This window comes from Patagioenas fasciata, chromosome 8, assembly GCF_037038585.1.
Source record: "Patagioenas fasciata isolate bPatFas1 chromosome 8, bPatFas1.hap1, whole genome shotgun sequence".
Taxonomy (NCBI): Eukaryota; Metazoa; Chordata; class Aves; order Columbiformes; family Columbidae; genus Patagioenas; species Patagioenas fasciata.
In genome coordinates this window covers 24,895,440-25,039,618 of record NC_092527.1, presented here as the reverse complement: position 1 = coordinate 25,039,618, position 144,179 = coordinate 24,895,440, and the positions used below count along the sequence as shown (strand labels likewise).

The following is a 144,179-nucleotide window of genomic DNA, read 5'->3' as shown; positions in this document are numbered from 1 at the left end:
TAGACAACGGTCTCAGCAACTGGCTGGCTTTTGTAGAGATTCTTACAAGTTTCCTCAGATGACCCAAATGCAAACTGATATCTGGTCGTTCAGGCTAATGATTCAAAGACAGAGTACTGTCAGCTACACTGCTTCTTTGTACATCATTGGATATGGAAAGAAGTATATTTTACTCCCATTAACTGATTAAATTGTCCAGATTTGGAGCAAACTTGTACGCTTTCTGATCATGTCAGGTGTATGAAAATGTTTGAAAATTTAATTCAACATTGTATTTGTAATTTGACTCTGGTCTCTAGCAATAGAATGATAGTAGTAAGTCGAATCAGAGGGAAAAAGTCATAGTTCACTTGGAGGTCACTTTTTTCCATTATAAAACAGATTAATCCCATTTAGCTTCTGAAATTAGGCATAGTCTCATTTTTAAAGTAGATTTGGATAGATGAATCTTTGATAACATTGCAAATCCTATTGTGGGATCAACACATTATTACCTTTTCAATGTTACAGTCTTTTGAAAGTATTTTTCTGTGGTGAGCCTGCCATTGATTATGCTGACAGCAGCCATCACTTGTGCAAGGTCTGTTATTGTCTTTGGACACCTTCAGAGAAAAAGTTAACGGGAACATGTACAGCCATCTTCTACTCTAAAGAGGATGCTGTGAAGACAGATTAGAAGACTGAAAGAAAACTGTACATAAAGCTGGGCACAATCTATGTATTTTTGAGCAAATATGCCAGGTGTATGAGGGAGCCTTTTTTCAGCATATTATATTAGTGCTCTGCAGCTTGTGCTGAATCTATATTTCTTAGAATATTTGTGGGGCTGGTACTGATCAGTTATGCCTTTAAATGGGGAAGCTTAGGCAATCTGAAAAAATTTCTGATGTCATAAGGGATGAGGCATTATGTCTTCAGGAAAACATTTTGCAAAGCCTCCAAACAGTAAGAAGACTAGCAGTGCCTTTCAAAGATTCTGTACACTTATCTGTTTATCCACCTTTGAGTGAGAGAGCAGGAAAGGAATGAAGAAATAAAGATCATTCTCTGATTATATGCTGACCGGATCTTTAACTACTATAAGTCATGTCTCAATGAATATTTAAAACATTTGGGAATCTGAAACTGTGTATTGCAGATTAGATGGTAAAGTGGAATTAGTAGAGTTTGAGTATATGTAGAATACAATACTGAACTTCAGATGAATTTAGGGTTACGAGTCACGTTGGCTCACATTTCAGTCTGAAATGTTCTTCAGCCTGCTGAAATAGCTGGGCAAATTAAAATAAAATGTAAAATAGTGCTTTGAATTTGTGACTTCCAAGTTTTGCTCCCGTTTTCCATAATTTGTGGTATTTTAATATGCACAAAACTAACAGAGCAGCCTCCGAATGAGAAGCTTGCTCTCTGCTTCTGCCTTTGCCTGCAGGAAAATGTTTGGGATTTTCATCTAGGTTCTGATAACAGTAACTTTGAAAGTTTGTACCATTTGTGGGTGAGATGAGAGCCATTCTTTACGCTTTGTTTGATAACTCTTCAACCAACAAATTCTAGTACATTTGGCCTATTTCTGAAGGTTTCAGCTTTGAAAACTAAGAACAGGAGAACCCACCTACTGCATGAGAAAGAAAAACAAAAAGCTTGAAATTTCTCTTTCTATTTTGGTGTTAATAAAAATTAACTCATTGGAGTTACAATGTGGTATCAAATTTACTTGTAAGGGTTAGAGCTGGGAGTGTAATGGAAGGAGTAGATGCCTCTACTCTTCCTAATCATATCAGCAGTGAGGTGCAGGAGCAGCAGTTTTTGCTTTTATGAATATAAAAAAAAGCAGAGTAAGCATGAGGTAAACATTACTTTTTTCGATCATCCCACTTTCCATTCATCAGAAGTTTACACATCTCCTGACTGAAAGACTGAACACAGGCTAACATATTTATTCCCTGGTATGTGATCTGCCTTCCATTAATGTGTATATATTTTCTCAGACTCGGCAGTGCTCCTGACCTCCACATGTATGTTTCACTGCTGTATTATGTACTATGTAATACTACGTATGTACTATGTGTGTCCTTAGACATAAATGTAAATAAATCCTCAAAAGACTTAAAGTTTAATTGGGAGGGCTCTAATTTTCATGCTAGAAAAGAATATGATTTCCAATATTTGCCTTCTCCACATTATTCATAATTATACAGGCTTCTAGCATATCTCTCCACAGTCATAATTTTCCAGCCTGAAGAGTCATAATCTGTTTATTCTCTTGTCCTGTGGAAGTTGTGTGATACCTCTCACCATCCTTGTCAACTTCTCTGTGCCTTCTATTGGAGTACTCTCCTCTAATCCCTCTGTAGGTCACCCACCATTAGTATATCTTAAAGCTCTAAGCATAGATCGTAACATCCTCAAAAAAAAATGCCTAGGAAGAGTTGTGAAGGACTTAACAACATTTATTTACTTAACTAGGCTATGGATTAGTATCAGAGATCCAGATTCTCGGCAATGTTAAGATGGGATGTCTTATTAAACTATCTTATCCTGACCTTTGTGGGAATGTAGCATTAATATCTTGGGGTATTTGGACTGTACTAAAAAAAACCCATAACCAATATTATGTCATTTTAAAGGTATGTAGGATAGAAAATGAATTTATCTATGTGCATATTTGCTGAATTTTTTGTGTTGCTAACCACTTACTTCTGCTTCATATTCATAGATTTTCTTTCTTATCTTAAAAAAAAAATCTCGTTTAAACACATATGCTGTTTCAAATATATTGAACCATTTGGCTTTCAGCACTTTCAGAAGATATTATTTTCCTCCTCGTCTTTTATTGCCCGAATTCAGCCCTTGTTAATATTAAAACAAATATCTTGGCACCGAATGCAGTCTCCCTGATCCCTGTTTTTTGTTAGCCACTGTTTGAAAACCTTGTTAGCTTAGTGTTGGGCACTCATTAAACTTTCAACTTACACAAGCTGCCTCCCAGCTCTGACAGATTGTCTGTGCTGCCGTGTGTATATGCGCCAGCATGTGTTTGTGTGCGTGCTTGAGTGTGTGACTTACTGACCTGCATGCAAGGCCAATAAAACTGTAAAAGAAATGTGTACCTCCCTTCCCCCCCAAATCCACGGTGTAATTCCTCCCTTCCATCTGGGTTGTACAGAATCCAGCAGTGATCCCATACAGGGCTCCATTCTGCTCTCAAACAATGGGCTGCTGTTCAGTCCATATTATCATGTATTACCTTAGCTGTGGAAACTCCTCATTACTAAGTTAATAAAATATTTTTCTTCCTTCCCCCATAATTTTTCATAACAAAAAGATGCATGTCTTTGCATTCAGAATGATCAATATCTCTACTTACGTAGGCAGGTGGTCACATGTTCTTTGTTTTATTTTGTTTTGATTTTTTCTAGTTTTTTTTAGCAGGGCTGCAGGCGGCACAGGAAACTAGGGGGATTCTGTTTTTCCAAAGGTCAGGCTTGGATATGCCAATGATTGCCTGGCTTGCATATGTGGAAAAACACCGTCAAAGAGCACAGCGGCTCTTTATTTTTAATTGCTACGTGACATTTTAATGTTTTACTTTAATTACATATCCCTTCTCCCAACACTTGCCTGCTGTTCTGAAAAAAAAAAAAGGAAAAAAGAAAAAAGAGAACCCCTTAGAGAGCAATAAAACAGAGACACTTCTGTACAATGCATCAGAAGAAAAGGGAGAGCTTAAAATGCTTTCTTCCATCTCTGTCCTCCATGATCCTGTGACTGAACAGATTGCATTTTAGCAAAAGAAAAACATCAGGAATTTGAAATATGTGCATACAGGTCCTCCATTTCAGAGTAAATCAGCAGTGATGTCAGTAGTGCCATGCTGATTTACACCAGCTGGGAATGTTACCCATTGCTTTGGTGGGGTTGTACTGGTGTACACCTGCTGAGGAGGCAGACTGTGAGACATCTAGGATATCAGATCAGGCTTAGAACACTGTTCTCATTCTGCTATATCTGTTATGAATTAGGAATTAGTCCCATGAAATTAAGAGAGCTTGTAACAATATAAAAGAGGGTTAAATCAGGCCCCTTCAATGCCTCCTAACTTGCTTGGCCTCTGAATTTGTTCCCCTTGCTATTCATCTCTCAGTAGCTACTTGTACTGCAAAATATCAATATTTACATTGGGATACGTTGCCTTTAAACCCAATGGCTGATTATTTTTTGTGGTTTATGCTTGAGCTGAGATTCAAGGTAGTGAGGGCTTCTCTTTCCCTCTTACTCACCTCCTCCTTATGGTGAGGAGGTTCAGATGGTTTCAGCTGCACAGGAAAAAAACAACAAGCTTTTGATAGATAAGTTTATGACAATTTGGCAATCGTTTATGAAGTACACAGGACTCAGTCTGTCCTTTCCATGGTAACCCTGTCTCCAAAATAACCCCAGTTCCAGCCTCCCAGAGAACATTTCAAACCAGTGGCAGGAAGACGGCAGATAAGCAATCTTTACCCAGATGGTGGCCAGCCAGGATATGAAACCTGAGCATCAGTAAGGATGTCCTTCGACTGAGGACCACCACCACAGAAAATGGCAGGTCAAGCCCAGAGACACAGTGGAAAGCAGAGGCCTCAGGATCAGAATGCTTGTAGGCCCTAAGCAGCAATCCTTGATCATTTGTAAAGTCTAGCTCAGGGCAAGGAATTGAAAACAATTGCAATCCTGCTGGTTCAAGTCAGAGAATACTTTGACTGCTGTAGTTCCTTCAGCACTCTTTTTCAGCCCACTTCTTTTTGTGCATCACCTTCCCTTTTCACACTATGTGCATCTCATGTTTGGAGATGGGAATCTGCAGAGCTGGATCCTTCTCTTGCTGCCTGTATGTGCAGAGCCTAGTACAGTAGAGTCCAAGCCTGCTTAGGAGCTCCAAGTAACACCTACATGTTACTGCCAGTACCTTTGAGCAGGAAGCATGGCATGGCTGCAGTACACGAAGTGGGAAGACAGCAGCAAGAATGCAAGAAGTCTGACATGGCTGCTTTTCCCTCAATCTCTTACTGAGCATGCCACCAAGATGCAGCCCTTCCTGACCCCTATGAGGTGTGAGAATCTATTGCTTCAGACTGAATGAATGGCTTCACATGGCAGAAATATCTCCCATGCCACTGCCTAGCATCAGTATCTTTTAAACCAGCCTTTTGTTTTGCCAGCATTACTCCAAATGCATGCACTGGCTTATCTGCTGGTTGGAAGCCTGTACTTTAATTCTGAGGTCACCTAAATTAATTGCTCTGTCAAAGGATGACACAGATGAATAACAAGACCATACTTTAAATGTTAGTTCATAATCTTGACTAAGCAGTCATTCCAGGAAAGCATTAATGAGTCAGGATGATGCCAGAACTTACATGAATGAAATTCCCTTTCCTTGTGCTGACATGGTTGCATATTTAGCCATCACGATTTTTAAGGCATCCAGATGGGACAAGTCTTCTAAATCCCCTAGTAAAAACAATGGATGCACTCCATTTAAAATAAAGGACTTCTTTTCTGAGGGGTATTAGTTTTGGTTTTTATAGATTGTCTTAGTTTAATTAATATTATAAAACAAAGCTTACACAGGCTGATCTTGCACAGCTCTCTGCATCTTATTTTTGTGGAACTGAATAGATTTATTATTTTTTTCATGTTTGTCAAGGTATCTTTCTTCAGCTTCTAGTCATATGAAAATTCATCTTATTTTCAATAACATTCTGCTTCTCTGGGTGCAAAAAAAAATGTATAACACAGCTTGACACCATAGAACCCTGATAGCTCAAAATTCAAAGCTAAATTAATTAAGAATGATTTTTGCATTTAATCTCATTTTTTAAAAGACTCTCAGAATTCAGTTTTATAGTTACAAGCTCCTGACTCCTGATTTTAGCATGCTTGACTTGCCAGCAATAAAGCTGCCTCTGAAAGTGACTTTTAGTTCTGGGAAATGATTTTGAGTCTTCAGAGACTATTGTCCCAAAGTAACAGGAAACTTTCAGACACTGGGAAAAAAAGCTGTTTATACAGAATATTTTAATTTTATTAAATCAGCAAGTTCTGAGGAAAATGTTCTGTTGGAGTACTTCTGGTCAGCTGTACTTTACAGGACTACTCTTGACTTGAAATTTATCATTTTCTTTCTGGAATGATAGTCACTTTTGGAAAAATCTCTCCTTGTGTCTTTTTCATTAACCTTCCCATTTTTGCAAGATGCTGTTTTTTCTTTCTGTGGAGCTTACTCTCTGTAGAATGAACTAAAAAGGAGATCCACATTGCTGGCACAGAAATTCAAGGGGGCTATTGCCATTGATGTCAGTGACACCTGGTTGTAAATTGATGTTTGCTGGCCTCACTATCTGCTTTCTGCATTTGTTATGCTAGCAGAAATTATTCCATTGCTTGTCACCAGCAGGAAGAATTTAGCTTTTGTAGACCTTTTGCAAGTTAGACTGTTTTGCAGACAGGAGAGAGAGAGGAAAATGAGGTAAGAGGAAAAAGGGATGGGGCAGGGATTTCCTCTTTCCTGATGACATAGAACAAAGCAGAATCCATCATCACTGCACCTCAGGTGCAAATATTTGCTGTCACATGAGAACAATGAATGTAGGAGGTGGCACCTGTGACCTGACCTGGTGGTAGCACCCTGCATCACAGGAATGAGGCACATAGTGAATACACTGGTACTGCTGAAAGTTTAACGTAACAGCTTATATATGTTTCAGAAAAACTAAGATGAAGGCTTCAGGAAGAGGACTTTGGGGTGTCTGTGTGCATGCAAATTGGGATTCCTGTGTCTTATTTTTAGTGGTGTTGAGGAGATTGCAAATTCTTTCTAACCCAAACACTCTCAGAACTCTCAACATGTATTTTATCTCCTTTTGTCCATGTTGTAGCAAATTATTGTACACTAATACAAGTATAGAGAAATACCATACACATCCCAGTCAAGGAAGTTCACACCTTCGAGACTACATTAGAGGTTTGCGTAGTTATGTGTTAGTATAGAGGTGAGTTAGATAACTCAGCAAATTTTCCTACCTCAAATTTCTATTTTCTTGTTCCCAGAAATTCTGTAAAAGTGCTTAAAGTTGTCCCTCTTATTCAAGCCTGGTGCAAATTCTGTGTCCTGTCCTTGGGTTTCATAAAGGAACAGTAAGAAGGAGGGACCATTCTTGTATTCCTCTGTTTTTCTTTTGACATACTGAGGTCTAATTTAAGACGGTAAATTGGTGTGGAAACAAAATTACAGCATCAGTTTACAAAAAAGAAGAGAGTATGATTTTCTCTCTTTTTCCCTATAATGCCTCCCAAGATTGGTCCTCTGTCTTCCCTGTTGGAAACTGAAGAGGTAAAAGCTGACTAAGTATGGACTTTGCCCTGACTGCAGCAGTTCAATGTTTTTGTCTCATGGGATTTAGCTTGCTGTGCTTGCTTGCATCTCTTCTCTCCACTCACATTGGTTCAATATCCTGTCTATTTTGAAATAAATAAATAAATAAATAATAGAAAGTAAGTTTGTTCTTGCAGCATACAAGCCGGCTGTTTTTAGACTGAAGAAGGGCTTTTTAGTGGAGTTTGAGTGGAGGTATTTCTCTTGTCCCCTCCGGTGGTCAGTAATGACAAATAAACAATCAGGACATCAGAGTGCAGAAGGACCAGGCATTTTTAGTCCTGTACCTTCCAGCAGCATTTCTCCAAGTGCTTCCTCAGATTGTTGCTTTACTTTGTCTGCTGTCACATTAGCTGACCTGGCATGCCCACCTCCTGCAAAAGCACATGATCCTTTGCCGCACATTTGCACATGCTGTTGGCAGTGACAGTTGACCAAAGGAGAACGTAAGGTGTTGCTTCCTTGGGTAGCACAGCTTGTTTCCCTCTTGTAGCAAAGAAAGCAGGGATAGAGAGGATCAGGCTCATTCCTTCTTTTGAAAGATGAGAATCTCCAGGTGTGCACAAGTGAAATCACCACTGACCACTGTAAGTTCCAGGGACTGTCCTTGCCTTCAAATAGGAGGATGCAGGAATAGGATATATCCCCTGCCTCTCTGGCTTTCCTCTTGCCTTCTTTATCTTTCAAGACCTTCTCAAGTGCAGGTATTTCCAGGTGCACCTGCAGTGTAAGACTTTACCTTCCTAGATACATCCCAACAGTAACTTCTATTGCTAGCAGAGTCAGCTGAAAAAGGCAAGCATATTTTGTGTGAGAACCTGAAAGTGAAGAACACTCTTCTGTTTGATTTTCAGATAGCTATTGTACTCTTAAAAAAAAATAAATAAATCCAAATCGAAGTAAGAATGTGTTAGAGCGAAATAATTATTCTACCTTGTTCTTCTCTTTCAATGGGAGAAATGTAAGCAAGAAAATCAGAAAATATTAAATGAAAAATGTTGACTACAACTTAAGTTCAATGGAGAAAATATATATTAATTGAAGTAATTTTCCATCAGTAAAAACTTTGAAACCAAATATGTCAGCCAGCCTTTACAGCACATTCCCCTTTCCAGCAGTCATCCAACTGAGGGTGACACGATTGCCGGCCATGGGGAGGGTAGACATCAGCCCTGCGCCCCAGCCTGCATAACCATTTGTCAAACAACATTTAATTATTAAAAACAACTCTTATGAAACCATTTGATGAAACCTGATGTCTTGTCTGACCTTTTCAGAACACAGCACTTCGGTAATTGTACTATTGTTTTGTTTTATTGAATAAAAGAATTGTTTGTAATTCACAAATAAGTTACCAACTTGACCTTCTCATCTGACACTCACATGCGCCCTCGAGTGGTCCACATTGTGAATTGCATTTACTCGGGCTGTTCAGTTTATCTGAATATAATTTAGCTGGTATTTTGAAGCGCCTTGTTACAGCTTAAATCAGCAGTTTTGCTTTGAAATATTGAACTTGGAAGTTGTTTTTAGCTCAAAAGTTTCTGGGTAGAAACAGCAGGAATGAAGAGGGGTGTTGGCTTGTTTCAGTTTCCCTGGAATTGCTATCTTGATTACACATCACTTGTGGATTGGATTATGTGACACCTCCTAACCAGCACTGCATAAAAAGGTGATGTAATTTCCATAACTCTAACATTTAAGGTTAAAAATGAGGTAAAACATTTCATTTTTGGAGGTTGGTGCCCACTCCATTTAGAACTCTTGAGCTTCTGTACTTACATGTTAATTACCAAATTATTGGCCTGACAACTGTGAGGATACTCTCTTTGCTCCTTTAAAGCTGCAGTGGGAAGCAAGGCAACAAGTTCTGGGAATATTCTTGGCTGACTTTCCTACAGGGAAAGACACAGAGGAACATTCCAGCCATTATTGCTTTTCTTTTTCAAAGTACTAAAAGTAGTAAATCTTTATACAGTGTTGTTCACTGATGGAAATGTCGTAAGTATTGCTCCTCTGGACATCTATGACAAATATCACATTTTGTCTCTCCTTTTCACATTCTTTCTAATGCCATATTAAGGGTATAGGATTGGGAGAACCTCCTTCCTCTGTACCAGACATTAATGACGTTAGTGAATAATGTTTAAAGTAGTGGGTTTTGTGGGTATGATCGTGTATTCTTCTGAATCAGCTGGGTGCCTGATTTTCTAGTTTCCACCAGGCTGCCCAGTTGTAGGAGGAAGTTTGGAAGTGTCATTGTCTGAATCTGACTCTCAAGACAGTGTTAACTGGCCACAGCTGCCTCAAATAAGGGCACTAGCTACTTCGTTTTCTCTAAATAACTCTTGACAGGTGACTACTGTTATCATTATCATTTGTACTGCAGTAGCATTTAAAGCTTTCCACCATGAACCAATGTTCAGTACTGTGCAAAACAAAAAACTTTCAGATCCAATAGCTTAAAAACTATGAGGAGCCTCTTGCGGTCAAAGGTGTGACTGCAAGTTATGTGAACACAGGTGAGTTAGCTTTCAGCTAGATATTTGATGTCTGTGTAGCTCTTAATGAGGTAACTGAAGCACAGGGAGAAGTAATGATGTCTCTAAGATTATTTAAAGCTCCAGAATCTAGCAAAAAACTCAAACTGCTGAGTTTCTCTGTAATGCTCTGCCTACCAGGCTACATACATACTGTATTGTAATGGTACTAGGGTCACATGCTGCATTTTATTTATACTACAGCTTTTAATAGGGATAATTCCCCTATGTAGTGTCCAAGGAACAGAATATCCAAGTAGGTAGGCACCATTAATACCAGAGGAGTTGTTGATCTGTGATCAACAGGCTTCTAGCATAATGATTTCCTGATAATTGGCCCATGTCTGGAAGTAGCAAGACATGCTAATATTCACCAGAACCACGGGGAGTGATGGATGTTGTGGGCCTTCGATCAGTTGATAATATCCTCACTGCTTCATGTGTCAGAAAAAGACAAAGGCTTGGTCTTCCCTGGGGTTTCTCACGTGGCAGAGGGAATGCCTGGAAGTTTTACATGGACTTAGTTATTCAGCAGTAGAAACTGTGACTGTGAGCCGGCTTCATCTGGTTTCAATCACTCGCTTCTCTCAATCTCTCTGCTGAATGTTCCTGTGTTCATGGAATATTTTTCCAACTGCCAAATGTGTTCCTTTGGCATTACCTTTCCAGCCCGCAGCAGAAGGATTGCAGAGGAAAAAAGAAGTGGCTTCATCAAAGTAACTGTTTGAGTCAATAAGACGTTATCAACATTATGGGTAGCTTTCTCGGCTGCCTTGCCAGCAAACTTGTTCTACTTTTCTTGCGGGGAAGTGCATCTTAACCTTTCCCGGCTCTAGTCTCAGTGAAATTTAAAACGATCCGATCAGTATCTTTAGAGTCCTTAGCTAGCTAATATGATTCTGTCTTGGTGGTGTGGAGTTAAAGGGTATTTGAACAAAGAATGGAGTAGTGTTCTTCCAAGATATCACATTATAACTTTGCTTTGGGGAAGAATTTTTTAAGCAAGTAACAGTTGTGATGGAAAATAACCTCTCTTTTATCCTTCTTATGCTTCTGTCATCAAGAATTTAAGCAAATCTGTTCTTCATCCAATCCAGATAAAGTCACAAACATATTTCAGAATCACTGCATGTGTCAATAATCAAACAATATAGGGGCCAGGGCCTGGTTTAACTTTAGCAGTTTTGTGCCGGGATTATTAAAATGCATGGTGATGTGTTTCACGAAGGGGAATATCAAAGCTCCCTCTTTTATGTGGAGGAAGCAATGGCACATGTGAGAACACTCTAACCAAAAACTGCATTTTAAATGGAAACATTTCCAATAGAAAGGCCGTTTAATCTGTATGTGTCTGCTGCTGGGTCCCTTACTGACTCCAGGAAATAAATGTGCTAAGTGGGTCACTTTTAACTTAGAAACTGAAGAGCAAGATGATGTCACTGTCTTCTGACAGATCAAGAATGAAACCCATAGTTATTTCAAGGAAATTAAATGGGGACCTTAGTATCCAAGTATGCATACGCCTGTTCCTTTAGATGAGGACTACTTTTATTCCTTTGAAGAAATGACATTCAAGAGCTGTTCTATGTGAACTGATCATGAGAGATGGCCAAAGACTTGCATTCTATTATTAGAGTTCTACCAGCAATATGCAAAGGGACTCTTAATTGAATTGGGTCATTTTCCACTGGAGGCCAGATGGACTGTATTGAGGAGGCTAAGACAGCCCAAGAGAACAGCAAAATGCTTTCTGTGTCCATCTTAATGGTTATAACAGAAGTTTTCTGGTGTGGGTGGATTGTTGCGATCAGCTTTACAAATGTCTTTCATTACTTAAGACAGCCATGGCACAGAATATTGTCTGTTTAAGGTGTAAGCACCTGAGACTAAAAGTTAGAGGCAAGAGCTGTTGATTTTTGAGGATTGCTGTATTTAGCTAAAAGGAACTACACAAGCAACTGAGCAAAATTCTAGCAAATTTGAGTATTGCAAGCTAGATCAACAAAGATATTAGGCTTCAAAAGCACTATGCCGTGTAGAATGAAGAATCCCCAGATAAGGGCACATTCAGTTTGTAATCTCATGGGTATCTATCTATTCAAACAGCAGCAGCAGTATTACAAGAGATATAGCTAGAATAATTTTCAGTTGAGAGGCAAAATGACAACTTTCGCTCCAGGCCCTTAAATAGGGAGTTCTCTAAAGCTAAATTAGAGGAAAGCAAAAAATACAGTAGAAGACAGTGGGGAATAAACGGTTGGAAAGCTAAGATGGGAGTTAAAAGTAGTATCGACTGCGAGTGCTTGCATGCAGCTGCACCCAAATAACGGCTGAGGAAGGCCCCTTCCTGACATCAAACAGCTGTTCTGTCTCACAGAGAGCAGGGCCATGTGGAGATCAGTGTCAGGTGGAATAAAACAGAACAGAAAATGCATTCCTTGAGACACAGGTGGCAAAAGCATCATTTGGAGCTTGTTGAGCACAAGCCAAAAGACTACTTTGTTCTATAGAGCAGATATTCCAGCGTATCACAGCTCTGTTGAAAGCACATGTACAGACACTTGTACCAACTGGAATATCTCATTGCTACAGAATTAGTTTGGATGATTAGCATCCCTGTTGTGTCTCTAGCAGTAATCAACAGCTATTTTGCAAAGCCATACTTACAAAATTGTTTTTTCTTTCTAAGCTTACTTCCTTGCTTCCACACTCCCTGCTGTGCTAGCAAGTTTTCTGTGAATGTCATATGGTTCTTGGTGTGTCAATAAGCTGAACATATATATGATTCTTTCTGCCTGAGGCCATCAGACAGGTTTCTGTGAGCAGGTTACAACTAAGTGTGAGCATACTGTCTGGTCCTTAGTCTATATCCTGGAGGAGCCAGCTGTCCAAGTTAGAAAATGTAATCAACGTAAAAGAAAAAGTTTTGGGGTGATTTATAGCCAAAATTTAAGGGTCATGGGTCACATTAAGGCAAAGGAATGAGACATACCATCCATTTATACGATACATAAGATTTTGGTTGTGTCCTGCACAGGAGCTAAGTTATGTCTGCAGTACGTTACAGTCAGCTGGACTAGGGTGCAGGCCCGAGCTCAGTGGCCTCCCCAGTCCACACTGTCTAGATATGTAGTGCCTATAGCTCTGTGGATTTGCCAGTGTTCCTATGGGAGCACAGACTGTGTGCAAATGCTAATATTTTGTGAAAGACAGTTTTAGGTCTTCTTTAGGAAGTGTAGTATAACACATTACCTACTCACCTTGGCTGAACAATGAGAACAGATCTAGAATGGGAATCTAGCACACACACTGCTCACTAACCAAATATAAGAAGATCTTTGGTCATTTGAGTATAACTTTGATAGCAGATAAGCATTTGTCTCAGTATCTTCTCAGACTATAAGTCTGTCAGTATTAAAAAGTATCATTCCTGCTTTTTACTTGAGTTCATGAATATTAGCTTGAGATCATATTAACTAGGGGCTTTTTAGGTAACGAGAGAATAGAAACCTTGTAAAATGTGTCTAAGATTGCAGGGTTAATTTTTAACCTGCTGTAAAATAAAACAGTATAAAATCAATTAGACCAAAGCCTGCTCAAGTGGGTAATTAAGGTCACAATCAACCAAAATTGTTTCTGAAACCACTGCAGCTATAGATCATTACACTTCTCTCCCAGCACAATGCAAAAAGACAGGGCCCAGTTATTGCTTTCATCTGGCTATCAATCATCATTACATTGTAAACTGCCAGGGTGAGAGAGGGCAAAGCTTTGAATTCAGAGCTGATGGAAATTCTATGACCTGGGGGCTTTCTTAAGCTAAAGGCTAATTAACCATAAAAGAGTCAAAGGTCTGCAAGTCTAACACATTAAATGATGTGCCTGCCTCTTTACCTTCCATTGTATCAGTAAACATTAATTCCCTTTAGTGTGAACATGTCTAACACAATCCTTGCCTTCTCCCACCCTGCCTTCTGCCTCCTTGATTTTATGTCTTGGGATTTTCTCCATCTATGTGAAATCAGGTGGAGCTTGGGAGCCGTGCTCCTGCTGGAGAAAGTTCTGAGCACTGCAGGCTACATCTGGAAGAGGAATTCCTGACATTTTTCTTTCCTAATCAGCTTGGCCAAGCTAATCACATTAGCTTCAGAGAGTGTTTGGTCATTTGTAGTCCAGAATAAACAAGCTCATAGTCTAAACAAGTGTGTTTGAGATTTCATAGACTATGTGAGGCAGCTGTAAACCCACATGAATCTATATAATAAATCTATGGATTTGTATATATTAAATTGAGAGGTAAAGGTAAAAATTTAAATTTAAAGGTAGCAATAACACAATATGGAACAATGAAAATAGTAATGGTTAGACAGATCTACATCCTGGAGAGTTTGAACATTTTCTAAATAGAGTTTTGTTTCTTTAACAAAATAATTTAGCCAGAAAGGGATGAAATTGTTATTGCACCGCACCTGTTTTTGGGGCATCATTCAAAGGCCATTGAACTCAGGAGGAATTTACACACGAACTCCCAGAAAACACTGGATCAGACGAAGTATGGTATCAAACAGTACACCAAAGCTCAGGAAATATGTATTTACCATTTTTATAATTATGTTGTTCAGGTACTGTCCCCCTACTCCACCCCTTCATTCTAGCCCATCTGTCACTTGCGGTGATGTCGTGTTCCAGCCCTTTACTTACACCATAACAGTTTGTGAAACCACTCAATAAACCAGAACTAAAATAGGGTTAAAAGTTTTCATTTTAATCTGACACATTTCAGTGATGCAATTGACAATGCTGGAGGGAGAGAAAAAGAGTTGGCAGGTGCAGGAGAGGACCTGAACTTCTTCAGTCAGCTTCGTCACCAGAGAAAGTCTTGATCTAAGAACATCCTGAATCTTTCATTTATTCGTCATTAGGGTTTAGCAAGCTCAAGTTCCTGAGGCTGCAGTTCCACTTTACAAATCCTTTCACAGCTGAGTGTACCAGGGGTTCCTGTACCTGCCAAGCCTGCCTACATCTGTCAGCTGCTTTTTCTTGCCACCTGCTAGACACCACAGCACTTTGGTCATTACCAGTGAAATAGTTTGTGTAACTGTGATTTAAAGAGGTCTAAGAAATTACCTGTTTAAAAAAAGAACAACATGGGAAATCTCTGATCTTCCCCCCGCCAAAAGAGGGTAAAAGAACCTCATATCACTCTAGGTTGACTGTGCTGGATTTTTTGCTGATGAGAATAAGAGGAAAAAGTTCAGCAGTATGCAGTTAGAGAACTAGAGCAGAATGCAGACTACCTTAGTAATGTGACTGTAATGATAAATACATAATGATACAACAAGTATAGTTTGCAGGGAGAAATAATATCTTTGATTAGTTTCAGAGAGTTGAAAAAAAGTTTGGCATTCCATTTTCATTATCAGGTCTCTGCATATCAGCAGACATGCTATGTTTTTGCACAACAGTCTCACAAAACAAGTATAAAGGGTGTTAGCACTTGGTTTGAGGTCTTGTTAGAAAGGTCCTTCCTGTGCTAGGAAAAAATATTCATGTGTTAGAGGCTACAGTTTTATGGGCTTTGGGCTGCTACAGGCAAGTTTTTTTGGAGAAGCCCCGGAAAATATCTCCTGACCATTTAGTGTCAATTAAAGATGCCATAATGCCATTTCCGTGAATGTTAGTGCTGGGGTTTTGCTTTGGTTCCACTGCAGCTTACCACATTGTAGCTTTGATCAGCAGAATTATTCTATTTTGTATCTTTGCTGGCACTGAATGAGAATATATCCAGGCTATATAGTGTTGTTGGATGGGTATTTAACCAATCTAGGAAAACCGGAGAATTCAGAGGACTGAAGGTTTTTCAGTGTAGTTCCATTCTTTAAAAGCAATTAAGAGGAAAACTAGAAAGTTGCAAAACAGTATAGCCTCATGTCAGTTGTACTTAATGTAAAGGCTTATTTAATTTAGAACTTTACCAACTACAAACTGAAAAATAGAGTTCGTGCTGATAATATGGCTTCATGTAAAGCATGACATGTTAAGTCAACCTATTATCTCTTTCTGATGGGATTGTTGATCTATTTGATATGAGGAGTATTATGATACATGGCTTTCTCCAAGGCCTTTGACTTAGTACTGATGGGTTTTGACCGCATTCCAGAGTAGGTGTTCTTGTTATGTCCCATCATCTGGCCCCATCCAGTCCTGATGTTCTGATCACCAAATCAGAGCACGTAGTGGAGTGCATGGAAGTTCCCTCCCTGTTCATGTATCTTTCCTTCCACAAGACATGGAGACCAAGGCTGAAGGGTCCTTTTGCACAGATTGGTGCTGTTTGGAATTAAAAGGATGTATTAAAAGGTGTATTATCAACAAATCTAATTTATTTGTTAAGACGTGCTAGGAGGGATCCCCAGAGACTGCTTTTTCTTCCAATGCAATATAATATTTTCTTCAACGAACTAAATAATAGAGTTTTTAATGGCAGTTTTGTAATAAAGATTAATTAAATAGTAAACAAGGGAGAAGACCAGTCTCTATCATGGAGTGATTGGAATCATCTGGGCATGTATTCTTCCAACAAACCACGTTTTAAGACTGATGACTAGGACGCAAGGTATTCCCACATGTTGTGAGACTGTCTTGGAAACTCAGAGGAGTGAGATGTTGCAAATTACCATCCCAGCAAGAGCTCTTAGTGCAGTGCTGAAAGTAAGATGAATGATGTGATCTTGTAAGGGGGTAGAAAGGCCATGAAATGGAAATATCAAATAGTCATAGAGAAGCAATTTTGCTTCTGTACATGGAGTTGAAGAGTTTTGGTGTTCCTATTGCGAAGAAGAACATGTAAGAAAGATTGTTGGGATGCAGACTTAGATGTGAGGTTTGAGAGTTGCAATGCTCAGACATGTAAGGTGTTTGTGCTCAGACCTGTGTGGAAAGATGCCAGATCCTCTGCCTGTTCTCCAGAGATGTCCTAAGTAATATAAAATGTCAGATTAGTTTATGCAATGGCTTCTTAAGGACTCTGGTCCTGAGAAACCTGTGAAACAAGTGCTACTTCACTTCACTATTTAAATATGCAAGATTGGACTAGTTGCATTCTAACTCCAGCACGATGGCATTGTGACTCAACGGACTTCAGAAGAGTCACACTGGTGTCAGCCAGGAGTAATGTAGTGGCTGGCTACAGAGTTCGTATAGAATTTTTTGGGATACCTCAGGATAAAAGGTGCTATTTAAATGTAGGTCACTTTTATTAAATGCCTTGAGAATCGTTTATAATACCTTTAAATATCAAAACAGCCACACCACATCAAAAACCTCTGCACATGTGTTTACTTTATTTCAAAGTTTGCCACAGTTCACTCTAAATGGCTTAGATATGTTCAGTAATTCAGTTATAATGAAATGTGCAAGCCTTCATAAAAGAATGTGTTACAACTGGCCTCTGATGTAAATGCTTTGCCAATTATTTGTACATTAGTGATGACTGTAGCAGGCTTATAAATACTCTTTGTAATTCTCTGGCCTCTATTCTCCCCTCCCTTACGTAAGTTTTATAGTGGTGTGTAATTCTAGATTCACAGATTTTAGGGCAAGGGGGGACCCTTAGATCATCTAGCCTGATTATCAGTGTAACAGGCCAGACAATCTCATCTGGTTACTCAAGTAATGAGTCTAAGAACCTTTATTGCTTGACTAAAGCATATCTTCCAGTCTGCAAGTCTTCAGGCAAAGACCTTGAGACACAAAAAATCTGTTAGTGGCCTCAGAAGTTTGCTCTAGTTCTTAACCATCCTTACAGTGGGTCTTTTCTTCTTCCCCTGTTGTATCCTACGTTACTTCTTTAAACACAGCAGATCTAGTGAGGAGACCGTTACCTTACATTTGAGCTTCAGCCCAGATCTTTTCAGACTCTAACCTACGTGATTTTTTTCAGGGGAAAAAAATATGCTTGAATTAATTCTTGGTAACCTTTTTTCAGACCTCCAGATGTTATTTCTGTTTTCTTTCCCATAATGGACAAATTCTTTGCAGAGAAGCTGTGTGAGAGCAATATGCCATTTCATATTCATTTTCAGCCTTTGAGTATATTACTGAAAGAACTCATCTCAGAATTTTAAGGCTTATACATCCAGAAAAGATGCTAAATTTTCAAGGGCCAGGCACCTCTCTAGGTATACATAAAATCAATCAGTAGAGTATTAGTTTTTTCCAAGAATCTGAGTATGTGTAAAAGTTGGTAAAAAGGACCTGAAGACCCTGAAAGATCTTTTCACTTTGTGTGGATGTATCTTTTAGAAAATATAGCTCTCTTCTGATTCCTGTGATACTTGTCAATTCTTTGTGCAGACTCACTGAAAAGCATTATATGTTCTCCCTTTCAACCGACCACCATATAGGTTTCTCACAATTATCATGTGCATTTCTCTGGACACTTTATCTGATTGCCAGCACAAGTCTCTTTACTCTCCTATGGTCTATTCTGCACTGTCAGAAAGTCTACAAGGTTCTAATAGGACAGTTTTATTATCTGCCAAATGTACAGATACTTCCATTATATGCAAGTAGAGGAGGAAGAAGATGAAGAGTCTGGATATAAATGTGGTTTCATGTTTTGGGAAATCTTATTTTACTCAGACTGATTCTGCAGGCCACAATGACAAGTAAAAATGCAGCATATACGTTAGAGGCAGGCAGAGGAACAAGTGTCAGGCAGGAGAAGTTTAGCTGATAGATGGTTCCTTGGAGTTTCATGGCAGACCAAGGCGCAGTATCAGGAAATTGTAATCTGATAATCTAAGCAGAAAATGGTCATGACAGAGGACACATAGTAGCTAATTATTATGTTAATGAAAGAACAAAGCAGGAGAGGTCTGTATTCTCCTGACAGATAGTGATGTGCAGATCAGGCCTGAATCCACAGGAAAGCATTGAAATCTCTGTAGAATAAAAATGCAAAACTGAGACAGTGTGCGTTTTTAATTGCTCTATTAGCACAAAATAAAAATGCACATAAACTTTAGTGCTTTTAATATTACACTTAGGACTGTTTACTTGCTGAAGGTAAAGTGCTTTGAGAAGGAAAGCATACTTCCTCACAGGGGCTGCTTCCCATAATTAGCTGGAGTATGACTGTTTAAATTGTAGCTCAGCAGAAATGTTTTGATTCTGTGGGGCACCAGCAGCTCAGCAACAGTGCTGCCTTTCACATCCACTTCTTAAGCGTAACAGATCATTTAGACCCTGGGTTGGCCAGGCTCACATAAACCAGGTTTACAAAGAGTTATAAAAGCTTGCCTTTCCTCCTCCCTTCTCCCCTGCATTCCGATTTTTCCCCTTATAATTTTACCACAAGGCAACACAGTCAAGCTTTTCTTGGATCATATGAATCTAGATCAATAAATATCAGTTTCAGAATGGGAATCTATGCACAGGCATGTGTTAGAAGGATGAAATAGTTGTGTTTGTTTAAAGGAACCTCAAAGTTTGTTTTGTTCTCTATTTGCAGGGCACAATGCCTATGTTATACAGGTACCAAGCTGAAGCTGGAACGGAAGAAGAAAGTTTCTTCTGAAAAAACAGCAATGCTGGAATGTGATGTGGAGACTTGGATTGTTTTTCAGTTCTAGAGGCATGTATGGTAAGCAAAATTGTGATCTCTAGCTGGATAAGGCTACTACACATAATGGAATAACCTCCATTTCAGCTGTGATCAGATAGTTGTTGTCTATAGATGGATGCAAAACATCTTATGGAAACAAGATGTTCAGTTCAACAACAGACTGTCAAAACTATCTGTCGTTGCTTAGACCACGAGTCAACCTTTACCACGGACCTTGTCCTCTCCACCCTTCATATGCCCCTTGCAAGAGATAAATTAATTTATTAGCTCTCAAGTGAGATTCAGAGTGAATTCAACCATCCATAGAGCAACATTACAAAGGTTAAGTGTTATTCAGCAGAGATCTTGTGGGACCCAAATGGTGCACAACACTTTTGCTAGCCCTGAGACATTTCATCTGCCTGCCTGATCTCAAACACAGAAACTAAATTCAGTGAGCTTTAGATCAGGTCTGTGCTCCATGTAGTGTATTGAGAAACTGGGTTCAAGTCATGATTCTGCCACTGGACTCAGCATCACCATATTGCGGAAAGTATTCCTAATAAGAATTTTACTTTCTCTAAAATGGATTTGGATCTTTGCGTAGATGTTCCTATGGAAGTACAGCATAATTAGTAGTCCTCTTGACTGTATAATGATTCAGAAATGGACATGAAACCAAAGATAGAGGTTACAGTCAAAGGCATCACAGCTTTCTGACTACAGATAGCTCCTAGAAAGATACAATATCTCTGATCAGAACTAATGCAAAGAGCTGAACTAATATTGTACAAAAGTATGCTGCATAAGGGAGACCTTATTGCTGTCTACAACTACCTGACAGGAGGTTGTAGCACGAAGGGTGTTGATCTCTTCTCCTGAGTAGCAAGTGATAGGACAAGAGGAAATGGCCTCAAGTTGTACCAGGGGAGGTTCAGATTGGCTATTAGGAAAAAATTCTTCATGGAAAGGGTTGTCAGACATTGGAAAAGGCTGCCCAGGGAAGCGGTGGAGTCACCATCCCTGGAGCTGTTTAAAAGGTGTTTAGATGAGATTCTTAGAGACATGGTTTAGTGTTAGAGTTAGGTTATGGTTGCACTCAATGATCCTGAGGGTCTCTTCCAACCAAAATGATTCTACAAATTAGCAGTGATGACTGCAGCCTCTGAAACTTACTAAACAGAGAAAACCAAGCATATGACTTAGCATGAGCTGTTGTAAAGGCAATTGTTTTCTGTATGAAAAAATGTTAATCTGTCATGTTTTGCTTTGAAGGAAATAAGGTGCAAGATTTATCAAACAGGAAACATGACAATGAGATTTTAGTTAGCTGTCTCCTGCAGGCCTGCTGCATAATTCTAAGCAGTTACTTCCCTTTTTTGTATGGCCATCTCTTAATTGAAGAACTGAGAAATACTGATTCCCAGGGTGGTTTTTCTTGTTTGTTTGTTTGTTTGTTTGTTTCAAGTTGGAAGGGATCATTATATTTATCTTGCCCAACTTCCTTCATAAAGCAACCATAGAATTCCAGCTAGGGTTTACCACTCTCTTATGAAGTATTGTGCAATTCTTGGACAGATGCAGCTGTATTCATGATGAAGAGAATGGGCTTCGTACTGATACAGCTTCTTTTCATTCATATGGCAAGGAACAACATGCCACATATGCTTAGAGAGAAAGGCATGAGCTTCCCTGATGTCTCTCCCATAAAGTAGGACACACAAAAGTAATCAAGTAATATTTCATACAGAAAAGCAATATCTCATTTGTCAGGAATATTTTTTTCATGAAAAGGCTCTTTTCATTAATTAACAAGCTTTAGTCACACAAAAATACCATCAAAAAGTATTTTCTCCCTTTTCTATTGGCTTCATTGGGAGCAAGAGTACTTTTGCTTAAACTTGAGATAAATAATACATATATAGTCATGTAAGATTTATATTTCTGTTCACACATTCATAGCTTTTTATATGCATAATCGTATATATGTCTGTATCAGAGTACCATGTCATGTCAATCAGAGATAAATGTCTCTCAATGTGTCTCACACATAAATTTTCAAAAACTGAGAGTTTTGCACTGCGCACAGCAAAACAGAATAAAACGGACTTCATCCTAACCAAGGCCTAGTAAGACCTTCAGAACCTTACACAGATGGTTTGTGTGTATGTAGATTAGCACTTAGTAGATGTGGAGCCCGAGTAGGTGCCTTCAATAAAGCTGCTCTTCTGTCACAGTAGTAGTGACTCTTAGTATATTAATATCAGGTTCCCTACATTCTGGGGCAAAGTACCTTGAAGAAGCAGAATTAAGAAACTGTGTGCTGCAGTAGTACAGCACATCTGGCTTGCAGCTCCACAGGCATTGACAATATGGTGCTAATAGAGAAGTCAATAGCTACATGTTGCTAGATCTCATATGTGGGTACCTTGCTTTTTAATTAAGTCCAATAGATGCCTTTGGTTTGAAAATCTTCCAGTTGAGCATAATTTACATTTCATTGGCTATTAGAAAAGGCTTCAAAGTGTTCTTATTCTTCTGGTATCATGTGAAAACACCAGACCTTGAATAAAGGACTACAGAAGAAAAAGGGGTTTAAATCAATTTCAAAACCAGATTAACATACATCATCTTCACTTTGTGTTCAGCTTATGCAATAGAGCAGGAACACTGTCCTGATTACTGTTCTCAACCAGTGTGAGGAAGCCCGCATCATGGGTGGGTCCAGTGCACACCCTCCTGCACCTCATTTCTGTGGTCCCCACTGTAGAGAATGCAGCAACAATGAGGAAGCTCAGAGCCAGCATAGAGGAGTCTGAACAACAGAAATGGAGCTTTCTGCAGACCAGCAAACATGTGTCATAGCAGCTGGTAAGCTGGTTTGTCTTGAGTTTGATCCAAACACAGATTGATAGATCCCAGCTGCACTTGCACCCAATTTGCTTTGAATTTAGGGACCTCAAAGTATTCTCCAAATGTTAATAAATTAAACATTGTACCATATGTCATACTTACCTGTGATTTAAGTTAATATTAATATATGTATTTTATAAATGAGCAGATTTCAATTCTTTGCAACTACTTTGCAAACCTAGAACCAGACACCATCAGAGCTGAGAAGGGACCCTGGGATTTGTTAAAATGTGCTGCAGGTATTGGCTATTTTACAGTCTTGCCAGAAACCAACAACAGCAATATGAGAGGCGCTCCCTCAGTCTCTGAGCTAGCTTCTGAGTAACTCCTTCATTTTCCTCTAGTTACATCTGTGAAAGTGCCTGGTCTCTCCATCAGATAAAAACAACAGTGCCAGGAGAATGGCATTAGAGTATCCTATTCCTCAGCTCTGTCAGGCAAGGTAGCACTTGGTAAAAGACATGGAAATAATAAATAAGATGCCATGAACAAGGGAAGCATGACTGAGTCTGCAAGTCCCGGGATACAGGGGCACATGTGCAAAGCACAGCCTGTTTATACAACTTAGTAGCTAGAAGAGCCACAATAGTAAAAGTTGCAAGGAGCAGTTCTGACTAGGCAAAATGAATGTACTTGTTTTGCCTTGTTCACATCTGACTTGAGATTCAGTGGGAAGGATGATCTGTGCACAATTCTGTTTTGAGATGTAGAAAACTACTCAGGAACTTCTACCAGCTGAGATCAACATAAGAAACCAGGGCAAAGTCAAGAGAGCACAGATATGTCAAAGGTTAAAAACTCACATTTTGTTACTGACAGAGTCTGTAGCTGCTACAACCACAAGCTCACAGATGGCAGCAGCAGTGATGGAGGATGCTCCATGTTTTCAGAAGAAAATCCTCAGAAACATCATTAGTCTATGTCAGGCTTTCCCGTCATTTTGTTGCAAGAAGTTTCTGTGTTTATACCAACACATACATGGACACTCCTGCCATCCCTGAAGAAGACATTTTGCTGGGTAAAGTCCTTGTTAAATATAAATTGATCTAGCTCCATTGACCAATTTATAGCAAGTAAGGCTCTGATTACAATTGAGTTATTGAAAAACCTGATCAAAACTGGACATTTCTAACAGCTTAGTGTGGCTAAATCAGAGGTTTGAGGATTGCTGTAAACATCACTAAGCAGAATGTCTGGCTTATGGTATGAGTCTATGGATTTAAATTTGATGAGTTATATTTAGTAAAATATGACAATTTGGCAAGTGCATTTAAGTCAGAAAACATAAGCCACAGACAGATGTGGGTATTTTAAACTCAGAATTATCAATGAAAATTCTTTCAGCAGTGTCACAGTTGCACTTGACATAAATTAAAGAAAAAAAACCAAAAAGAACCATTTTAAGAATGCTGAGTCTGAAAACTTGAAGAGGGCAAGCTGGGCCACAGGAACAGGAAAATGACTTAATTTGAACTACACGGCAGTTCACTGCTGGTGTCAGAACAGTGCAATGATCAAACTGTTGGGATACTGTGGCTTTCTGTTTTCATCTCTTAATATGTCTATATTTCTATGCAGATGTGATGCTATATTACAGTAACATTGTAGGAGCCACAGTTAAAACTCAGAAACTAATGATAAGAAGTATTTTAGGAAATGAAAATTATAAAACCAGTCCATGCTCCGCAGAGCTTAATCTCTATAAACCCAGTTGTGTAGCCTGTGGTGATCTCCAAAACTCCACTTACATCACAGGAAAAATTTAAAATGTGCTAGTTCTCATTGAAGTCCATCTTACCTAGCTCCTGATGCAAGTTAAACAGATGGGCCACGTATTTTGTTGAGTAGAGACAACAGGTAGTATTAGGACCCCAGAGATGGTTACATGGATCGCTTGTTCAGGATTGTACAAAGCCCTTTCCCTGCCCCATCATGATCAAGTAACGTTCTTGCGGCAACCACAATAATTCCCTGCAGGGGCCAGGGATATTAAGAAAGTATGTTTGGAGTCTCTTAATGTAATTTAGCAGCAGGAAACGAAGAAGGTGTGCCAGAACCATGTGAATAGCCAGTTCTGTGTGCAGCACTTGCAAATGCTCCACCTAGGCCACAGCAGAGCCATTGCTGCTTCATTTGAATTTATTGTTAAGAAACCTCATTTAAGGTTTCTTTTATTCACATGTGACTTATGTAACAGCAAATTTACAGTTTAAGTGTGGTTAATGAAAATTAGTATTTTATTCACTGAAAACTCTTGTTGGACTTTCCAATTATTTGTATATTTAAGCTTTAACAACTCCAAGCGAAAAATGTTTCCTGAGGCTAAGTCTCCTAGGTGACAATATTGTCACCACCCCTTAATGCTGAATGTAGTGCATAGCAGTTTTTTGCATCTGAATACTCTGAAAGTATCCTTGTTATAATTCTGTGGTAAATCAGCCATAAAAATATGTTATTACAATAAACATTTATTTATATCAAGTCAGTAAGCAGAAAACTCTACTAACTACCTAACCATAGTGAAGAGATGGTATCTGTACTGAAGAGCTTGTGTTAATAAGGGAATGATCTAGGACAGGGATATCCAAAGGCACAGACAGTAAAAGTGATTTGTCTCAGGTCATGCCACTATTCAGTGGCTGATTCACTCCTTAGTGATAGTAACTCAGCCATTTAATTGTGTTGTTTCCTCCCATATCAGTTACATGAATATAACAATATTTAGTTACAAAAGAGTGATGAAGTAGTTTAGGGAGCACATACCAAATAACTGCATGGCTAAAAAAAAAACCAAAAACCAAACCAAAACAGCAACAACCCCAGTCCTTATCTGTGTCCTTAAAAAACAGTTAAAAATTTCAAGATAAATTTACACCTCTGCCCTCAAAGAAAGGACATCAGGGATGAATCTGGCCCCATTTAATTTAATTTGTCCTCAATTTGTTAACTTCATTAATTTTCTCGTTTCACTCTCTGTTAATGGAGAAACAGCAGCCCCTTTGCAATGGGCATTAGAAGCAGGAAATCTCATGGTATGTTTTTAATTGCCAGACTTTCTCTTCCTCTTTCTGTTGTTCCTGCTCTTAAGGATGCATGAGGGGGTGGCGTGAGCATGAGGTGCCACTGGGGAAACAGAAAAGAGTATCAAGGTCAGGGTGAAAACCACACAAGAAGCAGGAAGAGATGCTTGCAGTTAGGTTCATGACCTTTGTATTTTTTTCTGATTGTCCAGGAGAGGGAGGAAGCGGGGTAGAGAGGAGAGCTAGAAAATTAACATTAGAGCAGATGTGTGTATAACCCCTAGTAGAAAATATCAGAGTTGTGCAGGTTGCATTGAAGCTGGTAAAAAATGTAGGGTTCTTACTGCTGAACTCTGGGAAAATCAGAGGTGCATCTGGTATTTGTTCCCAGGCAGCTGAGATGATAGTTCCAACAGGTAAAGTTCAAATCTTGGGTTTCAAAAGAAGACCCGAACCATAGAAAAGACTTGGAACGTATCTGGTTATTAACAAAAAAACATTGAAAATATTTTAAAAGCAAAACAATACCATTCACAATTGGCAAAACTGTGGTTCTTAGCAAATGTAGTCATTTAAGATGTTAATAAAAACTGACAAGTGCTAGTCTTAGTGAGAGCCTTCAAATTCTCATTAAGATAGTTGTATTCCTCATCAGTTCTCTCTGTATTCTGACTTGGATATAGTAATGTACGTGTCCTGCTCCACAAATATGCAAATGGAAAACTGTGACCTGGCCTGAGTGCCAGTTAATTTTGTCTGGGCTTGCTGATGGCTCAAACATTCTAGTTTAGGCACATTCCTGAAGAAGATAGAATCTTTCTTTCCAGGGCCTTGGGGAACAGTTTTAGTGCATTAACACAAACTGAGGATAAAAATCTGTTTTACAACTCAAGCACAATCTTCACCCTATTTCATTACATATGGTACTTCGTAGTGTTTTTTTTAATACTCTTGTCTTTAGATGAGACTATACAACTCACTGGCTCTGAGGCAGTGAGTGATGTATTACTGCAACTGAAAGAAACTTGGTAGCATGAATACTCTATGAAACTTCTGATTTTCTACAGAGTTCCAAGGAATTATGAGTCTTTCTGAATGGTGCACCAGTTAATAAAAGTTGGTGTGCTAGGTGTGTAGATCATCTTCTCCACCTCCATGTAATGCTGCCCATTACATTGTCCCCTGTGTTATGCTCTGAGTCACACTTCTGTTTCACTAAAAATGCTAGGAACTACAAAGTAGTCTTCAGCCAAGTGTAAAACCAACTCTGGAAATCGTAGTGACTTAATTTTTCCAATCACAATTAGCAGAAAATGAGCGTGTAAAATGATGAATGGAAAGAATAGTTGAAATACTGATGTTTTGACTTTGAGCTGTTCACCCAACAGCTTATTTTATGTGCAGTCAAGATACTTCAGAGCTTGAATGGCTTTTCAGGCTCTATGTGTGATGTCCTCTGCTGCTTCACAGGCATAAAAGAGTTTAGAGGTCTGTTTTCAAGACTTTGTACCTTATGATATCCAAGCTGATGACTCTTCTGTGTGTCAGAGAGCTCACAATAGTCACCTATTGATAGAGATAAGAAACCCAGTTCCTGGGGAGTCCAGACTATGTCTGAATGGGAGCCAGTCATGATCTCTGGGGAGTCAGGCTTCATTGGTGTTTCTCCTATGTGACATTGGACACATATGAGTGAAAATCAGTTCAGTTTCATGTATACCGATAATAATCATTATTGTCTCTACTGGATGATTAGAAGACATGAGAATATCACCAATTGTGCTTACACTTAAAGGTTACCAGGACTAATTGAGGTTTCCTGTGATTGAATGCTGAAAACAGGAAAAAGTGTTTTATTGAATGGAAATCAAATGAAATGGAAAACATAGTTTTATTTTTGGTAAGCATTCACAGTATCACAGTATCACAGTATGTTTGGGATTGGAAGGGACCTCAAAAGATCATCTAGTCCAATACCCCCATTAATGAGGGTAATGATTCTGTTTGGGATATTTCATGGTGTTGAGCTTTCTGGGGAGAGATAGTGTAAAGACACCTTTTGTAAACCAATCAGGTGATGTCCAGGTGTTTTTCTGTTGTCATCAGAGAAGGCAGCAAGCTAGCTGATGAATTTCTCCGAGCTTCCCATTCAGTCATTGAAGTAATAATTGCTGCAACTGGACTTGCAGAACACATTACGAAGCACTCCCCAAAAGAAGACTTTTGCCTGAATTGTGGACTTTACCAGTTCTGAAGATCAGAATGTGATCTGCAAGCAGAAGGTAGTGAACTAGCAATTGCAGTGTATTGTTCTATTAGATACTCACTTAGAGAAGGGCCATCTAAGAGGTTTTACACTGCAGAGGTCACAGCAATGTTAATCTGGAAATTAGGAAATCTAGAAAGGAGATTCACTGAAGAAAAGAGAGGGTGTTGGTCAGCTGTTAACAGCTCAAAGCCAAGAAAGTCATTGCTGCCCTGTTGGGATTCCCCTGGAGTGAATGGCAACCCTGAAAGATAAGAGAATTGCCAACTGGGAAGGAAAAAAGGGGACAAAGATTCCAATATGAAGGAGACAGAGGGCAACTGAGCTTGTTGGGGAGGATAAACAGCACTGAGATTTTTTTGAAAGACTCCCCTGATTCAAAGCAGGATAGAGGGGTGATTGGTGGAGGTAAATAAGAGAAGACAGAGAATGGTGACTACTGGAATAACTAGAAATGACAATTACTAGAATGACCCATACGGTAGAGACCAGTAATGACATGCCTTACACTTTCAAGATTAGTTGTCTGTAGCATCTGGTAGAAAATGGTGCTAAACAAACTGTTAACTTCAGGCTAGTGACAAGTGCTCAGACTCCAGACTGCCTGAAACTTGCTCTGGCAAAGGGCACTAGTTGGCTCCCAGGCTGCTCCTGTCTAGTAAGGAGGCCAAGGACTGAATTCTCCTTTCCCTCCTGGGGTGGTCTCGCTGCTCTGAGTGAGCCGTGTGTGTGGCAGAGACCCTCTCCCTGCCACTGCTTGTCTTGTACCTATTCTGCAGACAGAAGGCCTCTGTCTGCAGACTTGTTAAACTGGCATATTCTATCAGCAGTAGATTCACTAAAAGAAACATGTAGGAAGGGAGAGTTTATTTGCTGATGCTCTTTATTTTAATCATACAAAGAAAATGACAATTTTTATATAGAAGCCATTAGGGATGCAAGAGGCATTGGTTCCTAGCTCTGGGGTTCTTTCTTTTAACCAGACTGTGGCAATGCAAATACAGCCCGTCACAATATTTATATCTTTAATTCTTGCATTCACCACATTACTAACACACTGATGGGCCTCTTGTTCTTCATTTGTCCGTTTCCTTAAACTTTGTGCCCCTTTTTTTATTATTATTATTTTTTCTGTCATGTGTGCCCTTCTTGAAGGTCAGTCAGACATCACAGATAGAGCCATTCTGCTCAGGGGCTTGCAAGCAGCTTGTTTATGAATGAAGAAGGCTTTGTGAACTTCCAGGGACCTGCTGAGCTTTTTTATAAAACTACCAGTGGGACAAGGAGCTTGGGAAAGTAAAGGTCTCTTACAGAAACAGAAAACAGAGGCACACTGCCAGAAAACTTGGGCTGACATTCCAGTTTGTCGGAAACATGTCCAAGTAACGAGTTTCTAGAAAACAGATAGGGTATCCACATATCCAAGGTTTGAGCCTACACTATGTGACCACAGGGCAGTATGTCTGCTGGGAGGCTGCTACAATGAGTGGTTAAGTCAAGAGCTGACAATAAAGGTGTCATAAAATGATCAGACCGGGAACGCTAGACCTTTGTGGAATAGAAAACAGAAGGACAAACACAGCTTAAAGAAAAACCATTAAGGAACTATGATTGCAATGCAGGCAATAGCAGAAGCGTTTGATCTGATACTAATTGTCACATTTTTTCCTACAAAATATTTTTGTATCCTAAAATCAGTGTTTTATGCAATTGAAAAGAAATTGTTTAGTTGGAGACATGCACAAACTCATCTTAAAAAAAAAAAAAAAGAAAGAAAAAAAAAAGAGAAAACCACAGAAATCACAAAGTAAACACAGATAGAGACCAATGAACAATGTTGACTCCAGTGCTAGCTCATGCAGATAATTTTTAGGTTAATATTTTATTCATCCTGATATCCTGAATATCCTTTGGAGTTATTAAACACCTATCCAGCTTTATGTGTACAATTATTAGGTTCAATGTAATTCTACAATGAGATTTTGGTAGTTTTGATTATATCTTTTCAGCTGCTGTCACTTCTATAGAACTTCATGATTTAGAAAATGTCCAAGAAGCTGACAAAGGAAGATTGAAGCCAAGTTACAGTGACTCCTGCAAACTCACCTTGAAGGATCAGGGGACAAAATCCCATTCTATACAGCTACTTTCATCCTCTTTCCATAAATTAAGTCTCACTGACACCCATTCAGCAACTCCAATTGGCTTTAAAGTGAAGCCTGCTCAATTTTGTATTGTGTGCCCCATCTGCTCCCAAAGGTTCCCCCTGCTTGTAAGAGTGAACCCCTAGTGCACAGGTCCAGCCTGATGACTCTGCTGCTAAGAATTCCTTCTGCACTGAAGCTTGCCATATAAGCATTCAATAAAGAGGGTGGATTTTTATTTATGCCAAAATCTGTTTTGCTGTTTGGAAGCTGTTTGAAAATGTTACGGTCACTAATTGATTCAATATTTTTTGACAAAACATCGGCATGGTTGAGGCATTGCTGTTTCTCATACACAAAATCAGCACCACAGTTTGTTTTCATTCTTTACAAGGCTTTGCAGCACATGTGACACAAACCACTCCTTCCTTTGCTTATTTCCTATGAGCTTAAAGTACAGATGGCAGAGTTTTCTAAGGCATATGCATAAATTGAGAAGGGATGGGCTCTGATAGTCATGCAAACTTCTCTTTCCTTCCACTTCTGTCAGCTCTCACTCAGATCCTGGCTTTATAATTCTTGACTGGTGAGCTGCCCAGTGCACTGCAATTGTCTCCATGTCTTGTAAGAAGTAAAAGGATGTACAGTCCATCTTGCAGCACTCAGTGCAGGAAGAACTCCTGCCAGCTATGATGCAACTAAAAGACTTCAGTACCGTAGCTAGGAGACCTGGGGTTTCCCTAGCTACAGACACCAGGTTCCTGAAAGTTTTAGGGCCACTCAGCTAAAATAGCTGTAATAAGGCTGGAGCAGTTCCTGTTACAGTAGGGCGAGCATGGAAGGGAGACAGTGAGCCTCTACAAAAGTCTGTCTTGTAATAACCATAGTAAACACCCCTGCCTATGATTAAGATAGTGATCACCAAACACTCACTGAATATATCCCTCTATTGTAGGCTGGAAAATGGTAATCTAGCTCTGAGGGCTGTGGGTCAGACTCATAAGTGATGCCCATCTACAGGAAATGCCAGAGGTGATGCAGAATCGCATCCTTGTGCTGAGGGGAAGAAGGAGTCTGCTGGGACTTTGCAGAGGGCTTGCTAGAAGAACGAACACGTAGATTTCATAAGCTAAATATTTCCTGTTTCCAGCTCAAAAATGGCTATTCTTTAACTCCACTAATAACTGTGTCCATGCTTGAGAAATGTCAAGAATCCATCCAAATGGTCCCGCTCAATGTATGTTCTCCATCTCACTGAATGGTGTCGCCTTGGTGCCCCAGTCTATATGTTGCTTCCCCTCTTGTTCCTTGCTTTGCTTATTGCACTGTACAAGTACTTTCCCTCATCACTATTTTTCTCCCAGCTTCTCCCAGCAATCTATTATTTGTTCAGAATTTTTCTTTACCTTTTCCCAACCTCTCACGTGCACTTTCATCTGGTACTAGACTGGTAAGGAACCTGCAAAAAGCTTTCCAGAAAGCATGCCCTGCTTTTTCTGCTCATCTCTTGTCCAATGCTTTATTTACAGGTGTTGGTTATTTAAATACATTTGAATATATTTTTGGAAATAATTATTCTTATAAGGCAGGAATCTCTTCTGTATGTGGAGAATTATGGAGAATATGTCTATAACATCATGCTGTTTTCAGTCAAGACTTTCCCTCAGTCATCCACATGAGCTGTATTTTAGTTCTTACTCCAGTTCTGGTCTGTAGTGAATCCACTGACTGTAAATAAGTCAGGCATTGGATGCAGACTGACATATGATTAAATTTTGTTCTGATGGACAATTCACGCACAACAAACCAGACAAGGAGCTTCTGCAAATTCAAGCCCAGCTACCAAAGGCCGACTATGTGTAGCTGTAAACATCTCAGACTTGTAAAATTCAGGAGGCAATGGACGAAGAAAGACCTGGTAAAAGTTTAGAAGTTGGTGAAAATATACTGGACAGCATTTTGAAAGCAGGGATCAAAAGGTAGCGCACTGAAAATTACGTAGCAGATAGTTGATCTGAAGAACTCATTGGCACAGATGTCATGGAGAGCAAAAGTTTATTACGTTTTCAGAAACAGTTAGACGGATGTGAACATCCAGGGCAAATTATGGAGAATATAAAATCTTTGTGCTCTGTAGAAAAAGCCAACTGTAATAGAGTTCAATTTACAGTTGCCTTTTGCTGTTAAAGCAAAGCTGGTTACTTTCTGCTCTGATAATTCCTTTCCTGCATACTTTTTTTTTGGCACACAGTATTTCAAGCAAAACCTGAAATTCTGTGTGGTTTCCATGGAACCTCGAACAAGGCTTTAAGACAACTGTGACTTCTTGATTGATGAAGTTATATAGTCTTATCTGGAGAGTCCCATGTCAAGACCAAAACTTGTATTATGAAATACTCCAGTATTTTTTAATACCAAACCAATGATTCTGAGAGCTCCTCAGTATAAGTGCTTGATATTCTTACACAGTGGTAAATGAAGGCATGTTAACTTTTGCTCCTAAAAAAATACTGCTGGAAAATTTCCGAAATATCGATCTTATTCCAATAGGAGAATTTATTGAGTGAGTCATGCCATCCTGGAGTTTTATGCCCTATACTTTTGCAAAATTTGCATTAATTTAAAATAAATAATTATTTGGAAGTGTAATCAAATGTAAAATCTGTCATCAAGATAATTCTTGAAGAAACTGGTTGTCTGTGGGGAAGAAGAATGTACAACCAGGACTTGTTTCTTAAATCTTCCGCCTATGTAGGTCTTGATGTCTTCAGACATGACATTCTTATTCTGCTCTTGGTTGCAGCAATAACATGGATTGAATCTTCCTTTCCTAAAAAGATGTGATTGAACAGTTGCTGTTATGGGACTGCTGTGACTGAGCAGTGCAGATGAGCTGCAAGTAAGATACTGACCTTCATTTCCATTTGGAAATCCAGACAAAGTCAGAATAGTTTCCACCCTGACTCTGCAATTAAATCACATCTAATTTGATTTATTTGAATGGAGCATCAAGGACTCCTGCTCTTTCATTTCCAATTTCCATCTCTAGATGAGTCAGAGGCCCCATTCTCCCACGTGTCCTATGACTTTTCCATACCAACACCATATCACTGGGGCTTAGGTGATCTAGAAACATAAATTGTGCTGCTAGCTTGGCTACAGAAACAAAAGTGAATTAAAACATTCTGTCATACTGATACACAATTATACACCGTATTAAACTTTGCAGGTGACAGTACCAATCGTGTCTTACTGGACAACTGAAACAGAGCCAAGGACTTCCATGAAGTTTCTGAGAAATTCTCAAAAGCAAAGGTCTTATTTCTATAGGAGTAATATCCTTTAGGGGCAGTGGGATTTTAACATGTGGGATATGGTATGATGAGTTAAACAAACCATCCCAAAGTGCTGGAAGTGAGCATTTGCCTATATCTGAAATTGATGTGAAGGTCTCTCTGTAGCTCCTGTTCAGCACTTCTTAGGCAGTCACAACTATTACTGAATTGCCATTAAGTTAATTGGAGCTTTGCTTAGTTTGAAAAGAGCGTGGAATATGGCATATGAAAATCTCTGAGCTTCATCCTGTTCTTTGGATACCTACTAAAATAAAATTATTTTCATCTATAGCATGCTAAAACTACGCAACCTCAGAGCTCTCTTGTTACCTTTTGCTTAGATTTTTATTCTTAAATTTCCTTTTTTTTTTTCCCCTCCAGTTCTTATATCAATAATTGCTCCAGGCATTTGTATAGTGCATGATTAAAATTTACAGGATTCAGATGACTATTGAGAAAAGCAGATGAAGAAAGCATCCTGAAATAATTCTTAATTTTCCAACACCCAAAATCAGAGCCCCTAATTGGATGAAAAGTTCCATTTTTATTACCTACAAGTAGTTTCTGCAATTGGCAAAATTGCCTGTTATTGTTTGAGTGTGTTTGGATCTCCTGTGGTAGGTTTTACATGTTTGAGAATTGACTGGAAAGAAAAGCAGTGGCTTTCCCAAGTCACTGTTTCATTCACATAGTCCGAGCTGTAGGTATGAGATTACCAGGGTCTGACATGAATGGAGCTCCTTCTCTCTCAGGCCTATTGGAAAACAAAACACATACCGACATACATTTGAGCAACTGTGAGTTGACTTTGGAGAGCACTGGTATTTTTACACGATAACAGTCCATTGGATTCCTTCATAAGTCTTTCAGTTCTTTGTTACATAAGGACTTTTCCTGAACTGCAGGGCAGAGAGCAGCATGTATGTAATTCCTGTTTCACACTAATGCATCACATGTGCTTTGGATTTCAAACATCAATATTTGTAGGAACATACAGTAGGGCTCTTTCTATGAGCAGGGATTGGATTCTCGCACTTACCACCTTTCACAGTCTCTCCATAATTCACTGAGCATGGGCTTTGCTTTTCTTTATTTAAATGTTTATACTTTAAAATTGCCCCTTTATATTTAAGTACTGTAGGACCCTCCAGTAACAATCTGGAGAACTACAACATGATATTCAGAAGAAGCTTTCTTACAGGCAAATATTGCTGTACAGTCTTTATTTCTTTCCTAAGATAATTGTTTTAACAGATCTTACTGGCCAGGTTTTCATCAGGTGTAAATCAGCACATCTGCACCAAATTCAGTGATAACATTGATTTACAAGAGCAAAAGTACTAGTCTAATCTGATTCCTGTCATGCCCATAGACAGAGAAATGTGTAACAATATTTTTAGGAGTGCCCCTTTATTAAGTGCTTCATTTGTCTGGAATAGTTTTTGTGGACTGAACCTGTAATGTTACCGAGGGAAATAACAACCACCGGTCTCATTGATTACAGGAGGTCAATGTGCAGAAAGTATTTCCAGGCTTGCACACCCGAAAGGACAGTGTTGTAATGCCTAAAAGTAAGTGCCAACTCCCCTTGGTGGAATCCAGAATTTAGTGTTAAGTGCCAAAGCTCTTGGTATAACAGGTGAGTCAAGGTAGGTGTCTCAGAAAGGGAATCAAAACACCCAGCACTGGGAGCAGGCAACCACATAAATTAAGAAGTTGGAAGTATTAAGCATGGAACCTTCTCTGAAACAGAAGTTCATATTCTAAGCAGCACACAGGTTCATCCTTCCATTCAGCATCCAGTGCCATGAATTGTCTCCCGTACGCAGGCACCTACAAGTCTTTTTCCAAAGACCCGATCAGAGCTTGTAGTTTTCTTTTAAAACACAACTGCAAGCAAAACAGGGCATGCCTTTTATATAACAGAGTAGCTAGTAGTCTCACCCGAAGGAAGAGACCTGAGCTCTATGCCCCCTCACACCCTGCTGAAGTCTGAGGTGGTTCAGCGTATCAGTTAAATGTCTGGCTCCATATTAGCGTAAAGCGGAGTCACTTGACCCCTGCAGTAGCTTTCCCATTACATTCTGACTTCATCGAACATCTAAATGTGATCAATTAATCTACAAAAGGACTATACTCTTCTTTTAGTATCACCATGGCAAGACTAGTCATATTAGTACAATTGCACAGCAGATGTTGGCCTTGTATGTCTCAATTATTTCACCTGCTTGGGTTACAGGTTTCAAAGATCTCAGCAGAAGAAAGTGTCCTGTTTCTAAAAATGCTGTTTGCATTTATCTACAATTAATCTGTAAAGAAATAATGAAAACCTAGAAAGTAGCGTTCTCAGAGAGAATTGTGCCCATTTTCTTTTGGGTGCTCACAATGAAATGCTTGTGAATGCTCATAACAGCAGACGGCTTCTGTTCACAGCCTTGCGCCTGCTGAGTTAAACAGAAAGAAAAATGTTAATGGTCAAAGCTTGTCAGCAGTACATTGCCATTCACGTTTAGTCACAGTTCACTATTGTTTTGTGTAGTTGTTAGGATACAGATATTTCTAGGGTCAAAAAGGGAGTGGATTCATTCCTCTGGAAACTTTAATAAAGTTTCAGCTCATACAAGCCCTGCAATACCCACAAAGATCAGCTCACTGACTTCTTAAAAGGTGAATCAATTGGAAATGTGAGAAATGCTTATAATTTCTGAATCATGTGCATGTAATATTTTCTACCCTTTTTATAAATGTATGTTTACACTGTAGTATAAGTAAGAATACGTTCTAGTTTGTTCAATTTTCATCAAAATATATCAAATTTCTTTAGAAATACTGATAAATGTGAGGGAAAATATGCAAATGGATCTGAAAACAGATAAAACTGTTATAGAATTCAAAAGATTTGAGTTTAATTCCATTCCTTCAGTGACAATGGATAATTCACTTGGTCTTCCTGTGCCTAGATGTAAAAAGAAGTGAATACTGCTTTCTTTTGTGCATCTTATGTATTTGTACTGCTGGAAACAATCTCTTGCTATGTCTTCAGAAGGTAACTTGACGAGACTGGGTATATGGTCTGATTTTTTTTGTTACGTAGAGGATATAGTGAATATGACCCTGTAAGTCTAACTCACCATCTCATACTATTTAGGTAAAGACAAATTTTTTTTTCGTCTATAAATCAAGTTTTTACTGGCATCTCTGCTAAGGCACTTTCATTCTTACTCTGTTGAGTTTCAAATTTGGCACTAGCAGGCTGTAGGCAGCTGATAATTGGACCAAATTTGAAGTTATTTGAACAAGCTGTTGCAGAATTTCATAAGTGGGAGAGAAAGATATTTTATTAAATTTCTTCAGTGTTTCCCCGCCACCCCGCCTTGTCATGGCCCACCAATCAAACAGACCATGTTAGAGATGTTAAGAGGTCAATGTAAAATCTGGTAGGTTGTACTACATGGACCCTAAAGGCTGTGCAATCAAATAGAGTCCCCAGGCTGTTGAAAAGCATAATTGGAAAGTGATTGAGTTAGGAATTTTGGAATAGCATGCCAGAATCCAGCATATTCCCAGGGGGCAACATATTCTGGCATTTCCTTGCAAGTTCATTAGGCAGCTGGTTCAGCCAAAGAGGTTACAAGCAGCACAGTCAGGGGCGTAGCAGAGACTATACGATGACAGGGATGTGGAGGATGACCTCCATAAGGCACACAGAGGTTTAACAAGCAAAAGCGGTCTCTACTGAATGCATTTTTCAGTTCCTTACTAAGAAAATACATGTAGTGTTGTCAAATCCCCAAATCAGAAATCAAACCTCAAAAAATCAGGAAATTGGCTTTTCATGATAACCAAAAGAACTACAAGACTTTTGAACACAAGGAGTTTGGAGATTATTTTCTTCACATCTTGGACTTCTGAAAGTAATATTTTCTTCTCCTGAAAGAGTCAGAAACAAGTACCCAGACTTCTAAGTCCTGTGCTTTTGCTGTTCTTGTTTTTGTTTTATGAGATGCAGCAATCAATGACATTCACCTGAAACTGCAGAGTGCTTTTAAATGCACCTGTTGTTATTACCACTGCTACTTTGAAACAAAAAAGGCTTTTGGAGGCTAAATTGCTCCTGATGTTAGGCAGACACCGCACTGAGGAAGCCATCTCCCAGTTTTCTCTTGTCATGAGAGGGTGAGGCAGGGTGTGCATTAGCAGGTGTAAGAGCTTAGCTCCAGTGTGGGTTCTGTGTCCTTTATCAAAGGAAGAAAAAGAGATGAGGACAGATTTAAAACCCAAACTTTTATATGCAGAAAGACAGTATGAATGCAAATACAAAAAGTGTGTTTATGTAGGCCTTTGCCCCACAGTGGCTGGTAGGAAGGGAATGGGAAAATGCAGCTTTTCCTGTCTCAGAATAACCATAATTTTTCCTGTATATCTGAATCAAAAGCATTTCAATATGTGAGAAATAACTTTAATATCAGCAACAGTTGTTTATTATTGAATAGTTTTCTGAACTTCAGGAATACAGTAATTTGTAGAGGGTGAGATATTCTAATTACTTGCCCAATTTCAAAATTTACCCATTGCATGAAGAGTCAATGAGCTGGTACTTCATTGAGCTGCATTAATCTTAACTATAAGCCTAACAAAAGCCCATTTAATAAAGGGTGTGTGAGAACAGAAGCAGGGTGCCTCCATTTCCAGACTACCATGTTCAAAACCTCTGCACAGCACTCAGTACAGTGCTTGGCACTTCAGGGAGGTTTATGCTGGCCATCACACCCTCTGGCCTCTGTTCTGCACCTCCTGCCCATAAGCCATTTTCTAAGCCACATGAAAAGGTCTTAAGTTCTCCTGTCAACCTAAGGGTGAGTGATCCCTTCTTTCTGGGACAGATGTGGATGCAGTGATTTAGAGCAGAACGACCTAGACAGAAACAGTGGATCTGATTTTTAGAAAGAAACATAAAAAGGCTATTTTTCTTGAGAAAACCTTTGCAGTGAAACAGTTGTTTTAAACTTGCTGTTTTAAATCTCCACTTGCTGCCAGAATATAGTCACAGGAATGGCAAGTATGATAAGAGAAGTTCATTACTTCTATTTATAAACCTAGTGAAACCTTCAGTGAAATATCTGGGACTGATAGCAAATGAGAACTCTGTTTTTTAAAAATAGATAAGATATTTCAAAGTCTGTTCTTTTGTGGTGCATTGCAGTGCAAAGGAAACATTCCAATGTAGCCTATCCAAAAAACCTTACTAAAGACTTGTGAGACCCAATTGATGTGTTTGTCCTAGAGGAGAAACTTCAGTGTGATTTTTCTTTATGCATGTGACTGCCCCATTACAGAATAGTGCCTGTGCTAAAAGCTGTTTTCGCAGTTTGATCAGAAATTCCATCCTGGACCTGAACTTCCTGCTTGAAATTCACCTCAACCACTGAACTGAGCGAGGGTGAATCAGTAACTCCCAACAAAATATTAATATATATGTATATATAAATGTATTGACCAGCTCCAAGTGTGACTAGCAATTGTGCTGATTCTTTGAAGTATATTGTGTCTCTTTTTCCAATCCTTTACAGTTTGAAAAGAATGATTGGAAGTCTTCAACACCTGCCTTAGATTAGAAGGCTTAAGAAGCTCAAAATATTAATCTTAGATAAGTCAAAACAAAACACCCACAAGAGGGAGAGATTTCTATTTTAATCTGTTAGCAAAAAAAATACTTTAACAGTTTATATAACAGAATATAATTCACTAGCGCAATAACTTCCCAGAAGTGTGGTGCATTTTCTATCCTGGCAAGTATTTGGAAAGACACTCACACTAACTTTAAAAGGTACACTACAGATTAACCACATGCTATAACATTTTGCGTAAATCATTGTGTGGATTTGTAGAAAAGATCATAGTGGTCCCATAGGGTTTTAAAGCTTGCTTGTCTATGAACCAAGATATGCCTCAGATAATGCAAGATTACATATCCTACAGGACTCTGTCTCCATCTTTATTCTGTATCCCGGAACTTTCCTCAGAATTGCTTTTCATGTGATAATTATTTGAGATTTATTTCTACTTGGGATTTTTGTTAGGCCAGCTCTACATCCAGGCGTGTCATTGTCATACTGGAGCACACAACATACCTTGCCACAGCTCTGGGTGAAGGGAATTTCAGATATGCTGCTGTTTTGTATGTCACTGACCACATGAATCCTGTACCTTGAATCACTTATGCAGCAGAAAGCTTAAAGATGGAATTTCTTCCACCATTACTATAACAGGTTGCTTGATAAATATGGAGCCTCAGGCAGGCTTTGGATGTAATGGCCCCAAAATTCAGGTATGCTGGGAGCAGGATTTTAGTGTATATTTCTTTAGGGATTTTGCCTCTCTGTTGTCGTTGTTGTTGTTTTATATGCTCATTAGAGGTTCTGATGTCTGACTGAGGTGGGTTGACAGAGCACCCAGAAACTCTGTTTTTTGATTTCTGGTGCCTGCTACCCCTGTTAATCGACAGTCTGCCTTCTTCTGTCTTTCTGGTACCATGTAGTTCTGCCAAGCCACATTAACTCAGCATTACATCTCCTGGCCTGTGCCTCCCTTGAGGCACAAAGCCACATGTTCAGTTTCCAGCACTGACAGATGAAGGTAAACACTTCAGGATAAGCAAGTCTAATGCTCCTTATTTGCACACTTAGGAAAAAATCAAAGTCATCCATTCATCTCTCTTGTTCGGTAAACACAGAAGCTAACTTGGCTGCACTGCATGTGGTTCCCCAGGGGATTGTTTTCATAAGACTTCATGTGAAGATTTTTGTGTTGATTTTGAAAACATTTTGGGGTTGGATTGCAAATATGATGTCCTCATTTACAGCCTTTCCTGAACCATAAATCAAGGGATATGTAATTAAATGAAACAGATAGCCAAAACCTTGACTAAGCTGTATATTGAGCCTGGAAGGGAAAGGGATTCTGTGGTTTCACAAAGATCTAATGTAAAGATCCACTTATAAAATGTAGTTGTCAGGGTTCAGGTATGGTGACATTAATGCATGATAGCAGCTAGCACTATGTGCTGTGTTCTAAAGTTTCCCATTTGCCTACTCAAAAAAACAGACTGTAGGACAGTTTGCGATAATAAATGGGAGCTGCTCAACTCAAATAACTTGCTTAGGCATGTGAATTATTTGTTTGTTTGATTTTTATTTTGTTTGTTTTCCTATGAACCAAAACAAAAATCTGTTTGCACCTACTCCTCTCCCAGCTTTTTTTCTAACATCAATTGTAAAAGGGGAGAGTATTATTTTAGAAACAAATTATATGTTAAATTTCCTAAAGGCTTTAAAATTCAATTTTATGAAATAAAATTACCTTTTGAGCAAAGTGCCGTTTCTAGTTGAAAAAAATTTTGAGTGGGAAGAGAAGAGAAATGTCAATCTTCTTGCTGGAAAAATTTTCCAAATAGATGTTTGTGAAATGTTTCTGTTGGAACAATGCTGCACTTTGAGTTTTTGACAAACAGTTCCTGTGAAAAAAATAATCATCATACCCAAAGAGCAGAAAGTAGATGAGAATCTTGTGTTTCATTTCTTATGTCTGAGTTAGTTTATATGAACTGTATACATTTCTCTTCATTCCCTCCATTCTACTCTTCCCTCCCATAACATAATTTGGGCATCCCCAAACACCACGGTAATAACGGTCACTACTACAAGGGTTTGAGTTGTTTTTTGAATGGCTTATTCTATGATGGTGGAGTTCAGAATACTAGGTGAGAGGTCAGAAAGTTGCCATCCTGCATAATTTAACTGCTGGGGCACTTTGTTGGGTCTCTGCATTGTAGCACATTGCTCTCTGGAGAAGTGAATGCCACTCTAAGTCCTGGGAGTGCTGGAGCTGATGTTCTCAGGTTTCCCAGCCGCTGGAAACACCCCATTGCAGGCAGACTGATGGCCCCAGAGACTGCAAAGGGAATCAGCAAGACGTCAAGTCTGGACACCCTTTCACATCTTTTCCCGTGTTATCTGCTGATGCTTGATCAATTGTGTAATGCACTTGAATGCCACTTCACTGTCTTCACCATACGTTTATATACACATGTACATATATGTATACATGTTTGTTAGATTTATTATACAACTATTCATATATACAGATAGGGTTTCCTGTGCTTATTCTTAGTTCTGCCTTGGAGTATTTGTAACTTTAACCAATCCAGCTTTGTCAAGTCAAAACTATGTTCTTCACCTCCTTTGCAGATATATTGTCAGGAAAATTACTTAAAAACGTGACAGGACATCCCAGAATGGGTATCTTTCCCTTTCTTCGATCTACTTATATTCTTGCAACCCATGCATCTCATTATGGTTTGTTGGAATCTGCATGTAGGCAGCATGTTACTACTGTTTTCTTCACCACTGCCTTCTATTTCCTGCTGCTTTGCTGGCAAATGGAAAAATCCTTAAAGGACCACACATAGCAGCTGATGTATTCTGGATTGCCCCTGCTGGGGACATTTCCTTATGTCCTGACCATCTGACAGTATTGTCAGCTGTGAACATCTGAAAAATCAGACTAACCTTGGCGTCATGGGGTGTGCTCTATTTTGCATCTTGGGAAATCCACACTTTCATAGCTGCTGGTGCTGTTGAGCTCCTCTTTTGATGCAGCTGCTCAAGCCCCTCCATAGCTATGGATCTACAGGTCTGTTCAAACTTGTGGAGAAGTTTTGGATGGTTTCATGTTTTGCTAAGGTGACCAGTTCTAAGTCCTATATGGATTTGAGATTATTTATTTATGTATTTATATATTTCGGTTGCAAGAATTTCCAAACACAAGATTGAACCTGAAATGGTAGCACCTCTCAAGGTCAGGGAGCTGACCTCTCAAGATAAGTCTTTCCAGAAATCACTGCAGGGATGTAGTTGGTGTTGTGGGTAGGAAGGTGGGATGTATGCACACAGTAATGCCTCTTCTAAAGAGATGGCAGCAACGAAGGCAAATGCTTGCTCACTGTCTCCAGGAGGGTGATGATTCAATAGTTGCTAATATCAGCGAACTCAGGGTAAGTTTGGAGAGGTTATATTTCATCATCCATTCCCTACCCTAGCAGTAATACATGACTGGAGGGTGAATGGAAGTTGTCAGGATTGAGATTGTTAAGGGAGAGTGTGAGAGAGCTGGAGGTTGAGCATGGAAGTGGCAGCAGTGAGTTGCAAGGATAAACTGTCCGTGGAATCTTATATTGCCATTAAAGTTATTTCAGTATTATTTTTAAATTTGCAATGGAATTGCACATTGTCACCTCTTCCTAATGATCAACAGGATCTTTTGAACTTTGTCTGATTACTGATGAAAGTTACCAGATTGGTCTCTTCAGAGCTCCAGCCTGAGTAGCACATAAGAGTCATAAAGTTAAAATTTCATAGTGAAATGCGTCTAGTTTGTTGCAACCAGAATTAAGCATGACTTAAGACTTGGGGCAGAGGTGTTTTCTAAGTACTTATTAAAAATGAGATATTGTCAACAACTTTTTTCTAAAACTCAGTGCAGCTAGAAGATTCCCCCAAGATGGAGATTTTACTGTGATTCTATCCTGCTTATCTATTGGTCTGTGATTAATTAGGATCTACTAGGCTACATGCTGCCTGACAGAATATACTGTTTATCTGTATGTGCAAACAGAATTATAGACCAGATAATAACTGATGTTTAAAATACAGATAATATTATTTGGTCTGAATAGAGGGTTTTGTTGTCAATTCGATTTCCTGGGATTTTTACGTGCAAATTATTTCTTAGAGATTATGTAACTTAATTTTATTTTCCTCAAGAGTGCAATTTTATACAAGAATGAAACTACATATACACAATCTTTTTCACATACAAGTTATAAAGGCTAATACAAAATCCCAGTGCTACACAAAAGTCTGGCTTGAGACTTTTTCTTCCCATTCCAGAAAATCTTATTGAAATGTATTTTGAGTTCACCTTTCTAAAGAGAACAATATGCTTGCAAGTCAGTAGGACTACTTGCTCAAAGAAATCAAAGCCTTGCAAGGAGGAAAAGTCATTTCAAGCTGTGCATCATGTAAAGTTGAGACACCAGTAAGCACACAAGCTCTGTACTTCACCAGGTACCCTGCACCTCATGGAACTCTGTGTAGATGTCTGGGCACGAGTTACTTGTTTCACTTCATGCATTTACAATGTGTGTGTGGCACTGCAAAGTGTCAAAGGCTTAACGCTCTTGTTGCGATGCCAACAGACAGGTAGGCAAAAGGGCAGCATTCCCTGGCTGTGCCTCAGCTGGAGCTGAAAATCCAGCTAAGACTAAAAGAAAATCTGGTACACAAATCTCTGCAAGGGTATGCTCTGACTTGCTGCTTCTTTTTAAATATTGCCTTAAATCTAGATGGCACAGCTGATGTTTATCTCTTGTGGAGGGCTGGAGTATCAACAGTAAAGCTCTGGTGTGAAATGAATCAGCTTGAACACCCAGGAATTGCACTAGAAATATCCGTATCACAGAGCCTGTACAAACAGTACTGGAGACAGGCCTTATTCCAGCAGTTTTGTGCTCTGCAAAGGTTTTCAGTGAGTACTTACAGTTAAGCATATGTTGACATGTGTTGCTAAACGAAAATTGATTTAAGTAAAACACGTAAATGTAAATCTGAACCTCTGTTCCAGGCTGCACATGATCAAAATAGCAATAATTTTAAAAAATAAACTGAGAAGCTGTCTTTAAAGAATATTGTGAAGGGGGAGAGAAGGGCACCTACTGGTAGAAATTCTTGCTAATCCGAGGAAGAATTATTGTACCATACAAACGTGTAAATATTGTTGAAACCGAGCAAGGGTTGGGATTTCTGGCCTCTAAATATCAATAGAATGTTAGCTGCCAAGTGAAAGAGCACACACTTGGATTAGAAAACAAGAGCTAATTGGCTATACAGTAGTCCTTTGAAAAAGGTCTGGAAGGTTTCATTGTGTGAGACTTCTTGGATTGTTTTACAAGGGGAAGCTAAATGAAGTATCTAGTTTGTCATCATCTCTTGAGTTCGCTGATGTCTGTCAAACTGGAACACTTCTGGCTAGAGATTTGTTATCTTTGAACAGCATCTTAATAATGTAGGTAACTACTAGGAAACTGTGTGCAGCCTGCCCAGCTCTTCTGTTTTCCTTTAGCTCACAGGAGAGGAGGAGTCAGGCTGCCCAAAGCCATAAGTGCATCATTGTACTTCCCCAGCAACATATGTATAGTGTCCCTGCAACTGTTTCTTGGACTCTGCTGGTGTCATTCCAGTGTTATACCAGCCTGAGATGCCACTGAGGCTGTACAGCACAGCAATTAGTCATTTCAGCTTGAGTCTGTCCTTTTTGTTTCATAATTTTACTCAGAACAAGTAAACCAAAAAGGAATTAGAAAAATATGCCAACAACCAAATATATTTTGTATTAATTTTGTGTATGTGGGGGTTTCTGTGGCTTACCTTTTTAGTAGGTGGCAGGAAGCAGGAAGCACATGGATTTCTGGCACCATGTACACATCAAGGAAGGGAAATGCTATAAATGGAGGGAGCAGGTCAGGAAGGGTGGGGAGAGAAGCAAACCGCATTCTGAACATCCACTGCCCAGACACCATGCAGTAAAGTGGTGCAAATAGTATTTGTTTGTTTAAAATGTCTTAATTTGACCGTTAAGGTCATTTTAAAAGGTAAAACTTTCAGAAGTGAGAAATAAGAAAAACATCGTATTTTTTAAAGTAAAATCCAAAATATTTCATATGTCTTGAATTTTTTTCATCTACACCTATTTCAGACTAAACATGTTGCTGAATTTAATCTAAATCATCTAATTCAGTCCTGTTAACAGAAGTCCCTTCACATATCTCTTTGTAGTAGTTAATAGGATCCCTGACCTAAAATTTTAATGTCATTCCAGTTCATCACAGAACACAGCATAATATCTTTGGAGCCCCCTGACCTCTAAGAAAAGCACACAATAAACACAAGACTCCTCTATTTCTCCCTGCAGAACCTAACCATTTTTGCTGATAGTTATTATCATTAGTTGTCAGCAAATATCTTACGTAAGATCAATGTCAGGGCCTTTAAGTGGGTCCAACGTGTAGCAAGAAGCCTCAGTGCAGTGTGTTGTCATCTGTCTTTCCCTTAACATGAAAGAGTCGAAGTTTCTATTCATTGTTGATTCAGCTGGAGCTTCTGGGTGGCCCATGTGCAGTTGGTCACAGGTAGATGTATTGCAGCAGTGCAGACAAAATCCTGGATTATCGTTCTATGACTGGTTCCAGGAAGAAAAGTGTATCCTACCAGCCAGCTTGTGATATATAAAAAGTATTCTTGGCCATTTACACTGTTCTGACACCCAGAAATGGGAGAGAAGACCAGGAGGATCAAAGTGGCAACTTCAACAAAGAAGAATGTCTCTCCAGAAAGCAGAAAGAAGGTGATGCAGAAAGGGCTTGCAAGGAGCTCCTTCTTAGTGCATTGCATTTGATCCACAAATGCAACAGGTGGGTGAACTTCAGTATATAAAAGAGAAGAAATGCTTCTAGTGTGAAAGTACTACGTGGGATCCTTTATCTTCTCTTTCTCTGATGTAGTAATTTTATTTTGATTCCTTACTTCTTCAGCTGGAGAAGTAAGCAAAGTGGCAAAGTGTCTTGTGGAAACTGGGAAAAAAAAATCTTGACATTCTGTTCAAAGAGTGTTTTAAAACTCATATTCAGTGTCAAACAATGAGCTTCCAGTAGTTTACAGTACTAAGGGCAAAACAAATTGATCAGCTGGAGAAGTATGCTACTATAGTAGTGATGATCTCTGAGCTGCCCCTGTGCAGTAGCTCGTTACACAACCTCCCCTCCTCTACAACTATAAAATGTTTGTGCTTGCATCATATTTCAGTTTCTTTGCAGGTCTCCACAAAGCACAGGTCCTTGCCCGCAGAAAGGCGTCCCATGGTCAGGAAAACACCTGCAGAACTTGGTCTGATTGTGTGGCACAGTTTCATTGTGAAGCTGTTCTGTTCTTGAGGTGATGAGCATCTTTAGGTTGATATCTGACAGCTGGTACCTAGAGTATAAGGTACTTGGATGTTAAAGGATTCACTTGTCGGGTAAGAGAAAAAAACACTTTTTCTTACTCTGTTATCTCATTTTATGTATTTGAACTGGTGAATGTATAAGGTGTTAGTATTCATCAGAAAAAACAGTATATATATATATATATATATATATATATATATACACACTTAATTACAGCCTACAGACAGTAATAGTCCAGATAGTCTAGAATACTAGAATGATGAAGCTGTCAAAAGGAATAACTGATGTACTTAATTCTGAAAATGCTTCTTTGTACCTACCAAGATAGAAAAGCCAACCTTCCCTCTCCTCCTTAGCCGGTAAAACAGCTCCCTCTACTGAAGTTATGTCAGAAATCTCATCTATAACAACCTGTGCTTCGGGATCTTTGCCAAGAGCATATTTATGCACTACTTTCAAAGAGCAAAATAGGTGATTTCAAGGCCAGGTGAGATGGTGAAGAGGTAAAGGGAGGAATTTTTGTCTTTCCACTTGGACCATAACCCAGGTGTTAACAGGATGGCACAAGTCACCATGATCATTCTATACAAGAATATCACTGTATCTCAATGCTTTGATCACAATATTTAACAAAAAGCAAACAAAAGTTTACACCTACATAATGAAGAGATTTCTAAATTTTATTTTTAAATGTGGGTAAATTATGTAAGATAATTAATTTTGGAAGCTGAAACCTGTTCAAAATATAAAGGAAAGAATTATGAGTCTGCCCTTTCATTCCAGAGAATAGAAATTCAATTTCTGACCATAAGCTGGTTGCTTCATGTGTCCAGGATGGGTTTGGTATTCCCTTGGCAAACAGGGCTAATATGAGGATAAGTCCTAACCATTGCAGACTGTTCAGAAGCATTAGTGAATGTGATTTTGGAAAAAACAGCAGGTCCCAAAAACCTAATCTGATGCCTCAATGGTGAAACATTGACAAAAAGTATTGGGTTAGTCCACTAAAAAAGCCAAAACATGCTTTAATATTATTGAATTTCAAGACTGTTCACTGAAAAAATATGCAGACAGGAGTTTATACTTTACCTAATCAGCATGCTGATTCTCTGCAATGTGAAAATAGACATTAGTTTTTAAGCCCTAACATGAATCTCCTTGGTCAAATTTACTGAAGGACTTAAAAACAAAAGAGAGAGGAAATGTGTCCTGTGTCTGATTATTCCCTCCCTTTAGACACAATGCTGCATTATAAAATTTAGCTGAAAAGACTATCATTTAATTTCATTGCAAATTGAAATAAAATGCTGAAAAATATTACACTACATTCCGCTAATTCGGAAAAGAAAAAAAGGAACTCTTTGTTTCAATCAAAACATTTCAGCATTCAGAAATGAAAACATTTCTTGTTTTTCTCTGCCTGATCTTATCTGAAATACTTTGTTGAAATCACACAGAAAATGTGATCTGAAATACAAAGTCACATATAACCATATGGTGGCAGATAAATGCTTTGAAATGTTTTGAGGCAGTTCAACAAAATGAAATAGTCTGTACTTTTTGCAGAACAAACTCAAACTGATTTTAATTTTCTTGACTCAAAACTGATACTAAAGGCTTTATAGAGACTTTCCAAAATATTGTTATGGAGTAGACTTTGTCTTATGTTTCTGGGTGGGTCTCCACCAAGCAGAGAAGCCATATTACACTCCTCCTGCTACTGTACCACAACTGTGATCAGTTAGAACACTGCACTTACGACAGGCTTGTCCTGGTGCAGGCTGGCAGCTGACCCAGGGGAACCTCAGTCTGCAGATGTGTTGGACAGTGTTGAGAGAGCAGAGCCTTTGAAAAGAAGCGATGGAAAGCCTTAGATGAAATTCTGTTACTTCAGTTGCTTGTAGGATGGGAAAGGTTCATGACAGAGACTGATAAAAGGAAAATGAACAAAAACCATGTGGCTACCTCACTCCGCCTCTTTCCGTCAGCAGAGGTTCTGTGGGGACCGAGAACTAAGCATAATGCCAGCTTCTTATGTCACTTCTGGAAGGAGCTGAAAACAAGTGCGTTTCTAGAAACTGGAACATCTTGTGTTCCTCACCTTTTAGTCTTTCTAGGTTAAAAGTATTACATATACCTCTGGACCTCATTTACAAATAGTTCCAAGTCAGTTTTGCAGGAAATGGCTCCTCAAGTGCAGAGCGTAGAAGGAGTGTGAAGTGGGCAGCTGTACTGGCTCCTCTTCCAGCCTGGCAAGTGATTGTTAGACATCCCTTTGCAAACACAGCTTTGGAGGGAGGAGGAGATTTGATATAGCAGCAGCTTCTCATTGCTCAAGCAGGATCGCTGGACCCAGGGCAGAACAGGCCCAGAATTAGGGGAGAAACACAGAGATTTCGCCGAGGATTCTTGGGCAGAGCAAGACCTCTATAATGTTATGTAGGTGAAAGGAAAAAGACAGAAAAGATGGTTGCAACCCCAGCAACTAATGAGGGTTTGGAGAGAACAGATGTGAGCTGTCAATGCAGAGCTGGAGTGGGAAGAGGAGAAAAAAGGCTGTTGCTAAAGAAGTTTAGGAGAGAAGAGAAACAATGGTGAGAAGGGGAAAGTCTTCAAGTGGGAGGTAGGAAAAAGAGAAAAGAAACAAAGACCCTACATGGGAAGAAAACGAATAGGGTGTCTGAGAGGTTGATAGAGAGAGAGAGAGATGGAAAAGGGGATTCCTTAAAGAAAGAGCTGTGTGAATATGCAATGCAGTCTTCTGGTTTGATCTCCAGAGCAACTGAGTTTCCATACCAGTTCCAACTGGCTGACTTAGTGCAAATTATGAGCAGCTAGCTGATCGCTTCTGGGACCTTCCTAATCAATCAGGGAATCTCAGTCAGACCTGTTAGTTTAAGCTGTGCAGACACAAGCCCTGTGTGGGGCAACTGGGAATTAAAGCCTGAGTTAAATCTATAGAGAAGTTTTACTGTGTGCATCTACAGACCATTTACTACAATGTGACAAAGATTTCAACTGGAACTATGGGCTCCTAATGTAGTATAGGTAATATTTAAAGGAGAAAAAATAACGCTAGAAAGGCAGGAGAAATTAGGTTATGCTTCTGTGGTCCTTGCAGCAAATAAATGCGTAATAAACCTTGTACTTCTTGTGCTACTGGTTTTGACATGGAGAGTGGCTAATGAAGCCTTATTTTCTGCTTGAATGCAAGGAACAAACTTGCTGTTGGACTTGCAGAAGGTCATTCAGCGATGCTGGTGATTCATGGTAGTAGGACAGTGATCTCCAGAGAGCAGTCATGAAATCTGAATTTGCTAACTGGAAATAATGATATTGTGGTGGAAGGCTCTCATCTGTTGCCAGAGACTCTTAGTGGAAGCTTGTTCCAAACCATGTTTACCACAGATGTTTCCTTTCCTTTCTCTCACCAAGACCCTTTCCTGGAACATAAAGATGAGAAGAATCATGCAGTTTGCCACTTTTCTTGTCCAAACAATAAAAAATTTGGAAATTTTGACTTTACACAGAAGAGGCTTTAGGGGAAACAAATTAGCTCTGTTCACCTCAGTAGTGATTAAATATCAATAAAAGTTTAATTTATGTGAAACAGAACTTACTGACAGCTAGACCCATATTTGAACCTCTGCAACCTCTGCTGGAGTCCATGAAAGCTGGACCCAAGCCCCTTGTTCCTGCAGAGGCTGGGCAGCTGTGGAGACATTGTGAGAGACTGTGGGGACAGAACACAATTAGGGAGTTGGAGGGCAGCACAGGAGGAATGTGAGGCTGAATGACAGGCTTCTTTTCTTTGCAACTTTTACGAGATATTCTAGTGTTTTACTAGATTTACTTAAACAGAATCAAATTCATGGTGCAAACCCTTCAAATGCTTTGAAATGGAAACTGCTCAGAATGTCTCATTTAGCTTGTTTTGATCATGGTTGAAGCCTAGAAAGAGGTTGCTAGCCCTAAAGTTCAAAGGGATTCAGAACAGAACCTGAGAAATATTCCGAACGTTAAAAACAAACTCCTTTTGTTTCCCTGGTCCTTACTAATGCTTGCCATGGGAATGCCTGCAAGCCTTGCGCTGACATTGCACGTCAGAAGTTAACATCTCTTTGACAATCCCATCCTTATAAAAAATCACTCACTGCTCTTGTCTCCTTTAGCTGTTATAGTAGCTACACAGATTTACAGAGATTTGGTTTTGGTTGGTTGGTGTGTTTCGCCTCCCTGCTCCCCCTTCCCCACCTTGGCTCCCACCCTTCACAGGAAATGAGAGAGGCATTTGGATAAAACTTACATTTGAAGCTCAGAAGAAGGAAGCTGTTTTGTGAAGTGAAGAGTTGGTACCCAGAAGAGCAGATTTTGTGTCACAGGTATATCAAATCCTTCTTCTCAGTGAACAATAGCAAACTACTGCGTGGTGTTCTGGCTCTTAGATGTAGGCTACAGAAATTATCACCTGCTTCTATTTGCTTCACTTCTCTCCCTTGGAGACTCCTGATCCTTTGGAGAGTCCCTATACCACTATACATGTAGCTCAGCTGATCCTGGAATACGTGCTGTATTGTTGTAATTTAGTGTGATACACTGAGGAAAACCAAAATCTCTGTTGATTTCCTTGATATATCAGCTTCGAATTTGTAGTGATTTAGGATGTTTATTTCTATCAGCTTACCTGTCTATGCAGTACATAAGTCCAAGAAACAAATAAATTGGACAACTCTGGATCTTATTTTAATCTGTCTGCATGTTTGTGAGTCAAAACTCTCAGCAGGAATGCTGCCATCTTTCTAGGGCTGCTTGAAAGTCAATATTCTTGAGTTCATATTTGACAAAAATGTTGATTTTCAAGAAGCCCCCTGAAATCCAGGAGTAATGTTGCCTCTGTCATTGTAGTGTGTATTACAATTGTTTTACTTCTGTCTCCCTGTATGACAGGCTGACCTACTGGTAGTTGAGAAGCTGAGATGGAAGCCTTAGTTCTGTTTCCTCTTACCTCAGTAGGTAACAGGGTGTAGCTGCACTCCTGTTCACCCAAGTACAAAAATAAGAGGAAAAGTTTGTTCTTCTATTCCACAAGAAAACTGGTTATTTGTTATTATTTTTTCATATTGCTGGGATGAAAAAGTGAAATTTAGAAAATTGCTAGTGGAAATAGAAAAAAAAATGAGTGAGTTACTTGAAAAGTTTCAATAGTTTAAAAACTTTGCTTCACTTTGATTTTTTAAATTGCCTGCACTTTGTACAGAGAAATTAAATTTGAAAACAAAATTTCACATTCAGAAAAAAAAAAATAGAAAAAATCAGTCACACTTGCACATTTTTTGAGGTTTCCCCCCACCAAGTGCTGTTGTTGTCCAGCAAAGTTGCTTTACAAAGAACATATGAACAACTTTTAGAATATCATACCTATTTTGTCCTCGGGATTGGAAGAGAATGCCAAGACTGATCACAGTATATTCTCCTCCTCCTTTGTGCACTAGCGTCTTCTCTTCAACTATGGCCCTGGAGAATCAGACTGAAGCCCACGTAAAGCATCTGGCAGAGGCTGGGTGCTGCAGAGGGTGTGGTAGCCTGCAGGGTTCAGAATATAATCAGCTCATGTCCTGAAGCATGAAATTTGATTATCCTCTTTTTCTCAGACCACATCAGTGCAGTTATGTCTTGCCATTTAAAATCCCTGTCTCGGTGCTTGGCTTTGTGCCCCCTGCAGCAGTGAACACTGTCATCTGACTATGCATTGCATACCATAGTCTCTCTTTAGATTTATGTCACAGGCCATTGAATTTCACTGACAGCCACCGTTCACATCTTATGAAACAGGGTGAAAGACTGGCAAGATGGCAGTTTAGTTTTCTTCTCCTCTGTGACTTTGATTTTTTTTTTTTTTTTAAAGTAATGTTCCCATTTTCTAGAATAAATAAGCAGAACTATGCTTTTTCGGCTTTCATCCCATATACAGACTGGATTTACCAGACAGTGTCTTACAGGGAAAAGTAAGAGGGTGAGTGAGGCATGGGAAAACAGCCACCAATTTCCTCTAGCTGGGAATGTATCAGTTCATTAAGGTCCATGGAGCTGTGTATCTTTTACAAACAAAAGACCTACCCAGGACTTTGTAGAAGACAACATGAAATGTTGATAAACATGTTGCTTTGGAAAAAGTCCAAGAGAACTTCACGTAGGAGTAAGTCAGCATCTGAGTGACATTAGCAAAGACACATCCAGTTCCCAGCTGGAGGAGAGCATGTGTTAGCCATAGCTTATAAAGAAAGAAATCCCAGATGCAAGTGAAACAGATCACCGCTTGCAAAACAAAGCCAGGAGGAAGGAGCATTAAAAAAGAGGCCATGGCTAGAGTGTATTATATTCTACCATCTGAATATTTGGCTGCCTTCAATTACTTAAATCATTTGACAAGAATGGAAAGTGCTTTTGAACACCAGTGAAATAAGAACCACAAAGATCTCCAGGCAGATATTAATGAAGTTTGTACTGAAAACAGTGAATGAAAGTACTGGGAAATGTCAAGAAATAAAAACCAGGGACACTGGAAAAACAATATCTTCTTACGCTCTGCCAGCATATACCTTGCATGCTGGTAAATCAGTAGTCATTTATGAATATGGTTGTCATCTTTTGAGGGCATTTGTACAGCTCCATTCCCCTGCAGCATAGTCGTCTCACAATTTTTAATGCTTTTGTTCTTTCACATGAAGTTAGGTAATGCTATAACGCTATCATCTAATACTGTACAAATACCCACGGTACGAATGCAGAACTGATATACTTTGAGCTGCATCCCAGGCATGAGGCAGCTGAGGCTCAGTGTTACAATGTCTAGCTTAGATGCCACATCATAACATGCAATTACAGTCCTGAATTAGCTGATCAGACTGCCTACACAATGCAAATTGAGCTAGGTGTCTAAAAATGTGTTTTCTGTTCTGCTGTCAGATACTCAGCAGAACCGGGTAAGCTACACAGTAACACAAAGGGAAGAGTATGATCAAAACTGTGCTTTCTAAAGAAAGTTAAATAGTTGAGTGTGGGCTGGAACAGGGCATCACTGGCATATCAGGCAGCCAGTATCCATCTGTTTCCTTGCTGTGATATTCTGTCATGAAGATTGGAGAATGCCTAAGTAGTGAATCCTATAGTTGTGAGAGAAAAGCTGCCTCATGCTGTTTGAAAAACTTATTCAAATTCTAAATGATATTTTCCACATTGCTTTTCTTAATTTTCTTAATAACCCAAGTAACTTCCATTTTTTACATTATTTATTTTTAAAAAGTTAATTTAAAAGTAACTATGAAACTCACAAATATAACTGCCTGTATGTATTTTTTTATTTTCATTTTTAAAGATAGAAAAAGCTTCAAAAGCTGTCTTAGTACAATGTACATACATGGATTCAGATTATGAGTCAAATGATAGCATTTCAACTGGGCTGTAAGAATATCTGTGATTTGTGGATAGATCTGGTCAGTACTTTATGATGGGCAAACTAACATCTAGTCAGTATGATCTTTCTTTGTGGCTGCATTACAGAGTATAGATTAAGAGAGGGGTTAGCTCTGGGCTTCTCAAGGAATACACATTTATATTCTTTAGCAGCATTGAAAAGATTCTTATTTGCTCTTACTGGAATGAAAGTTAAACATAAGTGGACTGTGTTGCCCTCAGAAAAAACAGACATAGTGTATCACTGTAGCACTACATGATAATAAACACAAAAATATGATTCTCAAGTCGAAGCCAGAAGACTGGCAGCACATGTTATTTGATCCTCTCTGAAGATCTGAAAACCCTGAGCACTCTGCTACTGCTCTAGCCTTTGGCTGCAGTGATTATTGTTGATTTCAAACAGTTTGTATGTATTAGGAAATAGATCAGCCACATAGATTTCCAGAATCCCTTCTAATTTACACCCTACTACTCTGATTCCATAGCCTACTGCCTGTTTCTTCTTAATGATCTTTCCCTTCCTTCTCTTATCTTGTTTTAAATTTCCATACTCCACTAGCATGATATGAAAATCAGGCCTTTGATATTTGGCATCTGGCTTTACAACAACATCACTACCACCACCACCAACAACAAATCAAAGTTAACTTTTAACAAGTTAAACAGGGGAAAAAAAGCCCTACTTATTGTGTTTCAATCCTCCATCCAGAGCTATTAGCATTTCTGTGTTCCTACTTAAAATGTCTTTACATTTTTTCTATACGTTTCTAAGGTAAGTAATAATTCTGTCTCCAGAAGAATCACAAGGAAACTCTCCTTTATTGTTTCATTGTAGGTTCTGAAATCCTCATAGATTTTACAGGTTATGCTTATTAAGAGGTATGGTCTGTTTACATAAAAGCCCAGTGACTCTGTTTTGTTTTTCAACACATTTCTCTTGGCATGATATTTTCTAAAGATGGGTTCTTTGTCTCCTTATGCTTGCAAGCCAAAACTATTTCTAGTTTGTCCAACTGCTCATGGTCTGCTTTTTTCCTGTGCTCAGATTTCCAAAACCACTTTTCAATACAAAGGAAGAGAAGGAATAATGTTTTTAAATGGACTAGCCCTCCCTTTCTGTGGAGACTAGTGAAATCTCTGTATTTTTATACCATTTTACATGTTGCTCTCAGTGTAATGCTCATGTTCATACACTGAAGTGTAGTGCATGTTAGTAAATACTAAGGAGATGCATTGCTTTTACAAATTCATCTAGACAGCCACAGCAAATGCACCCTGTTACTCACCCCTCAGTGCGTAAAAAGGATTGTGTGTGCTTCTGAAGCAAATCAAAATGATGCCAGAACTAAAGGGTCCTGAAACATAAGTTAGTTCCAGTTGGAAGTTTTAAGTTTGGTATTATCAAATTAAAAGTGAAGCAGAGAGTTGAGGAGGTATAAACTATTGTCTCGGCAACAGAAGATTCTGGACACGGTGGTGTGTTGGGGAGAGTAAAAGCAGGCTTCAGCAGTGTCATGTGTATATCTTAAGGCAAAGAATAAACTTGAATACGATGTTGTTCATAATGATCAGTAAAGAAGAAATTTGTTGTTAAGAAACTGCTTACCAGAACCTGAGCAGCCCACTGTAAATTTCAAGGAAATCATTGGCCGCACTAGCACGACTTTTTCTAGGCTTTATGGAGTTAGGCTACAAGCATGGAAACTTTCATGTGTGAGTATGCAATAGGAGAACTTATTGTTCCTGGAACACAGCAGAAAGTCATGCTGAGATCTGGAAGAACAACTTAGCAATAAAAAAGGTGAATACAACAAATAGCTCCCAGGGTATGAGCTTTCAGGCAATGCAAATTAATTTGTCATCCCATCTGGTCTGCAAGTAATGGGCAAACCTCTAAATAACTAGAGTTTGGTTAAGAATTCAAAAACTGGAATCTCTCTGCAGTCACGATCATATGACTCTGTGCTTTATCTCCAAAATGCCTATCCTCACAAAACCTGAGCAGCAGAACCCTCACTAGTACATTGTATTAGATTTGTTCCTGAATCCAGAAGGACAGCAATTACCACAAAAATATTAGCATCATCTGCTGCAGTCTCCAGGTCATCTTTGAACATTTCCTCTAGCATGCTGAACAAGGTCATGATAGTGTTTGCTCATGAGGTACAGTTAGACTCCATTCCAGTGTGGAAGGCTGGCTTGGAGAAGGTATCACATTTAGACTTGATCCTGGAATTATATCAGAATGCTTAAAGGCAGAAACTGTTTGCTGTTTTGAAGGTGAAAGGGCTAAGCAAAGAGATCCTGGCATAAACAAGTGAAAAATCAGTATTACAGACCAGAATTATGTTTATGCGTTAGCAGGCTGGAAAAGTCTGACATTTCTCTGGGCATGTCTAACTGGCATGTTTGTTGCAGATAACCCAAGCTGCCACTGACTTGACCAGGAAACAGAAGACTAATATTTTCCTTTGTATAAACTGTTCCTGAGCTTTTCCCTCAAAGTACTGGAACATGCTTTTCATCAATATAGGTTGGCATGACTTCTTTTTCCATCTGCCTGGGGGAGGGGACAGGAGGGCGTTGATATTTTCATTTCTAAAACCAAAAATCCCAGTTATACAGCCAAAAAATTGGAAAACTTCACTCAACAATAGTATTTGCTTTGGCTTACTCTTCTAGATTCCCGTGTTGTGAAAGAGTATTTGCTATATGAGCACTACAGGTTTATGTGAATGAAAGCTTATCAAGCCGATCCTGCCAGTCAGCAGAGTATGGCACCCCCTGGATTAGAACATAATGCATTAGTTTGAAGAATGAAGTGGGGTAGGATGGGTTGCTCTTCTTAGGACACGGAAAATCACAAGGTGGAGAATCCAAAGAGAAGTGGATCCCCAGGGCAGCCCCTGTAGGTCATTACAGATGTCTGCCCATTGCCTGTGCTTGTTTTTTTTTTCAAATAAAGGCTGCTGCTTTGGCAAGTGTATAGAATGGGATGATTGGTGGCACAATGACAATTGCAGTTCTGGGCGCTATCATCTGCCACCTACTGAACAGTAATTAATAAGGTCTGCCCTGAACAATGCTGCTGGCTTGATGAATGCAGACATGTGCAACAAATTCTAAAGGGAAGAGACACTTGGTCTGGGGTGCCACCCATCCACTCCTCCTTCTCCTCCTCATCTTCCCACTCTACTTAGAGGAAGGATTTCTTTTTTCTTTTTCTTTCTTTTTTTTTTTTTTGAATTTTTTGACAGCAAAGGTTGCAGTGCATACAAAATGACTGCAAAATACTTTGTCTCTTTGGCCTTTGTTTCCAGCAATGTCATGGACTTCATTGGTGTGGTACAATTAGAACTCCATTCTGAATTCACAAAGAACGGGCTTTATTTGTTTATGTGGCTGCTTTGCAGCTATGAGAGTTCTGTATGTTACTGAAAATCACTGGTTGCTTCACTTTTTAAGTGCAGATTTCTTTTCTCAGTAATCATCTCTGTATTTTGTCACATACTTTTCAAGTTTCATTTTACTACAGTTCTTCAAGACACATTATCAGCCAGAAATAAAGGAAAATATTTATTCTCTTTACTCTGAGGGAATCATTGTACTGCTGCTGGGTCACAACATTGGAAGAAACACACTGTGTTTAAGTAGCAATCCGTTAAATTGCTCTCACATTTTCAAGGTATATGATTGCTGTACAACACTGCCAGATCTGCATGCTCATCACACAGTGGGGTAAGCCAGGTGGAACTCTGCTGCACTTCGTGTGGTTACCATATCCCAAGAGCCTTTACTGATATTTCTACAACTGAACATAATATTCAAAATCTGAGTTCTGCTACAGCATGTAAATCTAGATTAATCACTTATTAACATCTAACATCTCAAACAGAAAAATAATTGTATTGCTTTACTGCAGACGTGAAACTCAAAACGACATTATGTCTGTATTTATCTCTCACAGTACTGTGCTACTGTTCTATACAGATACCCCAAGCTAGCAACATTCGAGCAAGCTACAGGGACTGGAAGCAATAAAGCCATGTAAAAGTGACACTCAGTTAAACTGTCTTTCCAATTGATAGTCTTCATGGCCAAAGTACAGTCCAATATCAGCCTATGGTAATGTAAGTAATACACTGCATCGTTTAGAAGCACCAGTATGCATGGTGGTAGCTGCATTTCGTGGTGTAAACACCCCCAGGGTTATGCAGGCTACTGCTAGATTGCTTGACAAAATACAGACGAGCAAGCATGTTAAAGCACAGTGAGCTCTTCGACATGGCTAGTTTAAACTCGCTGCTAGGACCTGGGTGCTTGTAGTTCAGTTCAGTGTGACATAGACACAAAGCAGGTCAAACCTGGGCTGCTCCCTTATCCCTTGGCAAACACAGCAATGATGCTCTTCTAGGCAGAATATAGTGACTAACATATCTTCTTAATGTGAAACATTTTGGTCCATACTGAGGGCCGCAGGATTGTGCTAAATATAGTGCTAAATTTGTTCCCTCATCATAGAGTAGTTTTACTACAGGGATATGACCAAACACTTTGAAGAGAAGGTTAATTTAGGTTTTAATACAGGAAAATGTCTGTGTATCTATCTTAAAAGGCTATATGAGTGTGACTGGAATTAAATTTACATCTATTCTTAAACATGCTGCAGTCATAGCTTTCCATTAATTTTATCAGATGTATCTGGTGTAATTTTATGAGTTGAATCCCATGAAATGGTAGACAATGTACATTATTCCATGGCTGCTTTGTAGGATATGGAAACAGGTGCTTTTGATCCACTTCTATCAAATACAAACCTATGAGAAAGAAGGGACTTTTCTCCCCCTCAAAAAATTTAGACAGGAATTAACTGCCCTGAATTTGTCTACTTTGAATAAAACTGAGAAAGTGCAGGGTATGTTTTATATACATGCATACATACAAAATATGTATATATTTTCTTTTTTAGCAGTAGTTACTCATGACAAATGGAAACTTGGCACCTTTCCTTATCCCAGGTCTGGCGCTGTGCCCACTCTGTGTATAGAAGGAGTGAAAAGCTTTTCAATTTTCAATTCATTATGCAGCGGTGCACAAGTTGCCACATGTGTGCTGTTAGGAAGTCTCAGTGCAGATGGAAACGGACTTTGTCACAAAATATAGGCATTCATCACTGCTAATGCTGAGCTTCCTCACTTGGAGAATGATTAGCTGTCTTGAAGTTCATTTACAAACTGATCAAAGCCGTGAAATGGGGCTGACTGGCTAATGCCTGTTTATTCCCTCATGCCATTTGAAACAAATTGGAGGAAGACCAAACAGTGAAGATTTTTCAATATCACAGGTAAGGAAGGCCTCCTACTCTGAGATTTGTAAATATTCCTTTCACTAGAATAAAAGGCAACTTCTTTACAGTTGCATTTTGGAGTCACATAGTGTATGAATTCAACATAGAAAAAAAAAAGGGCACTACTCAAAGCAGCTCTGACTGTATAAAACATGTGGGAAATCCTTAGAAGTTGATTATTTCCCACGGTATGTAGAATAATACAAATGGCTGGACTGGTTCTCTGTTTCTCTTTCTGACCTGGACAGTGCTGAGGACTTGCAACTTCCATTGAGTTCCCTGAGGTGCTAATGGAACGTAGGCAGGGTGGAAATCTCTGGTTTGAAATTATGAGGTTTGAGATTATAATAATTCACCTCTGAAGACTGTATGTCCAGAAGAATAGGGAATGGAGAAATTGAAACCTTCACAAAAAAATGGTTACAGTGTCACTGAGAGTACTAACTGGCAACCTCTCTGTTAGCAACAAGAATGGTTATGCTGAGTGAAGCCACTGTCTCAAGTGTGAGTTAAATGTTACCGCTTTCTCTTGGGTCACTTTTGGTTTCGATTGTTCTTAGAATCAAAGAAAGTGGAAGATAATTTTACTGTAAACTTAATAGGTGTTTGAAACCAGGGTTTTGGTATTGGATGTATCACTAGTGCAAACATCCATAAAATCAGATCTCTTATTATGTTTTTTATATATTAATTCCAGAAGACAAAGACTGCACAGCACCCATTACAATGAAGTCCCAATTCCAATGGGAGACAATTTGTGTAGTGCAATCAAATAGTTGTTGTGATAGTAGACAGAATAATACATACAGCAGAGATTCCAAAAACCTTTTCATACTAAGATAACGGTGCCTTTCCCTATTTGATAGTGCCATGACACAGCACCACTTGCCTGCACTTCACCCAAAAGGATGCAGACTCCAATCTTTCCAGTTCTGTTCTGCTTGAAACAGTGTCTGCTCAAATGGATTCTGTGGCTTATCTTGGCAACTTGGAAAAGCTTGGTTCAAAGGGTCCCTTTTTTGTTAATAGTGATTCTTTTTCATGGCTGTCTCTATGGCCGCTAGCTCCAGCTGCAGTCTGAAATGGAAGCACTGTGTTAATGGTCCAAAGCACAGACTGGGGTTTTCCAGCCCAGCCAGATGCTTCAAGTTCTGTAAATCTCACAAAAGAGCCTACATGCATCTGCTAGCTCAGTTGGTATTTGTTTGTCTACAGCTGTAGAGGACTGGCTTTGATGATCTGGATGCTCCCTACCAGGACTGTGTTCACACATTCAGATTAAGATGGTTTAGTTGTGATCTAGAGAGTCAGACAGACAACTGTTTTACTTTCCCAATTTTTACCCTACCCTCTCCATGTAAGATTAGTGCTGGCAGGTTGCAGCATATCTTGAGAAAAGTATGGCACAAAGCTGTAAAGGCCAAGGCTGGAAGCGGATTGTCACATGAAGGAGAAACAGTGGCTGTGTATTCTTCTTTTTTATACTAGAATATTATTAAAATCTAAAAACAATTTTTTCTGGGTAGCTCTTTCAGGTGCCAAATACTTTATGCTGATCAATGTACTGAAGAAGCAGAACTCTTCATCCTTTCTATGCCTGGCCTTTTACACTTGTAAGGAGAGGGCTGATGATAAATCTGCACTGAGAGTTCCAGGAAGTTTAAGTGCTTTGTTTATCCCCACTGTTCTGAACAATCGCATAGATCAGTGCACTCGCTTGTGGTATTAGCTTGGTACACAAAATGCTACTCTTATTTCTTTTTTTCCAAGTTTTTTTGTCTACTGCTGCCTGTAAGGTGAAAAAAGTGCAACTGCTGATTTGTCAGATAACACCAGTGATAAGTGAGTATGGGCTAATAGTCATAGACATCAGTAGTGCTAAATTCTGCTATACATGTTAGGTGTACAACTTAAAGGAGACAGAAAAAAAAGAAAGCAAACTTCTTACCATAACCCAAGACTAGGTGGGAACAAGGAAAAATTGTTTGTGCCAACCCTTCTCCTCTCTCCCCACTTTCCTCCCATCATTTTAATAGCAGTTCAGAGACTTTGCAGAGTCTCAGCTGTTTCATGTCTGGTTTCCATCTGGGTCTGGAAGTAGAAATGCCATAATACCACAAGACAAGCCTCTTGCATGCTACTTCTGATCATGGACAGAAATCTGGACGGCCCCCCAGAAGGGTCTAGATGTGTGACAGCATTAGCAGGCGTCCCCCAGGGCTCTGGGAAGTAGTGCAGTGTCAGGCTGTCGGCTCCCTAGACTGCGTTTTCCTGGTTACTGAGCACACACAAACTTTCCCAATCAAATCTACACAGCACATGAGGGCTTTCCAAACACAGGACTGGGCCAGCCTGTGGCAACTTCTGTGAGCAGATCGTGAAAAGTATTACCCAAAATGTTCAAAAAGTTGTGTAGATCTTGGCTGTATGTTGTTGTTAAAGTCATGAACAAATATATTAATTTAGAAAAGTGGACCCTTGCATGAAAATAAAAATGGCATTTCTGAAAATATGTGAAAATCAGCACAAGTTTCATGAAGTATGACGATAAGAAGTAAGAATGTGTCCTGATGTTGGTTACGTTTGTTAGTTTAAGAGCATTCTTCGGGCTTCTGTATACAGCAGCAAAATCCCTTAGTCTGTCTATCTTCTCTTACTCTGACAAAATGCCCTCATTAAGGGATTAAAGATGTTATTGCAACATTATTCATAATGTATACACTTTGCAGCCCCTCACATCTGTTTTCTGCACTATTTATCTAATCATCAAGACCCTTATTCATATTTGCCTTGGAGATAACAGGGCAGGATACAAAAGGATTCTTGGGCTGAGAGGAAATGACAGAGGATTAGTGTAATGGACTAATTAGAGACTTCAGGGTCAGACTAGAGAAATCCAGAATTCTGTAGTATGGAGAGACTCATGTGATACACAGCACTATGCTATTTTTCACGGCACAGGCGTGATCAAAGTCACCTGATCGTTTCATCCCAAGGAATAGCCCTCTGCCAGATCCCCCAGCTTCTGATAAGGGGCTGATGTTCTCAGCCACACATTAAGAGAGATGCCAGGCTTTATTTTGCGTGTGAGGAATATGGGCAACCCAGGCAGCTTGCAAGAGCAGAGAGCATGCTCTCAGTAAGGCACTCATGGACCACGTGTGAGTGAGTCAGACTTTGCTCTCTTCTGACTGACCTGTCAGTTGTTTGACTGTCTTGGATCAAAGAGTTCTGATGGCAGTGTAAAATACAATATGAAAATGCAGTCTGTATTCTTCTCAGTATGTGCTTTCAGACATGCCTTCCCAAATCACTTCTACTGCTAATATGTAGAGTAGAAGAATATTCACATATGTGACTTGTGGTAGAACTGAGCTCAGTGGCTTAGATCCCTGGGTGGTACTTAGGTTACGTTCCAAAAATTCCCAGAGGAGAATTATAGAAAATTTCACTGCAGAACAATAAACATACTTTGTAAGACATCACTGTGCCCGTTCACACAAACAGATGTATATGCTGCGTACGATGGCTGAAATTAATACAAATTATCAAGTCAAAACTCATTAATTTAAAAGTTGGAATTATGGAATAAGATTTGTCCCCAAATACTTTTCAGGTGTTACTTTGTTGATGTCAGTAGATAACAATGAAACTCTTCCACTGGAAATGCTGCAAGTAGTTCTAGGTGGTATCTAAATATCATTTGTGAAGCAAGAGTTAAGTGAAACTCAAGGAAAGGTGTACAAGGTGTGAGTTAAACAATAAGGATCTGTGTAATAAACAGTAGTTACAGAATGCTGGCTGTTTTCATGGCCAGTGTGACAGGCAATTTGATCATCAAAAATAAGAGCTTCTGAGCTTCTAGGCTTAATGAATTACCCATACTCAGAAGGGATGGCTTTAGCAAACTCATACTCTTTGTGAACTGACAGTGAGATACTTAAAACAAGTGCAAGGACATTTCAGCTGTCTAAATATTGCCCAGTGTTTAGACAGAAATGTAGTGATCTTTATGGAAGAGCGTTTTAAGAGACATTTAAAGAATTCTAAGGTCACAGGCTCTGCTTCTTCATCTGGCTAATGTCACCAGCAAATAAATTCTAAACAAATGACTGTTTAAGTGTGTATTTAAAGAACTGGGAAGCCTTGCCAAAATCAAAGAGATTCAAAGTTTGGAACAAGATGGGTTTAAGCCTGTGAGAGTTGTTTATCTAGCCTATGGGCTACTGCAACTTCTCTTTTTCCTGGGCATCTCTGAGCTGTAGAGATAGTGCTGAGACAGAGTGAATGAATTGTTCTGGCAGTCAAGTGCTTTCTTCTATTACAGATTTAGCAAGAACTGATAATGTGATCATAGACTCCTCTGACTTGTAAATACAGCAGAAACAACTGGAACTAGCTACACCCTGAAGCCTCAATGGAAAATCCCTTTTAAGTTTCCTCTGGTGTTCTGCCTTCTTTCAGCTTCTTCCCACACTATATCTCCTTCATTTATGTGGTCTGAATCAAACATCCCTATCTGAACTTTGCTGAACTAACAGAAGTTTAATAGTACAGATGAGAGCAGCTATTGAGATACGTTCCTATTTTCTCATCTGGGCAGTAGGAACTGTTTGTCTGTAATTGTTTTCCCTTAGAAAGTGAACTGGGATCTCAGCATGTTAAAAATCACCTTAAGGCCAGGGTATGGAATGAGCTTATTTTAGCCAGAACTGGCTATTGTCCCAAACTAGAATCTTCGAATTTCAGGGGAGTGGACAAAAGAGACCCAGAGCTGGAGCCCAGAGATGGGTAACAAATGGTCCCACTGCAGTAGGTATCACAGCTGTTGGTCTACTTCTAAATCTCCTGTATGCTTCATGTCATCCAGGCACAGGACCTTTGGAGACGGTTTACTTACGGTATAGGTGAAGAACATGTTACACTAATTCTATTTTTATTGTCACAAAAGTAAAGTGCACTGCGATTTATAGTTTTCAATTGTCAAATGGTGGGGATAGTGTTTCAAAACACCTGAATTTTGCACTTGCTTTGTTCCTGACTTCTCAGGTGATTGTGAGAAAGTCAGTTTACAAATTTCCTCTTTATCTCTTTCCCCACCACTGAAGCTGGATCTCCTTTGTAAAACGCTTTTTAACGTATGGATGAGAAGTATAAGATAACAATTTACATTGGTGAGAATACGGAGTACTGTAGTTATATTATGAGCAAAGAAGGTGCCTTTTGCGTAGTCTTCAGTATCTGGACTGAGACTAGGACCTGATCAGAGATGTCATTAGCTAAGTTCTCACAACCTGGCTAAGTCTCTGTCCATCACACCCTGACAGATTCAAAGCATCATTAAAGGGCAGGGGGCAGCTTCCTTACGTTCTGTTACTATCTACTGATCTGGGGAGAGACAGTGGCTGATGTAAATGGCCATGATGAGCAGCACATCCTGCTGCCTGTCACAGTCACATGTTAATCATGGTATAGTAATTTGTGAGAACATTAATAAATACAAATCACTCTCCAGGGGACTGCAATACATTATTTTACCCCTCAACAATAGCAGACCTTATTATCTTGCAGGGAGAAGCTCCTGTCAGGGCAATCAAGGATGGCCACTTTTAATGAAGACAAATGATCTCCTTCAAAGGAGCAGTGAGCCTTGATTTAGCTTAATGGCTCACTAGTACGAAGCATGGATTTAATCAGAGCTCCAGCTTCTGCATGCATGGACCTTGAAGTCAGGTAATTGGAGGCAGGTGCTAAGAACAATTTAAATGAAATGTCTAGTTAATAAGGACAGTTTGAAACAAGCAAATTATACCCCTCCCCCAAGCCCTGGCCCTCTCCGACACATGAGGGCAGCCAGCTGTGCTCAGGAACCAAATGACTTAATTTCTCAGCATTGCTTTTCTCACTCCCAACACTGTGCTGCTACTTTTAGCTTTCCAGATGGCCCAACTGGAGTGATCCCCTTTCAGATAAGATAGGCAACTGAAGGACTCAGTATCCTTTTTTTTGTTTGTTTGGTTTCGGTGCTGGAAGACACAGCAGAGTCAAAGTCTGGACAGAGATGTGGTCCATAAGATTCTGACTTTTAAGCTTCTCAAAGTCCAGGGAGGGAATGAGAAGCAACAGAGTAGCAGTGTTTCCCTAAAATGAGTATTATTTATCACCCCTAAACCGTGGATCTGAAAGAGGGGATTTGATTCTCCAGGCGGTATTGACAAGGTCATTTTAGGTGGTCACAACTCCTATGTCAGAATTCGAGTGTTTATGGCCCACAATGCCTGTCATAATCCAAACTAAGGAGCCTTCTGAAGAACACTGTAGCCCCTTTCCTACCAGCTAACCTGCTATGTTTCCTTCCAAGAACACAATCACTGTTCATATTTATATCTTTTTCCTTTTTGGTGGTAGTGGGGCAGGGAGTTGAGCAGATCCTCTGAATTGGTGGGTACCAGCAAGAAACATTCCTACAACTCATGACCTATGTGCACTTTTGTTTGGAACTATGTAGGAATTGTCAGCATCATGAAGTCTTGTGCTTTAAAGGAAAGACTTAAAATATGTGTTTGTTTTGTCTCCTTTTTCTTTGATAACCCAGTTCATGGACTTGTGTGCTTATGAAGTAAATAATGTTCATGGACAGGAAAGAAAATGTGAACATATTATCTAGAACAACTGAAACACTCATCCAACACCTCACTGAAAAATAAATATTTATTTTTAAGCTAATCTTATGGTTTTAAAGTGAGGCCTCTCATTTTCAGGTATTTGATGTCAGCAATGCTGAACCTGATAGGGAATGTAGTGAGTTGTAGGAAGTTCAGTGAATTATCACTAATACATTCAATATATTCTAGACTTTCAGACATGAATCCACAGGACTAGGTTTTAAACCCTAATTATCGGTTACTTAAAAGCGCAATCTAACAGGCAAAAGCATAATAAGAGCTGTAGTATAGGTACTTCAGGACCTCCCTGGTCCCTTTTAGGTCTTTCTGCCATCCTCTGAAAGTAATAGTTAAAAAGTAGTGCATTCATAACAAAAAAAAATATTTTACTTCTGAGGGAGAAAGTCATTAACCACTGGGTGTGGAAGTATTTTCCGTTAGCAATTTTGTAAACACAGGCTGGAGTGCAACTGTGCCTGTAGGGTCTGCATGACTGGGAGAAACCACAAACCTTCACTACAGGGAGATTTCTATGATCAACTTCTGTGAGACTCGTTTCTTAGTCAAGAGAGTACATACAGGGAAGCAAGGACCATTGATGCAATTAAGGAGCCACACATCTCTGTGTGCTTTTTCAGGATGACATGTGCTGTTTTTCTTTACAGTGGGGCCAAGCAAGAAGTATGGCTGCCTTGCTACAGTAGGACCTAATTTACTAAACCTGAGCCATGGTTGGTGCACCTATTTCTGGGAGTATGAAATTGGAGTGATTTGTGAATTGATTTCTCTCCATTAATATTTTATTATAGCAAGACCATTTAAGATTAGTTGTCCTCTAAGGAGTCTTTTTGAGAGAAGTATTAAAATAATCCCTGGCTAAAATTGCTTATTGAACTGTTTGGAAGAAAGGATTCTTCCTGGGGGCCCCTGCAGTTTTGTCTAGATTGTGGGAAACCAAAGAGGTTTTGGCTTTTCAGATACAGTTTGAAAGTCATTGTTGATATTTTTTTTTCATTCTTTTCCCTTCATCTGTCATTTTTTGTTGTTTTTTTTCTTTTTTTTTTTTAATTTAAAAAATACCCCAACAACCTCAAACAAAACAACAACAAAAAACTGATGAGCTATAATTAGCAGATGAGAAATAGAACAATGTTAAGAAGGCGAATGGATCAAGAAAAGAGTTGGAAGTAAAATATAGGTCTTTTAGATTAGGAGTTAGTGTTTAGCTGATCAGAGTCCTGCTACCCTTCTGCTTTATGGCTTGAATTCCTTCCAATAGACCCAAAGGCTGAAAATTTCCCACTAGTGTCAAAACAACATGCAAAATGTTCAGATGGCCTTTCAGGTTTACAGCAACATTGTGGTAAGCGGTGTGATTGCAATTCAGGTACCCTGCAAAAGTGCTGCCAGCTTTAGAATTACTAAATCTAGCTAAGCTGTGTACCAGAAGTAGTGGGCATTCAATAGCGCGGGCTGCACCACAAACTGAACAAGGCTGGCTGGTGTGTGAGAAAATGCACTGTGTCAGTTGTGATCATGCCTGTCTTTAGTGGAGGAGAGAAGCAGTGTTCTGTAAGTGGCAGAGGTTTGTGTTTCCAATCCCAGAGTGACTTCCTATTTGTGTGTGTATAGGTAGAGTTTGTCATGAGCATACATGACAATGAATGGGAGGGAGAAAAGAAGTGTAATTTGATTCTGTTCCAGAGGGGGAGTGGGTTACAATGTCTGACTTGCCTTTTAAATGCTGGGTGTTTCTGTGTACCTGTCAAAGAAAGGTGTTTATGGCAGGAAGAGAAACTGTTACTCTGTCAGAAAATGAGGCATTGAAAATGCTTTGATTGGCCCAACTGAGGAAAAAGACAAGTTCCCAAAAGAAAATAAGGAGTTTGTGATAACTAAATAGATGACTTTCGTAGAGGTAGAGAAAAACAGTAGAGAGAATGCCCAGGATGAGATTACCCTCTCCTCCTTGGGAAGCAGAATTGAGACCATCGTTTGTGTATGTGCTGTCTGCAGTCATGAATTATTTTAAAGACATATACACAACTTTTAGAACCAACTCTCACCTTAACAATGAGGATATTAGAGTTTTAGATCTGAAACTATTTTGATATGCCAGGAGGAAAACATAACACTGATAGCTGTAGTGGGCAGGAGACAAGACTGGAGTTACCTGCTGAGTCACAGAAATAATGCATAAGACTAACTCCTTAACTGGATCACCCTGTGAATGTTGTCAGTCACCAAAGAGTAAGGGCAAACTGTGTTCATTCTTCTGCATGCTCTTGGCTGCTGTGTACATTGTAGGGAGCAAAGCACACTATTCCCAGCTACCCAGAACAAATGGGTTTTGCTACTCTTATGGGCAAAGATCTTTTCATTACAATGTCATTTGTGAGAACTGGTGCAGTAGAAACCAATGGCCATGTTTCCCTAGGAGCAAGGTTGCAGAAATAAGGCACTAGGCCAGAGGTTCATTTATAATGACCAGGATTCACTTTCCCAGCTCTGGAAACTGCTGACAGTGAGCCCAAGTCATTTTGTCTCAGTATGTAATTCAGTGTCTGTAAAAAGCCCCAAATAATGCTATCAGCCTCTCAGAAGTGAAATGATTTGAAGCCCTTCATGAAAGATGCTATAAAGGCCCAAGCTGCCATAGGAAAACCAGCCCCAACAATACCTCATAGAATATGTGCCTTTCATGTTTGTCCTGGGGCCATGGGGAACAATGTTCTTTCAGGACAACAGATGTCCGTGATTCATGGTGGATTTCCTTCCCTTCTCTCATTAAACTCCATTCATTTTCAGTTCAACCTCTTCATTCTCAAACATGCGTCTTGGATGTTTGTCAATTTCTATTCATTTTACTTAGTCTGCACATCTAATCTCTTTGAGATGAAACATTTCCTTTGATGGCAGAGCCTTAAGAGTGCTATTTTGCCGATTGGGATGCATTGAGGAGAGCCTCTTGGCAAACTGTCTCATTCTTGGGGAACACACATTTGAGTAGCAAGACCTCAGGCATTTATGCTGTGCAAGACACCACAATGCTCAGCACTCAGTAAAACTCAGAAGGGGAACACTGCCTTGAAAAGCAGGGTGCTTACTGGCAAGTGTTTTTCAGGATTGGTGTGGAAAGCTCGCTTCAGTGCCCAGTTTAGTTCATGACTCCCTGTGTAGTTTCAGGCAAGCCACTTCATCTCAGAGTCTGCAGCCTCTAAAGCAATAACACGCACTTCCTTCTTGTGCACCTTATGTGCTCTGCTGGGTGTTTCAGATAGAGGAGAGCAGAGGAACTGTCATGGTAGTGTTCCCTCGTAGTAAATGAAGGGAGATTGACTCCTTTCAGAATAAACTATCCAACAGCAGTGAAATCATAGCAGCTTTGGCTCAGTAGTGATTCAGCAGTGTTTCATCCACTGACACAAGGAAAAGGTCTGTCCTCAGCTCCTTAGGTTTGCTGTTTTACCCTGTTCTCTTTAAGAAAAAGACACTGCACCTGACTGCCATTAGAGCAGGAGACTGCTGCTGCCCTGACTCGAGACATTCTTGAGAGGTTGGTGACATCTGGTGGGAACTGGAAGGATCACAAGCCTCTTACTTTCGTCTTCTGCCACCAACCCTCTTCTGCACTGTGAGCTTTTCTCTCAATCCCAAGTAATTTATTTAAATAAAATAATAATAATAATAATAATAATAATAATAATAATAATAATAATAATAATAATTGCTACAAAACACTTCAAAACAGACCATAAACTTTTCTATTGAAAGTGCACAAAATCAAACCACAACACTATAATGATGCATATTGAGCCCTGCACAGTTTAGATATATAAGGGCTTGAAATGCTGATGTGATCTGACAGAGCTAATATACAAGGAATTTGGCACTGGATTTTTACAGGCATGTAAATACCATATTTTTATCAACCTGGTCAGAATAGCAGTATAAAAAGTAGATGATACAGGTCACATTTGCTCATCATTCAACACCAGACCCCTGTGATATAACCATTCTCCATCAAGTTTAAAATTTGTATAAAGAACATGTATGCCTTAGCCTGGAAAGTATCACTGTGAGTATGTTCAGCAACCCGCTTGTGAGCAGTTAGGTATGAGTGCCCAGAGTTTGGATGAGGTGTGGATCTGACAATGGGCATAAAACTTCAGTGAAGGGAAGGGTAGTGAGGTTAACATTATACTCAGGATAATTCTGGCCAGGAAAGTGGAAATGGGTTGCTTGAAGTTCAAATGAATTATCTAATTGGATCTGCATATAGATGTGCATTAATGAGTTTTTCATTTTTTTTTTTCTAATGTTTTAATCCTATAAACATAAGCACTATTGCCTTTGCATCACTTTTGCAAGTGAACTTTTTGGATCTAGCTATGTACAACATTTGTACAGCTTCAGAGGATACAGCAAGTAATAACCAACAAAATTTTCTCCCAGTGTCTTTTAGATATCAGAACAGTATGTCTGCTGAAAGACAGAGAATTCCCTGCATTTGCCAAAGGTTTTATGAGGCCTTTAATAAAGAGAGAAGAATCTGAAATGTTACCAATCAATCTCCTTTTCTTCTTAATCCCTTTTTTAGGATTTGTAATGATGAAGAATGGGTGTAGAAGGACAAAATCAGTAAAATGATGGTCGAGGTTTTCAGAAGCAATTGTGAAGGCTACATCACCAATCCAGCTACTACCGAGAATCCAGAATGCGGATACACAACACTTGCTAAAATTCAGCTCCCTTTGAAGAATGCTGAACTGGCACCTTAAAGTCACCTGTAAGTTTAAACAAACACAGCCTGTTGCTGCAGCCTAACTTTTCATCATTCAGTACAAAAGCGTTAGGCTAGATGACATTGCAAGTGGATTTTCAGGGTGAAATCCATCAAGTCCAAAGCAAATATCATCTCAGCAACTTAGGAGAAAGATTTTCACTCTAAGGATTCAGGTTGCTTTCCTTGAGCTCCTCAGACCTCTGCCCCCTTCCTGTGCCAGCTCATCTCTGCATTGATTTCATGACGTGTACTATCACTGCTGGTAACTATCAGCAAAGCCAGTTATCTGAAGACCTTCACATGGGAGGCTGCTTTCCATTGTATGAGCTCTGGCCCTATTGTTTATGACAGCACTAGGTGACCTAATTCACTCCAGTGGGTCCATCACACATATCCTCACAGGGTGATTTTCTCCTCTGACAGGCCATTGTTACCATCCCTCCTGCTAGTAATCTGCTAACCTTAGCCTCATGTTCATGCAAACACAAAACTGCACCCTGATGGGGCCATTATTGAAAGCTCATCTAGTTAGTGGATATTTACATGGTCATAGTGAACACAGGGCATGAGCCTAGAGCTACTTGGACAAACCTTAGCATAGCATACTATGTGGAGTGCTTTGAGTTCAGTGTTGGATAAGCCAATTATTTTAGCTTTTCTGACCAGCACTGGAGCAGGATAGAGATCTGCCGATACTGAGGTGTTCGTGGTACTATTACAACACAGTTATAAGCTGTTAAGTCTATAACAAGAGAGAAAGCCATGTTCACCACCACACTACATAAATGGCATCTCTTGGGGCAGAAAGTTTCTCCTGCACAAAGCACAGACAGGAATGAAGGCACAATCTCCCCAAAGAAAATCCCTAGTAGTTGTAAAGGGGTATTTAGTCAAACAGTTTTTATTCTGTTCCACAGAGAGCACTGTTACATACATACATGTGTATTTACAAACACATACAATCCTGTGTTTTAGATTGAGGAGTGAATGGATATCTTATTTTAGCATGGATTATTCTGTGATTTGGCAGAGGGTGAGAATGAAGAAAAGATGACATTACTCCAAGGAGTTAAAGAAAGGTTTTGAATTCTTCCTGCCTGCTCAAGCCAGTGTTATGTAAGCCCCCAGGAGGGCTCCCTGGATAATTGAACAAAGGGAACATAACCCAGTAGCCACTCACACTCTTATCCAGGGATCTAAGTTGATGTTGATGAGAAGGGGAGTAGGTGGAGATGTCTCCATGAGATTGAAAATCTCAGCAGGACCTGGCATGGAGTCCTCTGGAAGGAGTTGCTCTTGCCTGGAGCAATGTTGCTCTGAAGGAGCTGAACATTTGTGTTGAGCTGAGAGGTGTGGTCATCACACTGCTGCTGACATCTCAGGCTTTATATGTATTCTGACTATGAGAAGAGTTTTACATCTTTTCATCTAAAATCATTGTTAAGCAGAAGGAATGATGTTCTGTCCATGCTAGTGTTTCAAGTTAGATGATACAAAAGAATTTCTAACTGTGAAATAACCACTTTGTTCTACTTACTGCTCAAATGAAACCTAAGTAGAATTCTACTCTTTCCAGTGGACAGGCAAATGCAATGGGAATAGCTCATAGTAATGTAAAATGTTTCCCTTAATGAAGCAGCACAAATTTTCTTATAATAGAGACATATGTTTGCTACATGTACCCTAACTCACACACAGTGGTGGAGGGAAATGTGTGGTAACTGAAAAGTGCAAGCATGAAAAATATTTTATGCTTTTTATTGTCTTATCCTTGAGTACTTCCTTGACACTTCACAAGCGTTACCTGTGACTCATGCATCTCCTCTATGACAGCAAAACAGTAGACAAAGAAAATGAGGTGCGATACTATTAAGGGAGTTGTCTTATAATGCATTATAGACATGGTGAAAATAGGAACCCAGAAGTTCTGTGGGAATATGTGTAGTGCTATTCTAAGAAAGTTCAGAAGGCACTGTCTGTGTTCATGTTGAATACACAACTACAAGTTTTGCCTGGTTTCAGTGGATTAAATAGATGTGAGATGGAGTAAGAATAGTTTAGTGAGACACCAAGGTTCAGTTCCTGCCTCTGAAATAATGGCAGCCTCGTGATCACCAGAACAGTCTTATCAGTGATGACATGGTGCTAAAGTTGCAGTAAAATCTGGAGCCAGCTGAGTGAGTTTTGGGATTTTCTTGCAAAGATTAAACAGTTCTGGATCTACTGTTTCATCCAGTATTTCCAAAAGTGTGTGAGCTAATTTTCTGTCTGCTATAAGCAGGCTTTTTTTGGTATATGTTACTAGTTGTGGCAAGACGGCAGGCCAGGCATGCTCTCTCCTGATGTTGTACCCAAGTTCCTACTTTATCAGCACTTCTACATGTACATAACAACAGTTTCCTTGCACTCATAGTGGGGATTTGCTTTGTGAATACTAGTGTTGCTATAGCTACATTTCTCTAATGTTCATTATTTCCCATAGTGCCCTTGTCACTCATCCAGGGATGATGGCATTAAGCTCACAGCATGCCGTTTCTGCCTTGGGAGCTATTGATAGGTGTACCGAATGGGCCAAGAGGTAAAGCAGCTGGTGCTTTGCCTGAGCTAAATCTACTTCAATCATGAAGGAAGTAGTCAGGGAAATAGACACTTTTTTACAGCAGTGGGTTGGGAAAAGAAAGCGTAAAATCACTAGGGCTCCTTTAGAAGAAGGCTGAACAGGAAGGAGGAGAAGAAATTGTCATTTCTCAAGAGAGCAAATGCAGGGAGGGAAGCAAGCACAGGCAACTTCAATTAATTGTTATGTTGTGTAATGAGCTGGGATGCTGGACAGCTACTGTATAGTCCCCATTGTATCTGTCATTTGGTTGGGAGTGTACTGCTCTCAGGCATTTTAGCTGGATTTTGGTTTTGAATGGTTTAATGAGCAAGATAAATAGCTGTAAAATTCAGAACAGGATCTCAAAAAGTTCACTGTCCCTCAGGCGTGCATGTGTATCTGGTGCTGTGCAGAAGGGGCAATGAATTCTGAACTGCTGCCTGCTTCCTATGCAGCTACGAACAGAACTCAGTTACACAAAAGAAGACATCAAAGAGTTAAGACTAGCTAAATAGTAGAGCTGGTCACTGGCAGATCTTGCAGACTGACATCCAAGTCGTACTCCAGACTTTGCAAATTCTCTTAAAATCCCATACTGGATTCTCAGGCCTTGATCAGTGCATAAGTGGTATTAAAACAGCAAGACTCTCATGCTAGTAGGCACTAAAAAGCCTGTATCTCCTAATTCCAGTAGACATGCAGCTGCTGAATGGAATCTGGTCCTCTCTCTGAATCAGTGTTGACATGTTAAGGCCACTGAGATGATTAACAAATTGGAATGTCTGCTGTATAAGGAGAAGCTGTGAGACCTCTGGTTATTTAGCATGGAAAAGAGAATGCTCAGGGGAATCTTATCAATATGTACAAATTCTTAGATGGGAGAGAGTAAAGAAGTAAAGAAGGTAGAAACAGACTCCTCTTAGTGGTATCCAGTGACAGGACAAGACACAAGGGGTGAAACTTGAAATACAGGGAATTCCAGTTAAATATCAGAAAAAACGTTTTACTCTAAGGATGGTCAAACATCAGAACAGGTTTCCTAGACAGGTCATGGAGTCTCCATTCTTGGAGATATTCAAAACCCAACCGAGCACAGCCCTGAGCTCTAGATGATGCTGCTCTGAGTTGAAGGGGTTAGACTAGATGTTCTCCAGACATTCCTTCCAGTCTTAACTAGTCTCTGGTTTTATGGTTCAGTGCTAAATGTTCCATGCTATTAGTTCTGGAGAAGCATGAATAGAAGCATGAAGTTCTGTTATTTCTGGTATACATCAAGTAATCAATCAAGGAAAAAAAAAAAAAAAGCCTGTATGGCACTACAGAACACTCTTCTGGTTTCACGACCTTATTTCTAAACCTACAGAGCTACAATAGTGCAAGATTATGTGCAAATCACACTTTACTGTTGCACACATCTTTGTAAGTGGTGTGTACTTACTCCACACAAGCTACTGGACATTCAAAGGATCAGTCTAATAGTGGACTGTCACCCTCAGTCTGCTTAAACTGCAAGGGCAAGTTCTCTTTTCAGCATGAAGATCTCAGCTAACTACAATAATATTTAGTCTTTGCACACAGCAGGCGGGCAATCTTCATGTTGAGCCTAGCTTTACGATTTAACAACTGTGAGAAATACCATAATCCTTCACTGGTAACTGAGTGTTTTGCACCTGAAGGTGTTATTCCATTATAATTCCAATAAAAAAGGCACTCGGACTAGGTGAAGTATCATTTAAAGTGCTATTTATTAATGCTAACGCTGTAAAGGAAGAGATGATAGTATAGACAATCCTATGTCTCTTCAGATGCTGGAGACTCCAAGTAGCGCAGCATCAAACAGGCATCTGATCCAGATGCATCACACTGTGCAGGTCCTGTCTGTGGAAGGGTTATCCCATTTTGGTCATTTGAACTATTATAGGATTTTCTCACAAGGAAACAACTCCATTCAGCATTTCTACAGTCCACCAGGAAGAAGGTTGACATGAGAATTTCTTGCTGCACTGTTAGATAAAGGCAAGGACTCATAAGTGGCGTAATCACCAGTACCAGGAGGGAGCTGCCTACAGGCTTTCTGTTACAATTCACTAGCTACACTTATACTGTGGCTAAGGGATATTTGTAGCACAACACCAGCTTGAAGGCTAAGCTGTATATGGAGAAAGTGTGTGCTCGGGCCTGCTCAGCTTAACCATTATGATGAGAGGTGCTGTTCTGTGGACAGAGCTACTGTTTGAACACACTGACAAGGTTTTGTGCTACAGTATGAATCTGAGGACTAGCAGGTGTTTACTTGAGTATGTGAGCTGATGGATATAACCAGATTCTGCTATACTTAAATGCCTCTTAGCAGTCTTCTAACTGTTCTTAATTTATCTACACTTTGAGCTCAGTGGCCCCATCTATAAGGGATATGAGTGTACCCCAGTAGTGCAGTGTAAAAGAAGAAACCTGTGAGGTGCAGAGAATCCTGTTTAAGTGGTTTGGCTTATTCAGGAAGTCTGCAGCAGAGCTGCAAGTTGAATCCCTGAGTCCTACCTTTAAAGGAGAAGCTGAGAACAGATGTTTCCTTAGCATCTCCAAAAGAACATGTACAGCAGCCACATCTGCTGAGCACTTTCTGGTGATGACTTCTTGTTTCCAAACTCATTTCTCCAAACATGGTACCTACTGTAGGAAGAAACTGTGTTTGTCAGTTCAGACCTTCCCTCCTCAAAATGCATCTGCTGTCTAGATTGACTGTCAGCAGTGAAGCTCACAAGCAGTACTAGTTCTGAGGTGACCAGCCTTTAACTTCAAACATGTTCAGAACTCTCAAACTGCAGTTTTCTTAAAATGTTTTCAGGCTGTGGATTGAGAGACTTGATCTGTAGGACTGCTCTGGGACTGTGACAGATGGAGGACCTGTCACCCAGCATGTGGTAAATTGCATCTATTTGGCTCAGCTCAAAGTTGGTTCGAGAAATTCTGAGATTTTCTGTGGATGAAAGTTTCTTATATGACAGATTATGAAATATCTGGAAGGACAGTTCTATCTCACACTGCTAGCAGCCTTAGAGGACTAGATCTGTGTAAAAGTGTGTGTCTCATCCAAAACAAAGTTCAGTATGAGTGAGGATGTCATTATGGGGATCATAAGCATAGTATCTGTTTAAAAGCACTTAATTACTATATCCTTAAAAGATAAGAACATGAGATATGGGAGAATGTCTCAGAGGTCAGTAATACTTGTTTTAGGGGAATGTATAAAAGGTATCATAATCACAAAATCCGCCTTTACAGGAAATATAAATATAAGCCCTAATCACTAAAAACTATTTTCTCTAGAGCTCTTAATGGTTAGTAGTTAAGTTTTACAGCTGTTTTTTCATCAAAATAAATTGAAACGAAAGTCACTTCAATGTTTCAGGAATCTTTTAATATCCCTGTAAAATGGGAAAAAAAATTGTCAAACAGCAAACACTTCTGTGGAACACCTGCAATAATGATGCACAGATAGGAAGGAAGAAATAATGCCATGAAGATTGTCTTCTAAATCCAGAATGCTTGTTCTAAACTACAGAAAAAACACCTTTGCATAAAGTACAGGAATATTGTCACTGAGAATCTTCTTAAAGTTGTGGTACAAAAAGTGAATTGTGCATTTGTGTGCAGTGTAGTGCATTCATCGTATAGCAGTACATGTGCGGTAATTAAAATCAAAGTGAAAGGTCAAATACCAAACAAAAATTTGGCTGATGACACTTGACAAAACTGTGCAAATAGTCCTTTCTATGTAACACAAAGACAGTAATGCAGAGTGTATGGAAAGTAATGCTTCTGGGAAGACACAAATTCAATTAATTTAAGACAAAACCTTAAATTATTTTTATGTTTTTACCAATAAATATCCGAGGTTACTCCACTAATTTAGCGTTACTCTGGATCTCTATCAGTATGGTTGAAATTATCATTTGGCTCACAGTATAAATTTAATTTCTGTGTTTTCCTGACTTCCAGCAGACTGTCTGTGGGCAGAAAGAAAAAAATAGCCCTTGGCCTTAATTATAATTGTAATACAGTGTCTTTTCCTAAAAGTCATACTTTTAATTAGCATTTAATCCATCATTCTTTCTGAACCATAAACCTCTCATTTATAATGAAAATAAACAACTATTTTGTGTCCTGTTTCTACCACAGTTTTTAATTCAAATGTCACTTATCATTTTTACCTTTCCTAAAAGCAAAGACGTTTAAAATATGTACAATTGAGTTAAAGAAATGCTGTTCTAATTTCCTATGTGTAAAAGTTACTATTCCAATGCACTTTTAATAACTTCACTTCCATATATACCACCTTCTAGCTAAAAGACTTGGAAGTAGTACTGTGGAAACAAGTAAAATCATACAAACTTGAGCAGCAGATTTCTGCTCAAATCCATTCAAACTCACACTAACAGAAACACTTTTTACAAGAGAAAAAAACTGTACAAAGAGTTATATACTCTAGTTTAAAGATCTTATTCAGCCCCTACTGAAAGCAGTGGGACTTCCAATTGATGGGCTCAGATCCTAGATAAGAATTACAAAATAGTAAATAACTGGAAATGATCGGGGGAGATGAAGCGTATATGTGTGCAATAGTGCACACACAGTCATTTTATCTGGTTTAGTATTGCATTCTTTTTTACATGCATGCACAATGAAATACTGATGCTATCTACACCTGTTCATACTGCTGGGAAAAATTAGTATTCCATCCAGATAACAGAATGCTCTTCCTGCTTTGAAGAGACAAGGGTTTAAAGGCATCCTATTTTTCTGTCAGTTTCTTTATTTAAGATGTCTAGTGATGATGATATAAACTACTGGGCTGGAGTGATGACTGGAAATGGTTCTACACTGTTCAAGCAACCAAAGGTAAACAAATTGAGTCCTTCCGCACAAAAAGCATAACTACTGTAGAAAATACCGATTTGCAGTCCAGAAGCCAATAGTACACAACAATATGTAAGGAACAACTAATTTTCCACCAACACCAGCTGAATCTTGCATCTTTATAGAGGCCTTCTGGGAAGTAAAACTAATTCCAAAGGCTGCTATCTCCTTGTCACAGTTCCAAAGTATTTTCCCAACAATTAGTACATTATGACACAGAACACTCAAATTGTCCATGGCACTGTAACGGCAGTGTTGCAGTGCTGGTTGGCTGTTTCTCCAAACTGTGAGCCAAGATTTAAATGATTTACTCAGGACATGTTAAACAAGGTTTTGAAAGTGATCTAAAAAAGCATGTAGTATAACACTTGTCTGTGCTGGGTTGTTATCTCTTTAAAGCGATTGCTGAGTGGTTCCTCCAGTCCAATGGGAAGAACAGCAGGGAAGAGTCATATTGCAGTCAGTAGGAATACATTGCTTGAAGGTTCTGAAGGACTTCTAGCACAACTTCATAACAGAACAAATACTCATCCTGTATGCAGAGACACCATTGTGAATACCTGGATACATTCAACAGAAATCATACACAAAGAAGGAGGAACTGCCTGAAGTCCTGTTTGTAACATCAGCATCTTTGTAACATGGATACAAAAATCTAGATATCTAAGAGAATCCTTGGTTTTTTGTTCTGTCACTTGTAAAAGTTCAGGAACATTTTCTGATTCAATGCAGTATCTGTAAGCTTGTGCTCATGTCTCATTAGGTCAATGAAGGTTATCTATTCGCTTAATTTTAGTCACATGCTTGATCATTATGCTGAATAAAAATATATCAAAGCATGTGCTAAAATACTTGCCTATAGGAAAAGCTTATCCTTTTAGTCCCACCACCCATTTGCTCTAAATAGGTTTAGCTCCCTCTTGTTTTTTCTTGTATGAAAACTCTTGTCAGGGGTAGGTTTAACTCAGCAGTTGAACAGTTTACTGAGGTGACAATAACTCAGCAAGAGCAAGAATTCAACAGAAGGCTGCAATTTTGCAAGGTAGAATTTATGGTATCTCACCATTTTCGTTGTTGATCCCTGGTTTTGTTTTTGTTTTAAAAAGAAAGGGCGGGGGAGGGGGCTGAAGGGGGAAGTGGGGGAGCAGAGCTTCTATCTGTAGTATATCGGTGCTTTGCTTTTATTTCAATTAGTAAGGGACAGGCCTTTCATATTTAAATCTAGACATTGCTTACCTGGACGGCTGTTATTTTCCTTAAATGAGAAGGCTAAAAATATGCTTTAATTTAGCATATGGATATGTACCACTAATTGACGCTTTTAAAAATCTGAATCTCGTTGAATATTGAGGACTTACCTTAGTTTGAATCATGCCAAAACGCTGATCTCTCAAATCTCTCACTATCTGCTTGATGTTGAACTATCAGAAGAGAACAATTTTTGTTTTGTTGACATGCAAGTTATAAAGAAAGATTTAAGCACTTTCAGATGGGGAAGCTGTGTCTCAGCCCTTTTACAAACAGAATATTTGTAGTTATTATCTTTGTAGTTATTGTGTTTGTTGTGTAAAACAACAAAAGCTGGGTTTATTCAATTTTGTTAGGATTAATTCTATCAGGAATTACTCTGGTCTAAGAAATCCCCACATGTTGATGACATCCATACCAGTTTGTAATATTTAATGATTATCTATTTGACACTTACATGTAGATCTTTTTCTATATAGCTGAGCAGAATTTCAACACACAGCAAAACTCCACTTCTTCCAATGCCAGTGCCACAGTGAGCAACAATAGGTCCTGTCCTGTGAGCTTTTCTCATGTAGCAAATAAATTTTACAAGCTGCTCAGCCAGTTTGGGAGTATTGTGGTCCGGCCAAGTGGAAAACTGCAAATGACTTATAATGCGCTTCTCTTCTGTCTGGAAGTGAAAAACAAGAAATGTTAAAAACTATCAGTCCTAAGGCAGATTTTCAAGGAATTCCACTGATAAATTTTCCTTCAGTCTCATTCTTAGTCAGTTTTTTGTCTACCCTATGTTCTTCAGCTTTTTGTACTTGACCCTATTAAGGTTTATTTTAGTTTGTCAGATGCACTCAGAAGACGTAGGAGTAGGAAATTTACTTCATATCATTTTGATGAGACACTGAAGTTACTCTATTGCCCCAAAAGGGTGTAGTTACCTTCTTTGTTGATTAGAAAGGAAAAAACAAAATCATTTGTTAAATTAGAACATTCCATTACTGTTTACTAGATTTTTTTTTTTTTTGTAACTGAAATAAGCCATACTAATGGAAGAGTAGTAATATGATAGCCTCAATAGTAATATCATAAATGGTATTCTGGGTATCAGATATAAAAGAATAACTTGTGATTAGATACCCTACCATACAAACCAAATCAACTAAAAAAATGTTTAAAAGAATAAACATAATGTAGATAAACAGTATTTTTAACTGAATGGTCCTGGGACAGCACTTCTTGTTGCCAACTTGCCGAACTGCATTAAGCTGAATGCAAAACAACAACCTGTTTTTTTACCATCAGAAGAATTTGAATGCATGTCTGGATTTCTGCTGAAGTAAACCTCTGATTTTGTATAATAATTTAATATTGGTCCAAGACAGACAGCAAACATAACATGTTCATTGAAACAATCACATATAATGGCCCATCTTCCCATCTGAATAATCTTTTTGGAAGACTCATATCAAATACTTTACTATGTTTCACACTCAGTGACATAAGGTGTATTGTGTTATCTTCATATAGAGAAATGGTGTTCTTGATGGAAAAAGACAAAAAGTCTGGCACAAGTACAAATATTTTAATTATTCCATTAACTAATAGGTCCTACAGAAATTTTTGCAAAGCTTTACTTAATAATGAGGCAAGACTGATGGACTTATAATTGTTCCAGTTTCCATGTTCTTATCCCCGGATTTTATATTTGTTAGGTTTCTAAAAATTCGCTGCTAGATTTGCAGTGTTGTGTATATTCATGCCTTTTCACGAATGAAAGAAGTGTCATTTGCTCTAAATTCTACGACGAAAACCAATTTTTTCCCCTCTTTTCTTCCAGTCACCATTACAAAATATGAACTCACTCTGTCCACCCTTACTGATTTTATTTGATAAGAACAGTAAGCAATTCTGCAAAACACTGAACACACTAGCTCTGTGACCATTAAAGGACTAATTTTTGGACATTCTTGTCCAAATGTAGGTAATGTTGGATCCACATCTTGTGCAATGAACAAAGAAGCAGCACTTCATTAACTCTAATTTCATGCCCGTTATTCAGATTTTTACATTCCCAAAAAATAGTGAGCAAATATTACGGAGGAAGCAAATGTAACACTGGTATTTACTCATGAAAAGTATCTAATCTTTTTCATCATATATGAAAGTATTAAATGTACTTACCTGCTTGTTGGTCATTACTATTGTTCTAACTATGAAATATTCCAGAATCTGGTAACTGTCTAGCCTTAGATGGAAATTAGCCAGTTCTGTAGAGCCATGAGGAGCTTCAGGCCAGTATCGATGACATCTGACTTGCCCTAGCTCCACTTCTTTTGTCATCATGGCAATCACATCTGATTCACTCTCCCAGACCATTTGCCAAAAGTCAGCCATAGTGGATGGTAGAGGCCCTTGGGTTATAATATAAAAATGTTCCTCTTCTCCAACTTTCATTCTAATGTAACTTGCATTAATGTAGCCATTCTTTTCTCCCAGAGGAACTCGTGTCTTATCATCTGTACAGAAACAGAAAGTTGCTATTTCAGCTGTAGATCTGAAGCAGAGTTCTACAATCTCTAACACTCAGGAGATGGGGAAGCTCAGCTTCTGAATTTTGGAATGCATTTGACTAGTAACACTAATATTAATAACTACTAAAAGGAATTCCAGCTTTATTTCTCTTAAGGTATTTGTGTTACACTCTGATGAGCCTTATAATTACCATAAAATTGTTTGGCAGTGATTCAAAATAGTGTATCCAGCACTACCTTTAAGGTATGGCATGGGAACATTGTCACTGGTTATTGGTGCTATAAACCAGGGAATTTCTGAGAATGTATACTGTATCACTAATATAGACAGGTAACTGTGCTACAAATTTCGTATGTGTTGTCCTGCTACTGCAGTTTAGAAAGACATCAAGGGTCCAGAAAGTGTTCTCCCTCTGTTGTGATACCTCTTGGGGAATCATTGGGCAGTACAATATGTTTTTTAAATCCCTGATAACAGCAATCATACAGCTCTTGCACTCAAATCTTCTTTCTAAAATTACTTCAGTGATGAAATTTGTTTGTGACTCAGATAAGAGAAGAGCAGCTGACAGCTCTGGTTGGATATTATACTTTCATATACTTCTGAAAGAATCTTTCGAAGAGCTACATAACTCCATGATTTTCACTGTACTTTTCAGAATTCCACTGTGTCATAAGCAATAGATGTAGTTGTGCATTTAATCAGATTTAAACAACTGCTATTATAGTTAAGTTACACTTGCCCACAGAAATGTAGATCAGTATCTCTGAGGAAGAGGGAAGGAAACATCAAGACAGCTGTCCCTCTACCAGACCAAGTCATGCCTTGTGGAAGATGATACTTCAGAAAATCACACGTTTTGCAATTGTCATCCTTACGTGAACTCTACCTCTTTTTGAAAAATCTCAACACATTTCATTATTAGTGGAGCTCTTTGTGACTAAGGATGTGGTGGGGTTTGCACCTCCTATATCCCAGTGTTATAGCTGGTTTTCTGTTTTCTGATGTCTTTGTTCAATGAATGTACGTTCTCATTAGTGTGCATACTTACATGGAATAATATCTTGGTATCTATTTTTATCCTGGTTTTCTGGTGCTTTGCCAGTTCTGCAGTCATCTATTGGTTTCACATGTTCTAAAGCCTAGATCAAAGAGAAATAGTCAATCCATTTTGTTCATAGCCTTTACAGACAACCTTTACAGAGTGTGAGAAAACTTTACTGTTATGTGTGACCCAGGACTCACAAATAGACTTCTTACAGAAGACAATCAATGCATCATTCTCTAAACTTGTAGGCAAGGAATTTAAATTGCTTTGTATTTTCTCCAGCCTGCACAAAATTTCTGGGTTTTCAAGTGAGATTTCCAACCCACATCCCCAACCCCTCTCATTACAAATCCCTGCTGTATATTTCTGTAAAACAGATGTTTGGAATAGTGTCTTGGCCAAATGTCAGCATTCATAATTGATAACATACTGACTGAAGCACCACCTGTTGCACCATTAACAGGTAGGGAATATCAATGAATACTTTTCAGTGACAGAGAAAGTGATGGATAAAGGTAACAGCATCAATTTTGTTGAGTGCAAACCATAGAGTCATTAAGTATTTCATAGCAGATTTAGGGGAGCAGAACACAATGTAGCTGGAAGCAGGAATGTGCAAGTTCATTTCATTTACAGCTTTGAGTTACCTTTACTTTTCTTTATTCTTTTGCCTCTTTGGTATGAATTGCACAATGCTCAGCCATCACATTGTGCCACTGTGCAGTATATATGGACTGACATACATGTGACAGTTTTTTAACATCATCAGTTCGTGCAGTTTTTACTCAGATAAAATATCCATTTGCTTTGGTAACCAGTGCTTTACCTATTAGATCTTTGTGTTTTCTGTGCAGATGCGTGACTCAGCTCATAGTATGCTATGCCTATGTCAGTAATGGAATGGAATGAATGGAAATTAATACATGCCCTTGAGCCTTCAGGGAAAGTCAGCAAATCCTATACATTTGAGCCTGTGGGATTTTGTACTCAGTAAGCCAGAGATATAAAGGAAAGTGAAATAAATTAATAATATTGTAATCAGTAGGGAAAAGTGGTAGCAATCTGTTTCTCTGGTGATGAGTAGGACATCCTTTAAAGGAAATTCCAGTACTGTGTTGAAGAGTTATGAATTTATTTCTTTGAGAATTTGATGACAACTATTTATATCCTGGAACAAGAAATTTTATATACTTTCCTAATTTTACACTTTTTAATTACTTATACGTTATCAAATGTAATTATGTGTTTTCATTATCTATGGAAGTCTGTTACTTTTTCTTTTTAATTTCACAAAGTTCCTGACCTTAATAGCGTTTTGTGGCAATGAGTTCCCTGGATCACTGGAACATTGTGTGAAACATTTTCTTTTCATCAACTGTTTCAACACTAGTGAATCCCTAGCAGCATGGATTTCTTGCTTTAATGAAACCTCTAGAATAATTTCTAGGCAGATGTTCAGCAGAGTTGAGGGGGTAATAGGAAGAAGTCCCTCTAGGAAAAAGTGATTCAATACTCTACTTTTGTGCATTATTTGTTTTTCGTTGCATGTGGACAATATCTTTGCACAGGGAATATTGTGAGCCTGACCTGCAGGGAAAGAGAGAGATCCAAATATTGTAGCATCACCCAAACAGCAGAGTAGGAGCCCCGCTCTAGCTGGAATAATTCTCTGAGAAAGTGAAGTCAGTAAAGGCATGCAAGTTGGTCTCCCACACAGTATGCTCAAGACTGCTCAAAGTCACTTTCTTAGCTCTGCTAAACACTCAGATCTTAAAAAGGAATCACACTTTACCATGAACTCCTTTAACACCTCTTGATTCTCAATCCGCAACTGAAGGTCTTGAATAAGACCTGTGATGCCAGTCCTTGGACCTACTCCAGTCAGTGATGGTTTGAAGTTAATTAACTGAGTCAGTTCATCTCCAGAAGCAAAGGTTCTGCCTATATATTAACAGGAAAATGAAGGAGTTTTAAATGATTGTTGGTCATAGCACAAAGTCTTGGCTTTAAAAACTAGTGGGTTGCAGTACTTAAGTGCATTTTGAGGCTTATACTGTGGAAGTGAAATGCGAAAAAATATTTTTGGCTTACTTATGTTCACAGCAGAAAGAAGAGTAAGTGAGCACCATGGATACAACCAGCACCACATTTCATGTAATTTGGAAGTAGAGCCAACTATTGCAGCTTACTGCCTCATATAGCTTCTAAATACAGTTTGTTCTAGATAAACAGTACTTGCAGAAATATAAACTTCAATGCTAGTTTATATTGGTAGAGGAGACTGGCCACATTTTCATGGAATCATCTTCATGTTTCCAACACTTTCCTGAAAATTAGTATTGCCACACCCCACTGCTAGGGATACTCACTGCAAATTCTTCCTTCCTCAAGTAAAAAAATATTTTCAGTTGTTTTCAGCTTCCCTCACATTCCTGTTCAAGAATGATACATAAAGTATCTTTGCTGCACCAAAATCAGGATTCAGTTTTACTAATTTGGTCATCCTGAAGTATATGTTCTCATCCAAAAATTGACATTAAGAAGGATAAATATTTATGTCTCCAGAAATATCATTATTCTACTGGAGCAATTCACAAAATTTCGTTGCCATGTAGACTAAAAACAGTAGCTTGTTTGGTGAAAAATAATGGTTTGAGGTAGAGGAAGTATGGAATTTGTCCTTTTATTCATAAGCTACTGTTACCAAAGAGTAACATGCCAGCTGTCTCAAGGAAAACCTGATGATCTGTTCCACAGGTTTGTTGTGTGCTGAAGACAAGGAGCAATGCTCTGTTTTCCTCTTGTAAAATGTCATCGCTACTCTCAGCTAACCTCTGCAAGAAGTGTTATGCTTGCTATGCTCTTGTCTGGGCTACAACTTGGACCTGCTTTGCCTGAGTTTCTAAGACATTTTCTGTTCACAGATTCGAGGGTGTTTCTATTAATCAGTTGAGAGTGCCAGTGAGGACAGATCCCCCCTCCAGACAGAGCACGCTATTTCCCACAAAACTCTTCTTCCAGATAAAGTGGAATAAAAAACCTAAACTCTTAACAGGTCATGGAGGATAAAGTGGTTATAATTTTCTGTTTGCTAGCCAGCACAGCTTGGTTGTGTGAGGGAGATAACTGTGGTTTACTCTGGATGAGACATCCACTACCACGGGGTAAGAAGAAGCTGGGAGAGACCTGCATTGCAGCGAATCTGCAGGATACCGCAGCATCCTCAATATGATCCCTTTCACAAATTATTCTTGTTTGCAGCAGAAGCAGCTTAGTTTCCTACAGGAACAACTAGGCAGGTTCTCTCTGTAAGCTGTATTCTGATATCGGATGGGCTTTGGAACCTGAGGACCGAACATGTTTCAGTATGTGGTTAAGCACATCAATTCTAGAGGTTTTAATGGAGTTATTATATGAAGTGAAATTCAGTGATTCTGGGGAAAAAAATCTTGAGATAGAATTTGACCCTTCACTCTACATTTTTGTGTGAACACTTAATTTGCTTTTTTGATGAGTTGTATGAGAACAGCAAGGGAGAGAGGAGAATGATTTCAAAACCTTGCATCCACTAATAACATGCACATTTTGTAGTATGTTCCTGGAATTTATTTGATTAATTCTCAAAGCCTTCCTTTTCATTGTCTTTCATATGTGAAAAAGGACTTCTACTACATCCCATCTGTTTACTGTATATAAGAGAATCCATCTGCATTTATTTTACTCACTTTTGGACAAACTAAGAATTTCACTGAGCCAATGTGTCATTTCTTTGCACTGTCCAACAGTGCGTAAGTTTGAACAAATGTCATGGTGTTGCTCAAATAACTTCAACAACTTTCTTTTCATCTTAATGGCTCAGTTTGTACACCTAATTGAGTATAATCGAAGTATTCAGAGATTTTCCTTTGAGAAGGACATGGTACATAACATTACAAAAAATCCCAACCAAAACCCAAAAGACACAAAAAATCCCCACTATATATATATCTATATGTATCTATGTATATCTATATATATCTAAGGTAGCTCATCCTTTTGAAACTGGAGTTCCGAAGGATGTGCTCAGAGCAGTGGTGAGTGAGCGGTGGCCAGCAGAGCTGCCCTCCCTGGTTTCAGTTAATTACATTCAGATTCATGTTCCTTCCTTCTAGCAGTTCTCCGAAAGAGACGGAGAGACCCCGGTGTAGGCCTTAGTCTTGTGGATGTTGCAAAGATTTGATGGCCTTCATATGTATTAATAGTAAAAATTGTGTCCTGAGTGCCCTGGTGTTTAAGACACAAAGAGTAAATTCTTAGCTTGTATACAAGGGATTAGTGTTGTTTTCTCTGTACATATACAGAGGAGTGGTCCTATAATGTTAAACAGACAAGAGAAGTTTTTGCATGGTTACTTCTAGGTAGAACAGAAACTGTGTGGGGCGTATCATCATCTTCATTGTTCGAGCTGTCTGACTCAGACTGCTGACTCTCTCTTCCGCCACCTTCACATTCCACATATTTCTGTGACCTGCAAAACAGCATTAGTTGAATGGTCTTATGCAAACAGCAGAAGCTTTAATAATCTGAACCATACAAAGGCTTTTGCTTCAATCTAGTTTTGGTCACTGACAACTTTCTTGAGCAAGTATTTTCAAGAATTATTGTGAACTCTGAAGAATATAAGTTCAAGGAGTAGTAGTAGCATTTTTTTCTGGAGTAGTATTTGCAAATATAGCCAGTGAAAAACACTATAATTTGTATATGGTATTTTATTTTTTTCAAATAAATAAGAAGATACTTTGTATAAAAAGCTGCCCAAAAATTATTGAAAGTGAGGATTATTGCAGTTATAGATAATTTTTCATGTACGTCATTTTTCAGTTGTTAGGAAATCATAGGAAATGGTAACAAGCAAAGCCTATTTAGCTAAGTATTAAGAAAATTTTAAAGCACTTAAATATGTTTTAGGTAGAAGATATGCCTGCAATCCAGAACACAACATTACTGGTTCAAATATTTCTCTACTGGCTAACTCCTGTACTCTTAGACCTATCATTTAACTACGTTAGTAGACTTAAGCATATCAGTCTAACATTATCCTATCTTATGTATAATCATAATACATAGTAAAAGGTACACTTAAGAGGAAGAATAAAATAATAATGAGCAGCCATAATAGCACAGGGTCCATCCCAGGCTGCAAGACCTGCTTGAAATTCTTAGCATAATAAAACCCACGGGGACGCTGCCCACACAAATGCTGTTCAGCAATTCTTACTGCAGATGGAGCTGCATTCAAATACAACTGTATTTCTGTTATTTGGAACACATGAGTACATTTGCATGCCATACTAGAACAGCTCTGGAAATATAGAAATAAATTACCCATACTATTTAATTTGCATTTGTATTTGAAAGACTTACCTGTCTGAAATGTTACTGATATCCTTATAGTCTTGTCCAGCCAGCTGACCTTGCAGAGGGTAATTGGGTGTAATTTCCTGCAGGTTTAAAGAAAAAAAAAGAGAAAAAGCTGTGAAAAATCAATACACAGAAACATCAGGAATATAGATACATCAACATTCTTTATCTGAAAAAAAGAGCTGTCCTTCACTTGAGAAGGAGAGGGAAAATAGAAAAGTTTCCATTTTCAGAAGAAAGTATGTAACTTGGATTCAGTGCTGCAGTATCTACTAGGACCAAAAAGCCACATCAGCTGTATCTCTGAGTTTCATAATAATACGGCCTTCAAACATCTCTACCTTTGACAAAGTTCACGTTAGTTATTAATATATGATCTCTAATCTCAAAGAAAAGGTAATCACAGGAACCATGAGTCACACTCTTCCACTCCTAGATCTTGGCAGCAGACAGCACCAGTGTCTGAGATGGAATTGTTGGTAATAAATTCCTTTTTTATGAGACACAATGTGGTGTTTCTTCTTCTTTTCCTGCTTAATATTCCAGATGCACTCAGAAAACACCTTGGCATGTTACACAGCAAAAACTACTGAATGTCCCACAGGATATTAATGGTAGTTGCCACTTATGCCTTATTTTCTTACTTCCGTGGTGTATTTCCCTGTTACAATAGGGGAATTCACGGCTGCCTGTGTAACCATGAAGTTATTTACTCAGTTTCTGCACATACTGACTACAGTGACTGGAGAATCCTATATGGATTTTTGTTTTCTATTTGCCAAGGAAAGGTATTCTACTGCTGCTTTTTTGCTTCTTTTTTTTTTCAGTAGCTTGTCATTTTCAAAGTCTATAGCTTCGGAGTAGATGGCAGTTGTGCTCTATAAATTAAAGCATCAATAGTTTCTATTTATAGCAGAAAGCTAAAGGCAAGCTGGAAATAATGAAGAAGAGAGAGTTAATGGAACCCATTCAGCAAAATTTTTAGCATGTGCTTAAAGTTAGGCATATGCTGTGCTGAACTAGATAGACTTAACCACCTGCCTGAAATGAAATTTATGCCTTATTACCTTGATTACTCAGGGATCTAATAAGGAACCTATAACATTAGTACTGTCTCCTACTTCTCATAGATATTATTTCTTCGGTGTACTTCTTTGTCAGATCATGGACATGTCCTTGTTTTGATACTATATTTCACCACTCTCTTAACAGTTTCTTTCCAACACCCATTTTAACAGTGTACTTAAAACTGACTCAAATTCCTCTTCAAGGTTTTCTCAGCTTATTCATGTCAAGGATTTTTTTCCATTTTATCTTTTTCTAGTTTGAATATATTGATTGAAGCAGGGTTTAGGGTTTTTTTTTATTTGTTCTGGAGGATAAGAAGACCTGTATTTCTAACAATTTCTGAGGAGAATCTTTACAGTTGTAACCTTAGAAATAATAGATGCTGTAAAATTTGATGTGGAATATCTTGCAGGACTCACCAAGATTCAAAAACATAGCCATGTTTGAAGAATTTTGGGTGCCTAGGATTTATGAATATTAATGGAAGACAGTTGAATAGAACTCTTTCGAAGTATATTGTTTTAAAATACTGAAAGAATGGTAAAATTAATAAATCGTTCCAGTATTATAAAGCACCAGAACTAGATTTGCACATGTAACGTTCCTTCCCCCTGCCCTTTTAGCATATATATTATACTAATCATATTCTCTTATCTCAGTGGAATCCCCTGACTCATTCAAATGTTAGCAGTTCCAGTCATTGCAGCACACTTCCCCCACATTTATTTTTCCATTAAGGTGTGGTTCTTGCCTGCATTGCAGCAAACTCATTTTGTAAACAAAAATACAAGTACATTGCCTGATAACTTCTAGAAGCCTGATTCAGATTTTACCTTGTTGCACATCTGGTTGGATTCTTCTTCCTTGAAAGTGAATCCAGGCTGTGCTTGGAGGCTTTCCTCAGCACCATCTGAACACCAGAAAACAAAATCAAAGCAACATGCCTACAACGCATGAAAATACAGATCCACTTTTTCTATACCATCCACATCAGAGGACTTTCATGTTGGAAGAGGCACTGAGAGACAGTGCCAGAAACTGGCATAGAATGTCCCTTTCATGGATGCTCTGAGGGTTAGTATGGCACCAATGCTATATATCACCACTGAAGAAACCTGCATAACTTAGGTTCACAGAAGATACACTGAAGCAGACCTCTGTATCAATAGCAGTTATAAAAAACTTCAAACAGAATTGAAATCTGCCCTCCCTAACCCAACCCATTCCTTTGCAGTGCTAAGGAACAAGTAACGTAGGTTAACTTTGATGACAGTTCTTCTGTAATACCATTGGGTTTTGCTGGTCCAGGAAAACAGTTTAAACTTTCCAGCAACTGTGTAATTCACCAACATCATGTGAGATGCAAATAAACATCCCCACAGTTATTTTCTTAACTTTGCAGAGCTGGTGAAGTGAATGGGAGTATTTCCATAACCGTTAATAGGGCAGGAGCTTCAATCAACCTTTTTACAACTGGCCATCCTTTCATTTTTTTTGTGTCATTAAACCCCAAAAATAGAGATCAGACAGTGAACAGCCCACTTCCAGGCCAGTGCTGAGCATAGTTTTCTTATCTGTATGGAAAAACCTTGCTCTTGAAGCATGCCGGTTATCTTCCAGTAAGTGAAGGAGTGTCTAGTCTTTATGACACAGACTAGGAGTTCAAGAGGATTATCTCTCCCTAGTCAGGTGGGGACAAAACAAAGAGGAATGGCGGTGGTTTCTTGCTGAGAAGATTTGAAACAAAACCTCTAATTTGTAACCAGCGTGCTGGAAGGTATATTAAGGAAGACTTCTGTATTCTTGCCCTTGAAGTTTCTACACGTTATAGGAAACACTTAATTGTTCAAAGAAACAGAAAGTTGAGAAATATAAACCCATAATCTCCTGATAAGAGTATGCCCTTACTTCCACTGCCAGCTTTAATTAGTATTTAAACTTTGAGTATTCAGCAGAGCCTTCAACACAGGTTTCTTCCATTAGATCTAGTCAGCTTTCTAAGTATTGCCGATGCAGGTGGGTGTGCTCTCAAATTAGCAATAACCTGGGAGCAGAGGCTTCTGGATTTGAACATGAACAATTGCAGGAAAGCAGTGTCTGCTAGGTGGAACAGGAGGTGTAGTGCTTCCAAGAGATAAGGTAGGAGTGCTGGAATGTGAAATTTTTTGGAAATGTATTTTAGTAGCTGGGTCAGTAACGGGCTATGCTTCCACTACTCCTAGACTTAAAAATCATGCTTGGGCATTCCTTCCCTGCGGTCCTATGTCTTGAGTAGCTCAGCTGGAGCTGCAGATCATGGTGAAAAATGTGTTTGTATCTACAGCTATGAATCAGGAGCAACTGTGAAGTTAGTAATACTGAATTGTTTTGCTATATGGGAAATTGGAATACAGGCAACACATAACCCCACTTTTATTATGTACTGAGGGGATGTGGCTGCTTACCGGGCTCTGCTTTTGTGTTTGGAGGGGAAGGTATACTGTTGCTCTGATTGCCTGAATAAGTCCAATGCAAAGCCATACTTCGGCAGACAGTGAGTTGAACAGTGCCTCGAGCCTTGCGCAGCAGATCTATAACTGTTTGGCGTGGCAGACCAGACACAAAAGTCTCATTCACCTGAAAAATACAATGATACATGCTTCAAGACTCCTGTAACAGAAAGCTTCATTTAAGCACATATCCCAGCACTGAGCAATCTTTATATAACTTGTTTACATTTCAGGTGTCCTTATCTCCTCAAATTTTAGTAACTTCTTTGATCATCTTCTCTCTAATTCTTTATACCATGATTGCCAGCAGTACACCACAGAAGTATAGTCTATATCTCTTCTGAGACGTTGACAGTGCCCTGTTTCTCTCACTCTTCAGATGGAAGATGGAAGTAAATGAAAAATAGAAAAACAAACAAAAATATTGAAATTCCTGAAGGAGGAAGACAAATAATTGGGGGGGGGTGGGAGAAGGGGGTGATGAAGAAAAAGAGTATTTTATTAAAATGTGTTTAAGATAATAAGATTTTTAAATTAAGGTTCAAAAGTTCTAATTCTGGTGCTTTTTGCTTGTCTTGATAATACCTAAATGGCACTGATAATAAGTTCGTGCCAGTGTCCTCCTGGTTAGCCGTTTTATGCGTGGCTGGTCAGTCAGCTCTTGTTTCCCTGATTTTTACATGTAATCCTCACTGAGCACAGTGGAGGAGTTGCACTTTGCTGCTTGCCCTGCTACACTGGGTCTGCTTCTCTGTTGGAGTGCTCAATTGCCACCTTCCAGTTGTAGAGAGACCCAGTCCCACAGGGAGCTGAGCTCTGGGCAAGGGGTGGGAAGGACCCAGAACAGCTCCCTGAGCCCAGGAGCCAAGGGACATCATCTTCTATGTTTTACTGTGCCAAGCAGCCTCAGATTTCCAATCCGTGCAACCTTCGTACTGAACAGAATGCTCATGATAGAGTAACTGGAGAAAATGTAGGCCAAAACAATGAAGAAGAAGCATTACCTTAAGTAGTATGTCACCAACTTGAAGCCTCCCATCTAGATCTGCAATGCTGTCTGGACTGATTGCTTTTATTAGGATAGCTCTGCCATTTCTTCCACCTACCAGTGCAAATCCTAGGCTTCCATTTTCTGCTTTTTCTAGCTCAATCTTAATAATGAAGTCCTGCAAAAGAAAAAGATCCAATCTAAAGTGAGCTTTCTTCAGGGATGTGGTTTGTTTGCATTTTTAATATCGAAGAGTCCCATTATGCTCCACAGTCTTCACCGAATGATGTAATTTATGGGATATATCCTTCTCTTGAATAGGTTTATAGAGCTTCTGAAGATTAACATAGCAGCTGCATGTATATATCAGAATAAAAATCGTACATACTTATTTCTGTAATTTTTTTTAACAAGTATTGGAGGGGAAAATAACCTCTTAAGAGCAAGGAAACACCTACTTTTGTAACCCTTTTAAAATATATCAAATACACCACCTTCGTTGACAAAAAAATCACTTTTATCTCCAGCATGGTAGCGATGCAGTACATACTCCATTCTTTTTCTATGATGAAAAACCTAACCTTGCAACCCCAACATACCTATCTGTTTGGCTTTAGCACTTCATTCAGTTTTAAAATCAGCTGCTTCTTCAGGGTCAAGTATTATGTCAGAAATAGCAGCAGCCTAGAACTTGCAGCATGGATAGTTCCAATGTTGCAAATATCTTCAGAAATTATTTTATCAAGTTGAACAGATAAACCATAATGGATTAAATGATGTGGAAGAAGCAGTAATAGTGATGACTTAATCAAAAGTGAGAAAATTGTTACAATTTTTCTGCCAGGTTGAATGCCTAATTTTAACAAGAGACAGCCCTTTTTTGCAAACCACAATTAAGAGAAAACTAGTAAATCTATTCCTATGAAATATCAGTCCAAATGCGGGTAATTTAAATTCTGAGTAACATTATTTTCCCCATGTTTGCACAAACAGAAGTGATGATTGCACTTGTAAGAATTTTGGGGCATTGTATGTTAAGCATGGAAATTACTTATTTTTTTTTTCAAATAACATACCTGTGTATTTTAGGAATTCATCAGTTCAAAAATGGCATTATTCTTGTCAAATTCAAACCATTATGGTTTGTTTCAGTGCTGCATAATACTCCAAAGGTCTGGAAAATGTTTGATGATTACACTTATTTTGCCCAAAACCCCATGCTTTCTAAGCTAAGGATTAATCTTGTAAACTGTTAAACAGTCCTATGAAGACCCAACGGAAGGGCTACATCATATGAGCCATACTTTACCAAGCTGGTAAAATAGTGATATCGTGCACTGAAAAACAGCAACAGAAGAGTATGATAAAATTTGCCACTTACCTTACATTCTGGAGAATTGGGAGCGTTTTGCTGAGCACTACAGTTTGTTTCCTCCAAAGGTTTTTCTGTGAAAAGCAGCAACAACCTTACACAGGTGTATTGGTAAAATGCTCCATAGTACAACATTCAAAATCAAATTCAGAGACATAATAAAGCACTCTATATTTGACATGTAAAATACAAAAAAATGCCTCTGGGCTTAAACTCCTGAACTGTGAATGGAGCCTTCTGCATATTATCCCTGTAGATTTTTACCTTCCAGTGAGCAGGTTTCAAAGCAAGCTTTCAAAGCTGCATGTTACAGGGTCAGAGACACAAGATGGAGAACAGGTGATGTATAAATGTTTTCTGAAACTCTGAACGAGACAGTTTTGTTTATGAAGAATTAATCTTTCCCAGGTGCTGCCAGTTCCACCTACAGACTTCTTTCCTTTCAGAGAGGGAACAAAATTTTACTAATCCTAATTGAAAAATATGAAGTTCCTTACCATGTTGATGGAGCAGATGCTGTTCTTGGGCATTCAGGTTTTCATTTGAGAGAGAATTTTTGTCTTTCTCTGTCTCAGCAGGTGGCCCTGAAAGCATACACACAGGGGATTGTTTTTTTTTTCTGACAGGCCTCCTGCTAACCTTCGTATACACAAGGGAATGTAAACTCTGTGCTTACATTAAACAAAGCATCAATATCCAACATCAGTAGCATATGAGGCAGTTTGAGGTACTGTTGCATGTTTAAGTTTGTCAGTTTGCACAGCGATATAAACAATTCTGTCATGAATTGCAGAAATATTTCGTCTCAATCATTGTTATTTTTAAAATTGTAGAATCAGAGATCAGACTGAGTCATTCTAGACATGTGGCGATGAGAAGGCAGAGGAAGCAGCAGGGTGTGTTAGTGTCTACAGAGATGGATATGCAAGAAGTCAATGTGCATTTCTTGATACTCTTACCTCTACCCACCCCCAGGCTTGGGCTTTTGCTTTATTATGTGTTGGTGCTTTAACTATTTTACTCTTACTGTATGAGTTACAGAAAACAAAACACAAAAAGCTCCCTGTTGCATTTGCAAATTTAGTACACATTTTTATAACTAAGAGCCTGAGAGTCTATAAAATGAAGATTTGCTTCCATAATAGCAAATTGTTATACATTTATCTATAGATCTATCGGAGATGATAGCAAAAAGAATGCCAGATACCAAATTACTATAGATTTTTTTAAGTGTCTTATAAAAGGAAAGAATCTTGTTTTACAAGAGAGGCAGGTAACTGTACCATTTTAGAGTCCACAAATCTGCATTGGAGGTGGACCAGATCTGTAACCTACTTTGAAGGTGTCTTGAGAAATCTTATAATTTGCAAAGCTCATGGAGTGAGGATGTAAAAGCAAGGCCTTACCAGGATATGCATTTAACATGCTTTAGTTATACCACAGAAACTGAGAGTACACATAGCTTTATCTGTGTCTTGTAGTAAACTCAAAGAAGTTTGTTCTTCAGTAAGTGAAATAAGCTGCTTCGGTTTATAAAAACAAACACAAGGCTGGTTGTTCGGAATGATTTCTTCAGGTAGCCCTATGTCAATATTCAGACGAGTGTGGGCATTTAAGCCATTCTGGTGCAGGGTTACTTTTTCAGGTAATCTTTGCATGATCAAAAAAAGATATTGGATATCCATTCAGGTAAATGAAATGGTGGGTTAGGCTTGAATTGACATGCCAGCAAAATGTACACTCCAAAGTATTAGTTGCATAGCTAACACACTTTCTACGCAATGACAGAGACATGACACCTATCCTTTCACCTGATGCTGCAGATGCAGCTTCTGCTTGCCGAGACTCCTGCTGCTGCTAAAGCAGATCTGGTCAAGGTTTTGTAGTGCAGATGATTGCTTAAGTTTTGTGTCAGTTATAGTATTCATTATCATAACCTAATAGGAATACTTTTATATTAACTGAGAGATATTAGTCTTGCCTGTTTCTGATTTCCTATAGATTCATTGATACCAGTTTAAAAATTCAGTCTAGATGATGAATCATGGAATCAGTTTGTTTGGAAAAGACCCTCAAGATCATTGAGTCCAACCATAACCTAACTCTAGCACTAAAGCATGCCCCTAAGAACCTCATCTATAAGCCTTTTAAACACCTCCAGGGATGGTGACTCCACCACTACCCTGGGCAGTCTGTTCCAACGCTCTCCATAAAGAATTTTTTCCTAATATCCAAGGTAGGAGTGGCTCATATTGAATAGTGGTTCAAAAAAAGTGCTGGAAACCCCCTTAGAAAATAGTTTCAATCAAAACAGTTGTTGAAATATGACCACATAAAATTCCCATTTAATAACAACAAATTGAAAAAAATAGAAACTGACTATGCAAAATGATATATATATATATATATATATATATATATATATATATATATTTTAACAGAGAATTCTATGTTTTATTTCTGTCTTTAAAGAGGTACTAAGATTTCTTCAGACTTGGAATAGCAGTAACAGAAGTACTGAATGCCAAGTTACAATCTGTTAATAACTTTTTAAATTCAATGAATCAATACCTTAGGTTTATTTTCAAAATCAAAAGCAAGTTTTGAACTAAAAATAAATAAATAAATAAATTCAAGAAAAAGCCTTACTTACTCTTTTCCTGATCTATAGGAACCACTGGATTGCCATTTCTGGGGGCAGAAAAAGTGAAATATGTGAGCCATTAAGAGCTGCATGCTTTGTAAAGCACATATGAAAAATATTTGTAGAAAGCCAGTTGTCTAAATTGTAGTTGTGCTTCTGTGATTTTACTAATGTTGCTTTCCTAAAGAGCGTTTATATCAGTATGTAAAATATTTGACTGTATTTAAAAACAGTGAAACATTTTATTTAAATGGGTTGTGGAAAGAAAGAAAATGCTAAACCATCTGTCCCAATATGCAACTGCTTTGTGGATTCAGCTTCAGATTCTCCTGTATAAAGTAGAAATTATCTTCTGGAATTTTCTTTGCTCTGTTTCTCTATTTCTGTTTGTCTCCTTAGATTGTAAGTTATGTTAGTGTTGCCCATTAACTGCTCATGCAGCAAGAAGTATAATGAAGCTGCAGTTTCTTCATCTGCTAGCCCAGTGCAAATTAATAAAAAACTGATAAAAGTTTGAACTACAGCAAGACAGCTGTGACAGACATACTATTGCCAGTTACAGTTGTGTAACTTATTTATTCACATGCTTTTGGGTTACTATTTGACTCTTTCTCTGAGATCGTTGGAAGGTTTTTCTATGTCAGTCCATGACCTCTGCTGATGCTCTATCAGACTGTGGAACACAATAAATCTACTGTACAGCCAAGAACTGATGAGGGAAATTCATAACTTGCTGCAGATTAAATGCTGCATTTTTAACACCTTTCTAAAATATTTGGCTGTTGGAAGTATTTTGGAGGTTCCCATCAGAGGTATTTTCTGTAGGTATGAATCCGAGAACATATGGAGAAGGTTGGCACTAGTGGTGGAAATATACAGCTTTTCCTTGGAGAGCAAGATATCTGAAAATGGTGGTCAGCCTCAAAGTTAAAGGATTCACAACTGTGTTTGGATAATGAAGTTTGAAGAGTTCTCATTTGTGTTGTATGAGCCTATTTGTACTCACTGTGTTAGCTGGAATTACGAGGAGTTCAGATATCTTATGGATGTTATGCATCAGGTTGCAACCTTCAGACCTTTGAGGTAAAGCATTTTTCTTGTATTTTGTCTTGTTTTTATTGTTTGCTTTAATGATGTAAAACGTAGAAATCAGCTTTAACGTTAGGATTGAGGTTGAGTGTGCTCAGATTTACCTTGTGGCTTTGATTTGGACATTCTGGGTGGCAGCTTCACACACTCTCACTGCATCATCCAGGCTAATGCCCTCAGTCCGCAGTCCACAGATGTAAACAATCTGATCTCGTGGCTGCAAACTGCCTTCCATGCTGGCAGGAGAACCAGGCACTATCTCTAGCACATAAATACCTTGCAACTTGCTTCCAGCTCCTCCTGTCAGCTTCAAACCTAGAATAATGAAGAGAAAGCATCTTTTGTGGCAGCATGTTTTGAATTTTGCTGTCAGGGACACAGAGCCTAACAGAACAGATGTGGGTCATTGAAAGATAGGCTGAACAAACCATCAACATTATAAACAACAGACTTTACCCCACAAGACAGGGAATAAAAGCCGGACTGTGAGAGTGAAAAGCAAATATATGTCAAAAAAGTATGGAAAAAACTGAAATGGTATTGTCCATCTCTACACTTCAGCTATTCCATAGCGCTTTATTTCACCTAATGTTGAACAGTCATTTCAAGAAGACACTTAGCTGAATAGCAATAACTCCTTCATACCAGAGTGCTTATGTGCCTTGCAATAGGAGATAGATGCCTATATAGTGCAAACCAGAATTGTCCAATGATGTTCAAGCAACTTCCGAACAAGCTAGCTTCTGGGCTGAAAACCTGAGCAGATAAATCTATGTTGTTTCCTGGGTCTACAGGTTTATCTGTGTGCAGTACTTGCCACATTCTGCAGCAATACTCACACTGTGGGGATTTCTTTTCTCACTTGTATTGCACAATGTACATAAAGCCTTGTGTCTGTGATGAATCAAGGATTTGAGTGGAGGTTTTTTTTTAGCTAAGTACCAACAACTTCTGTATAATATTACCATAAAAATATGAGACTAGACATCTGCCAGAAACTTCAGCTGATAGGGTGATAATGCAAAGATATTGGTCTAATAAAGAGATACCAGTCTTCCCTTTAAGGCCTTGCCCAAAATAATGCTCTCCCTTCCTTGGCTGTGGGCAATGGAAGAGAGCATAAAGGTGTCAAGGTCACACAGGATCCATATTGATCCAAGACCACAGTTACTTATGATTATCTCAATTGCTACATTCCCTGTCCTAAATGGTATGCATAGTTTTTCCTACACACCTAGCTGTCCATTGGCACCTTTGGTGAGAGTAATTTCAGGAATCTCATCTGGCCTCATAGAGGGACGTGGATCACAATCAGCACGACCAACCACGAGGTGCAGATCAGGAGGAGAGCTTTGCAGTAAAGTCAGGACTTCATTGCATGGTAAAGATGTGACATCAGTTCCATTCACCTAGATGACAAATCAGTAAAATGGTATCATAGATCTCATTGACCATCATGTAGTTCTCTCACCACTCTAAATTTTGCCTATAAACTGAAATCAGTTTTCACTTTAATGTTACTGCTTTGCTCTGGTATTTAATGTCAGTGAATGCTACAGTTAAGATTGTAGTATGAGTTCTTTGTTGAACTTTTATTTTTTCTGAATGCAAAGCTTTCATAAAAATAGTTCGTTTTTCTTGAAACTCAAGGTCTTGTGACAAAACAACAAACAAAAACCGAAACAACAAACAAAACCAAAACAAAAAACAAACAAACTAACAAAAACCAAAGACAGAGTAATGCAAGAAAGTGAAGATGAATCAGACTAAAACCAGGCTTTATTCATATATTGCAAAGGACATAACTCCTGCATCCTTTGTATGTTACCTACCTCACTACAGTAATTGAGTTTATGTCACTTGTTTGGGAAGACATTTAATGTCTTGATTGTCTTGTATGACTGCTATATGATTCATGTTATTTGCCTAGTCATATAATCTACTCAGTCTGAAATTTGTCCCACTGAAGTCAGCAGGATTGCATTTATTATATGATTCATTTGCACTTGCATGCCTAAATATGTGATAAACTGAATCCTACAGTATGAAGAATACCAAAGCTAAATGACATTGATCTGCAGATATTCTCTCCTCTGTATAAACTCCAAGGATTATTGTACCATAATGATTCTGTCTCCCCTTCTTAGTCTTCCATCAGACAGGGCAGGCTCATTCAAGATTTCGTCAATATACAGGCAGTTGTCCACTTTGTTAAGAACTACAGAGAATCCATAACTGTTGTTTTCTGACTTTGTCAAAGTCACAAAGATCTCCATTTCCTATTAAAATAAGCACAAGATATGTTTGATGTAGGCTTTTCTTTTGCTTCACTAACATCTCCCATTTTGTTTTATATGCAGAGGGGAATCAGATCCTCAGATGGTATAAATAAGAACATACATAAGAGTTTCTCTGATCCTGCTACTGCCTTATTCCAGAATTAATTTTACTTATTTTCTCCTAAATGGAGTGTCATGGTGATTGATTGATTTGGCCTAATAAGGCAGAGAATGTGATCAGAGACTGGAATTTTGGCATTTGAAATGTGTAAAGAAAGGCTTGGAGTCCTCTGAGTTGACAAGCATGGCGATAGTAGGGTGCAGAGAGTACTGTTGTTATTACTGTTGCTGTCCCACTGAAAGAAATGGCTGGACTTAAATTTTGTCCTTGGTGTTCCACAAATCGGTGGGAATTCAGAGCTCATTAGTGTCAGCAGGAATGCAAGATGTTCAGCATTTGGCAGGACTGAGCCCTACATTTTGAACAGCAATTAGTACAAGGATCACACTTTCTTATCAGGACATTACAGTAGTATCACTGTAACAAAGTGATTTTCTGTGTGGTTTTAAAACATGACAGGAAACAAACAAACAAACAAACAAAACGTAGCTGACTCCAATTAATTTTAGAGGCCACTAGAGGGCTTTTAGACCTTTGTATGCTGGGAATAACACTGCAGAATGCTGGAAAGTTGAAGAAATAGTAAAATGGCAAAAACGGGGATATGGCCTTAAGACAAATCGTAAAGAATTCTGGAGAGCTGGGCATAGAGGAAGCTTTGCTTACTTGAAGATTGTGGACATTCAGGAAAGTAAAAAAAAGCCATGCAGAAATAGCGTAGTTAATGAGTTAAAATTAATGTTTAAGAATGTTGCATTCTTAAAGTTGTTTCTTTTCCCTTGTCATATTCTGCCTGTTAATAACCTGGTGCCTATCACATACCCTTGTGCAATCTTCCTTTTCTTCCTTCTCTTCCAGTTCCTCCAAGTCTTCCCATTCATTGTCACTGTCATGTGTCTCGCTAGCAGGCAGGGATGATGAGAAAGGACCACAAAGACGTGATTGTGGGGTCACCATGGTTGTGGAGAGCGTCTCAGAGCCTCCTCCTCGTGAAAGGGAGGTCACAGACATGGAGCTGATGGTGAGATACTCTTCATCAATAGGGGTTAGAGAGAGAGTTTCAGGCATACAGTTTGTGTTCGATAGGTCATCATCACTCTTATTAAATATGTGGCTGGAAAATAAAAAGATTGCAGTGCTGGAGTTTTCCTCCATATGCTTTATTAGATGGCCACTGAAAAGTCTACTGACATACATAACCTTATTTTAACTGAAGTACTAGTTATGGTATTAAGTTGCAGTCTGGGTCCTCCAGTGTTACTGTAAAAATAAATAAGTAATCAATATTTGGCAAAGCTAGTTAAAATATTAAAAATCTTTCAGAATTTGAAAACAGTCTTTGCAAAATCTTGCTTTTTTTTTTTTTTTTAAGCATCAATTAGTACTTTGGTTGCTTCTTGAAAAATTGGAAAATTCCTAGCTCATTAATTATTTCATCTGCCATAAACAACTTAATTAGCTTATCTAGTAAGTGTTATGCACATTATAATACTACTACAATTTTCACACTCGCATTTTCCTGAAAAAGGAATGCCAGACATATTCCTGGCCCCTACAGGTCTTTCCTCAGTAACTAGAGCACAGATGAAAACTATGAAATATTAAATGAATCCTGTCTCTCCATAAAAAATACAAGTCCTGACTTCTCTTTGTAAACCTGCATTTATTCTTATGCTTGCCTTGAGACATAAGAGTTACCTTACAGAAAACAATGTATTTCTTCAGTTACTTGAACTCAGAGTCAGAGTATTTAGCACTTTTAGTGTTCAAGCCCAGACTGTAATCCTACAGTGTTCAATATTTTCAATATTGTTTTGCCCCTTGTTATTCATGAACTCTAATAGACTAGTATAGTCTGTATAGAATAGCATTGTCTTCCACTAAATTTACCATTAAAGCTAATAGAAAAGCTTGAAACACTTTTCTTTAAATATGTGTTTTATTCATATCAATCTTTATTGAAATATTCATGTGTCATTCATCTTAAAAACACTTAAAATAGGATCACTTTTATTAATGCTTCACAGAGCAAAGATGCCCTGTCATTTCATATATAACAGTTGCCTAGGATCTTTCACTATGTGCCATCTCCCAAACAAATATATACAACCAAAAGGAACATAAATTGGGTGCCTTGTATGAAATCATAGAAGATCCTCAGTGTTGTGCTCTTGTTCCAAAAGTTGTCTATAGTCAGAAGAAAAATATAAAGCAAAGTAGCATAATGGGCATTTCATCTGGATATGGCTAGTATTTTTGAAATACTGACCAAAATAAGGAAAACATAGGCTCGTGTCGTGTGGCCTCAGTGAGGGAAGCAATGCAGTCTGTCAGCTTATATCTGTGCAGAGAGTAAAGGAGAAGTTGGCCATCTCCAATAGTACAGCAAAGATGATGGTAAAGCTGACAGTTTGTGCTTTAATAGCTGAACAACAGTTACTTACAATACTGTGGAAGAAGACTGAGGCAATTAAAAGCAATGTTTAAGGATAACGGCAAGTGTCCTCTGCTCCTTTCGTTTGGAGACAGGAAAGAGCAAGTTCAATGAATGTTGCTCAATACGGGTGTCATAGAAGCTGTCACATATTAGTGGAGTGCTGACTGACCTTCAAGGGGTATGAAAGATGTTTGGCAGAGCTAAACAAGCTCAAGGCAATGAGCCAGCAGTGGCTTAATCATAGCACAGCTTCTACCCATCTCTACATCACCATGGAAAATAACATGAGTCTTGGTCCTTCATGCCCATATATGAGCTCCACTGTCATGCTCAACTTTCTTTTGGAGTCTCTTGACCCCTACACCTGGACTTTACAGGGGAAAACTATGGGTTACAGTTTTTCAAAGCAGCTTTTTTAAAGATTCTTATTGGTAGCAATGAGAAGAGTGAAAGGAATTTTCCATGTGAAACCCTGAGCAGGGAACTTTTAAAATTCATATCAAAGGATTCCTACATGAGAAGTTTTGAGCAATCAGAAGAAAATAAATTTCTTCATTAATGCCTCTGTCCTTCTGGGATTTTTCATATTTTTAGATGGAAGGATTATTTAAACTGAGATTACATTTAAAATACTGTTCAAAATACATACCACCTTAAACTGCTCTGGCTGTCTTTTGAAAATGCAAAAGCTGAAACTAAATGATATCAAGAATGCACCAAACAAAAACATTTACTTCAGAACTTCCTTATGGGGAAGAATCTAAAACTTTTATTGGAATTCATATTTTCCCACAAGAAACTTAGTTTTGTTTAAACTGTATCCCTTTGCAAGCATGTTTGCTGCAGGCATGTATCTGCTGCTTTTATTCTCAGTAGTAGAGAAGCATATCTGTAAGCTGAAGTTTCACTCAGGAATGTGAGTGAAGATTCTCCTCTCAAGGGACAAGAGCTACAAATATGAATTGCTACTATGGCCCCACTTGACTTTCAGTCAGCTGGTGCCGTGACTCCCCAGAGCCTGAAACCTCTGACTGTCTGCTTCTGTGCTTGATGAATGTCAAGAGAAACAAAAGGATTTCAAGTGACTGTATGGAAAAATAGAAATTAGTTTCTAGATAAAATTACTAAAGTTGTAAGTTAAAGGTCTCTGTAAGACCTTTAACTTGTCTTTCCATTGATCCTTTCTGTTCTGATAATTTATATTCTTTTGCATGGGAAAGATTTTTAAAATGGAATGGATTGTCTTCTGTATGCCAGTGTTTGGTATATCCAAAAGCGTATAAAAGAAGGCTGCGTCCATTTGTACTGCATTTTATTGTACAACTCCTCTGGCTTGGGGCTTCTATTGGCTTCTGAAGACTGGAAAATAATTTATTTTTTTTTTTTCCTCCTGGGTCACAGTTTGTCTTCTGAGGTTTTTTTATTTGCTCTGAAAAAATTTGAAATTAAAAGATCATACAATAAGAAAGAAATTTTTGATGCCTATTGAAGTCAGCTCCAAGAAAATTGGAATTAATAGAGTATATAATAAATAAGAAAGCCTTTTGTTCCTATTTAAGTCAATAAGTCTTTCCACTGATTTCAAACTACAGTCAGCTTTGGCTGGACAGCATAAATTATTACAGTAGTGCAGCACTCATACAACAGTCTTGCAATGCAGAATTATGCAAAATTCTAAGATGATAATAAATAGAGCAGATTAGGATAGTCACAATAAGATGGTAAAGCAAAATCTTCAGTAATCAGCAGTGATTAAAGAAGATAGCCCTATACTTAAACCTAAACAATTCACTTTTAAAATTCGAAGAACTGAAGGAAAAGCTGCAGAGTAGATTTCATAATTTCTTACCCCTTGGCCCATCCAAATTCACATGGTGAGTAGCAGTTCTGCTTCACTTCTTCTTCTAGGGAGTGTAAGACTTCAGAACTGGCAGCTTCTTGATGAAATTTCCAAAGATGCTTATAGAAACTTTCCCTGGTAGTCATAAACTTCTGTAAGGACTTCTCTTGAAACTCTGTTTCCTGCTCTTCATAAGCTGAGCTGTCCTCTTCAGGAGGCTCACTGAAATCTGCTGCCACTGGAGAATCCAGGCAGTCTTCGAGGTCTGGAGAGGTGCTACCTCCATCACTGGTAGACTGGTCCATGCAATTTCCTACCTCTGTACTGCATGGCATTTCCGTCACAAACTCCTTAATTGGAGATGGTGCTGGAGTCTATCAAAATAACAGAAAGGTTAGTGTAACTCTTTTATTATCTCCCATCTTCTTTCCTTTAAGAACAAAATAGTTTGAAGAGGCAACATCAACAAGCGTCTGAATGTGAAAATGTCAAATGGTAGCTAGAAGGGAGGGGAAAAAAAAAAAAGAGGGAGGTAATCTCACTAAATAACTTCTTTGTCTTTATGCTCATCTTCCACATCCTTCAGGATTTCCAAACAGGGAACTATTACACAAGTTCACTTTCTCAATTAATTCTTTGCTAAAGATGGCTGATTTTTACTTATTTTCATATCATGCCTCAACTTTGTGTCTATGTTTTCTTCATTGTGTAGAGCTGGCTTCCAAATTTGGCTCCTGTATGACTAACCATAGAAATCAGCCTAGGGTACATTTTCTAAGAATAATGGCAGCCATTTTGTTATCTGGAGATGGTCCTGGCAGTCATTTCTGTCTGCCCATGGACAACACTTACAAATCCTCGTGGGACAGAAACCATGAGTGGCACATTCTGCATGGAGCAAGAGTAATGCAAGTGCATGTCCATTACCAGAATACTTGTGTGTGTGTGTCTGTGGTTTGTGTTCAAGAAGGAGGAGCAATAATGCTAGCACACCTGATAGCACTGGTTTAGTCTCTGTGTTCTCCAATGTTTGAATTTTCTTTTCCTCCTCTTTTTCCCCTGTAGGTTCTGCTTACTGTCAATAAGAACCTCAATAACCAGTTGAAACCATTATTTAATTTATTAAAGTAAATAAAGCAGTAGCCTGGATAGGAAAAGTAATTTATTTTCCTCTCATTTGGGGGAGTAATGTAGCCACCTTAAACCCACAAGTTATAATAGCTGCAGTTGAGAATATCTGCAGTTTCTGGCTGATGATCTAGGAGAACATTTTTAGAAGCATCACTAGAAGATCTGCTTGGGTATGTGCTGTTTCACTCCAGTGATAATACTGAATTTCAAAAGTTGTTGTACTGGGATAAATATGTTTTACATTTTTCAGACTCCAATTATTTTGGTTGCTAAAGAATAATCAGTTGAACTCTAGAGCTTGAGTTGAAGCTGGGATGGGAAATAAATGGAATAGAGGGCATTGGAGAAAAGGGAAGGTTGCCTTGTTCAAGACTATATAGAAAATCTAGTAGTTCTTTTCTAGGTTTGTAGAAGCCAGTTTACTTCCAGAAGCTTTGTCTTACCAGGGCAGTCTGCTCTATTTCTGGTAGAACACCTTTTGGTGGTCTGCAAAGTAGCAGTGTGACTTCTGGAGGAGATCCTCGCAACAAGTGCAGGACATCCTAAGCAGGAAGAAGGAAATAGGGTTTCTTACGGAACACAGTCTATAGTACATGTTATTTTACCAACTGGGATGGAGACAATTTTTATTGTGAATGCCTAATTCCTAGTACTGCCTCTTAGCAGTGTCTCGGGGCCAAAAGTCACTACTCATGATTGTCACATAAGTGGACCATAGTTTTTATGTGAATGTGTATCTGAAATAGTTAGTTCTGTTTACAAAGTCTTGTTCTACGAACAGACACATAGTTTTAAAACAATATTTTTTGTGAAGAAAACAGGATTTTCAGACAAATGCAATCGAACTGCATATGGCAAGGACAGGTCTTCAGTCAATTACACCAGCATAGCACCACAGACTGTCATATTGACATAACCAAAGGCAGATTTCCTCAAAGCCCCTCTTTGACTTAACATCTATTCAGTGGCATGCAGCTTTCAGCTATGGTGGGAGATGAAATACTTAATCTAGAGGAAAAAAAAATCCGTAGGCTAAAACATGCTGTGACACCCCGGCAAAAACTGAGTAAAAAGGTTGTACATGACAAAGCAAGACAATGTTGGAAAAGGACAGAGTCCAGGTGAGGAGGGGGAAAACAAAACAAAACAACAACAACAAAAAAGTGCAATTACAGCACCCTGCCAAGGCATCTGGGAGATACAACACCTTGTCTTTTGCCCTAGCCATTCAATGACATGAATGACCTGTCAGTGGACAAATTGCATAATTTAATCATTTCTGTTTCTTACAATCTTATCTATTCCGTGCATATTCATATACAAAGCTCAGGGACTTTTCATAAAGTGAAAAGACTACAATGTAAGAAATAAATCCACATGTAGTCCTTTTTACCATTTAATTTCTGCATGCAAGTATAGAATTTCTGATTCCGGGTAAAAAAAATTACACGGGATTTACCTCACCTGGTAGAGATTTGAAACTGGGGTATGGTAATGAGCATGATATTACAAAGCACAAATGACCACAGGGAAAAAAATATTCCAATGATGCATAGCGGGAACAAAGATTCCAACTAAATAACAACTGGTGTGCATCTAACAGTAGACTTTGAGCATCAATAGTACAAAGTTATAGATTAAATAGAGGAAAAAATTCTCTATGAGAATTCCGTTAGGAAGGAAATTCTCAGGAAGAATTCTAGAGAAGAATCCTACAGACAAATCAGATTAATTATATGCAAATTCTGCTCCCGTCTGCATAATTAAGTTTAAATGCAGATTCATCCTATTGTCTTTATTCACGTTACCCATCCAGAGTCCCAGTGATAGTGCTGTCTGTTACCTGATACAAGAGTCCTTGAATAGGTTTCCCATTCACAGCTAAAATGATGTCTCCGACTTCGATTTCACCATTCTCTTCAGCTGGCTGCCCTGGAAACAGTCTTTTGATCCTGACAATATCTCCTCCAAGGTGTTCGTGAGCATCTCCTCCCATTTGCAGTACACTAAAGCCAAGGCCTCCAGAATTCTTTGTCAATTTGACTTCAAATATATTATCTGTTCAAAGAAGGAATTGGGAAAAGAAAGGTAGCTGTGGTACGTATACTTCCTATGGAGCTGATGTAAATTATAACCTCAGCAGACCTTTTCCCTGTGTGCTGCAGAGGTAGATCTACTGATACTAATGTCAAAAGAAGGGTCTAAAGTTCCTGTAACTTAAAATCCCATAGGCTGAATGGGGAGAACTGGATTCTATTCCACTGTGTATGCACAGACTTCATGCCATCTAGTACAAGCCCATAAAGGAAGAAGCATTTTGTAGCAACATAACAAGGTTAAAATGCTGTCCTCTTCTGACATTGTTCTGTAAGTGTTGGGTAAATATTACTACTCCGTAGCTGCACTAACTAGCCTAAGCTGGAATTCAAGCTACCACTCTTTTCAGACAAGAGCAGGAGACCAGCCCCTTCCAAAATACCACGACTGCAGATGAACCACATTCTGCTAGGGACAATGTAGAGGTGCAACTTAGTGGTTATGAGACAGCCTTACAGTAAAAGATACAGCATTTATTTGTTGGCTAAGTTCAGTGAAAGTGATCTCTGAATCCTCTGCTTTTAAGAAACGACATGACGGCAGTCTGCAGTCCTGCTGATGCAGCAGCGGCAGCTGTGCTGGTGGTGCTCTCCTTGGGTAACAGATTGGCAACACCAACACAACTACTTCCTGCCTAAGAGTGCTCTAGAGTACAGACAGGGATGTCCCTTGCCAGCCCCATCTTGTGAAGGCTAAGAGATATGGTATTTATGCCAAGAATAAACTCAGCTATATCTAGCAACTCTAACTCTAACTACGTCAGAAATATTTTGCTCAAAATCAATTTTGGATAATGCCATTAAGATTGCATATTATATTTTTATTCAGTATCCAGCTTTCCCTCCAACCCACAGAAATTTCATAGAACTATTTTCATTCATTCTTTTCTTGCACATTGTAAGAAGTCACTGTGAGCTCCTTTTTTTATCTCTCACCATCTGTCAAAAAGCAGTAGTCCTTGATGCCATCTGTGAAGGATGTTGCCACAGAAACAACTGCACATTGGTCCTCCTTTCTGTCACTACCAGTCAGGCATGGCTCTGGCAAATGGTAGTTTCCCCTTTCTAGAACCAGCTTGGCAATCTACAACAATGATGAACAGGTTCTGGTTACACAGAACACACTGAGCCCTATGTCTTTTTACTTTTCTTTTTTAGGAGAATGAGGGTGGAAGGGGTCGGAGAAGTCTCTTTTGGCTCAGCTTTGCTACTGTACTTCACACTAAGTGCAGTTTATCCTACTAGCTACCTTATTGAACTCTGCTGTTGTACAAACCTGGCCAGACTTCTTAAGGTATTCCACGGCCTGTTTGTGGGTGATGCCACAGAGGCTGATGCCATCTACTTCCAACAGACGATCACCTGAGGCAAAAGTATACAAGCAAACAAAAAGCTGTCAAGTTGTTCTGATGTTCAGGTTCAATGGATGTAAACCTTGAGACTGCCCACATTGCAATACATCTTCCCGCTTACATACGCCAAATTATGTTACCTTGTATGCAAGTAATACTGCTAGTTACACAGCATTCTGTAACTAACACTTAAAACATACCAAGGTATTCCATAAATAAATGCAGTGATAGTATCTGGTTATCGCAGCAACACTGAACATAGATGTCAGTCACTAGTCTGATGTGCAGCTACAGAGATTAACTGTACAATGTTTGTATGAGGCTTCTGTTTTTTTCAGTGGGATATCTACATGCAACACAGGGACAGGCTGAGGAATGATGGACAGTATGTTACATTTCAAGGTTGTATGACTTCCGATCCCAAATGTGTTTCATTGTCCTTGTGGCAAGCGTTCCATATTCACATTGAGTTCTGCAGCCCAAAGTTTTATTGCCAGACACATTACCTATCCTTATTTGTCCGTCATTATCTGCAGGTCCCCTGGGAATAATTGACTTTACGTATATCCCACCATCACGCACACTAGTGTTAATTCCACCCTGCAAAACATATGGCCACAGGTTAGAGTGGAGTCTTCACATGTTCTTCCTGTAATAAAAATCAAGGATTTTACACATGCATTGCAAAGCAAATGCTTCAGGAATCACAATTTTTTTTTTAAATCAAGGGCTGGGGGATGGTGGAGTTACTCCAAAGTCCCATCTAGTTGTAGTATACTTCCCTAGGCAGTAATCTTGTTTTATTTTCTCAGAAAAAATGCAACACATTTCTACATGGCTATATAAAAACATTTACTAAATGTTCATAATGTTTTCCCTATACTAACATAAAGATTGGGTTATATCTTTCAGTCAGTCTTTATGGCTGCTTCTAAACTATGCAGCATCCATTCGGCAACTTTTAACCTTTCAGTCAATATGTAACACATGGACCTGAACTTTTGCAGCCACTTGAAAGCCTACAGCTCAGAGAAATTCCAGATTAATCTAAGAATCATGCTCTGCCCAGCTACATCCCCTGGCCAAATTCAGATGAAAAAGCAGCCCTCAAATTCTTTTGCGGGCAATGAAATGACTGTTGCTTCCCATTCCATTTCAGCAAAACCATAAAGACATCTCAGCCTGGAGGGGTAAATACAACTGTGATAGCCACAGTAAGGTATTACTATTCAAGTGGGGCAGACAGTTTTCACTGCTGCCTTCTCTGGTCCTCTAAGTATACGGAGAACTGCATTTCCTTTCAATCCTTGAGGCACAAGCCAAAGCCACATCAGGGGCTGCCAGCAATTAAGCAGTGCCCGTGGGCCACTGCTTCAACCCACTTCATGGTCCTGTGTAATTTGTTTGTACAGACACAGCTTTTGAGTTTCAGCAGCTCCAGGAGAGCAACAAAGCCAGTTGTGACTCAGAAAATTCTTTGCATTGCTGCATTTTCTAGAGGCTCTAGCTATATACCTCCCTGACCAAACTCTGCTTTCAGTGGTAGATCTTGTTCTCAAATTGAGTAAGGGTGAAAAGAGTTGGTGCTGTCGTGCTTCTTTCATAGATTCTGTCCACAAGAAAGGGGGAATGGGTAGAGCCAGTACTTTCTGCTTTCTCTGTCAAACAGTCAGACAGGTTTGAAATGGGCCATGCTAACAGCTTTTGTTATCACCCTATTTGTTCCACAGAAATACACTTCCCTAAGTGTTTCTTGGTCACATAACAGTTTACAGACACGCTTGAAGATTAACAGTAACACTTGCAGTCACACTGATTCCAAAAGTCCCGTCTTCTTTAACAAGCTCCACAGTATAGATTTCCTTTGAGTTGGTTTCAGATGGAGATGGTAAGTGTGAAGAATCAGCTTCCTGTCTCAAAAATATAAACACTAATGAGAACACAGCATCTCAATAATACAGAGGGGAAAGGAAAAAAAAAAAAACATAAGAGAAAGTTTCCAGAAGATATAGAAGGTTTGAGCCTGCTGTCACTGTAAGCCTGGAGTGGTACCATTTATATCCTTAACATTATTCCAGGCTTACACGAATGTTACTTAAAATTTAATCTGTCTAAATGTGCATTAGCTGAGTATAGATAGGGAGAGTCTCTAATAGTAGGAAATTAGACATAAAAATGTTGCTGTTCTGTGTCTGGTTGAAAACTTAAGAGATTGAAAGAAAATAATCAAAATTTTGTACCTCCATTGGAAAAGGGAGGAGAATTTTTAATTACATTTTGTGGAACAGTTTCTCCATTTTTTCACATATTCTAGACATGTCAATTATGTTGGCATTTACAATGTAATTTAACAAGCAACATCTTCCAAGGTTTTCTTTCTCCTTTCCTCATTTTAAAAATTTCTCATTTACTTTCCACTTTTAATATAGCTGGCATGTTATTAAGACACATACTGGGCATGATGTTGCTGAACAGCATCAAAATCTCAGTTACCTCCACATCCAGGCTATCAGCCAAAGGAACTGGAATCCTAGGGCCCAATTTTGGTGCTAAACTCTGGGAAAGAGTCTTCTCAAGTTCATCTGTATTTATATCTTGTTCTTTGGGGGGAGCTGTATGACAATCCTGAATCTTTTTTCTCCCACTGTCTACACAAGAGATTTCAGATCCACTGGTGCTGTTTCCTCTTGACAGATTCTTTTCTTCATTTAATCCATCTTCATACATGTCTGTAAAGTCATATCAAAATAAAACATTGCTGAATGCAAACAGTAAGTAAACTTAAAAGCAAATGTTATTATACCTCAGCACAGGAGGACACATCAACTGGTTGTAAAATCAGATCCATAAAATGAGTCAGTCATTGTAAAATGGAGTGAAGCTATAGTAAGTGTGGAGAGGACTGCAGAGGACTATGACTCTCTAACAAAGAAAGAAATGCCAAAATTTTCTTCGTATTCAGCAATGCAGCCCAGAATAGATTTTTTTCACACTGCCTGTAGAGCAGAGATCACATGATACCTACTAGAAGTTGACTATCTTCACTGCTAGCCTATGCTTATTATAACTGTCACTGAGTAACAAGAGAGTACTACTGCGTCCCAGTGCCTAATAAATACCAGTGTCCTGAGCTAAATATTAGCATTCCATAGCCAGCAAAGGCATTTGCCTTTATACCTTTGGGTTGAGATATGATGAGCTCCACTTCATCAGGAGAATTCTGTATGATTTTAACTGCAGTATTAAACGAAACACCCTCAAGACTAATATTATTTACAGAGATGAGTCGTCCTCCTTCAAAAAAAAAAAAAAAAAAGATAAACTGAAGGCAAAGCACATCTATATAAGGAAATAAGTCCAGAGTAGCTAACTTTAAACCATAAAAGCATTTTAGTTCTAATTAAAAACTAAGGACAATGACCTGGTTTGATATTTCCAGCTCTGTCTGCAGGTCCCCCAGGGATAATTGAAGCGATAAAGATACCGAGGTCTAGTTTTCCTACATTTTCTCCTCCAATAATTACAAAACCTGCAAAGGTGAGATAACAAGAGAATGCAGAGACACTGGCAGTATTAGAAAAGATGAACCTTAGGAGTGCAAGGACTCTTACTCGAACAGCATAAGTTTTATACATGGTCTGGAGAATGGGGAGCTCTGATTTACATGGCATCAAGGTCTTGCTTGGGAGAGCTTTGAACTCATGTTATAATTAAAGTGTGCTAGTGACTTTGTGGCTATTTAAATACAATTTCTCAGTAAGAATACTTTGCTGCCTTGGGACTTTAAAAGTTTCCAACTAATTTCTTACAAGAGTCATAAACTTTGTGGACCTTAGTATTTAACACCAGTAGGAGGAAAATGGTATAAAAGTTCATTAGATAAATTCAAGCATTGTTCTACATATGTAGTCTAGGCCATGTAAACTTCTAATGGATATGTAAGAGATATCTAAGAAAAGTAAATCTATTTTCAAATAGTTCAGTTTCATTGTCCTAGCTCAGAATACTCTGCCTGTTGCAGAATATATTCTTCTCACTGGTAGAATATTTGGCTTCAGGATCAGGATATTCCACACAGACCTGCACCATTTAGAAAATTGATTTAATTTTATGAATAGTCAGCTGTGAAGTCAGATGGTCCTCTGAACTCATCCACAAGAACAGGATACAGTGTGATAGTGAAGTATATAACAAGAATGTTATCCAAATAAGAATCCAAACATCAGGAAATATTAATGTTAAGCTCATGTACACATTTTGCACCCCCACAGGCAAAACCTGAAAGCTTTGCACAACATCATCTTCCCTGTGTGAGGTCTAAAATAAATAAAATCACTCTGCATGCATTTCAGGTACAAAACTAGACCTTTGTTTCTTCTACTCTTAGCACTTGATCCCCTTGACCTCTGTGGCCTTAGTTAATCCTCTGAAAAAACTGTGGTCTTGATTTATGTGCTTAGGTCTCTCCAGTCTCAGAAATTTTAAGTCCTTTACAAAGATTGGTAGTCTTATTCTATAAGAAGAATGAGGTGAAGAAGGTTATAATCTTGCTCAGCCTGAGTCAGCAAGTACCAAGGTTAGTACCAGGATCTGACAGTCTCAGTAACAATCATAATGTTCATGTTCCTTACTTACCAAATCCATTCTTAGGGTCACGTTTTAGGCTGACACAAATGATTTCTCTTTCTAGACCACTTAGCAAAACTTCCTTTTGGATGGTCGGTGATCCAGGTGCTGCAGAAACAAAACAGCTAGCATAAATGCAGATTAATGCAGGGAGACAGTAGATTCATACAGTGTGAAACACTGAGGCTTCAAAAATTAAAACTATGTTTTATCCATGTTTTCAACATTATTGTTACATATTGTCAATATAATTCAGGAAGGAAGCTCAAACAAGTGTTTGGAAATTTGCATTCTTTAGAAAAGTATGTGCATAATAGCTGTGTAAGCTCTTCTTATAATGTTCCTTTCTGGGAGAACATGTGTTTATCTGCAAAGATTTTATTAAGATTAGGATATCTAAGGAGTCAGGCTTGTAGTTCCCATTGAACATGAGGGTCATCTGGACGTAAAATCTCTTATGGGTTCCTTTGGAAACTCTAGCCTTTGGCTCTACAGGCCCTTTTAGCTTTGTAGGTGCACTCAATCAGCACTGGCTGTGATTGTGACTTTTGTAGTGTTAACTTCACTTAACTTTGTTTAATTGCCACAGTGTGTTTAAAGTACAGTTCTAATTTTAAAATGGACTAACCAAATAATCATGCCTTTGTTTTCCAGAGATCTTCTCACTGTGTGCATGCAATATGGCTTCTGTTAGAAAATTAGGTGTCCAGTTCTTATTCCAGTGAGTGCCACACAAATGCGAGAACAGAGGAAGGACCTGGAACCTATGTTGTCTCATGCATTGTCTCAATTGCAAACCAAATTATGATCTCTGAGTGCAGGAATATTGCACCATGCAAGAGTCCTGGGTGTACTGAACTACATCTCTGAATAGTATTAGGCACTATTTGTTGAATAATTTTTTCATGAAGTCCCTTACCACTGATCGTGATGGAAAGCAGGAGTGAAAGGCAAGAAAACAGCTTGTCTTGTTAAACTCTGGCTTAACTCCCAGGACTATAAGTGCAAAAGAATATTCTTTAATCTGTAAGTAGAATACATTTTGGTCTCCTGCAATTGAAACACTACATATAGAAGGGCACTGTCTCTATGATTATTATACTCACCACTGATTGTGTTCTGAGTTGAATGGATAGAGAGGTAGTCATAACTCCTTTGCTTTCCGTTCAAATTGATGTGCATTTCTGACTGAGAGAGCCCTGATGTGGATCTGCACAGCAGGAAATGGAGACTGCATTACAATAACAAATCAGCAATGGTATTTAGTACTCTTCATTGTCATCAGTCTGTCAGAGCTAAGCTGGGAATACACATGTTTATAGCCTTTCAACAACTATTCTGATTTCTGGGCCACATTTCATTGTAGGGGAGAAGTACTTCATTCTTGACAGCATTTGCTTCCAAATAACAGCTGACATTAGACCACTCACATCATGACTGATTTCCCTCTGTGTTTTTCTCTGAGCTGAGTGCAGGCATCAGGAAAACACAGCATAGCCTCAGCATGATTCATTTAGCCTTGCTGTCCATTTAGACAAAACCACATCTGAAAGTTTTCCTGGTAGTTCATGTTCTTCTTGGCTCTATTCTAACTCTTAGTATTCTAAAAGGCACTAGAATTCATCAAAGACCTTGAGACTGTGTGCAGCTATAGTAACCACCTACACTGGTGAATATACCAATGCAAACGTAAAGGGAGAAGTTCTTACAGTGTTCTCTATGATTTTCATCCTTAGACATGGAGGAATCAGTTAGGTAAGGCCTGTTCAAACCCAGATTCTGCTGTGCATGCAGCTCACATACTGCCATTTCCAGAAAAGATATACAGTCCTTAAAGATTTTACTTTTTTTCTCCCTTCTTTTTATCCTCCTCCATAACACAGTAAGAGGTTCATTCCTGAGTTTCATACAAATTTAAATGTCACTAATTTTCAAGTTCTTATCTGTTAGACTGTTAGCTTCTTGACTGTATTTGTATTGCTGCTGGTCATGAAGCCCCAGGCCTGATGGTGCCTTTTGGTGTAACCACAATAAGACTGAAAAAAAAAATCTGCCTCACAGTTTGCCATAGAAGTTTGCAGAGATGTAGTCTATGACTAAGTAGTATTACAAAGGTTTAGAGGAAAAGCCAACCTACCTGCCAAGATTGCTTTTGTCTCTAATCTTGTTGGTTTCCACACTGAGGTTGTCACAAGATTTGCTCATCATCCCAGCAGAAAGGTTTTCCAGGTTTGCTCCATAGAGCACATTCTCTGAACGAGACAGTCTCTGAATCAAGGCAAGGTGTTCATGCTGAGTTGCATATGCAGAATTTGATTTGTCTATTTCCACAAATTTACTTTCCTCTGAATAAGAAAGGAGAGAGGGGGAGGAAGGAAAGATAAATCCACTGATATTATCCCATCTTTTTAAGCTTCAAGGTACTTTATTTCTAACCTTTTGAACATGCCAGCAAAAAAGATTGACATTGCAGTTATATTTGTTATGGTATTTCTGAGGATATCTAGGCCTTGGAATGAGCAGAAAGGGTTTCCAATCCACTTCTTTCTTAGACAGTACATGCTGTATTTAGATTTAATTTCTATGAATTATATCACAAGCTCACTTTCTACAAAGATGGAAGAAACATACAACCCTCTATAATTTAAACCTGAATATCTCTGTAAAGTATATTTTGTAAATGTTCAATTTATGAGAAATATCTGTCTGTCAGAGACTGAATTAGCCAGGTTGTTAGTTTCCTGTACTTCACATGCCTATCTCTCCAATACGCGTATATCTGAGAAGACTGGAGCTCTACTAACACATAGTGCCCTCTTAAGTTCAGAAAGGGGCCAAGGAGCTGGCTGTTCTCTCTGAGTAATTTGCACAAGTGAAGTTGAGTAGGGGGCCATCTTGGTAGCAATACTTGCTAGCCAATTTTCCACCTCTGTTTGAAATCTACTACTTGCTTAATGACATCTGGGCTCTGCTATATACAAATTTATCCCCTCAAATGATTTTGTTTCCCTGAAACAAGATACTGCTGGAGGAGGCATTGTTAATTTTTATTTAGGTTCTCCACTATTGGGCTAATGAGCGGATTTGAAGGAAAGAGAGACAGCAGGCAATTGGAGACACACCAGAAAGTAAAACAAGAACCCTGCTTGGTACAGGCTAGCACAACCATGGGTTTTAATTCTGCTTGTATGTGCCAGCTGACCTCCTGTACATTTTTCCTAAAAAATATTAGCCTGACTGCAACTTTCTAGAACACTACTCTGCAGCATTAAACCTAGGCTCTCTCTTTCCTCACTTACTTTGATCAGGATTATTTGTTAAGGCATCAGAAGGCTTAACTGTCCACAGTATTGGTGCAGTCTGAGAGTTGCCATGGTGATTTCAAAGTAGGGGATTGCAAGCAAGTTTTGAAAAGATGGTGACTTACACATCTGAACAGTGCAGCATAAGCAAGAGTTGCCCCTGTGCAGAAAGAAATTTATAATCTCTTACAGCCTCACTCTGGTGACAGAGGCAGCATTTTGAACTACTGCTTGTCATTGCCTTCTTAAAGCCCTTTCTCTGGGACAGTAAACACAAAACAAACCTCAGAACCTGCAGTCACATGGCTTATGCAAGTCTGGCTTGTTTCAGTGATTTGGGGCACTTGTAATCAGGACTTGGGTAATAATTTCCTTAGCTCCCAGTCTTTTTGTTCTCTTATATATGGAATGTAGGAATTTTTATTAAGATATATTATCACAAGCAAATGTAACACAGGAAACTTTAAGATTCACTATCAGCTCTCATTTGTATGTTACTAATCACAGTCCCAGTAAGTTACAGGAGCCCAAGCAACAAAAGGTGCCTTGAACCTCTAAATGTCATCCAAGCACCTTTTTCCATGGTAAGAAATTTGTGCAGCTGGAATTTCACTTTTCATGAAATAATTTTAGTAGGAAAGAAGCAGTATATCAATCATCCCATTACATCCTCCCATGATAAAATTTGTTGCCAGCACTTCTACAGTTTTACTAGAGAAAGGAGTATCCCAGGAGATAAAGGATGACACTTGATTCTCCTGCTATGACTCACTGGGTCAAATACTCAGTGGTTGCAAACGATCATGATTCTGTTCAAGGCAGGGGATGAGTCTTTCTTCATGTTGCTCCACCGAAGTCAAAGAGTGGTGAAAGTTGTCATCTTAGGCTTTTATTTCTCATGTGCATCAGTTTCCCCATAATGATCCTCACCCATCTTTACAGAACAGGCTGAGAACCATGGATGAGAAGTGCTATGTAACTGCCCTGGGTTGAGCAGAACCTTGTCTTAGAAATTACGGAAAGTCTGAAGTCTCAGCAGATATTAGTCATGTCTTCCACAGATATGGCATAAGCTAAGCTAAGAGCAGCAAACAGCTACATAGTTGAGTGGGTATGACTGAGGTGTCTTTGGTTCAGTGGTTTTGCCCCGGGTCTGAACCACAAGGTTGAACCCCTTTCTTATGGAAAGATAACGAGTTAACTAAATTCAGCTCCAGCATATTTGGGTGCTACTTTAGCCATTCTTTGTGTGGAACAGGTTACATTTCTCAGGTTACATTTGAGGTAAGCCTGATACATTTCTTCAGAATTCTCAGTGGGTTTCCTGAAGGAAGTATAATTGTGCCTTTTTTATTCTTTTTTTTTTAGTCTGAGTTTAGCTACATAGTTATTATCATCAGAGGACTCCTTTCCACCCTCTTCATGTGCCCATTCACATCACATGCTCAATTATACTTACACACCTCTAACTTCCAGTGAAGTAGGAGACATTATTTTCCAGTCTGCAAATGAGAAACTGAAGCACAGTGAAATTGATGTGGCAGGTTCTGATTCTCAGCTTCACTGAATGCACCTTTCCTAAATCCTAGCCTCATCCTATGGCAAGTGCTTTTATACCTCACCTGATGAACTTTGCCGAAGTTGCCTAGAATTCATCTGTGCATTGAATTTGTGCTGGGCAGAGCAGAGATCCAGTAGATATTTACATGTCTTTGCTGTATCGGTAATGAAGGTGTGTTTCTTGCCACTAAAGCTGCTTTCAATCATGAATTTTTTTCTCTAGAGGGAAAAGAAAGGCACCAGTTGCTTCATATATCAATCATTACACTGCGGGACTGAAAGTTCATTTGTATCATCTTGTTGGTTTGTTCAGTTGTATTTCTGCCTGGCTGCACACCTTGTGGATGCAGTAAATGCCTATTGTAAATTCGCCAGTTGTTAGTGAGGTGTCTGTCACAGGGATCATAACTTCCCTATGTCAAAAGTCAAGAGCCTTTGGACATCGACTACACTGAAAGCAAGTTGATAGAATTGGAAAAATGTGGACCTACAGATATTTAAAATTATTAAACCAATTTAATGTGAAAATGCCAATATCTTCAAGGAGCAGAAGGGCCATTTTGTGGCATCAAACAGGCTGGGAAATGTGTGATGCAGGTTGATGTCTAAACTCTATGGTGATGGATTGATATAGCTCTCATGGAAGAATACCATTTAGAAGGGGTCACAATCTTGTCACCAATGCTGTTTTGTTAACAGACACCAACATACTAAGAGATGCGAATGGGAATTATGAGATCTGTGAAGAGGGAGACATGACCCCATAACCTGATGTACGTAGAAAAGAGAAAAAAAAAAAAAAAGAGAGAAGATGAGAGGAATTAATATGGAATATGCCATAAAGAGGTTTGACATAGTCTTTGTAATAATTAACACTGGATTATTCATTTTACAGTAATTTGTATCTAGCCTTGGTAAAAAAATGTAGGACTAAACCTAAGAATTTAGTATCTTGGTATCTACATCCAGATCCAGCCTTGATTTTCCATTGTTTTCAAAAAGGACTTACCTGCACAGAATAAGTCTAATTCTAGCTCTAAATGCAATAATTTATCAAAGTGACAGGCAGAACAGGAATAAAGTAGTAGTAGAGTGGAGAAGATATTCACTTGGTTCCAACTCACATGAGCTGAAATTCTTTCTGTTTCACGCCACTGGAATCTTAAACTGGCAATTCTTGTGTGATTTTTGACCTCGTACACAATGATGCCTTTGGCACAGATTCCCAGGACGATGTCCCCTCCTGTTCCTTTCTTCTCTTGGGAGACACGGTAGAATAACACTCCATATTCAGGAAGTTGCTGGGTCACCTTGTAGAGAAAAAGTGCTTTTACCACACATTATTGAAAAAGAGGCATGGGAAGAAAAGGTAGGTAGATGGGAGAGGAAATGGTTTTGAGTGTATTTATTGAATATTCGTTCACTCTGTCATGAAACTTTTGAAATTCCTTATCAGATTTTCATAAATACTGCCTCACAGAATCATATAACCTTACTTTGGTATGTGATAGAGCCGCTACAGGCATTCGTTTTCCATGTGTAAAATTGAAATAATTCTTTATCACACACTTCATTTGAAGATAGAAGGTTTATGTACCTTCCTGCACAATAATCTAACCATTACAGTGGCACTGAGGCCCTCAGCATTACTGCTACTTGGCACTCATGTGCATTTCTGAACAGATATCCATGCAGGATCAGTGGTTCTTGACTACTGTTAAACCTTGTTTCTTTCAATTTTCTTTCCTGTGCCTTTGTTTCCCTGAGCAAACCCAGAAACCACGAGGTACAACAATATGATGATCATAGTAAAACTGCTAATACTTTGGTGCCAGGGCTATTCTGACAGTTATGGGCTCATGTGTGTTCCTTTCTACAAAGTGATGACCCAGGTGGACGTCTTAACTGCAGCAACACCACAGCTCCCAGCCTGCAATGAACTCACTCAGATACAGATGCCCTATGGCTATAGTGTTTTAAAATCAGACATTATAAATTTCCATTGACAAGAATGGTAAGTTACAGGTTTTGCTAAACCGTACCTCAAAGTATCTCACCTAAATACAGTGGTGATTTTTGAGGGAATTTCACTGGCCCAGAATTCCCTTCAGTGTCAGACTTTATAGTAACAGATCTTCAGCATTGCTTCTTTTTTGCATGGTGTTCATTGCAGGGTGAAGTTAAGTAGCATTATACTTCAAGGGACTGAGGAGCCAGCCTCTGCCCTGCCATCTAACTGTGCAGAGCATACACTGAGGAACTCACACAGAGGTTCTGGGTGTTGTTGCTTGTCTTTCTGCCCCTCCTTCACTTGGCCACAAAATATTAAAGTGCGACTCAGACTCATTACAGAGCTATGGAATATGAGGAGAGTTTTCTGTCCTCTTTTGTCATCTACAGATCAATATGAATTTATCCTAAGACTTTTTCTTTTTTTTTTTTTTTTCCTGGGAGGCAAATGTAGAATCCCCAAATGACTTTTCAACTGTGAATAGAGATTTTCAGTGACCCAAAAAAAAAACCCACTTTAAGAAGATCTGTTTTTCAAAAAGTATCCAGAGCACAAATGTTCAGGTCCTGAAAACTGGGGCATGTATCATCACTAGCTGAATCTGGGTTTCAATTTTTAATCCCTTTCATATTTGGCATTTGCGTGGTCTTGCCATGGGGTCTATCTTTCTCACTTTATATGATGTGTTGGCTCCTTCTACAGACTTATTCATTGAAATAGATACTAACAAAGCTGCTTTTCTTCATTAGATTTGCCATGCATGATGGAACTGTCATTAAGGCTAAGCTTCAATCTATTTCTTCAATTCCACTGACAGTGTTAGATGAGAAAGTAACATAATTAAACAGCAACTGAAAGAAAATTATGCTATAAATAAAAGCATGTGGCACTGCATCAAAATGGCTACTGATATTTATCCATTATCTAATCCCTGATATTTTTCATTTGATGGAAAGCAGAGAAGTTTTGGGGGAAAAGAGAATTTGGGGGGAGGAGGGCAGAGTTAAATCCCACATCATTGTAACACACTAGAGCCCTACAGAGATAATCATGGGAGTAAATACTTCAGATAACTCCTACTTGACTTCCAGGGTTCATAGATATTTTAATACAAATAATCACTACATGTTTAGAAATTAGATGACCAGCTGCAGGTAGTTTCAGAAGCCAAGAAAGTGCTTATTCCCATGTTTTATAATAATTTCTAATACATTCTGTAGGTGCATTTATAATCATCTGGAACCCAGACATGTTGGTAACATGCTGAAAATTTGCATCAACCCTTAGGACATTGAAAATACCCTGAAATGTGCATTAACCCTTTATAAACTATCAGTGAAAGGAAACCTATCATGTAAATATGATGTAAGTTACTTAAGGTGACAGTATTTCCAGCAGAATGAAGTTCTGATTTTTTTTGCAGAGTAATTAAATTTGTTCACCATATCTAAAATCCACTGTGTCAGGCAAGAAGGAAATAATAGACAGTGGTAAATAGAGAGGGGCTTTCTATCTCAAAATAAATAATATTTGGGGAATAGCAAGTTACCTTTAAAAATTCTAGTTCAGCTTCATCCTCAAACAGGGATCGATTCATACGATGTAATTTAGCAAGCTCTCGCTGTACGTACATCAGGGACATTTTCTCTATTCGGCTTGCTGGAATGTAGTCTTCAACACGAAAATAGCTCTTTCCATGCATCTTTGGGAGGAAAAAGAAAAAAAAAAAAGAAGAAAAAGAGAGAGGAACCTTTTGTTCTTTTTTGACTTTTCTTATTTGATGCATTTCCATTTCCAGGGTGACATGTATGCTGAAGTCACCCTGTTGTAATTACCTAAAAGAAGATGGGGAATGGCAGGTAGTGTCCTGACAGCCAAATGTACCTCTTGCACCTGTACTCAGCCAGGTGTGCCAAGGGGAGAAAAGAGGTGGGCCTGTGGGCAGCCCTGCTGTCTTGCACTCAGAACTGACAGTTCCAGCTGCATCAGCCCAACTTACAGTGGGGGACCCAATGCTGACCAGATGGATCAGACCACCCAGAGTTCAATTAATAGAGCTACACTGATTTACACAACTGAAGATATGACAGTGAACATAAATGGCTTCAAAACTAGGATAACTAGTTCAGATATATCATCAGCAACCTTCCTGCCTTTGCAGCTTGTGGATCTGAGCATGAAAGAGCTGTGAATTCTGGTGTGTTTAGTTATTTTTCTCTTCCTTGTTTCCCAATCTCTTTAAGCCCCTCTGCACATCCAAGATGTGCCTATGTTGTGGATTTTCTACAGATTTTCTGGAGTTTCTGGGATATGTTATCAATTATGATGGACCAAGAGTCTTTTATCATTTTGCTGTATTTCCTGCCAAATTCTTCTGACTCATTACTGCTCGGTAATAAGGAAAATTTTGTAATTTTTTAAATTCAATCTGAAATGTGATTACTGAAGGACTTAGCTGAAATTATGCGCTATTGACATTTCTTCTTTAAACTCTATGTGACAAACAAAAGCTGCAAAAGCTGTTGAGAAAGACATCTGAGAAATATTGTAGTATTTATCCACACCTCAGAAGCATAATTGCCGAGCTCTGCCTGTAAAGCCAAAGCGCCGAGTTTCAGGGCAGTCTCATCATTGCAGTACAGTCGCTCCTCCAAAATATCTTTACGAAGCTGCAGGTAAAACTGATGCCTTGTCAAGCTGTGCCTGAAACACAAAAGCATTTAGGAACACAAAAGGAGCCTTGCACAGTCATCCTAAATGCTACTGGTTTTCCTGCAGTCAGCGGAACCATGCACTTACTGGATAACATTAAATTGGTTGACAAAGAATTTTATCCTTAGAAAGAGTGTGAAATTAATGATGGAGGTTTTCTTCTTGGGTTGGTCATTCCAGCCATCTGGTGCCACTTTGTAGAGTTTGGTCTCTTCATCCAAAAAGAAGAATTCTTTACCTGAAATCAGAATTTTGGTTCTCTGATATGTCTGGAAGTACTTTAGTAGCTCAAAGTTCTCCCGTCTTCATTCAGTGCATCACTAGCAAAAAAAATAAAATGGATCTTCGATGTCAGTTGAGATTTACTTTTCTGTGTCATGGCTTAATTTATTACTTCTTTGATGGAGAACTTAAGATAACATTTAACATGTAATTTAGAATTACAGTTGCTAGATGCTGGATTGCTGTGGTATCTATGGAATCACTCAAGAATTGATGGGAATCGCATTTTGTTCGCCATTCAGGTTCTGCACCCCATTGTAATCCTCATGCCCTACACACAAGATATGCTTCTTCCTAGTGCCTCAGCCATGCTTGCCACCAGAAATGGGCTAGGAGACTTGATGTGGGTCTTGTAGATAAAGTAGCTGAGCCTGTACTCCAACTTATATCTAGGATGAAAGACAGCCTTTCTCTGTACAGTGCTTCCTGGAACTTCTGCTGGGGCTACACGGCTCAGCATTATTCCAGTGCAAGAACGGGATGCAGCCTTTTCTGCATGGGAATATCAGCCAGTAACAGTATGACTGTGCACAGTCCTAGGATAGACACACTTTACATTAGTGCAGTACAGTTTAAACTGACATACCCTACTTTTGCTTAAGCTTTGGATCTGCTTTCGCCTGAAGATCTTAAAAGATCTTACTAGAACTCATTAATAAGGTGACTACAGAGGCACTGAGGAAGAGGACTGTGACTGTACTTAGCTGTGTCTCATTACCTTTCAGGTAAGCCAAACCAAAGTAGAAATGTTCCACCAAGTTTGCATATGCCACCACACTGTTGAAAACATCTCTTGCCTTGGACTTGATATCACATTGCACCTCAAGGCACTGCCCATTGAGTAGAATCACATTGAGATCCCTTTGGGACAAATAGGATTTCCCTTTTTTAGTCTACAAACATGTAACAAAGAATGAAGAATGAGTGCCAAGTACAAGCAATGCAAGTTTCAGAGCATTTTATTACTGAGGCTCCCTAGTCTTCTGTCTTTACACAACTTGATGGAATTGGCCACAACACTATGCTATTCCTCGCCTTCTTTCTCATAAATTAATATCCCAAACATTTCTAATTTTTAAAAACTCAGGGAACCCCCCAAAAATCAGCGGAGCATCTTCAGACTCTACAATCATCAGGCTTATTCTAGATTCTAGGGTAATTCAAAATTTTCTTTGCCCTCATTTTTACTGCTGTGTGCTGTCAGCCTTTTACCTTATTTTAATGAAAGGCAGAGGATGTGCCTGCAAACTGGAGGATTCCAATACATTGCCACTAGATGTGACATTGCATATTTGGTGTATAATCTTAATCTTAAAAGTCTTGTGCTAAAGTGAACATTTTTAGCTGAGAAATTAAGATATTTTCACACCAGCAGAAATACCTATATAGAACTGAGAATTAAATGACTTCCTTTCAAGTGTCAATACTTCCTCAGGAACCCTGAGTTAGTTTGGGAGGAGGTAATGGCAAGAATACTGGGTTGAAACTCAGAATGCAACTTAGAGAGAGCCCCAAAAAAAGTCACTAGATTAGTTCTAAATTCTTAATGTTCATACTTACCACAATTGATCCAGGCAGCTGTAAGGTCACTGGTGGTTCAGTAGACAAAATAATAAATTCTGGACCTGAAAACTGTAAGGAGGTAAGTTAGATGTTTCGTAAATGTCTCCTTAATGTAATGAAGATCCCAAACACTAGTGCTGATGTAACCCATTTCTGTTGATCTGTATGCTGTAGCTAATTGACATCAGTGTCTAATAAGTTGCAAATGCTGATTGATGATTTCTCTCTTTTTGGGTCTCTCTCGTGTGGACTCTCTGGGGTCTGATTTGGGGTAAGCTCATGCTCAAACCTTTTCTTCTGTAAAGACACTTAACCAAGATCCATTTCTTTTGCAAGGCACCTATTTTCATGACAATTTCAGAAACTTAATTTCTCCAAGACCTTTTCCCATTTGATTCCTAAGTTACTATGAGGACAGTCACAGACGTGCAAGCACATACGTACACACCACTTTGATTTCATAAGCTTAGCCTCCATAAGGAAGCAGAGTAAAATACAGAGCTGCTTTCTTCTACAAAATGAAGGCTGACTGATATTTTTTTATTAACAGACATTGTATTCTTTTGCTTTAACTTCAGCAAACTTTAAGAGCACAAGGTGCTTTTTTTTTTTTCTTCCTGAGCATCTACCTCAAGGAATTTTGCATATTTGGATTATTTTTTTTTTCAGATTAGTCTATGCTTTTAGATCCTTGAAGCAGACAGAAAGAACTAAACCTCTGCAACTGGTAAGATGTGGGCAGCCGCATCCAGCCATTCTCCATGGCTTAGCACCTTGACTCATTTAGATTTTTTTGGATAAAATTTATGGTTTGTTTCATAATGCTAGTATCGTCCTGTCAATAGACAATGCAGTTTTGTATCACATATGAAGAGGGACTAGAACTCTGTTGTAACAGTTGCTATAATCTTTCTGAGGACCTCCATTATTATCCAAGAAAAAACATATTAACAAGATTTGAAACTAAATTTATCTATAAACCAATAATTTTCCGAAGTATCTAACTGAAACCCTAGATCAAAGTTCTGCCACTGGTCAGTCTTGAACTTGTGAATGGCGAACAGGTGCAAGGATTCATCGGCCTGAAATCTGTCCCTTCTACTTTGACAACAGAAAGCTCCATGAACAGCAGCATTGCGGAGTTTTCTGTGATTCAGTTATTTGTGGATTTTTGTGAAACAACTGCCGAAGAAACATTATCCTTCCAATTTAACAGAGTCCTACAACAAATTGGCAACTAGAAATAAACCATTGGGTGCATGATTGGTTTGGCACACTCACTGCTACCTTATGCTTTCCATCCAGGCATACACTGCAAAACAAAATTAAGTCTTTTGAGCACCACTGACCAGCAAGTGTTTGTCTTCAGTGTTTTTGTAACTGTTTTTGCTGCTCTGAAGTTCCTGTCAAAGTGGTCAATGAAAAGGGTCCATATGGTGTTTGATGCTTGCAGAAATTGTGTAGATCAGAGAGGGTTCAATTAGAAGGTTTTGCTTAGTCTTTATGGACAAGAGCTTTCACTGCCTGCAGTTCTGAGTTATCACAACTCGATCATACCTAATTTGGACTCTGTCAATTTAGAACACTCATCTAATGAGGTGACTCAGTAGCTAATACGCACATCACTGACAGACAACTGGATGAGTGGTTTCTCTTCAGTGATATTTACATTTTCAAATCAGCTTATACATTTTTCATTAGTCACCTTTTCCTTCCTGTGGAACAAACATTTCTGTGATGCAGCAGCTGCTGTGTAGTCCTTTGTAGACACGGAGAAGGTGGAACCTAAACTTAGCAGGTTCTGTCTGCTGTTCTTCTGAGTTCCACCAGGGATTTCTTCTACTGCACTGACTGACCTTCAAAGGAAAAGTCATAGTGAGCAACATAAATAGCATGCAATCGAAACAACACATACTTGAGGACGAAGAGCTTAAGGTACATTGACTGGCAGAATATTATGAAGTCCAGGGCAATATCAGTTGTTAAATGTTTCCTTACAGAAAAAGGAAAATAATTTAACAGGGATAATATTACTGATACCCTCTGTAAATGAAACCAAACTACGCTTTAATTCAGTAATATTCTTTTTCCTTTTTCGTGTTTTGTTTTGTTTTGTTTTCTCATTTGGTGAACCAGATCTAGCCAGTTTAAGTCTGGTGTAACCAACAGGTAAATAATTTAGCCTCATGTCTTTCTGGGAATTCTACATGATGAAGTCAATTCTTCATTTCTTATTTTCTGAAGCAAAAAAGCTTCAGAAAACATAACATTTGCTGTTACATTATTCAGAATTTTCCAAGAATGGGAATTAAATTATTTGAATACAAATTCATTAGAATAAATTAATGTCTTAGGGAACTGAGGGAATTTTCAATGTAATTAAGAGAAAGATGTGTGAAATCTCTGATCACAAAGCTGTCTTTATACTGTACTTTTAACCCATAAAGTAATTGTGTTTTTCATACCAGTAGACACATGCATGCTTAGAATAAACTGAAAATATAATATATACTTTTATCAATGAGGAAAGAATGTTTATGTGGCATAGAAGGAAAGGTTTTGTTGAGGTGGATTTTTGTTAATTACATTTTTAACAATGCCAAATTCATGTGGAAGCCTTTTTGTTGTCCCAAAGTTTTACCCTTTTCTTTTGCATGTTGCAGAGTTGTTTCACGGAACTATTCACAGAGTTTCATAAAATTTTTAATAAAATTACTGGAGAAGTTGCTGATCTCTTCACCCTGGTATCAAGTGACAGCACATGCGGGAATTTTTCAGTTGCATCAGCAGAGGTTCAGACTTGATATTAGGAAGCATTTCTTTACTGAGAGGGCAGTCAAACACCCAAAACGGGCTTCCTAGAGAGGTGGTTGATGTCCCAAGCCTGTCAGTGTTTAAGAGGCATTTGGACAATGACCTTAATAACATGCTTTAACTTTTGGCCAGCCCTGAAGCAGTCAGGCAGTTGGTCTATATGATTGCTTCAGGTTTCTTCCAACAGTTCTGTTCTGTTCTGTTCTGTTCTGTTCTGTTCTGTTCTGTTCTGTTCTGTTCTGTTCTGTTCTGTTCTATTCTATTCTATTCTATTCTATTCTATTCTATTCTATTCTATTCTATTCTATTCTATTCTATTCTATTCTACTCTACTCTACTCTACTCTACTCTACTCTACTCTACTCTACTCTACTCTACTCTATATCCTATCCTATCCTATCCTCTCCTATCCTTTCCTATCCTCTTCTAGTATTCCTCTGTCTATATATATTTTTTATTTCTATCAACACAACCTCATAAAGGTCATTAATTAGCTAAGAAAAATCCTTAAAAATGACCTGATGTGACTTTTGTGGAGATAAAAATGTGATTATCTCAAAACCCAAGTTCCTATATTAAGACGAATTTTTTTTGTGTGTGTGTGTGTGTAAAATACTTCCTGTTATTAGTCCTATAATGTGAGAGATGCCAGACTTGACAGCTGTGTCTTCTTTATATATAGGCCATAGTGCTTCATACACTTACAAGCTTAACTTTATGAGATGAAAATTATGTCAGTTGGACTGCTTACAAAAGTGAGCATTAAGATATTATTAAGCTTTATAGATAGAATCATAGAATAATTTCAGTTGGAAGAGGACCTCAGGATCATCGAGTCCAGCCATAATCTAACCTAACTCTAGCACTAAACCATGTCCCTAAGAACCTCATCTAAATCCATCACTAACTCTTGTGGTGATTGAACTCATATATGGGAAATTGGTGGTTTCCAAATTAATGATTTCAACTCCATTGTTGTCATGGTACTTACAATAGAATGGTAACCTTGTTAGAAATTCAATTGCAGATGCTTACAACCAAAAGTGGGTTTACAGCCCCTGTTGCAGCATGATTTTAGATCAAGGATACCAAGATGGTAGCCAGACTGGTAGTCAGAGGCATGGCAATTGCTCCAAAATACTCCATAAATAAATGTTCTGTTACTGATATAATTATCAGGTGTGTGATACATATAGAGATGTCTGTATACACACATATATATACATGTGTGCAGTTAGACAGGTAGACAGAGACTTCGTCCTTCACAGAAGATTCTGCTATCCTACAACCTGTTTGTAATTCTTATTGCAGGTGTAGAGGTGTACTGGGCTATCTCACATCACTCAGATTATCGTGGCTGATTTATCAGGAAGTTCAAACTGTTTACTTGGCTTATGTTTAATTGGGAATTGATCTAAATGAAGCATTTCCTGTAGGCCTGAATTATCCATGTCATGGTTAAAAGAAGAAACTCCTGTTTAACTGGGTCAAGAACTCAATTTAAATGGGATGTCTGTACGGATTACATGGTACTTAAATATGGTATTCTGGTCTTCACAGTGCCTAGAAGCTAACAGTACTTACATCTCTTCTTCACTTGTAAACAGTCATGATTACAGCTGTACTATGCTAACACACAGTCTAGAAAACTCGTTTGGCAGCAGTTTTGTTTCCCTGGCTTTTGAAAAGGAGTTAGTATCAGTTGTACAATACACAAGCTTTCCTTTTCTATGTACAGGGCTGCTGTACATGCCATGGCTGAAATAGAGGCTAATCCTCATGACAGAGCAGAGGTCTTTACTGCTTGTGTCCCTGGGTTACCTATAATAACTCTTCAGTCAGCTGGCAGGTCAGAGCTGGATATGGTTCACAAGTAAGACAAATTAGTCTAAGAACTGAGATGGAAATGCAAATACTTCACTGAAAATGATGGATCACATACATGATCTGCCATAAGCACTCCAGAACAAATCAGGACTCTGCTACTGTGACAGCAAGGCAAGACCAGATCCAAAATCTGAATGAAGAGAAATACGGACTCTGCAGAATGCCTTCCCAGTGAAAGAAATGAGTGTTCATATGATCCCAATGGGCTTTTTCCTTCCACACTCTCTGTAGAGCTGCTTCCCAGTTGTTTCAGTCACAGTGAGCTATCGCTGCTTACCTGTCTCACTCTGATGGAGACATGCTAGGAGCAGTTCTTCTGGGAGGCCAGTGACACAGGACACAGTGATAAAAAGTAAAGGTGGAAAACTTCAACATACTTTTTTGTATGGATTGTTCACAGTCCAAGGACCATTTCACAAGAGCATTTGGACTCTTTCACTTCATGCCAACTGAATCTAGGTGCATTTTAATTCTACATAAACAGTATCATCAAAACAGGTTCAGATGGTGACCCAAGAATTTTCTGATAAGGATATTGCCACACTAGTTGTCTGCTTCACTTGGTAATAAAACAACTTCTGCCTCCTAGGAATATGAGTTTTGATTACCTGTTTATGAAAAGCTTGTAGCTACTTTGTGTCCTTGACCCACTAAGGGTGGGGTCCCATGACCTGTGTGTCTGTGGAACTCTCCCTGCAATGAAAAAGGGAAATTTCACAATTGAAGCAGTTGTAGCAGTACTCAGGATCTTGGGATAACTACAATGAGGAAGAAATTTAGACTGGCTACTTCTCTTGTGTCCTTACTTGGATATGATAAATGGCTATTTGATAAGGCTAAGTGAACACTACACCAGCAGTATTCCCAGTTCTGTAGCTATTATTACTTCCTCTTCATAACCTTTCACGTGTATGTAATTTGGAAAATAGCTCTTTAGGTACAACGGCTGTTATTTCCATATGTATGAAGGTAATTTGTGAAACAGCTTTATTTTTCAGAAATTATCCCTAGTATTCTTTGTTATTTTATTTCCAGGCACAAAACTGCGGTTGGGGGGTGAGGAGAGTAGCCATGAAACTTCTCTGGATTAATCAGAGTAGGATATAGTATCACTGAAATGAAAACTGCTTGTAAATATTTCAGTGGTTATTTGCTACATTATATATCTTGTGAATGTTTTTTACATCATAATATTCTAGTGAGAATATAGGATGGCTTGTGAGACATTAGCAAATAAGATTTGTATTTTTTTTTCACCTTCAGTCACCTCTGCTGCTACAGAAAGGATAGGCATTGTTTTGTCCAAATACATGAAGGCTGAAATTTAGAGGTGGAACCAGAAAGGGTTATGCAAGTAGTAGTTTATCGAACATTTCTTCTAGAAGCAGAGATGTTTAAAAATCTTTAAGGAAGGGTGGGAAGGTTAAATTTTTCACTTGGATCATTTCATTGATCCTATTTGAAGAACTGCATATCAAACTATTACATTATCAGAATGATAAAGGTGATGACATGAGCTATGTAGAAGCAATCATTTAGGTCAGCTTTTTCTACAGGTAAAATATCCATGAACTACACCCTGAGATCTCACTCTGCATTCCAACATGAAAACACGTCATTGAATTCTAGTATACCAACCTCTAATTGCAATTTTAAAAACTAGAAAATCTACAGTCACATTGCTAAAACATGCATAAACATGTTTTTTCAAGCTGCAGATGGTAGTGACAAAATGTGAGATCTGAGAAAAGCCAAACGCTTAGGGCTGGTTACCAAAGTTAAGATTCAGTCCATGTTCTGAAACCACATGCTTTTTAATGAGAAATCCTTGCAAAATTATCTGCTTACGTTATAGGTTTCACATAATTGTATAAATTGTATAAATACACTTTGACAAGCACTGCTGTTATGGCAGTTGGACAAGTTGGCTATTTTCAGTGGCCAGATGCTGTGCTTTGATCACAAATCCAACACATTCCTGATGTTTAAGTGACATGTGACCCTCAAAGAAATTGATCCTGTAGATTATTAATTCATTATATGTTAAATGAGCTTCTAAAATGCAGTCTGGAAAGAGATATTGATCATCCTTGATAACATGCTCTACTAGATGGTAATATTTCTTTTGAGAGAAGAATGCAGTTTTCTAGTACATTATCTCATGAAAGAATATCAGTGGCAAACCAGCTCTTACATTCTGTGTTTTCTCCTGTATTTTTAGAGTTTTGTCTAACAAAATCCAGAGTACAAACAGCTACCAATGTTTCAGTGGAGACTGAGACACCCACAAATTCACTGGAATTAGCCCTTTTCAAGTTTTTTAGCAAAATTTTTGGAAAGGACTTACAAAACATGCTCCTGAGTTTACTTTCACTTTGTGGCACTAGATATGTCAGTGACACATACATGTCACATAGGGGGCAGCTGTAATCTCAGGTTTTTATTGCTGCTGATATTGATTGCAATTCTGGAGCTTCAGAAAAGCAGCGCCTTTCAGGAGGAGAGTACCAACAGCAATTATATGAGTAACCTCACCTTGGGGCTGAGGGCTAGTGGCTGAGAGGCTATTTTTTTCCCCCCCAGGATGTATTTGCTTTCTCTCTGTGAATTATCTCCTGGAAGACTTGTGATAAAGCAGTGTGCACCTAGGTTTTTTTTGCTATCTTCCCTAGGGAAATTAGTCCCTTGAGATCATGCTCTGTGCCTTTCATTTTTTGCCTAGTAAATTTTAAACCTTTCAAATTTGGAAGAGCCTGGGTAATATGTTCCAACAAATTTCATGGCAATCATCAGCTGGGTATCAGAAACCCAAATTAGTGCTCCCTAGTGAGAAAAAGCAAGGACTACTCAGCAGTTTTCTGTTATTTATGGCATCAATGAACTCCCCAGTTGGTGTGCATACCTTGTTACATTGTAACTGATGTAGTGAACACTAGGGTTGTTACCATAGCGAAGTAATTTCTGGGATAAAAAATCAGCACATGCTTACAGAGCACATTTGAATCCATGCCACAGGAGGACCTATTACTTAATTTCTCATGGAGACCCATAGAGGGAGGAAGTAAACTCCCAGATACTGAAGTAAACTTTCACCTCTGGGTCTGGAATTTCAGGAGAAGTGCCCTGGGCAGGACGGAAATAAAGGTTGAAAGCAGATGGGAGGGTGGATAACTGTGGAATGGAGAACAGAAATGGACAGGAGTCTGAGAATGAGGAGCCGGTATGGTAATCTTGGTTTTTCTTTAGGAGATACTGATGATATGATACTGATTGGCTCTTGGGCACCATGAACATCCTGTCTGCATGCCCCTTGCTCACTTTCCAATTTAAACGTGAAAATACACACACACAGCAGTACACACCTTCCTGCTGAACTTCCTTCTTTGCTTCATCATATGCCCCTATACTGTGATTTAGGTGGCTTGGGAAGGACCCTGACTGATATCTACCACAGCATCTTCACTGAATGGAATCGTTTCTCCCTTTCATGCTTTCCCAGCAATAGCAGGATTGAAAGTGGAGCTAAAATTCTAATTCTGATATCTCTGAACAAAGTAAATAAGAGGAGCAGCATTGCAATCTGGCATGCAGCACAATGAAAACAACACACTGAGCAGGAAATACACAATGGCTTTAGGACAAAAATGAAAAAAAACCAAAGAGTTGTTTTCTTATTGTTTTGCTCTAGATTTCACCTCATCTGTTTCAAGACCTCATATGCCAGAAACATGCTGTCCACCTTTGTCTGTGATCTGCTGAACAGCGTCACCTGGTAAAGGGGGCATAAAACAAGAAAGAGGTGATGGTGCTGCATGGTAACCAAGGAATACACAGCTTTACAGTAGGACACAAGTAAAAAGGAATCCAGAACAAAAGGATCTTTCTTCTCTGCAGCTTAGCACGACTATGCCTCCCTAGTGACACAACCACAAGTGCATGAGAGTGCCCATCACCTGACCACACATGGGTAGTTCCACATTTCACGGAACAAAAGTGATGAGTACATAATTTATAAACATCTTTAAGGATTATTACCTCTTCTATGTCCTCGGTTAGACAGTATCAAAGATGTACTTTCAGAAATACTGTTAGAGTCACTGTAGTCCACAGAAAGTTGTCTGTAATCTTCCGTTGACCGACTATAATTCATTAGTCTGGACCCTTTGTCTGGAAACAGAAAGGAAATATGGTGATTTGCATACTTTAATTATAAGTCATTGTGTCTCCATGATAACATAAATAACATTAGGCTTGATTAATTTTTATATAGTCCATATAGGGGGTTGAAGATGGGACCACTTCTTTTGGGAGCAGCAGAGTTGTCATCAGCTTATGCAAGTGTGAAGCTATGAGCTCAGCATCTGAATGTGTGAGTGAGCCAATATGATCTGACGGGTGGTTTGTTGGTATATTTTCAAAATAATCTCCTTTTCTTATGAACAATAATACCTAATAGAAATGTTTCACAGGTATTTAAGTGTGTGTTTAATCTTAGCTGAAGTTAATGGAACTTAGATGTGATTTGCTGAACAGGAATTGGATTGTTCATATCATAATGTTGAGCATATCCAAAAAAAGCCTGCATAGTTTGGGTCAGCCTTCTCCTTGCCCCAAAATCACTGATTTCTGTTGAAGTGAACAGTACAATATACAGACTAGAAAAAAGATCTATCTGAATCTGAAGTCCACATTTAGTTACAATCAGAGAATTACTATGAGGGATAACAGAATCTTGATCTTAGTCAAATGAAACATGAAATTAGTATATACTGGTTTATTTATATAGTGAACAGGATTTGGCTTTATGTCTTGAAATCACTCCAGCAATCCATGTGTGAATTTGTACAACACCAACTTTTGAATTGAAAAAATTGAACTAAAATAAAAAAGAAACCTCAAATCTTTGCTTGAGTAACCAAATAGGAAGGATTAATATATATTCCTTAATGGCAACAGGATAACTTCACAGAATCCCACCTTCAAAAATACACTGGAGTATACAAAGTATAAAAGCAGTTTTGAAAGTAGGTTTTTTATTATCTGCACAGGTTTCATTCAAAGTGCTTTAAGAGTTGTATCTGTGCAAGCTAATTCATTATTGCTACTTCACACACCTCAGACTACTGTCCTTTGAGGAAATAAGGAACAGAAACCTTGCTGACTTGCTTCAGAGTCTTTCCATTATAAAGTCATTTATATGTAAAGCAGTAAGTATCCTATCCAACACTATGTGTAACCACTATAGCATGAAATTAAACAATTCACCTGGCTTGGGAAAGACTCAGAAAAGGCTGGCTGTATCCTTATTAGACAGTTCAGATTTTAAGTCTTTCTTTACCTTGGTGAAAATTCATCTGGGAGGACAGTGGTGAGGTGTCCGATATTTTCTCATGCAGTCTTTTCCTTATCACATGACTTCTGTTAAGCTGAGAGGCTGTGCTGTCCTCAGTGACTACCCACTCTACCTAGAAGACAGTAGTGCTGCAAGTCAATGTCATATGATATCTGGACTTCAGACTCTCATACTGAAGTGATCCTTGCCATCTACTTGTCAGAGGTTGCTGATTTGCAGCCTCATATACTCAGATTAACACAAAGCAGGATTGAGTTTTAATGGCTTCATGCTCTCATGTGAGCTGTGTTTAGGAGGGAACACCCTCTTACAGAGGGAAATAGAGTAATAGACAGTGCAAGGGAAAAGGTCATCTCGGCATGTTAATGAATACTGGTTGAAAACATTAAAAAAATATTTGCAGCGTGCTTTCTTCCAGTTTCATGCAGCTTGTCAGAAAAAATGTTTGCTGATATTTCGAATCTTGAAAAGGATGCAGGTGCTCACTTATTAAAGACTTTACGTGGTCAGGCTTGATTGCACAGCGAACATTCAGCTCCACTCCAGGACGATGAATGAAGTTCTCAATACGATGTAAATGTGATTTCTCTGAATTTCACAAAGAAGGTCTGAAACTAGAATGGCAGTGGGGAAATCTCTTGTGTAAAGTCCATTCCTATGACCAATAGAAGTTTCTGTAAAGGTTATGATTGCTTCAGTATTAACCAAAGAAATAAAGATAGTGTAAGTGCAAAAGCTGAATTTGCAACATTTCCCAGGAACATAAGAGTGGTATGAGAGATGGCTTCATTGCCTTGTTTGCTCATACACATGGTCACTCAGTTCTCTGCTTAGAAGTCTAAAACCAAATCTCACTACCGTAATTCATAAATGCATTAATTTCACGCAAACGCTCACCCATATCCCATGTTGCAGCTCACCTCTCTCACCAAAGAAAAGAAAATGCTTAGAGCATAGGAGTAGTACCTACCTCACTGACACTTCCCACAGCAAACTGGACCATTTTCTTTATGTAGACATTCACTGGCAAGGAAGCAGTTTCCTTCTGATGTGCCTCACATGCTTCCAGAATTGATTCAGGAGAAAGTCTTTTATGTGGCAGATCTTCACATAGTGTCAGCAAGAGCATGTGTAGTTGGTCACTCAGCTGGAGGGACTGAATCAAATTGGAGGCACTGTTAAATGACATTTCCGAAAGGTCTGAAGTCCTGTATAAACTGGGACCAGGAATTTCTGTAAGCTTTTCACTCTGGATGAGAAATGGGCACTAAATTCTTTTAGACTTTGGGAAAATTCCAGACTGGCAGCATAACATCAGTAAATAGAGCCTCTAATGGGATCCAAGATAGCCTTGGGGTGAACTGTCTTCTCTTAGGAGGGTCATGAGCCTGCATAGGGGCTTCTTGGTGACAGACAGGCTCAGTCTGCTCTACAGCTTTGTTAACTGAACGGTGAATCTGAAAGATTAATGCAAGAAAGATGTGGCCATATATGAGCTTCAAAAAGATGAGGAGTTATACCAGTCAAAACTGTTACCATAGAGACCAGATACTTACATTTTAGAGTCATTTAGCTTATAGAGTATTTTCTCTTAGACTGTGTATACCCATGAAGGAGAGGTTAATTCTACTAAAAGTTTGTGCTCTCCAAATCAAAAACATGTAATCAAAAGCATGGATATAGAAATGAAGCAAAATAAATGCTACAAATCTTTGAAAGGATTCTAGGTAAGGAAGAAATGCAGAACTTCAACTAGCAGAGATGCTGGTAGAATTTTCTCTGAAATATGGAGTTTTTTAGTTTTATTCCAGTATCGCATTCTTTGAAAAAGCACATAAGTGTGCACAGCACCACAACCATGCCAACATGTTTTTCTTTTCGTCCTTCCTATATTTGAATCATAGAATTATTTAGGTTAGAAAGGACCTAAAGATCATCGAGTCTAACTGTAAACCTAACACTGCCAAATCCACCACTAAACCATGTCCCTAAGTGTCACATCTGTGCATCTTTTAAATATCTCCAGGGATGGTGACTCATCCACTTCACTCAGTAGCATGTTCCTTTTTAAAGTCTTGGAATAAGTAATCTTCACTCTTAAAAGCAAGGTACAATTCATCTTACTGGGAATGTTTCTGATTTTTTAAAATAAAAAAAAAAGGAAAATAGAAAATAGAAAAGAGAGATGAGGCCAAACTAATCTGATTTGGATGAACTGGTATTTTTGGTAAAATCTGGACCTTGACACAAGTTTTTCAATTCTATCCAGTGGCCCAAAACATAAAGCCGCTCTTACTGAGACTTCAGGTCATGCCTCTCAATCTTTGAACCTATCAATGTAAAATAAAATGAAAGCAAACAAAACTGTTTGTGTTACTTGCCTGGTTTGGAGGAACCTGGTAGTCTGCTGACCAATAGAGGGTCATCCCTAAGGAATACACCAACATCTGTAAAAACAGAAAAGAAAACCTTGTATGAAGTCAACATTAAATACAGAAAAGCCTCATATTAGAGAGATCATTTTTTTGTATCACAAAATGGCAGATGCCAAACAGATAATATAAAAAAAAAATAGACTAGAGGAAACATATAAAAGCACAATAGCGACTCTTGGCTTGTGGACTAGGTAGCATGCAATGAGTATTGTTCAGCTTGAGTGGCTGAGCCAGTCTGCCCTTCATCCAATGATGTTATGAGTAGGAAAAAAGTTTAAACTCCTTAGTTTTGAAGAACTCCCATTGGTGATGAAAGATCTCACCAACCTGTGGGATTGACCAGCAGTCGTGTCCAGGAAGAGGATTACTGGAGTAAGGACCATCCATTCTGAAGCTTCACGTTTCTGTATAGCGCCTAAGTGATCAGTGATGTGGAAATCTGAAACTACTGTGTTTTGCCTGAGGAAAGTATGTAGTGAGTGGTCCTAGTGGTATTTAAAACTTTCAGGTACCTGAGTGTTGTGTCTTACTGTCTTACCAGAAAGACTCATTTAGCAGGGAGAAGAAAATAAAATTGTTAACAAAGCTGAACATATTTCTGACTTCCTGGGAGTACTTCCACTGTCTGATTCCATAGATGCTGCAGTCCTGCTGCTTCTGGGATTACAATTACCATATCTGGTCAAACATCATGTGCATAGAGATATTCTTCCTTTCTGTGGGCCTTTACAAATAATACATTTCTGCAGACCTTGACCTGTTCAAAATTGATTTTGATGTTGACATGCATGCTAATCTGATGGCAAGCTATAAGATACAAGTACATCTTTGTAACTCTAGCCTAATTTGTTTAGCATTATTAGAAATGGAGTTTGACAGTAGGTACCTGGCATGTTGCATTAAAACCCACAAGCTTGTCTTCATGAGGTACTGTCAAGATCTATTTTGTGGTATACCTCACCTTCGTTAATCCGAGGCGCTGGTTCTTACTTTGTCTGTGGAGCAATTCTGGTGCACTGAAAGGGACAGCTTCTGTCTGAGATGCATTGTTTTGGAAGGACAAGGTTCCTTCAGCAGACAGTAGTACTGACCATGGACAAATCACACAGATGGCAGGGTCTGAAAAATGTTGAAGAAGATACTGGAGTTCCTAGTGTTGAATTCACTGCACTCAGAAAATCACATTGCTGGCATCTCACCTGCATAGCCAAACCCATCACTGGAGTTTCCTGGAGATGTACCCAGAAGTCAGTGAAATCATGTTCATTTTGGTCTGGCTGATTTTGTCAGTTGGAATTCAGTGATGGTTAAATACTTGATTTCTCTCTCACATAATTTCACACATATAAACAATATATTGATTTCAGTGGATTTCTGAAGCCAAAGGAAAGGCAGAATTACATCCCACAGGCATGTGCAGATTTGGAGAACTTGACCTTTTTGGTAAATCTTTTTATGTAAAGCACAAGAGAATACCAGGAACACTCCTTTCAATACAGCAGGAATACTCTGAAGCTGGCATTTGCAAAAGACCTTCAGTTAGCTTCCATTATATGTATGATCATGATACAAATCTCTGTGGTGATATTTTTTTTGTTCTCTATGCTACTTATAGTCAGCCAGCTCTGCATTTTAGTAACATCTTTTTCACTGTATTGTGTTTAGCAAAGCCAAGTTATTTTGCTAGGTCAGTGTCAGGAGTCAGTATCTTTTCCTTTCCATCATAGAGATGAAGTGATCATACCGTATCAGTCAACAAAAGCTGAAGTAGCATTACAAACAAACTTCCCAGTCCCAGTGCTATAACCTACTAAGCTTTTCTTTAAGTGGAGACATCATTTCCAACTGACCTGAACCTTGGGAGTTTTTTTTAACAGAATGCAAGTACAAAAACTACTCAAACTATAACTTAGACTAGATTCTACCAGTAACATGGACAGCCATTGTATTTTAGCGTTATTCACATTCAGTCTCTCTGCCTGTTTGTCAGTTCTGTTAAGAGAGAAGATATTTCCAACAAAAGTGGTTTCAAATGATAAATGTAGACTTCTAAACCTGACGAGGTCATAAGGGCATTGATAAGCTTTAATGGCCCTGAGAAGCCTCACTTGGAACCCACCCCCATCTTCTGCCCACATTCCCAGGCTCCATCTAAGCTCAGTCCAGGGCCTTGAGTCCCTGCCTGACGTGTGGTGTAGGAGTGCCTGTCTTCATCTCAGAGACTGACTTCCTAGCATGATCTAAGATTTGCCTTATCACTGCAGAGTTGCCTGGTGATTGCTGGGCTGTCTAACCCTGGTTGCCCACACCAGACCTGATCCTGACTTCTTGTAAAGGGCTGAGTACTCTTAAACAATATCACTGCAGAGATCCACTGAGGTTGGGTCCAGTGGTCTGAAGCAAGGGTGAAAGTGTGAGAATGTGTAGTTTTTGCAAACACTTCTCACTTGCACAAATACTTCAGGGGAATTTGACCAAAGACATCCAAGTGATTTCATTAAGATATTCATTTGAAAAGTATGATGATAAGCATCTAAGATTAACTGTTTTCTTTAGAAAGAGGGAAAGCTGCATTAACTATAGCTATATTTGCATATAGGGTTCCTGGAAATACAGGTAATTTGAAAAAAAGAAAAAAAATTGGCCATTGAACTACTCCCTTCAGTCTATATCATGAGAACAGAGACCATTCATATCTCCACGGGAGAATAGCTTGGAAATATCCTCTGAATGCTTTGGTATTTTAGCATTTTAAAATTATATGTCCAAAAAATGGCTGCTTAGTTCTCATGCATGGTGACTTCTACATCAGTAAAATGGATTGTAAAAACAGGTAAAATGTTAATCTGGGAACTCATATACACCTAGAAGGTTTATATAGCCAGAGAACCCAGAGATTCAAGCCTTATGGACCCTGGTATTTGCAACAGTTGTGGCATTTATTTCTTAAGAAATTAAAGGTCTTAAAATCATCATCTAGGCCTCTCTTTTGCTCCTTCCCATTTTTTTTGTAGTATTGTATGCAAATCCAACTAGTACATGCTGGGAAATTTATCCGGTTTAGAGACAGATAGCCAGCTTGTACTTTAGTCTCAATGAAGATTACCAGGTCTTCTGTTATGTTTGCCAGTCAGTGAATCACCACACCTGCCTAATGAGTCAGTGCCAAAACACATTTGAAATATTGCTATAGCAAGTGATGCTGACCATCACCAGGTCTAGCAGGATTTATTACATCAAGCACACTGCAGCACAAATGCAGAAGCACTAGCCCTAAGAAGGGGCTGATGCCAGAAGCAAGATAACTGTAATTAAGAGATGTGGAGCTGGAGATATGTCTTAGTCAACTGGGATGATGCTATGCAGGGGTGGTTCACCTTTGCTGCCCTCCAAGAAACTGGAGCACTGAGGATGCAGCTTTAGAATGAGTCCAACTTGGCACCACTTCTGGACTTGAGCTCTCTAAAGACATGTTTGAGCAGCCTTGCACTTGACCTATAGACCAGCTGAATTCTACATCCCTACTTCCTCTTGATTTGCCCCTCATCTTTCAATCATAATACTCTAAATTTATCTGGTGCAGTATAGGGAACACAGGCTGATAATCTCAATTCAATAGACATTGACTATCTCAATTCAATAGGTATCTAACAAGTCTATTTTTTTTTTTTTAAAGAAGAGGTCAGGAGAACACAGTGTCAGTCAGCTTAGTATCTGACACTGAGTTTATAAACTGTGATAGACCTGAGCTGAATCTACCCAGATGGGTATATCTGTGCTGCACTTCTTTGCACATTTCTGTTGCCTGTTTTGTCTGGGCTGTTTTGTCCTCTTGTTGCACTACTTAATAGAGAACTGATGGTATAGTCAACCTGCTGTATTGTTCCAATACATTCAAATCTAGTTGGTAATAAAAGTTCATCCCTCCAACTATAGGAGAAGTTTTGTTTTCAGTATTTTGTATTTTGATTCTATGTGTTGTTGATGTAGGAACACATCTCATCAGTTTTCTCCTCAAAAAGAATATCCATTGTCATAAACAGTTCTCAAAACATGACAGGCTGCTCAACTGTGATCTCTTGTATAGCTGGCCTGCTTGACTTGCCTAGCCATTATGGTAAGTTATATTATTATCATCAAGGGTAAAAGTCTTTTACTAGCCATGTGGATTTGCCTGTCCTCCTCTATTGGTACACAAAGGACATGATCTGGCACTGCACATTCTCTGCATGTTATCCAGATTTCAGGAAGGATTCTGCTATCCTGTTCCATGGCGTATAGTTGTATTTAGATGAATTAATATCTGATGTGTAATTTTTAGGGGGGGAAAAACTCAAAACAAACAAAACGCAAACACCACCATCACCAAATAAACCAACTGTGTTAAGATCTCTTATGTAATCCCAGCAGCACCGAAAGATTTCTCATTTTTATGTATAATATGCTATTATTGCCATTAGAGCTTTTTATCTCAAGGGAAAAATAAACAAATTAAAACAAAACAAAAAAAAAAAAAAAAAAATCCCCACAACTCAAAAAAGCTAAAATAACTTAAGATTGGATTTCCAGCAGTATCATGTAAGGTACTTCACCTCTGTGAAGGTCCTCCAGAAGCTGCACTGTGGCCAGATACAAGAGTGCCCATATTTCTTCTTCCTCCAAAGGGCTTCCTTTTGCCCACAAGACCTCGGCCAGTGTCACACAGGAACTGCTCATGCCTGCTGCAGAAGAAATGAGATTTTGGACACACCAGAGCAGACTGAATTGTTCAAAGCAAGCCATACTGATTACAGCTGTACACTTCTCTCACAGTAAGAAGTATTTTATAAATCACCCTGCTGCTTTGCTCACAAAAGGTAGATATCATTCATCCCTATCTTAATCTGACTAAGAGTAAATAAAGGGAACTGAAGTGACTTCCTGTAATATTTTTCAGCCCTTTTACTCATCATTTGAAACCAAACACAAAATTCTGTAAGGCCAATAGTTTTTACTCAGGAGATCCTTCATTAATATGTGCTGTTCAGACTTTGTGAGTGATTATCTGAATGGTAGGGCATTGATTTTGCTGCTTAATTGGATACTCTTGTCTATGAAAACATGGCAGTTAATCTAAGAGAAAAAGAATGGCAAAGCAGAAGACACGCACTGTAACTTGAAAGGTTTGTAAAGACAGTCCAACAGAGCAACTGAATTTCATTCACTGCTCAGGAGATTGATCAGTAAAAGCCTGTAAACTCTTACTGAGTTCACTGATGAGAGATTTTCTTGGCTAGATACCTGAGACCCAGAACTTGCATTTCATTCATACCAATATACATGTAACTTGCCTTGTTTCACTAAAACAAATTAGAATACTATTCCCTCTGTAAGCTGCTGAATATCAGTGTAGTGGCTCCCAGCACTGTCCTAACTGGCAGGTGTGTAAGACCTAATGTACTGTAGAAGAGTGTTGTTCCATACACTTCCTTGTTTTGTCTCAGCTCCAACACAGCAGCAGATCATTTTTAGAGGCAGCCTGTAGTGAATCATAAATTAATGTCTTACCTGTTGGAAAAGTATTTTCCTAATCCCAGCCAACTAGAAACTGACTTGTGACTTGAAGTACCAAGATTTCTTTTCCTTTGAATGTTTTATCATACTAAATACTGTCAAAGAAGGTTTTGTTCTTCGTAAATGGGTCTGATTTTTCCTTTTTATCAGTTTTACATTTCTGTAATTTACTAATCTAGCCAGGGTTGCTCTAGGTCTACACATCTGTAAGGAAAACTGAATCAAAGTTTAAAATTTGCTAAAAATTTTTGAACTTAATTTATGCTTTTGCTATTACTGTCCTGTAACATTAAGCTCCACAGGTTCATTGTGTGCTGTGTAAATAGGGGCAAAATGAGAAAAGTTGGAAGTGATCCATCTATTGCTTTGAGATTTTGATATTGTCTGTATACCACCAAATGAGGACACTAGAGCCTAGGATGCTATTGTCATGTACAGGATTATAAATGCCACTGTACAATGACTTTCCTTACAGCCTGAAAACAGACTTTCCCCCCTAACCATTTCTTTACCCTCTGTACACAGCCCACTTACTGCTACCATTTGCTCTCTCCCAGAAATAGAATTTATTATGTCTTACTGCTGATTTCTTTGCCAGCTTCCCCTTTCTTACGCAGTCTTCAAGTGGTTGCTGCAAGAGCATTACAATGTTCTGCAGGACCAACTCATTCCTGATTAATATATTACTCGGACTTTGATTCATGGAGCCTTGTCCTGGCTCACTAACTTGCAAACAAGGAATCACAACATTGGAAGAATGATTCCTTGCTGCAATCACTAGGGGATTATGGACAAATCTAGTGACATTTTAAACAGAACCAGAGACCTAATTTTAGTCTCTGTAGCTTCAAAGGCTGGTAA

General features: G+C 38.7%; 1 protein-coding gene across 4 annotated transcripts; it reads right to left on the bottom strand.

The window, feature by feature from the left end:
• Positions 1-76,615: 76,615 nt before the first annotated feature.
• Positions 76,616-143,965, bottom strand: FRMPD2 (FERM and PDZ domain containing 2). Of its 4 annotated transcripts, none has more exons than XM_071811962.1 (47): positions 143,899-143,965; positions 142,358-142,486; positions 138,727-138,884; positions 137,712-137,777; positions 136,301-136,486; positions 135,316-135,442; positions 134,013-134,144; positions 130,586-130,670; positions 126,982-127,132; positions 125,274-125,345; positions 124,432-124,606; positions 123,519-123,669; positions 123,284-123,422; positions 122,269-122,421; positions 119,833-120,018; positions 118,771-118,927; positions 115,984-116,191; positions 114,953-115,077; positions 113,856-113,954; positions 112,642-112,749; positions 112,398-112,514; positions 111,714-111,949; positions 111,026-111,130; positions 109,727-109,820; positions 109,145-109,230; positions 108,805-108,952; positions 107,616-107,830; positions 106,216-106,314; positions 104,651-105,015; positions 101,187-101,478; positions 100,085-100,243; positions 99,199-99,373; positions 98,069-98,279; positions 96,885-96,922; positions 94,729-94,815; positions 94,241-94,305; positions 92,876-93,037; positions 91,827-91,998; positions 90,216-90,292; positions 88,318-88,394; positions 87,306-87,421; positions 84,707-84,855; positions 82,918-83,008; positions 81,516-81,850; positions 79,795-80,010; positions 79,448-79,510; positions 76,616-78,621 (listed from the first exon to the last, which is right to left on the bottom strand). In XM_071811962.1, the coding sequence occupies exons 2-47, from the start codon at positions 142,479-142,481 to the stop codon at positions 78,550-78,552; spliced, it is 6,624 nt and encodes a 2,207-aa protein (XP_071668063.1). In that variant the 5' UTR covers positions 142,482-142,486; positions 143,899-143,965; the 3' UTR covers positions 76,616-78,549. The 4 variants fall into 4 exon arrangements, with proteins under 4 accessions (XP_071668063.1, XP_071668064.1, XP_065700103.2 ...); XM_071811963.1 differs by having other exon boundaries at positions 101,187-101,379; XM_065844031.2 differs by having other exon boundaries at positions 114,953-115,056.
• Between the last annotated feature and the right edge of the window lie 214 nt (positions 143,966-144,179).

Coding starts and splice junctions, on each gene's coding strand:
- FRMPD2 (XM_071811962.1), bottom strand. CDS start 142,481: ATGAGCAGTTCCTGTGTGACACTGGCCGAGGTCTTGTGGGCAAAAGGA. Junction 124,607..125,273: donor AGCTGCCTGGATCAATTGTG/GTAAGTATGAAC, acceptor ACATGTTTGTAG/ACTAAAAAAGGGAAATCCTA. Junction 112,750..113,855: donor TGACCCTAAGAATGGATTTG/GTAAGTAAGGAA, acceptor TCACCTTTGCAG/GTTTTGTAATTATTGGAGGA.